Source organism: Meles meles, chromosome 11 (assembly GCF_922984935.1).
Source record: "Meles meles chromosome 11, mMelMel3.1 paternal haplotype, whole genome shotgun sequence".
Taxonomy (NCBI): domain Eukaryota; kingdom Metazoa; phylum Chordata; class Mammalia; order Carnivora; family Mustelidae; genus Meles; species Meles meles.
The window spans coordinates 36,075,141-36,219,319 of record NC_060076.1 but is presented as its reverse complement, the minus strand read 5'-3'; the positions used below and the strand labels follow the sequence as shown (position 1 = coordinate 36,219,319).

General features: G+C 41.8%; 5 protein-coding genes across 11 annotated transcripts in view; 2 read left to right on the top strand and 3 right to left on the bottom strand.

The window, feature by feature from the left end:
* The window catches only part of LOC123953145 (olfactory receptor 13C7), a 960-nt gene extending 950 nt beyond the window's left edge, over nucleotides 1-10 (bottom strand). Inside the window, exon 1 of the mRNA XM_046023116.1 lies at nucleotides 1-10. This exon is cut by the window's left edge and continues 950 nt beyond it. Within this exon, the coding sequence (XP_045879072.1) occupies nucleotides 1-10 (10 nt within the window).
* Nucleotides 11-13,621: 13,611 nt separating this feature from the next.
* LOC123953149 (olfactory receptor 13C7-like) lies at nucleotides 13,622-14,578 on the bottom strand. The gene has a single exon (XM_046023121.1). The coding sequence runs from the start codon at nucleotides 14,576-14,578 to the stop codon at nucleotides 13,622-13,624; it is 957 nt and encodes a 318-aa protein (XP_045879077.1).
* A 5,310-nt stretch (nucleotides 14,579-19,888) lies between these two features.
* Nucleotides 19,889-20,845, bottom strand: LOC123953152 (olfactory receptor 13C7-like). The gene has a single exon (XM_046023125.1). The coding sequence runs from the start codon at nucleotides 20,843-20,845 to the stop codon at nucleotides 19,889-19,891; it is 957 nt and encodes a 318-aa protein (XP_045879081.1).
* Nucleotides 20,846-30,734: 9,889 nt separating this feature from the next.
* Nucleotides 30,735-31,679, top strand: LOC123953151 (olfactory receptor 13C7-like). Its single transcript, XM_046023124.1, has one exon. The coding sequence runs from the start codon at nucleotides 30,735-30,737 to the stop codon at nucleotides 31,677-31,679; it is 945 nt and encodes a 314-aa protein (XP_045879080.1).
* A 16,454-nt stretch (nucleotides 31,680-48,133) lies between these two features.
* RECK (reversion inducing cysteine rich protein with kazal motifs) lies at nucleotides 48,134-127,469 on the top strand. 7 transcript variants are annotated; one of them, XR_006820887.1, is made up of 22 exons: nucleotides 48,134-48,284; nucleotides 61,945-62,003; nucleotides 66,182-66,256; nucleotides 67,203-67,239; nucleotides 70,594-70,679; nucleotides 72,116-72,163; nucleotides 86,261-86,294; nucleotides 88,356-88,553; nucleotides 91,401-91,668; nucleotides 93,821-94,000; nucleotides 97,506-97,718; nucleotides 99,534-99,670; nucleotides 101,665-101,805; nucleotides 102,909-103,097; nucleotides 104,723-104,845; nucleotides 106,786-106,957; nucleotides 120,533-120,725; nucleotides 121,880-122,090; nucleotides 123,858-123,931; nucleotides 124,918-125,073; nucleotides 125,473-125,608; nucleotides 125,904-126,004. XR_006820887.1 is itself a non-coding variant. In XM_046023950.1 (22 exons), the coding sequence occupies exons 2-22, from the start codon at nucleotides 61,987-61,989 to the stop codon at nucleotides 126,123-126,125; spliced, it is 2,808 nt and encodes a 935-aa protein (XP_045879906.1). In that variant the 5' UTR covers nucleotides 48,156-48,284; nucleotides 61,945-61,986; the 3' UTR covers nucleotides 126,126-127,469. The 7 variants fall into 7 exon arrangements, 6 of the variants coding, with proteins under 6 accessions (XP_045879904.1, XP_045879905.1, XP_045879907.1 ...); XM_046023950.1 differs by lacking the exon at nucleotides 125,473-125,608 and adding an exon at nucleotides 65,541-65,574 and having other exon boundaries at nucleotides 48,156-48,284; nucleotides 125,904-127,469; XM_046023948.1 differs by lacking the exon at nucleotides 125,473-125,608 and having other exon boundaries at nucleotides 125,904-127,469.
* Nucleotides 127,470-144,179: the final 16,710 nt, after the last annotated feature.

Here is a 144,179-nt window from a genome sequence, read left to right as displayed (position 1 = left end):
CATTTTCCATGACATGTCTCCTCTTTCAACAGAGGAAATCACTCAGAGATCCAAACTCAATATTCTTTGCCTTGCTTAGGTCCAGGGCATCTGGTCTGGAGTTCTGGTTAGGCTGAGTGATTAGGAAATAGTCTTGAAAGTCCACAGTTCCTATTTCCTCCAAGAAAAAGAAGCAATAAAATCAGAAATTACTTTGGAGCCATAGGACTTCAAATTTGTAATATTTAAAATGATGATTCTGATAATTTAATTCATTTGATCCAATATAAGACATATAACACATTCATTTTTATGGTCTATGTCCATATAGCAATTCATCTCATTCAACTTCAATCAGAAGTGACTTTACATTTGCTTCATGTTCTCCAACTTTGTGCCAGTTACTAGTGAAATGATTAGTTGTGACTGCATACTTTCTTTTTTCTCTCCAGATAATTCTAGGAGAAAACATATTCCTGTTGTTCCCAAGATTTCCTTTCTCATGGGTCCCACCTGCTCCAGGGCTTTCCATCCATCTGTATTTCCATCTGTCCATCCATCTATCCACCCATCCACCCATCCATTCATCCAATAGTGTCTGACCATCCTTCCACTAAAATATTTGTTGATCACCTAGTATGTGGGGATGACAGTTCCTATGAGAAACAGGGGTGCCCCATAGACCAGACTTAAGTATACTCACAGCTTAGCAGGAAAGGGAAGCAGAAGGATTCAAGAGAGGCTAAAGTATCTGAAAGGGCATCCAGGGTATTGATGGGACTAGAGTTATGGAAAGTTCCTTTGATGATACAGAATCCAGTTGGGCTTTCAAGGAAAAAAAAAGAGACCGGGCATGCAGAGATGGAAAGGGAAGTAGTGTGTGTTTGGTGTGAGGGGGTCTCTAGAGTAACTTCATGCTCTGGAAATGCCGGTATGCCCCCAAATAGTTTGAACCTGATGTTCCATGAAGATAGAGGACTGGCTCTAAAAATGCACAGAGGATCACAGCTTCTGGAAATCTAGTTCTCTTAGATAACAAAAGCAGTGCTTTTTTTTTTTTTTTCTCATTTTACTGGGTCACCCTTCCTCTGGATGAGCATCCTCATAGGAACCAATGAACATTAGTAATCCTTGAGCCTTTTGACTCAGCTGCTAGGAATGTCACCCAGACTAGTATTTTGTCACTGATTATGCTCCCCAAGTAATCTAGTCCAACCCTCTCTCCCATTCTAGTTCATTTTCTGCACTGCACTGATGCGTGGCTTTCAGTTTCAGTTTGGTGTCTTTTAAAAACAAAGAGTTCATTATATTCCCAAACAGCATACTGCATTATTTGCAGAGTGCTAGAGTATTAGGAAATGTTTCTTCACATTGAACCAAGCAGGGGACTTTCTAAGAGTTCCTTACTCATATAATGATAGTCAGCTTCCTTCTGGAACTGCTTGAATCTGTGGAAAGTGATCAGGTCTGTAAGGCAAAGATTTAGACTGTATTCTTTTTAACCTTCTAACCTGCTGTGTAGACTTCTGTACTTCCTTCCCTCTCTTACATCCTCAGCTTACCCTATTCTGTATTGGGATTATAAGAGATCAAGGATGTTCAAACTATATAGGAAAGAGAATTATTATTAATTTTAGGAAAGAACTTTCATTTTCTTAAATTTAGAACCCTCAAATATAAAGCAGAGCTGCTCTTGTTGAAGTGGGGAAGGAGGATTGGGAATGTCTGGGCTACTCAGCCAGTGAGACTCCTTCAAGGCATTGCAGGCAATTTAAAGGGCGCCCTCTGGAGCCTAACTCTGGGACAACTCCAGCCTTTCCATGGCTACTATGTGAATGATGCTCCCTGGAGTTATACAAGAAGGGGCTCTGAAACCATGGACCCATCTCATTTCTGAGGGTGTCTCTAAAGTTAGATGAGTCCATTAAATGAGACTGAAAAGTTTCATAGGCTTCTTGCCGTCTAGGTTTTTCTGATCCAGGAAGAAGGGGTTTGTGCTGCCCTTGGTCTTTGTAAGACCACTGAAATTGCTTTATCTCTTCCCTTACCAAGTTGCAACCCCTTTGAAAAATCAAGTCATAAGCTGGAAATTTTACCATGGTAATAAAAGGTTGAGGATCACTCTGATAAGAACTCTCACTTACCTTTATCAGGAACCTACTGAGAGGGGTGCCTGGGTGGTTCAGTCATTAAGTGTCTGCCTTCGGCTCAGCTGATTGAGCCCCTCATTGGGCACCCTGCTCAGGGGGAAGCCTGTTTCTCCCTCTCCCACTCCTCCTGCTTGTATTCCCTCTCTTGCTGTGTCTCTCTCTGTCAAATAAATAAATAAAATCTTAAAAAAAAAAAAAGGAACCTACTGGGAAATTGTCCCTACAGTTTGGGAATAGTGCATGGGCCAGAAATAACAACAATAGTTTGAAAGGCCCAGGCTGAGATGCCCACCTCTGATTTAAGAAGGGGTGAAAACCAGTTCTTCCCACCTGTCTTGATAGTGTATTGTAGGCAAAATCTCCAAAGGAACAACCAGAAGGCAACTTGAAATCAGTGCAGTAATTGGGACTGTTGTGCTCCCTGAAGTGATTAAAAGTTTGGAAATGCAATCATACAAAGTAAGAAAATTTTTTATACTTCTGGGACAACATCCCCAGGATCTAATCATGCTGAAAATACTCTAAGAAGTCTTCTTTTTCTTTTTCCTTCATTCTTGCTGGAACTTTCCATTCTTAATCCACTGAAGGACAACAAGGGAAGTTTTTCCATGTCCTGCTTGAATTTCTACAAACTTCAAAATGCTTAATATTCTTGAGAAGAGGAGCCAGAGAGATATGAATTATTTACAAGAATTCTATCTTCATGGTATCATGGAACCAGCAGCTGTGGGCACAGTGCTTCTAAGTCAAGTGCTCAAGGCATGGCTGTGGACACTTGGGGGAAACTTCCATCTAGAGCCCTGAGGAGACTTTAAGGAGCAGGAGATTTCTGGCCAGGACTTGAACAATGGGGTGCGGTGGGGGGGAATTTACACACGAAGAGATAGGAAAGAGGTGGGGGAAAGGGAAAACTATCTTGGGGACAGAGCTTGGCAGGTCTTCGGCTTGAGTATTTCTTCCATAGCCTTAACAAGTCATGTGTTTGAAAAGCATCATGGAACAGGAGGTATAGAAAAAGCCCAGGGAAGATATTCTATGCTTGTGGAACCTGGAATGTGATTGTAGCCTCTAGAATTCCGTTTGCTGATTCTTGCCTACTGTTATTCATGGCCTTGTGTGATCACTTTCTCTTTAGTGGCTTGCTTCTGACCAAAAGGCTACACTGTCTTTCTGGGTTTGATGAAACAAACTTTCATATTGGAGAGGCCTGTGTGGCAAGGAACTGAGGGAAGTCTCTGGCCAGGAGGCAGTGTAGAACTGAGGTCCTCAGACCAAATACCTTCAAGTTGCATAGCCAACCACCATGTAAACGGGCTTAGAAATAAAGCTCTTCTCTCATCCCCAAGTGAAACCTCCAGAATAGATCCCAGCCCGAGTCAACATCTTGACTGCAGTCTTGTGAAAGACCCTGAAGCAGAAGACCCAACTAATCTGTGTTCATATTTTTGACCTACAGAAACTATGAAATAATACACATATGCTCTTCTAAGCTACTAAGTTTTGGAATAATTTGTTTTGCAATAATAAGTAACTTATTCATGGAGTATGGTTATGAGCTACAAGGAAGAAGTTAAGAAAAGAAAGAGGTGACATATCTATGAAAAGATTGTTCACTGAATGGGACCCTTCTACTTTCCCAAAATTCTGTCTCACTGCCAGAGGACATTGGTGATCAGAAGGATTTTCCTCATTCTGGACCAAAGCTTGTTTATCTCCCTGCAGCTCTACCTGGGTCCTTGCACAGGACATGGTTACTTCTTCTTGTGTATCAGCCTTTCAAAAATAAGAAGTCAATAAGTCATTGTAGACATGCTCAGTTACACTGAAGATGTGAGCTGGAACTAAGCACAACATTCCTTCCACAATAATTTTATAAGGAAATAACAGTAACTAAACAGTAACTCAACAAATATATGATGAAATCATGACCAAGAACCATCCTGGGAAACCAGTCCCTAGCATCAGACCAGAAGGAAGAAGGAATCTTGGGCCCTCAAATGAGCTGCAAATGAGAGGGACTTTTCACTATGATTTGGAGCAAAGAAATGGTGACAAATACAATAACAAGCTCCTAAAAGAATACACCTTCCTATTGTGTTGAAGCTGCTAGGAAGTCCATTAGACCAATTTGTGCCTTGCCAATACCAGTCATTATAACAAATCCATACATCTAGGTAGACTGATATAAAGTTGTTCATTTTGGGGGGGTAACATTTACTTACAGTGAAATGTAGAAATCTTAAGCAGATCATCCAGTGAGTTTTGACAGATGTGCACACCCACGCAACCCAAATCCAGTCCAGTTAGAGAATATTCCCAACACTGCAATGGGTTTCTTATACATCTTCCCAGTCCATCCCCAATACCACCCTGCCAAGAGCAATCTCCATTGTTCTGATATATTTCACCTTTTTAGAAACATGATATAAATAGAATCATGCAGTAAGTATTCTTTTGTCAAAGTCTTTATTCAGAATGATGTTTCTGAGATTCAGCCATGTTGTTAAATGATTTAGTGATTTGTCCTTTTTTATTACTGAGTAGTATCCTATTAATATGACCATCCCAGTTTGTTTATCTTTTCTCCTTGTTGATGAGCATCTGGGCTGTTTCCAGTTTGGGCTGTTAAGAATAGTCATTTTTAACATTCTCATACAGTGGGGTGCCCTGGGTGGCTCAGTCAATTAAGCATCTGACTCTTGATCTCAGCTCAGGTCTTGATCTCAGGGTTGTGAATTTGAACCCCGAATTGGGCCCCACACTGGGAATGGAGCCACTTACAAAAACTAACCAACCATTCTCATACAAGTCTATTTTTTTTAAAATTTAAATTCAAGTCAATTAATATGTAGTGTAGTATTGGTTTTGGGAGTAGAATTTAGAGATTCATCGCTTATGTATAATACCTAGGGTTCATCCCAATGAGTGCCCTCTTTATTTTATTATTTTTAAATTATGTTCACTTAAAATATATAGTACATCATTAGTTTTTGATGTAGAGTTCAATGATTCATTAGTTGCATATAATCCCCAGTGCTCATCACAACATGTGCCTTCCTTAACACCCATCACGCTGTTACCCCATCCCCCACCCCCTCCCTTCTGTAACCCTCAGTTTGTTTCCTAGAGTCCAGAGTCTCTCATGGTTTGTCTCCCTCTCTGATTTCTTCCCATTCGGTTTTCCCTCCCTTTGCCTGTGGTCCTCCGTGCTATTCCTTATGTTTCACATGTGAGTGAAACCATATGATAACTGTCTTTCTCTTCTTATTTCACTTAGCATAATCCCCACCAGTTCTATCCATATCAATGCAAATGGGAGGGATTCATCCTTTTTGATGACTGAGTAATATTCCATTGTGTGTGTGTGTGTGTGTGTGTGTGTGTGTGTGTGTATGTATATATATATATACATATATATATATATATATATATATATATATATACATACATGTATATCCCCTCCACATCTTCTTTATCCATTCATCTGTTGAAGGACATCTTGGCTCCTTCCACAGTTTGGCTATTGTGGACATTGCTGCTGTGAACATTGGGGTGCATATGCCCCTTCTTTTCACTCCCTCTGTATCTTTGGAATAAATACCTAGTAGTACAATTGCTGGGTTGTAGGGTAGCTCTATTTTTAACATCTTGAGGAACCTCCATACTGTTTTCCAGAGTGACACGTGCCCTCTTTAATACCCATCACCCATTTAGCCCATCCCCCCATCCACCTCCCCTCCAGCAACCCTGTTTGTTTCCTAGAGTTCAGCATCTCTTATGGTTTGTCTTCCTCTCAATTTTCATCTTATTTTCTTTTTCCTTCCCTTCCCCTGTGTTTATCTGTTTTATTTCTTAAATTCCACATATGAATGAAATCATATGACATTTGTCTTTTTCTGACTGATTTATTTCACTTAGCATTGTAACCTCTAGATCCATTCACATCATTGCAAATGACAAGACTTCATTCTTTTTGATAGCTGAGTAATGTTCCATTGTATGTTTGTGTGTTTGTGTGTGTGTATGTGTGTGTATATATATATATACACACACCTTATCTTCCATTCATCTATTGATATCCATCAATGGATGGATATTCCCATATTTTGGGCTCTTCCCATATTTTGGTTATTTTGGACATTGTTGCTATAAACATTGGGGTGCATTTCCCCTTTGAATCACTATGTTTGTATCCTTCAGATAAATACCAAGTAGTGCAATTGCTGGGTCATAGGGAAGCTCTTTTCCAAACTTTTTGAGGTATTTCAGAACTGTTTCCCAGAGTGGTTGTACTATATTGCATTCCCACCAACACTGTAACATGGTTTCCCTTTCCCTGCATCCTTGCCAATATCCGTTGTTTCCTGAGTTGTTAATTTTAGACATTCTGACTGGTATGAGGTGGTATTTCATTGTGGTTTGATTTGTTTTTCCCTGATGCCGAGTGATGTTGAGCAGTTTTTCATGTGTCTGTTGGCCATTTGTATGTCTTCCTTGGAGAAATGTCTGTTCATGTCATCTGCCTGCTTCTTGACTGGATTATTTGGTTTTTGGGTGTTGAGTTTGAGAAGTTCTTCAGAGATCTCAGATACTAGCCTTTTATTTGATAAGACATTTGCAAATACCTTCTCCCACTCTGTAGGTTGCCTTTCAGGTTTTTTTTTTACTGTTTGCTGTGCAAAGCTTTTTTATCTTGATGAAGTCCCAATAGTTCATTTTTGCTTTTGTTTCCCTTGGCTTTGGAGATGTGTCTAGCAAGAAATTGCTGCAGCCAAGGTCAAAGAGGTTGCTGGGTGTGTTCTCCTCTAGGATTTTGATGTATTCCTGTCTCACATTTAGGTCTTTCATCCATTTTGAGTTTATTTTTGTTGCCCAACCTGATAGTCTCTGTATTTTAATTGGTATGTTTAATCTACTTCTAATTAATGTAATAATTTATTAGTTGGATTTAGATTTACTATTTTCTTTTTTATTTCATTTTAAAATTTATTATTATTATTATTATTATATGGTATACGTTTACTATTGTTTTATTGTTTTCCATTTATCTCATCAATTTTTTTCCCTCTGTTTTTCCTTTCCTTCAATCACTTGGGTTAATTGAATCGTTCTTAGAATGAATTCCATTTTAATTTATCTATTGGCTTTTTGACTGTATCTCTTTGCCTTATTTTTCAGTAGCTGCTCTAGAGATTACTGCATTCATCTGAATCTTTTAGCTTCTCAAAATTATTACTCAAACAAGAATATATAAATCAATCAGGAAAACAAATTAATAAATCAATCCCAGTGACAGACTACTTCTACCAGAATATTCTAGGTATTTGCTATTGAAGGTGTAGTCTAAGACTAGTAGTGAATCACTTGGGATTGTGTTAGAACTTCAGAATCTCTAGTCCCACTCCAGATTTACTAAACTGTAATATGCATTTTAACAGAATCCCCAGATGATTCACATGCACTTTAAAGTTTAAGAAGGACTGTCCTCAGTAATTAATTGACATTCTGCAGTAACACAGTGCAAATATTAGACACATGAGGCTCCCTATTTGATGACATCTATCACTTCTTGGAATCCACCATACCATGATCGTCTTCAGTCAACTTGCATAGTTTTGTTTGCTCCTGTTGTGAATACTACCCCCAAAAGACCACAACCACACAACCAATCTTCTGTTTATTATCAGTTCCTTGGCTTTCTGGGTTATTCTGAAACCTGATGCTTACCAAGCTCCTCTAAAATGGAAAATGCACAATGCTTTTGCTCCATACAATGCCACATTTATTTTATTTTATTTTTTTGTGAAATGTTGTCTTCTATCTCCATAGCTGTGTTGTGCTGACAATGGAATAACTTCTAGACTGAAATGATAGCTCTCTCAAAAGCCAGACAGCCTAATTCCGAATTTCTGAGATATGGCCCTACTGTTGGATACATAGTAGTCATAGGTTGAGTTTCCCAGGTAATAGACTCTGAGGAATTCAACACATGCATTTTGTTTATTTTTTAAGATTTTATTTATTTATTTGACAGAGAGAGAGAGAGAGCACAAGTAGGCCAAGAGGTAGGCTGAGGGGTAGGGGTAGCTGGTTCCCTGCTGAGCAGAAAATCCGATGTGGGGCTCGATCCCAGGACCCTGTGATCCTGACCTGAACTGAAGGCAGAGGCTTAACCCACTGAGCCACCTAGGAGCCCCTCAACACATGTATTTTAGTGGGACACAGACATTTTGTCCATAGCAACCCTCATTATGTAAAAGCAGCCCTATCTCCTCCTGATGACTAGGATCAGTTATATATAATTAGGATAGTAACTCCTTTCCTTGCCTCTGGTCTCTTGGCATAAGAAGTTAAACATGACTGGGGGATAGCCACAGCTTTAAGTTTAGTAGAAAAAACAAAATGGAAAGTTCTTATAGAAATTTGTCCTTATATTTATGGTCAACTGGCTTTCAAAAAGGGGCCAAGGCAATTGAGGGGGGAAGAAGGGGAGATAATCTTTTCAGCAAATGCTCTGAAACAATTGGATATTCATATGTAAAAAATAAGTAAGACACTTACTTCACATCGTACAAAAAGTTAACTCAAAATAGATCACAGACCTAATTGTAAAACTTAATAACTACACAACTTCTAGAAGAAAACATGAGAGAAAATCTTTGTGACCTTGGGTTAAGTAAAGGTTTCTTTTTTTTTTTTTAATTAAAAACTTTTATTTTTCTTATTCTTTTTTTTTCATATCAGCTTTTATGTTTTTTCATTTTTTTTAATTTCTTTTCAGCGCAACAGTATTCATTGTTTTTGCACCACACCCAGTGATCCATGCAATACGTGCCCTCCCTATTACCCACCACCTGGTTCCCCAACCCCCAAAATTTATTTTTAAAAATTGATTATTGTACTACAAAATTTAAAACTTTTGTTTTTCAAATGACACCATAAAAATGAAAAGACAAAAGTTGGGTGAGCCTGGTGGTGGGTATTAAGGAGGGCACATATTGCATGGAGCACTGGGTGTGGTGCATAAACAATGGATTCTGACACACTGAAAAGAAATTTAAAAAATTAAAAAATTATATAAAAAAAAGAAAAGACAAAAAGGACTGAAAATATTCACAAATTATATATATGACAAAGGACTTATGTCCAGATTACATAAAAAACTCGTACATAGGACTAGGGGTGCCTGGGTGGCTCACATGGGTAAGTTCCCAACTCTTGATTTCAGCTCAGGTCATGATCTCAGGGTCCTGGTATTGAACCCCACACCAGGCTCCATTCTAAGTGGGAAGTGTGCTTGAGGATTCTCATTCTTCCTTTCCCTCTGCCCCTCTCCCCCTCCTCCACTGACGCTCTCTCTCTCAAACAAATCTTTAAAAAAAACAAACAAACTCCTACATATGGCTCAATAATAGAAAGACAAATAGCCCAATTTAAAGTATCTTCACCAAAAAGGTATGTGAATGACTAATAAGCACATGAAAATATGCTCAACATTAGTGCCCATCAGGGAAATGCAAATTAAGACTACACTAAGATACTACTACACATCCACTATAAGAGCTACATTGAAAAGACTTTTAATTTTAACACCAAGTGTTGGTAAGGACAGAGAGAAACTGGACATGTCATACATTGTGATAATTTAAAATGATACAGCCACGTTGGAAAATAGTTTAACAATTTCTTAGAATTAAACACATTTGTACCATATGACCCACCAATTCCAAACGAAGTTGTGTACTTGAATGTTCATAGTAGCATCATTATTCATGAGAGCCAAAAACTGGAAAAATCCAAATGTCCATCAATGAATAGATACACACAATGTGGTAGATATATAGAATACTTGTTTATACAAAAAGGAGACTACTGATATGTGTTATAACTGGATGAATCTTAAAAACGTGCTAAATGAAAGATGCCAGATACAAAATCTACATATTGTATGGCTCCACTTATCTAAATTTCTAGAAAAGGCAAATCTTTCTAAAAATGAGTTGATTAGTAGGTACCTGGGGCTGGAGTTGGGGACTGACTACAAATGAGCACAAGAGAAGTTTTTGAAATGATATAAATGTTCTAAAATGTGTTTGTAGTGATAATTGCACAACTGTATAGATTGATCAAAAATCACTGAACTGTATAAGTTATACCTCAGTTAAGTGCTACAAATATCTTGAAATATCATATTTCAATTAATGACAATTGATGATGAAGCTCTTTCTGTGTCCCCTGGTGGAAGCAGCCCTCCGTTAGGAACTAGGATCCTTAGACCTATAAAGCCCAGCATTACAGTGACTGAAAGCTCAAATTCCCCCAGGAGGTCATCGGAGGTGATGTAACCAGAGCTATTCTTGCTACCACTCTTGATTCCTGGGCTGTGTATTTTGCCTGTTGTGAAAACAGTACCATAAAACAGTCATTGATTTAAGGTTCATACTGCATTATGGAGGGTGGCACCCCATTCTTGAAGAGTATTCTCTCTAAGCTGGTGCCTTAGCTGTGCTTTCAAAAGACCATTATGTTGTTCCCTTGGGCCAGCTCCTTCTGGATGGTGCAGTATATGGAAGGATCAGTGGCTCCCATAATCATGATCTCACAGCTATACCAACTTTGCTAAGTGAATCTTGGCCCAAAGAGATATTATGCAGGATTCTTTGTCATTAAAGAATGTGAGTTTTCACATAGTGATGTTGACTGATGCCTTACAGAAGAAAGGTAACCCATACTCAGAAGAAGTGTTAATTTTAATCAAGGTGAATCATTGCCCTTTCAGAATGGAAACGACCTGCATGGCTCAGTGGGTTAAGCCTCTGCCTTTAGCTCAGGTCATGATCTCAGGGTCCTGGGATCGAGCCCCACATCCGGCTCTCTGCTCAGCGGGGAGCCTGCTTTCCCCTCTCTCTCTGCCTGCCTCTCTGCCTACTTGTGATCTCTCTCTCTCTCTCTCTCTCTCTCTCTCTCTCTGTGTGTGTGTGTGTGTGTGTGTGTGTCAAATAAAGTCTTGAAAAAAAAAAGAATGGAAACAACCTAATGCAATCAGCTTACCACCAAGTGGCTCACTAGTCTCTTCGAATGAAGGTTGGTCTCTGTTGCTGGCAGTTTGAACAGTCAACTACTGCAGTAGCTACATCAGCCTTTGTGAATGAGATCCTGCTGTTTATCAAATAGCCTCCTGCCATCATAGCTACTCAGTTCATTGTGCCAATGACAGGGGTTGGATGACATCAGCTCCTTAAGAACCTGTGTTTTGTTTGGTTGTTGAGCCTAGTGGAGAAGAAGGAGGCTCTGAAGATGCTCCTAGCACATGAATAGCTAAAGAGGTGAGAGAAACTCAGCTTCAAACACTGAAATACTGCAAGACAGAGTGGGACTCTCCCACCAGAGAATAGAACCAGAGATCCAAGGAAATTCGCAGGTGGGCATCACCTCAGATTTAGTACTCCCACTTCGTTGTGTGGAAGAAGATACTGGAAATTCTTCCAGAGCATACACTCTTGGTCTGTCGGCTCCATGTGGGAGGGCAGGGATTTAAACCCAGAACTTCTGGGCATGTTCCAAATTTACAGGTGATAGGATCCACAGAGGGAAAAGCCACCATAGCAGGAAGGTAGTAATTGATGACAAGAAGCATTACATATGGAGCTAACAACAGCTGTTTTAAAACTGAGTTCTAAAAGATTTCTGCTGTGCCTTGTAGCCTGGCGCTCTTTGCACAAGGCACACTATAGAGACTATCTACTTTATACAAGATGATAATCATATTAGATAAAACTTTTGTTGCTCTCTTTCAAAGAAAGTAACTTAATTTAGATTAGGGAAGATGGAAACTAGTGCAAAGATAGAGGAGTGTTCTTTAGAAGCAAAAGTGCAGGCATATGGACCAGACCTATGGAAAGTTGGAAACCAAGAACTGGGGACATATGAGGATGCCCTCATCATCTTTGCTCTTTGGCTGTTCCTTTTTATTTTTTCCTCTTGGCAAACTTTTTTCTCTTTACCACCCTGGTACACATGGGCAAACACAATTACCCCAAAACTCCTAAGTGTGTGTGTTATGGATCCAGTGACCCACTCCCTGGTTATTAAAAACAATCCCCAAAACCTTGCAGAAAGAATCTGATTGGCTTAGGCAGGGTCAGTGTCACACAGCACAGACATGAGTACCTCATCTATGTGGATAAGGAAGAGGGGTGACTGGGAAAAATGCCGAGCGATATGGGATTTTGGGCTCTTAAGTTAGAAAGCCAAACAAAAAGGTGCTATAAAAATAAATTAGAATTGATTCAGTTAAGTGTGGAATTGAACTCTCTCTTCAAATGTCATAAGGCATCCACAGAGGAGTTATTTAACACATTTCAATAATAATCATAATGTTCATTTATCAATTTGGAAGATATTCTTTGCTAGCCTTTGTGCATTTTATAATTTTGCATGTGTGTATGCATGTGCTTTGTTTTAAGTTAATCCTCACAATAACTCCATGGGGTTGGCTTAATTATTTCTATTTTGCAAATTAGAAAACTTAGAGTCTACAAGATTAAGTCACCTTTTTTTGTTTTGTTTTGTTTTAATGTACCTGAAATTACACAAGCAGAGGCACCTCCCCATCAGTCAGGCTCCAAAATCCATGTTCTTAACCACAAAGGTAATTACAGGTAGATTTTTAGCAACTGGTGCCAGTGTCCAGTCCAAATCCTGAAGAGAGAGAGGGAACTGAGTTTGACCACTGTCGTCTGGATGATTGCAAACATTAATTCCAGGGAAATAAAGGAACTCAGAATATAAACTTTGCAGTGTAGTAATAACGAACTAGAGGGTGTTAGAAATTTTATTCTTGGCCTACAATATCTGGACTTTGATTGGTGTTGACACAAAGTCCCCCTTCATAAGTTTGGGTAGGAATAGATGTGCTTTATGTACAGTAAAAGAAGATGGAGGTTCCCAAAATTGGTTCTAAGATTTTAAGCAGGAAATAATCAAACAGTAAACACTCTGGGCTCCTTGCAGGGTGAAATAGTGTCATTTGGGATGTCTTGGTGTTGATGATTTTCCAAAATGGCAGGTTTGGTTTTCATTTTGGACACCAATGAAGAGGTGACTTCCTCACTGCCACCCTCCCTCCCCATTGCACAGTAGAGCAGAAACAACATAATGGCACATACAACCTGCAGCTGGTCTGCACAGGAACAAGGAAAGTATGTTTTTCTTTTGAAGTTTTCATTTTTACTTGTTTTTTCATAATAAAAATAAAACTTAATCATCACTTATTCTCATTTCTAGGTGATTTAGCACATCCCCTTCTTTATTCTAAAGACTTGATGTTCCTTTATCAGTCATTTGGGAAAGCCCATCCTGATGTGCATCGTTTGGGCAGTTTTATGATGGAACTGATGTGTAGGACCATCAAACAAATCCATACATATGAAGTAGCCATTTCCTAGGGGATCTGTGTGCACAGAACCACAAGATAGGCTGCTTCCTTCTACTCACTGGGCAAAGCATTTCTGATTCACCAGGGTCTTCATAGCAGTCTTCACATCCTTGTTCCTGAGGCTGTAGATGATGGGGTTGAGCATGGGGGTCAGCACCCCATAGAAGAGGGAGATGAGCTTGTCTGAAACATCCTGCTTGTCTGCCCCCAGGGGGTCCTTAGATTTGGGCTTCGCATACATGAAAAGAATAGTCCCATAGAAGATGACCACCACAGTGAGGTGGGCAGAGCAGGTGGAGAAGGCCTTCTTCCTCCCCTCAGCTGAGGGAATCTTCAGAATGGTGGTGAGGATGAAGAGGTAGGAGACAAAGATGAACAGAACTGGGACCCCCAGGAAGATCACATTGGCCACCCCCATGCTGATCACATTGATGGAGATGTCAGCACAGGCCAACTTCAGGACAGCCAGGATCTCACAGGTGAAGTGGTTGATGACATTGTCCCCACAGAAGGGTAATTGTACTGCAAGAGAGATCTGCACCAAGGAATTGGCTCCACCAGCCACCCAGGAGCTGGCCGCCATGGGCACATAGGCAGCCTTGCTCATGACCACGGGGTACCTAAGGGGGTTACAGATGGCCACATAGCGATCAAATGCCATCATGCCCAGAAGCACACACTCTGTAGCTCCCATGGCAAAGGAGAGAAACATCTGCCCAGTGCAGGCTGAGAAGGAAATGGTTTTCCTGGGAGTGAGGAAGCCATCCAGGACTAGAGGGATGGAAGAAGTGGTGTAGCAGATGTCCAGGAAGGAGAGGTTCCCCAGGAAGAAGTACATGGGTGTGTGCAGGCGGGGGTCAAGGATGGTCACCAGGATGAGGACCCCATTGCCCAGCAGGATCACCAGGTACATGGACAGGATGAGCACAAAGAATGTTTTCTCAAGCTTTGGCTGATCTGAGAGCCCCAGCAAGACAAATCCTGCCAGAACAGATTTGTTGGCCACTTCCATTTTAAATTCTCTCTTCTATCCTCAGGAAAACTGAGGACAGCAAACACATGTTTATAGGGATCACTATGTGGGGATAACAATGAGATCCTTCTAGAATTTATTAATTAAATTTACCCTTTGTCATGCCAGTGTATAATATCAGTAGCAAAGTTCTAAAAATCACTGTCCACTGAAATACCTTAAAAGTCGGGATATATCAAATCAGAAGCAGAAAGAGCAGCCGTGGAAGCCTAACCAAACCTCAATATATATGAGAACTTTAGCCAAATCAATAGTATTGATACACTTGAAGGAAGGGTCTCTATGGGAACATACAAGAGGAACCTTGAGGGTGTGCTACACACATGGGTCCAGGGCACCGACTGACTCTTCTGGCCAGCCCTGCCTGCCCACGGTTGTCCCTGCAGTGTCATTGGGGGCTTCAGGCCGTCATACCCAGTGATGCTAACCCCTGGTATCACCTCACTCACTCCCCTGGCTCTAATTCTGTGTTTGTATAGTAATTTTGTAACTATAATTTTGGCTCCATGTGGAGTCCTACATAGAGAGATCCTGATGGACAGAGGCCAGGAATATTAAGACCTGCCTGCCATTTATATTTGTTACTTTATGTCCGGTTTATACTTCATTTCTTGTGGTTTGGCTAGAGATCTCCCTTCATTGAACTGTCAGTAGGGAAAATCTGGCTAACAGTTCATTGAGACCCCAATGGAAGCACTTGCTCATTCCCCCTCTGTAACTGTGGCCTTTGTCCACAGCATTGCAATTCTGCGCCAGCCCCCAGGGCTGGGGAGCAGGAGTAAAATCCAAGGACAAATGTCCCTCATGCCTCCCAGTGTGAGCATTTGCCACTTTGTGAGCAGGCTCTATGCTTTTGTGGCTGTTCCATAGGCTACAAATCCCCACTCAAACTCTTCCGTATGTGCGTTGACCATTAAAAGCACGGCAAAGTCACGGTAATGCTTTCTACCCCACAGAAAAGCAGAGCATTCTATCCAACCTTGCAGAGGGGTCACTCCAAAGAGACATTGTACATATAACGTACTCCTGTTGCGGAGACCAGTAAACCCAATACATCAGAGGAAACCTCAGGCCTTGGCTTCTCATGTTAAACAGGAGGAAAGAGAAGCTCACAAGTGCTCCCCTGTTATGCCAGAGCAGTTCTACTGAGGAGCAAAGGGCCCATTATGAAATACTGGTTATCCTTGTTTTCCCTAGGACACTCGGGAAAAATAGAGACGCCACACCTTTCTCTAAGATGTCTGCCTTATAACAGAGCTTGAGGCAGGAGACAGGGTGGGGGGGTCCCTGGGTTTCACACATTGCCTCTGTGACTCTTACACTATTTCTGCTAGTCTGAAGATATCCTCAAGCAATTATCAGAGGAGATTAACTGTGAGAATTGGGAACATTTGGAAATAAAGAGATCTGTTTTTAGAGACATGAGTACTATTGGCTGGAGAATCTCAGACTTGGCAGGAATGTTGTAATGTAACTGGTTTGCCTCTTTCCCCTCAATTGTATGAACATCTGTGAAATGCAATTTTCCCATTTCTGCTTTGAACACCTTGGGCTATGTTGTATTATTCCTCTTTCAGACAGCCTTGACTGTTGGAAAGTTTTCCCCTCACATCAAGCACAACTTTCTTCTTCTAAGGTTATCCCCACACTGTACCCCCTGCCCCATCCCTACACTGGCCTATACTCCCAGGACATGCCTGCTTCCTTCCCTTATCAAAGCCTTTCATAGACATGGGAGCTGTGACCAGGTCCCCACTCTAACCATGTTTTTCCTCTCCCACCTACTTGAAGAAGTTCTGGCCAAAGAGAGAGCTCAGTCTACATCTAGTATGGAGTTGGAGATGAGGCCATGATGGGGTTGGGAGCTTACCTGGACAGAAGGTTTCATGGTAGAGAGGATGCTGGAAGTCTTCTGGCTTTACAGGTGATTGCTTCAATTGCCCACCTGGACCATCCCCTGTCTAGCTCTTTCTGTTGAGGCTGGGCCTGGAAACCTGCAGCCAATTCTGTTTAGCTGTCTTGGAGCTAAGTTGTTCCTTCAAATTTCACAGCAAGGTAAAGAACATTCAGGGTTGGCCATAGCCTAAGGAGCTCTCGCTGCTCCCTTTCATGGCCTTCTCCATGCCCAGTGAGGTAATAGCTAGAAGGACATCTCGACTTGCTGTTTCCCAGTGGTCCTGGCAGCCATGTCCAGCCTGCATGCTTGGGGCAGACACACTTTGTTCTCTGCCGCTTGCCCTTTCTTCATAGGTTCTGTCATGGAGCCATGCAGCAATTTAGAGTTCTGGTTGTTTGGGGCCAGTTTTAATCCCAGAAGCAATTTAAAGTTTGGTGAAGGCCTCACAGGAGTTTAGGGCCTGTGTCCTATGAACCCAATTAGAGAAGTTGTAGACAACACTGTAAATCTCAACTCTCACTACAAAGAGAGGTTCCTTAGATTAGAGAATCCCTGTCCTCTCCTTGCCAACCTTCCCAGAAGTAGAGGAGATGACTAAGGCCTGACTGTGTTTTACCACCATGGTATCTGTTAAAGGAGGCTTGTACTTGTCTTTGCAAGGCTAAGAGTGCCAACAAGAGGTGGAAGGTATGCCCAGGCCCTGGCAGACACACTGGGCATCTTCATGCTTCAGGAGCTGACCCTTGCTGCTGTCCCTCGGCACCCATCCAGAGCTGACTAGCTCTAACCCTTAATGTCAAAGACAGGAAGCAACAGACATGTACCACAGGTCAGCACCAGGCACTAGAACGAGGACAGAAATGACAAGGGTGGCACCTCTGATTTCCAGAAATGTCCCACTGACAGTCTGAGAGATGATTGCCTGGTGCCCCTAAGCTATATGGGAGCCCAGAGCAGGCAAGAGTCAGAGGAAGGAGGCCAGGGCAGTTTAGGTCCCCACTAAGAAGCAAATTTTCCTGTGTCCTGCCATGCTATAGTAACGTGGGGAACAAGGATTACGGATTGCAGCAGAGGACATGAGGGCAGAAGAGAGCTCTGGGCTTGGTGAGAGAACAACCCAAGTTTAGCTTTAGAAGCTGCTCTGGAGTCACAGGCCAGGCAGGGAACTAGGTAACTAGCATTTTGCTAAGAGTTTTTGTTTAGTTAGAGATCTTTAGTGATGGGGACCCGAAAATCCTTCAGGTAAACTCAGTTGGGGTCCAGGAGGTGAGAGTCAGGCAGTACCGAGCTTGGCCACGCCTGCTCAGCAGGGCCTGAGGACAGGAATCTTCGCTTAGAAGTTGATGAGGGGGAAGGCAGGGAGGAGGTAGAGGAGGCTTGGATTGAAGCCTAATCTCTATCAAAAGCAACTGACAAAGACCCATCTTATCCGCAGGGTGGGTTTGCTAATAAAAGACTCTGGGTACTAATGCTCCCTCGGTAGGAAGAAGATGGAAGTTGGTATCAGAGTTTGATGTATGTCCCCATCATCCACGTGAACATCATGGTCCATGTTACCACAGGGGAAATGCACAAAGATTTCATTATAGGGCATGGGTCCAGCCCCTTTACACCAATGCTGTTGTCATTTTCATGAAGACTGAGGAGAAGCAGCCCTGGAGACCCCTGGCTGGGGATCTCTATAACCCACAGACCACCACCAGCTTCGGGTTACGGACTGGCGTGTTGGGATTTTCTCTTAGGAAAAAGTTTAACTCCTCCAAGCCCTCACTTAGACAATCTATAGAAATCTCCAAGCCACACACCACATGTCTCCAAGCTCAAGGAGTACAGGGGGATAAGAGAATGTTGAAAGGTAGTTGGGGAGAGACATCTGTGTGTTTCCTTTAGCATCTGTATGCTAAGTACATGTTAAGGCACTGAAGACAAATCTATCTGGAACTGTTGGGTCCATCTCAAGACTCCCCCAACACCCTGCCTGGACACTCTTACTTTAGGAGGTCCCATCCCAGATGACATCAAAATGCACCTGAATCGCACTTGAAGTATAATTTGGTAGTATATTTGTAATGATTTTTCTACTTTTGTTATTAAAATTATTTGGCTTACAAGTGATTCAATTTATAATTCTATGATTTCTCAACAAAAAGCATAAAAACTCTGGAAAGTGAAAGTAACTAACTACAGATTGTTCTAAAATAATGGGGCGCCTGGGTGGCACAGTCGTGTAAGTATCTGACTCTTGGTTTTGGCTCAGGTCCTGATCTCAGTGTCATGAGATCGAGCCCCGGCTTGAGCTCTGAGCTCAGCATGGAGTCTGCTTGGGATTCTCCCTCTCCCTCCGCCCCTCCCCAACCCTGTGCATGCTTGCTCTCTCTCTGTGTGTGTCTCTCTCTCAAATAAATAAAATAAATCTTTAAAATATGTGAATACAAGCATTTATCCATTACTGAAGTTGACATAATGTTCCCTTTTTAAGGAATGCAAATAAATAATTATTAAGGTTTTTTAAGGGTTTTGTGTTCATTTTGTAGTTAAGAGCCAACATGTTTTGCAGACTTCGAGTATCTTTGTACTTGGAGAACACCCCACAGACCCGACTACCGCACCCTCACGTGCAGGGGGTAAGACAGCCCTGCCGACTCGGCTCGGGAGTAAAGACACTTGTACAATAAGTACAAATTAAGATCCATTTATAGGAATTTAATTTAGCAAATAGTTTTTAGGGAGTAATTTTTTTCCTTGAACGAAAGGAATTCACCCAGTTACTGTCCTTGGGAGCCAGCGTACAAGAGACACCTGAGAAGGACATAGGCCCGTCACACACACAGCTCACAAGCCAGTGCTGAGATTTGGCAATTGTTCTCTGTCGCAGGTAAGCTTTCCCAAGAAGCTGACCCTGATGGGGAGACTTTCACACAGGAGAGAGCTCTTAAGATCAACACCTATGGGGTGAAGATGAAAGAAGCAGGAGTGAGCTCAGAGGGCCAACTTGAACTGCCCATAACTCTCGTGGGCCAAGGGCGAACCAACGCAGGAACTCCCAACTGCATGCAGTCAGCCACCAACACTCCCAACACCGGGGTAAGAGGAGCTTCAGCCCTAGGTGGGGTAGGGGTGGTTGTGGGGTGACACAACCCCCCCAGCATCTACTACACACCTGTAACCAATACTTCTCAAAGTTAATGTGCATATGAGTCCCTGGAGGGATCTTGTTAACAGTTGGTCTGGAATCTGCATGTCTAAAAAGCTCCAGCTGATACTGACACTGCTGGTCCATGGACCACACTGTGAGCAGCATGGCTCTGAACTCCCTTTGCCCCTCACCTGGTATTAATTTGCACTGAATTTCTCAAGTGATCAGAGTGTGTGGGTCACAACGTATCCCACTGTCACTGGGTGATGTGCTTCTGAGCCACCAGGTTCCTCACAGCAATCTTCACGTCCTTGTTCCTCAGACTGTAGATGATGGGGTTGAGCATAGGGGTCAGAAGCCCATAGAAGAGTGAGATGAGCTTGTCTGAAACATCCTGCTTGTCTGCCCCCAGGGGGTCCTTAGATTTGGGCTTCGCATACATGAAAAGAATAGTCCCATAGAAGATGACCACCACAGTGAGGTGGGCAGAGCAGGTGGAGAAGGCCTTCTTCCTCCCCTCAGCTGAGGGAATCTTCAGAATGGTGGTGAGGATGAAGAGGTAGGAGACAAAGATGAACAGAACTGGGACCCCCAGGAAGATCACATTGGCCACTGCCATACTGATCACATTGATGGAGATGTCAGCACAGGCCAACTTCAGGACAGCCAGGATCTCACAGATGAAGTGGTTGATGACATTGTCCCCACAGAAGGGTAATTGTACTGCAAGAGAGATCTGCACCAAGGAATTGGCTCCACCAGCCACCCAGGAGCTGGCCGCCATGGGCACATAGGCAGCCTTGCTCATGACCACGGGGTACCTAAGGGGGTTACAGATGGCCACATAGCGATCAAATGCCATCATGCCCAGAAGCACACACTCTGTAGCTCCCATGGCAAAGGAGAGAAACATCTGCCCAGTGCAGGCTGAGAAGGAAATGGTTTTCCTGGGAGTGAGGAAGCCATCCAGGACTAGAGGGACTGAGGAGGTCGTGTAGCAGATGTCCAGGAAGGAGAGGTTCCCCAGGAAGAAGTACATGGGTGTGTGCAGGCGGGGGTCAAGGATGGTCACCAGGATGAGGACCCCATTGCCCAGCAGGATCACCAGGTACATGGACAGGATGAGCACAAAGAACGTTTTCTCTAGTTTTGGATGGGCAGAGAGGCCAAGCAAAACAAATTCTGTCACAGCAGACTGGTTGGATGCTTCCATTTCAAACTCTCTCCTGTATCCCTAAAAGTACTGAAGGCAGAAATATGTGTTGGTTTTCTGATGGCTTGCTTGAGTCACTACATGGAGATCACAATAGGAGGTCCCTAAAATTGTAAATAAACTTAACCTGTGGGAGTCAACTAAAAGACCAAGTTATCTAAGGTTAGGCTGTGTATCAGTCAAAAGCATAAAATGCAGAATGTGGAAATCCAAAGAAACTTAATAAAATAAAAGACATTTTTGTCTAGTCAATGACATTAATATACCTCAAGCAAAAATTATATGTCTGCATATGCTGTGTGTCTTCAACACTTTACAGGGAAGCAGGCGCCTCTGAGTAACTCTGTCTCTGTCATATAATTGGGACCTCAGACTAGCACAGCTCAGTGACACTAGCCATTGATGTCATGTGGCCCATTCCTATGGATCTTGCCCAGCAAGTTTCTATTATAGGTGGACTTCCAACACAGTCTTAGAGGAAGAGAATGTACTGGCTTGAAAACATAAAGTTACTTTAATAGTTTAACACAGTATCTGGTTTACACTTCAGTATTTTGTGAATGTGGTTAGTGTAAATCACTTCATCTGATCTTAACCCTCTTCTCTGGAAAATCTGACCAAACTGAATTCCTGGAGCCTCCACTTGCAGCTCCCACCAAAGTCTCCAGAAACCTGACCTGAAGCACAGGCCTTGTGTGTTGCCTCCTGTGACTGCAGCTGACCTGTCTGCACCTCTGCTTCTCTGGAACTTGGGCCCAAAGAATGAAATCTTAGGGGTGCCTGGGTGGCTCAGTGGATTAAGCCGCTGCCTTCGGCTCAGGTCATGATCTCAGGGTCCTGGGATCGAGCCCCACATCGGGCTCTCTGCTCTGCAGGAAGCCTGCTTCCTCCTCTCTCTCTGCCTGCCTCTCTGCCTACTTGTGATCTCTCTCTCTGTCAAATAAATAAATAAAAAAAAAATCTTTAAAAAAAAAAAAAAAAAAGAATGAAATCTTACCTGATGGTCAGAGCCCATTCATAATTCTCACCCTCAGGGTCGGTTGAGTGGGGCCTTGAGTCACACGCCTTCCAGTGCCACGTAGATACTTTGCAGACATTGTCACAGGTACTTCTACTCAGCTGCCTAGAACATCCAAGCCACAGTGTAGATCATCACAGTTTTACTGCCAAAGAGATTAGGAACACCAGATGTCATCAGGGCCTGTAGCAGGGAACCCAAAACAGCATGACTGCCAGTTAAAAACAGGCTGCTGAGTCCTACCTTTGGAGATGATCTCAGAGATAGTTTTTTGTTTGCTTGCTTTTTGAAGAAATGCTCCTCATATACATCGTTCCACACCAGTCTTGAGAATCACTGACCTCTTAGTTTAAAGGTGGAGAAACGGAGGTCTGGAGACAGGTTTGTGAATGACACACGGTCCCAAAGAAAGGGTGCGTTTTTCCTAATTGGTAATGATACAATGTTCAAAAGAGCTTCTCTCAAGATATACGGAATTAAGGGATAGAGAACTGTGTTTAGAGAAAGGCTCTCCTGGTACCAGGTAGTACAGAATTTGAGACTTGGCAGACTTTCCAGATATTAAACCAGTCCAGTCCCCTTCTCTTACCCACCTGTTACAGTGATCCTCTCTTCAGAAAGTGGTTTCTCTGCCCCTGCTTCAACATGATACAACATATTGTTGTCAGGAAGCTGGGCTGTTGACATCTGCCCTTTTTCTCACTTCTCCCTTCCTCCACTGGCCCTAAGATTCCTCTGGGCTCATGCAAAACAAACCTGTTCCCTGGCCACAGCTGCAGCCTTGGAAATAGTTGTCTTGTCCCCAGTCCAGTCCTTCCTGCACACATTCACCACCACTCTGCACAACGAAGAGCTGGCCATAGACATCACCTGGCACTTACCCAGCATGGAATGACGTCTAGGCTGGGTCGGTGGCTCACAGGAAGGGAGGCCCCTTGGAGTGGAGAGGCTGCCAGCAAAGGGAAATGACTGTCTCTGGTGTCACCTGCCCATCTGGGTGCTACGAAGCCATGACCAGGCCTTACAGACCTTATCTCTCAAAGCTGCTCCAGCAACATATGATACACATTCTTAACATGGGCACATTGTCACCTACTGTCTGACTTCCTGGTGTCTCTAAATGACCCTGGGTATAGAGGGGTCCAAAGTGCAGCCACAAGTCACAGTCCACAGAAGCTATAACTACTCACGGTGCCTTTGCCTGACCTTGGGGCTCAGTGAGACAAGGAGACAAAGGCTGACTCTCAAGGCTGAGACTCAGCCAGGAGCCTCAGCCCAAAGGAGACTGTACTTTGTGTGGGCTGGCAAGCCATGCCTAGCTATTGGACCCAATACCCTCTTCCTTGCACTCCACACTTTCTCCAGAGGGCCCCATGATGGCTCTCTCAGGAATTAAGGCTGGGTTGCTTTGGGGCCAGGCCTTATCCCAGAAGCAATTTAAAGTTTGGTGAGAGGCTCAGAATTTAGACTTCACTCCCATAGACCCAATTAGGCATTATTGTGAAGTCTACCCAATGCCCCCGTCTCACTCCAAGGAAATCTCAGCATAGAACATCCTCTGGCCAGGTAATCAGAGTTCCACTAGTTTTAATCACAAAAATGGGTCCAAGATGGCTCTGTCATTGCCCTCAGAGAGCCTGGAAGGAAGAAGAGCTGGGCCTCAGTGATTCAAATATTCCCAGGGAACTTTGAGCCAGGAGGATTCCCTGCCATCCAGGCACCTCCTCCCCTCCACTCAGTGACCCAACGTTCATTCTCTTTCTCTCTCCCCTTCCCTCTCCCTCTCTCTCTCTCTCTCTCCCCCCACCCACCCCTGTCCCTCTCACCAACCTGCCCACCGTTCTGAACAACTGCTGTGAACATGTCATATGTACCAAGCCTTGTGCCAAGTACCAAAGAGTAGAGATGCGGGACATGATGACCAGGAATGGGTATTTGTCTTCAGAGCAAGCCTGCAGAGCAGAAATATCCAGAGAGCAGGCATGACTGAGAGAGCCACGAAGCTGTCCGGGAGGCTGTGCTCGGGAGGACTATGCAGAACTTGCCCAGGACAAAAAAAATAACAGGGACGGGGGCAAGAGGGCACGGGGAGACATGCAGGAGGAAGAACTGGTAGGATTTAGAGGTAAGTCTGGGAGGGATGCAGGCGAGACAGAAGTCCACAGTGGCTAAAATCGCAGATGCTGGGAAGGAGCTGGTGACGTGGAGGAGAGCCTGTCTGGGCTGGTCGGGATAGCTGCAGCACCATTTCTGACGTTTCAGTCGTCTGAAATTTCACACATCTTGTGTGCCCCGCTCATTGATTACTAGTAATAAAGACAGGACTGAAAAATAGTTTCTGTGGTTGAGGAGTTTATGGCCTATTGGATTTGTTATTAAGATGATGGTGAAATGTTGATATTAATAAGAGTTGTCATTAATTTATAACTGTTTCCTAGATCTTGTCTCACCTTATGCTCCTCAAGATCGCTTGAGTAAATCTGAGGGATACCTGGATACGAGCAGGTGGAGGGACACTCCATCACTGGGCTCCAGCCTGGGATTCATGGTGTCTAACATCTTTGGCCTCTGGGAGCCTGTCCCTCCCTCTCTGTTGGTTTTCTCAGGCCATGGGGTTGTTATAGCATTCGCGTGCAGGTGGGCCTTGTTGTCAGACAGGCACTGCAGTGTCAATCTGAGGGCTGCCGCTGGCCCCCTAAGGCAGAGCTCTGGGTCCCCTGCATCTAGGACTCTACCGCACAGAAGACTCAACCACTCTGGCCCCACTCCTAATCGGCCCCTTCTCTTTTCCCTCTCACTCGACTTCAGCTTACCATGGCTCTGGGTTCTTAGGCCTAACTGCCTATTTACTGTGGTTTCTCCTTCCTCTCCTTCCTTCCTTCCACCTGCTGCTGACTATGTCCCGGTGTTTGAGTTCAAGCTCCTGAGAGACATATCTAAAGGGTTTGGTTAGTCATCATCTAGTATAGGCTGCCAGAGAGCTCACAGGTTAACTGCCCCTAGAAGAGGAGTCCACTGGTCTAGTCAGGTGAGTCCTGTGGCCTGAGTGCTTCATGGTACAAAGCATGGAAACAACTTGAGGGGCAGGAGACCATGGACATACCCAGTAAGTGAGGCTTGCTGGAATGAAGCAGTGAATCAGGCAAATATTATTGAGATAATCCAGCATTCAGACTTTGGAAATTTTACCCTGTGTCTCCACTGCGTGCTTGCTGCATGAGTAGTCTCTTTTCCATGAAGAGGCAAAGCCTTGACCCTCTCACCTACCATGGAGACAACTTCTCCCTCCTGCCTCTTCCCTTTTCCCTCTTCAAGGAAGTTCTGTTTCTCTGACTTATAGCACCTGATTTCAGTCCTGGTTTTATCTCAAAATGGTGGTGGTTCTTTTCTGCCTTCACAGAGAATGTGCTAGAATGATTCCTGAAAGAATCTCAAAGTGTTTTTGAGTAAAGTTAAAAAGTTTTGACCAGGGATCTCGTCACAGGCCTTGTGAATTCAATGGGATGTTATGTCCACATTTGTCCCCAGGAAGCCACGATAAGCAGATACCTCCCTACAAAATGCGGGAGTTACTGAGGTTCAGAGTACCCTTTCGGTCAGCTCCACTCATCTTTGGCAAACTCACATTTACACACACCCAAACACATGGAATAAGGACGTTTCCGACACATAAAGCTTTGTCTTGGCCAATTAAAACCCAAATATTCCCTGGCTGGTCTGACTAAGACTTCTGTAGGCAGGGAGAAGAAATGAAGAGAGACATTTTTAGCAATACTTCTAATCTCAGTGCCCTGAGATCCCACACACAGGGTTTGTAAGAAATCTAGCTCAGTGCTCCTCAAGTGTGACTACAGGCAGCTTTGGCATCACGTGGGAACTTGTAAATAATGCAGATTCCTGGGCACCTCCCTGGACCTACAGAATCAGTCTGGTGGTGGGTCCACATGGGTGCCTCTATCTCTGTGTGTGTGTGTGTGTGTGTATGTGTGTGTGTGTGTGTGTGTGTGTGTTTGTCTAATCTTTGTATTAGCAAGTCCTCTGGAGGATTCTGATGCATGTGAATGTCTAAGAAGCACTGGTCCATCTAGACGTTTCCTAGAATTGGAATCTAGTTATTCTTTGGAAGGAATCTAAGAGGAGGAGGGTATTTTTTGTGAATGATCCAAGCAGCTGCCTAGAATCCCTCTGCTCTGGAGTTAACTGTTCTTTCAGGCTTGTTTGCCCCTAGCTCCTGGTCCTCGACCATCCACACCCCTGTGGACCTCCTCTGGGTCACTGTTCTGTGGGGTCTTTCTATCCTTGGGATCCACTTTGTCTGAGAGTCCTCACCATAGAGTAAGTGGGACCCTAGCAGCCCAGAGGTGAAGGGGGGAATCCCATAGATACTCTGACTTTGCATTTCAGGGGGCTGCCGACCGTCTCTTAGGGGGGTACAGTAGCAATTGTATCCAAAGAGGCAGAGAAGGGCCAGCAACCCCAGGCCTCCAGTCACTCTAGACGTTTAATCAGTGAGTCTCCACTCGTGAACACACAGTGCACCAGAATGAATTCATCTTGTCTCCTAAAACCAGCAACCCAGGCAGTGTTTTCTACTTCGATCCTGTCCCCAGCATCCACCCATCATCTGAGCAGGAAATAGTGACTCTACCTTCTTTCTTGCCTGCTACACGCAACTGAACTCTAGGATTGTATTTTGCATCCACCGAACATTTCCTGAACCTCTCTCTTCACTACCCCTCCATCCCTTCCCAGTTAACGTCCTTATCTTCACTTGCCTTTTAGTGTTTCCCTGTCTCTTTAGTTCTGTCCTCCTGCCCCCAATCTTCCCCCACACAGTGTCCAGAAGGATCAACCTCAGATGGAAATTTGACCACATCAGACCTTTACTTAAGGTAAAGGTCTTCTGTGTCTTCTATGTCTTCTGTCTATGCAGCTGCTGCTTCCTGGGATAATTCCCACTCCCCATTGTCAGGTCAGTTGTCACTCATGCCCTCCAGCGGTGTGCTGGTCAAGTTTGACACAGGATCTCCAGGTCAAAAAAGCCCTGGTCTGGAGCATTTGCTGATTTCTGTGGTATAAACACTGCCATGATGGCCAATTTCAAGCAACCAACGAAGTCACTGGATGGGAATTGGGCAGGGATGTACACAAGTGGTGAGGCAGCTCCAGCACATGATGGACTTTGGATCATTTTCCCCCAGTTCCACCCCCTGCCAGGAGGTCTGACCCCTGCCTCCCTCTGGGCTCTCCCAGCACCTGGGCATTCTCTTCTCCCTCTCCTGCAAGTCCTCCCTTGGTCATTTCTCTTCATGTTCCTCTCTTGCCACTAGAGGGCGCAATCCAGAAGGCGGAGACGTGGTCCTCTGCACATCTCTGCCTTCCAGGCAGTACACACCCAGTGATTGCTGGCTGAATAAAGGAATGTACCCATTCTCTGGACCCACCCCCGTTCTTGGCCACATTCTGTCAGGGACTTCCGAGAGGTTTCAGAGCACATGCACAAATGACAGGAAGCTGAAAGGAAGTGATTTGAATAGACGCTGGGTGAGGATTGAGAAAGAAAGCAGCAGGTTGCTTCAAGGGGCCTAATTCAACAAGTTGAAATTTAGAGGAAAAGTCTAAGTCTTCCACTCAGGGGACACTTAAGTGGCTCAGTCAGTTAAGTGTCTGTCTTTGTCTCAGGCCGTTGTCTCTGGGCCCTGTGATTGAGCCCCACATCAGGGCCTCTCTGCTCAGGGGGGAGTCTGCTTCTCCTTCTGCTCCTCCCCCTGCTCCCACATGCTCTCTCCTTCCCTCTTTCTCTCTCTCTCTAATAAATAAATACAACCTTAAAAAAAAAAAAAAAAAGAAAAGAAAAAGTCCACTCAGACTCCTAAGAGCCACTGCCTAAGCACAGACTTGGGGGGATGGGCTTGGTCACAGCACAGGAGGAAAGAGCTGGGAATCAGAGTGAGTCCTGGAATCACTGCCCAGTAGGCTGTTGGACCCTCTTAACAGAATTGTGATATTTAGAGAGAAGAAGGGAGGAGGGGCGGGAGGGGAAAAGCAAGCAGGCAGCAAACTTCCTCCAGTGCCTTCAGCATAATTGGATCTTGGGGATGATCTCCCAGAAGGATACGAAGTTTCTAAACTGAGTACCACTCACTTTCCAAACTTTAAATGACTTCAGGGACTAAAATGGTCCCGAAAAACACACTAGAATTTAAATTATCTTCTAAAGGCGATGCCCAGTCCTTTGGAGATTGTGCCCTGAGCACAAGAGGCAGGTGGAGGGGAGGATGGGCTGGACCCCTCACCATCCTTGTCACATGTTTTGAGCCCTCACCCTGGCGCTTCAGACCCAGTGTTGCTATTTCTGATCTGTGGCCTCTTCCCAGCCCTCAGGAAACGAATGGATTACTTCTGTTCTCCATGTTTCTGATCCAGGTAAGTGCAGGTTTCGATCATATCAGGATTTTCATTAGCAAGCTATATTTCTGTCATCAGGCTTGATTGTAACGGAGCAGAAGCTCAGGAAGGGGAGAAGCCCCGACATTGGTATGGTGTTATTCTCCCAGAGTCATACAGACCCAGCAAACTGCAAAGGTCTCTAAGAGAGATCATCTGGACTCATCCCACTTTGTACAGAGGCGATAGGGCTCGCCCAAGACCACACAACTCAGCACACGTGCACTTGTCCCTTCTTGATTAAAACCATGGAGGGTGTGGGGGGGCTCTGTTTTTTTTGTAGTTAAGAATCCAAAGTTCAGTAATAATAATGAGCCGTGTTTCTAGATCTGGTGATGATGGCATAAAGGGAATATTTTCTTCACATGATCCACATTCTTGGGAGAGGACGGGCCAGCTCAGGCTGGGACCGATTTACTGCCCCACGATTTACGTCACGAGTAACAGTGTGTCCTGAGTACGGAAGCCAGCCCCAGGCCGGGGGCCATTCTCCAGACTGCGTAGCCACATAGTCAATTCCTGAATGGTTTTGCCTCAAAAAGATATATCAATGTTTTTAAGATGCTGGGAGAAAAAGGGAGATTGACTCTTGTTTATCGTTATGCTGAAGCCAAGCGATCTGTAGCTATTTGGAGGCCTGGCATTTGGAAGAGGGATTAAAGTTGCGAAGGAGCAAATTTCAGCTCAGTCCAGGGTGAAGCTGCTTCAGAGTGAATGAGCCTCATCAGGAAGTGCAGTGTCCCACGTCACTTGAGGACCCAAGTGCAGTCTGGAGGGCCAGGAGGAAGGCGGGAGGAGCTGTCTGCATTGGAAAGGGAGCATGTTGCTAACTAAATCCGAGGCCCATTGTCAGTAGCATTGACCTGATTTTTGTCGTTGCTGCTGCCGCTGATGCAATCACTCATTGGCATGGCCATTTGCCTGACAATTTTCCTCACTAGATTTTGAGCTCTTTGGGGTCATGGGCTGTGCCTTTCGTTGCTGGGCTCCCACCACTGGGGGTGATGCTTGGCCCAGAGCAGATGTTCCATCAGTGTCTGTCAACCTGAACTGACTTTTGATGGCACATACTTGGTCACAGCTACAATGCTGAGCCAAGGGAGTGTCTCTGAGCTCCCCAGACATCACCGAGGAAGCAGTTGGAGTGCTGAGGGCACTTGGTGAGCTGGATGGGAAGTTCATGAATGTTTTAGAGACAGAGCAGGTAAATCTGAATGCCCAACACCCTCAATGTGGCCTACAAGGTTTTGTTTTTTTGTTTTTTTTTTTAATTGATCCAGAATAAATCCCAGTTTGGGGAGCTCTTAGTCTGAGGAGAGATTCAAGTTTTCTAGAAAGAAATGCTGACAGAGTGAGTCTCGGGGCTTTGTGAACAGTCTCAGGGAAAAGCCAGGGCCTCTGGTGCAGGGAGATGGAGAATTAAGAAAAGAAGGGAGATTCAGTCAGAATTCTCCATAGTGTGGCCACAGAGTGCAGGAGGCCCCTTTGCTGCTCCAAACGTACCAAAGGATCAACAGATGTTAAGACCTTGGCACCGTGGCCTGAGCTGATTCTCTCAACAGGTGACACCAGGGGCATGGGAGCTGTTGGCTCCCATCTGTCCCAAGAAAAGTGATGCTTGAATTTCTGATGGTTTTCATTTAGGCGGTCTTGTCTCCTGCATGCCTTACTCTTTTTTAAATGTGTGCCAGATGTTGTATTTGCAAAATTCTTTATGGAAGTGATTTGGAAGACTGGGGCGATGCTGCTTTCCTTCAGCATGGATTTACATTTGCTTCTGATTTTGGAAACACCATCACCACGAACCAGTTTCAGGGCTTGAGAAGAGCTGAAGCTGAGCTACGGCACCTGTAAACAAGGTTTCCTTCAGATTCTCTCCTACTCTTGTGGCGCTGCCCTTTGCGAAGCCCTACCAAAGGGAGGAAGTGTAGTTAGAGGCCCTTCATGGTGAGCCTCGCACCTCAAAACCTGTCTCCCACCCTCAGATTCCTGTTTGTCGTGCTTCTTAGCCTCTCAGCAGCCACCCCCAGATTCTATAAATGCCTCAGTTAACTCACAGCCTCAAATGCTACATTTCTCTGAATTCCACGATTCCCAGAATCATGACCTTATGGTTCTTAAGGTCGCACAACCTCACCAATGGTTCATGCAGATGTTTTATGTCATGGTCTAGTTCTTGTTTTTAATTGTCATATGCAGGAGAGTTTGTCCAATTTAACTCTTCATTCTTACTGGAAGCAGAAGTTAAATATTATTCTCTACTACATTTTTCCTAGAGTCCTATAGAGATGACCACATTGTCAGAGTTATTCCCCAGCGGCTCAGCAGGGTGGGGATCTTTCCCCTGCTGCCCAAGCACTTTTGGAGTCAGAGAGTGCTGAAACTGACTGCAGAGAATTCCCGCAGTGACAGAGCAGATGCGTCATGGACAGGTCCAATCAGACCTCCCTTGGGGCAGGGTTCATCCTCCTGGGCCTCTCAGCCCACCCAAGGCTAGAGAAAATGTTCTTTGTGCTCATCCTCCTGATGTACCTGGTCATCCTGCTGGGCAACGGGGTGCTCATCCTGTTGACCGTCCTTGACTCCCGCCTGCACACGCCCATGTACTTCTTCTTGGGGAACCTTTCCTTCCTGGACATCTGCTACACAACCTCCTCAGTCCCCCTCATTCTTGACAGCTTCCTGACCCGCAGAAAAACCATTCCCTTCTCAGCTTGTGCCATGCAGATGTTTCTCTCCTTTGCCATGGGAGCCACAGAGTGTGTGCTTCTGGGCATGATGGCATTTGATCGTTATGTGGCCATCTGTAACCCCCTTAGGTACCCCGTGGTCATGAGCAAGGCTGCCTATGTGCCCATGGCAGCTGGCTCCTGGGCAGCTGGTATCACCAACTCTATAGTTCAGACATCCCAGGCTATGAGACTGCCCTTCTGTGGGGACAATGTCATCAATCACTTCACTTGTGAGATCCTGGCTGTCCTGAAATTAGCTTGTGCTGACATCTCCATCAATGTGATCAGCATGGTCGTGGCTAATGTGATTTTTCTGGGGGTCCCAGTTCTGTTCATTTTTGTCTCCTATGTGTTCATCATTGCTACCATCCTGAGGATCCCCTCAGCTGAGGGGAGGAAGAAGGCCTTCTCTACCTGCTCTGCCCACCTCACTGTGGTGGTCATCTTCTATGGGACCATCCTCTTCATGTATGGGAAGCCCAAATCCAAGGACCCCCTGGGGGCAGACAAGCAGGACCTTTCAGACAAGCTCACCTCCCTCTTCTATGGGGTGGTGACCCCTATGCTCAACCCCATCATCTACAGCCTCAGGAACAAGGATGTAAAGACTGCTGTGAGGAACCTGGTACGTCAATAACACTTAACCGAGTGACTCTCGGTGATTTCTAAGATGCCAGAATGCAAGATCTCCAAACTCCTCATTGTTTTCATGGGGAAATGGTAACTCAAAGTAGAGAAGGGAGCTTCCTAAGGTCCCTGCTGTAGACCCTGTGACTAAGACTAAAAAGTAAACTGGTTCTCCATCTATTCACCCACTCATTGTTCCATAGTTAATGGTGCTTTTGTCTATGATCCTAGAAGGGAAGAGCCTTCACATTTCTAGAAATGTTGGCTAGTTGTTGGGTTTGTGCACAACCGCAGTGACATCATATCTTAGCTATTTTATGCTAGTGAAGTCTTAGATTCTCTGCCACCAGAAGTTGGTGTGTGTCCGTGAAGCCTCATCTGTGTGTGCAAAATTAAGAGACAACCACAGAATCTGGTTTTAGTGGAACTGGGCTCTTGGAATATACTATGAGGCCCCATTGTAGAATTGCTAATCACTATACAAGCTTTGGTATTATCCTAGAGGCCTGTGTTCAGTAAGAATAACATAAAAAGTATCATCTATATCATCATAGCATATTGGCTGATAGCACCATGGCAAGAATTTACCTTATGTCTTAGCACCAGGAAAAGAGGGCTCTTACCTTGAGTGTGTAGCTATCTGAGGAAGCTCAGAGAGATGCTTGGCCTCTCCTCCCCATGCCCCAGCTCCAGTCATGCACTGATACAGTACTGCATAGCTGAGAGACAGCAGCTGTCCAACCCTTTTTCCCCACACAAATTACATGTGTGTTTGTATCATAGCAACAAACACTCCCATGCAGGTGCCCAGACAATAAGGAAGTCCAAAATATGTTTTGAGGAAAGCAAAGGGTTACAACAATCCTCAATGCACAGCTATCATCAGCCATTAGTAAGAGTTGGTTATGGCATGGGTGTGTTGTGTGATGGGCTGGGGGGCTGTAGGTTTGGACTTTTGGGTAGCAGCCATAACAGCTAGGAGGATGGAGGTCATACTGGGTGAGAGACCTTCAACTGCACAAAAGAGAGAATTCTACTCAACCTGGTTTCAGAATAATGTGGATTTATCCAAAAGTAGGGTCAACCTCAGGCAAAGTTAATCAGTCTCTAGTTCCTTTGCTCTGAGATTCTCTTGACTCCTCACTCTTCTAAGTGTCAAGTTGTTTTCAGGCTGACTCGTCTCATGGTCACAAGATGGCTGCCATTGCTCTGAACCTACAGTTTCCCCCATTCACTTATGGGATAGAAACCACTGGTTCCTACAACCAGAGAACAAATATCCTGAGGTTTGCTCTGACTGTACCCATCAGTGCAAACTGCAAACAAATCACAGTGGCAGGTGAGATCAGATTATGCAGATTGACTTAGACTAGCAGAACCCTACTCCAAAACAGAAGGTGGGGTCAGTCTAACCTAAGTCTACAGCTGCTATATCCAGAAGAACATCTGGAGTTATGAGTAAGAAAGTGATAGAAGGGCAATGGACCCTGGAAGACCAGCAAACAAATGTCCACCATTTTCTGGGCCCCAAATGAGGTTTCCTGACTCTGGGAAATCCCTAGGAAGGGAGAGGGCTTCTTCATCTCCTTCTCCTTCTCCTTCTCCTTCTCCTCCTCCTCCTCCTCCTCCTCCTCCTCCTCCTCTTCCTCCTCCTCCTCTTCCTCCTCCTCCTCCTCCTCCTCCTCCTCCTCCTCCTCCTCCTTCTTCTTCTTCTTCTTCTTCTTCTTCTTCTTCTTCTTCTTCCTCTTCTTCTTCTTTTTAATCTTAAAGAGTGAAAGAGTGTGTGAAGGGGCGGGGGGGGGGGGGGGAAGAGCAGAGGGAAAGAGAGAGGGGAAGCAGACTCCCTGCTGAGCTCAGAGCCCCAGGAGAGGTTGGATCTCATGACCCCTGGGATCTCCTCCTGAGCTGAAACCAAGAGTTGGACGCTTAACCGACTAAGCCACCCATGTGCCCCAAGAATGTCCCTCATTGGATATGGAGGCAGCATATTCCCAGCCTGGTCAGATGGTGATTCAATGCCAGACTTAATCTGATTAAAGAAAACAAATACAAGAATATTCCTTGTACATCTGAGTTGTCCTAGATTCAAAACTGTTCCCAGTGTGCTTGTATCATGTCTCAACTCTGCAGCTGAGAAGTCCTCTTGACGGTTTGCCTTCAGAGGTAAATCTTACTCCTCCTCGGCTCTTTAATTTTATATTTTTTTCTACTTTTAGTTTTCCTTTGCCCCATTTTCTCCCCTGTCTGTTTTTAATTTTTTGGCCTTGGATGTAGTTTTGATTTATCTCAGCCCTTTGTGGGATGATGCCAGGTGTATGTTATAAGACCAACCAGTGAACAAAGCCAGTAAGTAAGCAAACGAATAAACAAATAAAACCCAAGGGAACTAATGACAAAACACAGCAGTGGGAGAGGTAGTGGTGGGGCTTTTGGAGACACAGCCCCTCACAATTCCTTCTCTGGGCCTTGCTGTCTCTCTTCACTGCTGTACCTTAGTTTGGGATTGGATGCCCTTGAGGTCCTTTCAAGGCTGACCTTCCAAGGTGATGACTCTAACCCCAGGCCATAGGCATGAGACTAGGGATGGTGAAATGAGACTGTAAAAGTCAGCTTCCAGTATCGCGGTCCCTAGGGCATCCTTGTCCTTTGCCGCTTCCTCACCTCCCGGTCCCCTGGATTTATTGTGTGTGTTACATGACACAGGAGATGGTGATTATATTTCCACATATGCACTTAGATTTACCTGAACACAAGGCTCTATGAACAGATCCCAGGTCCTTTGTCATGGACACCCCCCAAAGGTATGGCAGTGTTATCTGGCAATTGCACTTGAAAGATTCTGCTCACTCCCAGATTCTGGGTAGTGGTAGAGGTTCCATTCATGTAGGATTGCATGTAAAATACCAAAACTACCTGCAAAGATTAGGACTTCTTGTGGGCTTTCCAGCAGGAGAGAGAAAAGAATACACCAATCTCTACTGAACGTCTCTTTGGGCTTGAGGATAGTGAGAGGAGGTCAGTTAGAGCCTCCCTCCTTGGAAATCTGTAAACTGAGGCTCTTACTCTTGTTGAATTGACCACAATCTGACCCTCCTCACCACCAGGGGTGAGCTGGGCTACAGGCAAATAGAGGAAAGTGGGTTACCCTGGAGAAGGCAGGCAAGGGGACACAGGACGGTCTGGGGCTATCTGTTGCTGTCTCTGCATTTTCCTTTGTGTCATGATTACCAGTGGGCTTAGAGCAAGTCTTACCAACAGTGAATAAGGGGAGGGGGAGGGAGTTGAGCTTTATTACAACCCTTTGCTCCCCTGCCCCTTTTAAAATTTTTCCTTAGACGCTGGGAATGCCAATATTCGGGCTCCATCAGTCTCCTCTCTACTAAAACTTCTGCTCACAAATTTTAGGTGATTTCCCTAACCAACCCAAATGAATTCTCAGGGGAAAAAAAAATAAAGAAATTTACTTAAGCCTACGCATTTAAATCTTTGTTCTTCTAACTAAAAGAGCAAAACTAAACAGATTGAGATGAAAGTTCACTGAAGAGTCAGTGGCTTGCAGCTGGTGCTGGCCACAGACTCAGGAACCATTAGGACTCCCAGGGGATCCTTTGGGGACCATGGCTGGTTCTATTTGCTCCCAATTAAGACTGATGCTTTGTTCCCCTGGGGGAACAAAGATTAGAACCTGAGTACTGTAGAAAGTCCATTAGTATTCCAAATTGAATTATTACAACAGCTGCTTCTAGCACTCCCCAAGAAAACAAGAGAGCAGTTCAAAGAGCAGCTAGGTAGGGGAGAATGGGAGGTGGGCATGCAGGTTGCTCTGGTCAGCACAGACTGGGGCTGAGCCATTCTGCCACGTCCCTTCAGAGGTACTGGGAGTCCAGGGCCAGGGAGCCCCAGACATGCCTTCTGATTCTGCTTCCAGTGCTGTTTGCCACTGTAGTTTCTTTCCCTCTCTGAGTCTCAGTTTCTTTGTCTGTGAAATGAGAGTGTACCCCCCTCCCTCCATCCCATTCAATAAACAATGCATTGGGAAACACCTAAGGAGAACCCAGCAGGGAGGAATTCATGGCTCACCCCCCACAACCTGTCACTCTTTGATTAGGGGTCCCCTCTGGATTCTCCCCTCCACAGTTCATGAGCTATGGCTCCAAATTGCTAAAGCCACTTGGGGCATGATTTGAAGGAGCCTTGGATGGCCAGTTTGTGGCCCTGGTTACCTCTGCCTGCCGCACACCCGCCATCTGGTGGCCACTTCTGCAAGCCTCGGCAATCAGGGCTTCTCAAATCTCAATGTGCTCAAGAGTCCCCTGGGGATGTTGTGAAAATGCAGATTTGGATTCAGTGAGTCGGAGGTGGGACCCGGGACCCTATGTCTCTGACAAGTTCCTAGGGGATGCCTATGCTGCTGCTCTGCGGGCCACACTTCCAGCAGCAAGCCCTAGAAGACTTGGGACTGAGGGACTGAAGGAAGAGGCAGGGAAGCGACTCCCGTGTGGAAGGCTCCCAGGTCCGTAGATGTCAGCCACCTGCTCTGGTCTCTCCAGTTTCCAGGGCAACGGTTTGCCTTGTGACCTCACTTCTTTATGGACCTAAGGATTGTTGATTACTTAATTAAGGATTGTTGATTAAGGATTGTTGATTAATCAGTTTGTTCAGCTTCTTACTTGTTAGTGGATTGACTACCAAGCTTCTTACACTTTAGACCAGAAACTAGCCATTCTCATCTCAAATAGCTCCAGAGAGCAGTCAAGTGCAAATATAAAATGTGGTGAGGGGCACCCGGGAGGCTCGGTCACTTAAGCCTCTCTCTGCCTTCAGTTCAGGTCATGATCCCAGGGTCCTGGGATCGAGGCCCAAGTTGGGCTTCCCTGTTCAGTGGGGAGTCTGCTTCTCTCTCTGCTTCTCCTCCCTGCTCATGCTCTCTCTCTCTGTCTCTCTCAAATAAATAAGAAATCTTTTTTTAAAATAAAATAAAATGTGGTCAGGTACAGGATAAGAGTCATAAGTATATCAGAGAAGGAATTACATACCAAATTTTGTAGAAAACATAATTATTACATTTCTAAGAATTAACCAGAAAGCTATTAGCAGTAGAATGAGTTCAGAAAAGTTAAGGAGATGGAAATAACTTCTCAAAAATCAATAGTATTCCTACATACCATCAATATACAAAAGGAAAAAAAGCAGGAACAATACGCTATTTACAGTGGCAACAAGTATCCAATAATTGGAAACAAACATCATTCTAGGCATGACAGAGTTAAGGGGAAAAAATTGTAGGAGTGTTTTGGGAGTACAAGAGAAGGCAGAGTGATTGGGAGACGTCAGGGAGAAGAACAATAAAAATGACATTAATTTCTAGGGTGAAAGCTCTCAAATTATATCAAACAGAAGACGTTCTGTAATATGGGCTGTACCTCCAAATATTTCCATTTCCCTATGTCAGAGGTAAGGCCAGTAAGAAACCTGGGCTCAGAAACATAGTTATTTAGTGTTTTTAAATCCCTCCAAGACTCCACTGAGCTACATAAATTGCTAGTGAAGAACAATTGAACAATGCAAAGATCTTTTCAGGGGAACAATGTTAGATTCTTCCTACCAGATTTGAACTTACTACAAGGTAGCAATTGCTGAACTACATCATTGCTTTTTTTTTTTTCATTTTTGTTCATTTTTATTCATTTGACACAGAGAAAGATCACAAGTAGGCAGAGAGGCAGGCAGAGAGAGAGGGGGAAGCAGGCTCCCTGCTGAGCAGAGAGCCCACACAGGGCTCCATCCCAGGACCCTGGGAACATGACCTGATCCGAAGGCAGAGGCTTTAACCCACTGAGCCACCCAAGTGCCCACATCATTCCTTCTTAAAGTTTTGAAACATCAGCGGCATCAGAGGTACTGGAAAATTACAACTATAAGAGTTAAACACGTATATGTCAGGTCAAAATTCACAGTGTGGAGGGAAAAAAATCACTTTTTAATAGTGGGCAGCCACAGCTTTCAACTGAATGAAGGTTTCCCTCTGATCCACACGAAACACTGAACATTGCCACACACTTCTGATGGATTAGAATTAAACATAAAATACCATCGTGATGACAAAAAGCCAAAAAAGAACAGAATAACATATTTGTCCCAGCTGTAGAAGGGGATGTGATTCATTATTTTGAAAGAGAGAAGGTATCGGCACTAAAATAGACAAGTTCAAACACACATTAGACAAAACTCCTGAATAATAAAGTTTGATCAAACAAGTATCAAACCACTCCCAAATGGAAGTTTGTCAGACTCCACAAGTACTTCTTTAAATATACATATACTCCAAATAACTTTTAATAGGTAGTGAAACAATGGACATGCGCAAACTTGCAGTGTTTTGATTTTTTTTTACACACCAGGGGCCACTGTCACATTAGCACGTGTGCCATTGAGTTGACTTCCTTTTGCAGAGACTCAGATCAAATCTCTTCCTGCCGTCTCTGTGCATTTATTTTATCTTCTTTAAATGTGTCCTTGATTAGAAAAAGTGTAGTTCTGCCATGAGCTTTTCTTTAATCTAGGCTGATGCACATCCGCTCATGTATACATAATTGTACCAGGGAGTACCATAAGCCCTGTTCCCAATTAAGTGTCGGGCAGGGCTTAGAATCATCTGCTCAGCGCATGTTCTCATCATGGTGTCCTAGCCGATTGCACAATAACACAAGAACATGTAACTGGTCACTCCGTCATAATGTCGCATTATAAATAGTGATGGGATTAACCATAAATTTGGGGTGCTACTTCTCTAACTACATTTATGATAAGGAATTGAGTGGTTATCCAACTTCACTAGTAAACCAGTTTTTTTCTGATTTTTAATGTCAAACTAGCACTTTTTAAATTAATAAACTTTGTCTTTTAGAGTAGTTTCAGGTTCACAGGGAAACACAGCAAAAGCCTGTGTTCTTCTTCTTCATCCCTCGCTCCCCACCAACCCCTAGGAAGTCCTCGTCTTTTTACTTTTTCAGAATGTCATAGAGTTGGAATTATATAGTAAATAACCTTTTCAGGTTGGCTTCTTTCACTTAGTAACATGTTTTTAAACTTCCTCGTGTCTTTTGATAGCTTGATAGCTCATTTCCTTATTTTTTTTTAAAGATTTTATTTATTTGTTTGACACAGGGAGAGAGAGAGGGAGGGAGCATAAGCAGGGGGAGCAGCAGAGGGAGAGGAAGAAGAGCAGGGAGTCCAACGAAGAGGGACTCAATCCCAGGACCCTACCCAGGATGTGACCTGAGCCAAAAGCAGAGGCTTAACCGTCTGAGCCACCCAGGTGCCTCAATAGCTCCTTCTTTATAATGCTGAACAATAGTCCACAGTCTGGATGGACCATGGTTTATTTACCCACTTATCTACTGAAGGGCATCTTGATTGTTTCCAAATTTTGGCATAAAGCTGCTGTAAACATCCATGTGTAGATTTTGGTATAGACATAACTGCTCGCAAATCAATACCGATTTCTCAGTACTTCTTCTTCCAGGTACCATCTTAATTTAAATAAAAAAGTAGTTTGAGATTGCAAGGTTATCTATTTCAAAAACAGTGACCTTTGCAGATTACTCATCTGTATGAATGAGAATTTTCTCTACAGCAGGCAACCAAAACAAAATACCAAAATAAATTGGAGGCTGAAACTGATGCAAAGGCAATTATCATCCATAATTCCAGATTTCAAGTTTTTGTGTTCATCAAAATCTTATCTTTGAATTCTCATTCATTATCGTTGAACCAAGTAACTGTTATAAATTTAAACTTATAAAAGAAATAATAAACAACAATAAAACACAGCTTTCTCTTTTTTACATAGCAGGACTCTACAAGATTTTGTTGGGAAAAAGTTGCCACAGCTAAAAAAATAAAAATAATATTTTTTAAGTTTGAAAATTACTGAAATACACAGGCAAAGAGAGTAGAGAATGGGGCCAATTTCATTCTCACAGTTTCATGTTTTTATTTTTTTTTAATTAAATTCTAGTTAATGAACATACAGTACAAGATTGGTTTCAGGTGTAGAATTTAGGGATTCGGGTAGAATTTAGTGATTTGTCACTTACATGTAACACCCAGTGCTCATCATAACAAGTGCCCTCCTTAATACCCATCACCCATCTAGCCCATCCCTGCCCACCTCCCTCCATCAATCCTCAGTTTGTTCTATGTTGTTAAGAGTCTCTTATGGTTTGTTCCCCTCTCTCCTTTTTTTCTTTTTCCCCTTCCCCTACGTTCATCTGTTTTCTTAAAACCCACACATGAGTGAAATCACATGGTATTTGTCTTTCTCTGACTGACTTGTTCATTTAGCATGAAAAACTCTAGCTCCATCCATGTCATTGCAAATGACAAGATTTCTTTGTTTTTTTGTTTTTGATGGCTCAGTAATATTCATTTATCCATTCCTCAGTCGATGGACATTTGGGCTCTCTCCATCATTTGGCAGTCTTGTGTCTTTAGAGGACTCTCCAGAAGTTGGCAGGCATCACAGATTGAGGGTCACAGTGCCAAATTGTATAACGTGTCAGTACTGGCTGCCTTGGGGTAGGGTTTCTCTTCCCCCTGTGAGATCTCAACCCAGGGGCCAATGGGGAGGTCAGATACACACAGATTCTGCTTCAGGGCACAGGGATTGCCTTTGTTCTACAAAGACATAACCTCAGTTATTAAATCAGCAGTGAACACGATAACAGGTAGAAAATGTTTTCTCTGGCTGGACCGTTGCTTCTAAGCAACAACTTGTAGAAGGGCTGACGGACAGCTAGTTGTCTCTCCAAATCCCTCTCCTATTACGTGACTAAAACCTAATTTCATTCAATTCAGTGGAATCTCAGCTTTGTCCAAGCCTCTCCTCAACCCCCCTCCCTAGCTTTCAGAGGCCTATGGAGAACCAAACCCACCAGCTGGGACTGGGAAAGAAGACAGGACATCTGGTCCTCTATTGTCATCATCAGTTTCTGTTGACACCTGCACTGTCGTGTGGTATTGGGTAGAAATCAGGAAAACAGCCATGGCCTCTACAGGCTCTCCAAACTCTCTCAACCCTGGCTTGCCCCTCTCCAAGGGCACAGCAAATGTTCAGCCACTCTTCGATGGCGCTGTAAGCAGAGACCAGGAAATAAGGCGTACTTAGAGCCATTGCTCTTCTACACTCACATCGAGTGCGGGGGAATTTTAGGACGACTGTCACTTCTCCCAGCTCCAGCAGGACAGGACTGTGTCTCTCAGAGTCTTCTTCCAAGTCTGTTTGTATAAATGTTTTATGCCCTCAGCCTTTGGGGCTAGATTCTGATATCTCAACAGCTTTTACTCTGATGACTGCTGCCTCTGTCTGGAATTTCAAAGGTTTATTTTTAAAACCAAAAAATTGGGAATTATCCTTTTTGTCTACTGTTCTCCTCTAGGAATCATCTCTGAAGAAATGAATGCCTTACCTTAATGTTTTAGTTCTAATGAAGAGATTATTGGAAATAAGAAATATATTCATATTTTTTAAATTGGCCTATTATATATACATGAAGCCAGCTATCATCATCTTTTTTTTAAAGATTTTATTTATTTATTTATTAGAGAGAGAGAGAGAAAGAAAGAGAGCGCACAAGCAGGAGGAACAGCAGGCAGAGGGAGAAGCAGGCTCCCTGCTAGCATGGAGCCCGATGCGGGACTCCATCCCAGGACCCCGGGATCATGACCTGAGCCGGAGGCAGACACTGAAACAACTGAGCCACCCAGGCCCCCTGGTCTTTTTTTTTTTTTTAAAGATTTATTTATTTATTTTGGGGTGGAGGGACAGAGGGAGAGTGAGAATCTCAAGCAACCTCCTTACTGAGCGCAAAGCCCGACAAGGGGCTCAATCTTAAGACCCTGAGATCACAACCTGAACTGAAACCAAGAGTCTAATGCCCAACTGACTAAGCCACCCATGTGTCCCCACAAATCATTAAGTCTTAAAGAATCCAAAATGGACTTCTTCCTTTTCAAAATCAAGTGATTCATGATCATAAAATGTGTTTAGGCTAAACAAATCCAGAAACAAATCCAAAATCCTTAAAGATTAACTTCAGAAATTTATTATTCATAAACTCCTGAAAGCAAAATATGGGATCCTAGCTAATTAAAATCAACAAAACCTGCCATGTTCTTAATCAGGACATTTCTCTCCTCTAGATGCCAGAGAGAAATCTGGATCTATATCAATGAATGTAGAGGAGCTGAAATGCCTAACATGTGGATAAATATAAAAGACTTATTTCTTGCTTTATAATCCCTTGTTTAAATAATTGGCTATTTAAAGCAAAATAATAATAGTGTGTGGAAGCAAAGCATATGAAAACATTAGGACAAAAGACAAGAAGGGGGAAATGGAATCATTGTTGTCATGTTCTTACATTTTACATGAAGTGATAAATATTATTTGAAGGTAGGCTGTAATAAGTTAAAATGTACACTATAAACCCTAGAGCACATACCGAAAAATAAAATAAAGAGGTAGAGCTACTTAGCCAATAGAGAAGATAAAATGAAATCATAAAAACAACACTCCACTCTATTATTCCAAAAGAACGTAAGAAAAGAGAAATAATGGGAAAATGGAAAAAGAACAAATGGAGTAAATAGAAAACAAATAGCAAGACGGTCAATTTAAACTCAGCCATATCAATAATTATATTAAATCTAAATGACCCTCTAGAGGGTATTATGCTAAGTGAAATAAGTCAGTCAGAGAAAGACAAATACCATATGATTTCACTCATATGTGGAATTCAAGAAACAAAACAGATGAAGGGAAGGGAAGGAAAAATACGATAAGATGAAAATTGAGAGGGAGACAAACCATAAGAGTCCCTTAACTATAGGGAACAAACTGAGGGTGGCTGGAGGGTTGGGGGTTTGGGGGGATGGGGTTGATGGACATTAAAGAAGGCACTTGATGTAACAAGCACTGGGTGTTATATGCTTGATGAATCACTAAACTCTACCCCTGAAACTAATAGTACATTATATGTTAACTAAATTGAATTTAAATTTAAAAATTTTTAAAAAATAAAATTACCTGAACCCTCCAATTAAAAGACAGATATTGTCAGATAAAATTAAAAAGAAAAAAGCAACCAATTATACGATTTCTACAACAAACTTACTTTAAAGAAACAGATAAATTAAACATGAAATGATGGGGAAATTATACCACACGAACATGAATTTTATGGGTTTTTATTTATCTAAAATATAGAAAAATATAGTTTAGGACAAAATTATTTGCAACATTTTATTTTAAAGATTTTATTTATTTAACAGAGAGAGAGAACACAAGCAAGGGGAGTGAGTGGCAGGCAGAAGGAGAGAGAGAAGCAGGCTCCCTGCTCTGCTGGGCTCGATCCCAGAACCCCAGGATCATGACCTGAGCCAAACGCAGACCCTTAACCAACGAGCCACCCAGGTGCCCTATTGGTAACATTTTAAAAGTGTCATACTGGGGGCGCCTGGGTGGCTCAGCGGGTTAAGGCCTCTGCCTTCGGCTCGGGTCATGATCCCGGGGTGCTGGGATCGGGCCCCGCATCGGGCTCTCTGCTTAGCTGAGCCTGCTTCCTCCTCTCTCTCTGCCTGCCTCTCTGCCTACTTGTGGTCTCTATCTGTCAAATAAATAAATCTTTAAAAAAAAAAAAAAAGTGTCATACTGATCTCTAAGCGTTAACCTTTCTTTAGAATGAAAGACAATTACAATAGCACCATGGAACAGAACTATGTAAGTCCCAAAGTGAATCTCAACCACGTGTGTAATTTTAAGTTTTCTAACAGCCACGCTCAAAAGAGTAAAAAGAATAGTGGTGGGGGTGCCTGAGGGGCTCAGTTTGTTGGGTGGCTGCCTTCAGCTCAGGTCATGATCCCAGGGTCCTGGGATTGAGTCCCACATCAGACTCCTTGCTCGGCAGGGAACCTGCTTCTCCCTCTGCCTGCTCTGCCTGCCACTCTCCCTACCTGTGTGTGCTCTCTCTCTCTATCTCTCTCTCTGACAAATAAATAAATAAAATCTTAAGTAATAATAATAATAATAATAGTGGTAGATATGTGTCTTCATACATTTGTCAAAACCCATAGGATGTATAACACCAAGAATCAACCCTCATGTAAACTCTGGACTTGGGGTGACAGTAATGAATCAGTGCATGTTCATTGATTGTAACAAATGTGCCGCTCAGAGCAGGATGTTGACGGTGGGAGAGCCAGTGCCTATGCTGGCGTCAGGGGCATATGAGAAGTCTCTTAGTTTCTGTTCAATTTTGCAGTGAACTGAAAACTGCTTAAAAAAAAAAAAAATCCGGGGCGCCTGGGTGGCTCAGTGGGTTAAGCCGCTGCCTTCAGCTCAGGTCATGATCTCGGGGTCCTGGGATCGAGTCCCACATCGGGCTCTCTGCTCCGCGGAGAGCCTGCTTCCCTTCCTCTCTCTCTGCCTGCCTCTCTTGTGATTTCTCTCTGTCAAATAAATAAATCTTTAAAAAAAAAAAAATAAATAAAAATCCAAAACTCAAAATAAATTTTAAAAGACAGGTGGAATTAATTTTCAATACTATTTTACATTCTTATTTTCATACCAAGTCTTTAAAATCTGGTGTCAGCACATTTCAGTTTGGACTTGCTATCTCTCCAGTACTCAAGAACCACATGTGGCGAGTGGCTACCATGTTAGACGGTACAACTCAAGACTTTTGACTCTTCCCTCCTGGGGAAGAGCTAGGAAGTAAGGTGGGAAGTAAATTCAGCCAGTCAGTTCTGTGACCCAAGTTGAAGGTTGTCCATAGATCTCATATAGTTCTGGAGTGTTTAACATCATTCACGGTCTGTCAAGCACTATATTAGACATTTTAAATATAATATCTTCCTTCCTGTTCTTAAGAAGTCCAAGATAAACGTAAAGGGAAAAACCGAGACCCAGAGAAGTTAAATGATTTTGCCCACAGTCAGACAGCTAGTTAACAAAATGAACTACTAATGTGATTAACAGCTAGGGAGTGCAATTTGGACTTAGGTGTATCTTAAGCCCGTGCTCTTTATACAACATTACATTGCTGCTTTCTATTTCATGGGAAATCTAACTGCTTCTAGTGGTCTGATCAGAGGAACACAGGAAATAAGATATTGGCTTCATCAAAACACAGTAAGGTAATCCCACAATGGATGTGCTGTTTGTTCAAGCATACTGCCGGAGGCCGGGGTCAGATCACTTGCCTCAGTGGACAGTCATCAGTAGACTTTCTATATCCTATACGCTTCATAGGGTGCCCCCCACCCCCACCCAGAAAGGTTAATGAGCCATATAGCTGGCCAGAAAGTGCTTGGATAAGGGCCACAATTGTCCCTGTTTCTTGACTTCCCCCATGATATAGTGGCTGGTCAGCCATCTTTTGGTGTGAGAGGATCTCAGGCCGCTTCCATTTGATGGCTCATCATCACCACTCAGATTTCAGCCGTTCTTCTAACATGTCCATTTCAAATATAAATCTTGGTAGCAGAGAAATTGTCTCTACCACCAGGTGCCCTCAACCTCATTACTATGACTATATTGATTTACTTGTCCAGAGCAACTTTACTGCCATATCTCATAAGAATTACCTGGAAATAAAGTCATTTTTTATTCTATAGCTAAGAGCTCTCCAAGTATTCAGGCATTCTCTTCGTGCCTGAGACTCCAGGTATCACCTCTGTGAGTCGACAGAGGTGCAGCCAACCACTCCTGTGATTAGGGACTTAGGATCTTTGAACTGCAACTGAGCCATCCTTTATGCTCTTCCTCCTTCTTCAGCTCCTTCAGAGTCACTGATTTCTGTTGGGGTGGGTGGATAGTCTTTCCTTTAGGAATTGTTATGGGTTGAACTGTGTGTCCCTCTCCTAATGGGACCGAGGGACAGTTTCACCACCAAAGCTCTTTGACACATGTAGCCTCTATGTGTCTTTGATGGACTGTTAAGTACTTATTCCTGTTAGGAAAAGCCGGGTGTTGGAAGGTTTGTGTATCTAGATATGGAGAGCCTTGAATGTCAGATTTAGATTTTGTTTAAGAAGTAATTTGGAGGTAGGTCCCCCTCCACCCCGTACCACCACAGCTAATGTGGGGAATGTTTGAGAGGGCCTCCCCCAAATTCATAAATCGAAGTCCTAATGCCCAGTACCTCAGAATGTGACCATATTTAGAAATAGGGATTATTATAGACGTTATTAGTTAATATGCAGTCATACTGGAGTAGGATGGGCCTCTAAGTCAATATGACTAGTGTCCTTATAAAAAGGATAAATTCGGATACAGACACACACAGAGACACACACACACACACACACAAGGAGAATTCCATGTGAAAATGAAGGCAGAGATCAAGGTGATGTGTCTACTAGCCCAGAAGTGCCAAAGACTGCCAGTAACACAGCAGAAGCAAGGAGAGAGGTATGAGTCAGATTCTCCCTCAGGGCTTGCAAAAGGAACCAACCCTGCCAACACTTTGATCTCAGACTTCTAGCTTCAAGAACTCCGAGACAATAAATTTCTGTTGCTTAAGCCACCCAGTTTGTAGTACTTTGTTATGTCAGCCTAGGAATCTAATACAGGGACCCAGTGGTCGAATGGCCCATCTGCATGGCTTATAATGATCGGTCTACCGATTGAATTATCTTGGAAGTGGTCGCTATTACCTGCATGACCCCATTTTTCCATATGGAAACCTCCTTACAGACCTGTCTTATGACATTTTCTAAGGTGCACAGAGCTAAGGAGACCTGTTTTGCCTGGGACTAAGGAAGTGTCTGAGACATGAGACTTTCAGTTTTAAAATCAGGACAGTCCCAAGCAAAGCAAGATGTGTTGGTCACTTTACACAGAGCCCGCTTCCTGCCCAGGTCCTTCCAGGGCACAGCTGAACCCAGAGCAACCATCTTAGTCTCCTCTGCTGAGGGGGTTACCACAGGAATTGGGGGATTTTGTGCAGAGGAGTTACATATTGTGGCAGAGGGGTGGAAGCTCTTCAGCGGTCCAGAACTAAAGGTAAGAGGTTCTGAAAGAATGGTAGCAAAGGTGCAGGGAGGGTGTGGAGATGAAGTTGGAAAATGTGATTGGGTCCAATGGCTAAGAACCTCTGGCCCCACATTAAATAATTGTATGTCACTCTGTCCTATAAGAAAACAGGTGGCCTCTCAGACTTTGAAGCAAGAGAGTTGTCATCAGAGCAGACGTTTCAGAAATTATCTTAATTTATATTTTCTCTTTGTAAACTTAAAAGAGAGAGAAGAGATATAAAGGGACCTAAAATACATATAAATTACAATGTATGGACTTTGAAACTTGAAAAACGTAAAAGGAAATTATGAAATAATATGGGAACTGTAAACACTGGATATTTAATAATATTAAGGAATTTTAAATTTGTAGCTGTGGTTATACTTTTTTTTAAAGGGGGAGGAAAGGGGGGCCACCCTGGGGATTCAGTGGTTAAGTGTCTGCCTTCTGCTCAGGTCATGATCTCAGGGTCCTGAGAGCACCTGCTCTTCAGGGAGTCTGCTTATCCCTCTGCCCCCTCCTCATCTCCACCCCCACACCCCACTGCTCCCTCTCTCTCAAATAAAATCTTAAAAAAAAAAAAAGGTATTAATTTAGGAAAGGAGAGAGGGAGAGAGCCACTTTAATAGCCAGTGGGCCCTCTCAAACATTCCCCACATTAGCTGTGGTGGTACGGGGTGGAGGGGGATCTACCTCCAAATTACTTCTTAAACAAAATCTAAATCTGACATTCAAGGCTCTCCATATCTAGATACACAAACCTTCCAACACCCGGCTTTTCCTAACAGGAATAAGTACTTAACAGTCCATCAAAGACACATAGAGGCTACATGTGTCAAAGAGCTTTGGTGGTGAAACTGTCCCTCGGTCCCATTAGGAGAGGGACACTTCAGCAGTGCCCCTCAGATTTTAGGGGAGGTCGAGTTGACCCGGGTGGATTCTTTGCCTGGGAGGCAGCATCTGGTCAGAAAGGATATTAAGAGGCTCATTGAGGGTAAAGAGAAGTGAAAGAAAGAGGTTTCTTTGGTTTAGACTTGGACTATGCCCTAGCCCTCAGGCGAACTTAGAGTGGGATCCTGGCAGGTCAGTCTCCTCTGTGAGCCTCAGTGACCCCAGATGCAAAGCTCAAGAGGTGGTAAAGGTGTTGGAAGGGTCCTTCCAGCTCTGACATCTTCTAACCCGGCACTTGGCGAAAGCTGTCTGCGGGACGCCTCAGCAAAAGCCGACGCACAGCTGGGCCTTAACAAAGAGCCGGGGTCTCGGGAATGTTCCCGCCCCCAGCAGGTTTTGGAAACTCCCAGAGGCTGAGGGGCGGGGCTTGAGAGCGCCGCAGTCAATCAGTAAAGGTCCAGGCCGCCGGGGCGGGGTTTCCGCGAGCAGCCGCGGCTGCCAGGCTGGGTCCGAGCATCCCGTGGCTCGAGACCCCCGGCCCGGACATGGCGGCGGTCCCGGCGTCCCGGCGACGTACGCTGCTGCTTCTTCTGGCCGTGGCGGGGGTCGCGGAGGTGGCAGGAGGCCTGGCCCCGGGCAGTGCGGGTGAGTAACTGCTGGGGCAGCGGTTCGGGGCGGTCCAGGGCGGCCGCCTCAGCGCTCCAAGATGGCGCGAGGCAGGGGGCGGGGGTGGGCGCGACCCCCAGACCTGGCCCAAGTCCGGTGACCCAGGGTCGGGAGGTCCCGGGAGGCGGGAGGGGATCCTGAGACGCGACGAGCGAGGACCCGTCTCCACCCTCGCTCTCTCCGCTCCGAACATCTCTTGCACGGGGAACAGTGACCCGGGTTCGAGGCCTTGCCCTGTCACCCACAGGACAGGAGCCCCTGTATCGACCCTCACCCCCACAGCGGACTCGGGTCTCTGCCAGAAGTGGTGAAATGCCTTTGCTCAGGACGGTCGCGAGGGTTGGATGGGATTTCCGAGGTGCAGCCGCCTTACCGCCGCCCTGGCCAGTTGTTGTAACTTGACCCACGGTTCAGAAAGGCATACCTCAGGCGGCGGGCACTGATGGGCCCCACAGCCTACCAGGTTCAAGTATCTGAGAATGGGCCCGAGCCTGCTGAATCTAATTCTCCTGCAGTCCGCAGCGGGTGCACGGTGTGTCCAAGGTAGCGCTGGGCTCTGGCGGGGAGATTAAAATCAGTAAACCCTGCTTTCTGGGGGCTGTTGAGCTTAAGGAGAGTTGTGTTCTTGCTCTTGAGGAATTAAACCAAGAATGGATAAGAAATTGTTCAGTGTTTCCCACTTTCTGGGCTTTAGGAGTTGATGCCAACTCTTGTTCCCCCCGCCCCCCCCAGCTCTGTAGGAGGTGGGGTACAGCAGGACACAAGCCACTGGAATTCAAGGAATAAGTGTCCAGAGGAGATGGAAGACTGTGGGGAAGGAGGGAGAGAGATGACATCCATGAGGGTGGGAGGAAAATTGATCCCCCAGTTGCATAAACATTAGAAGATGGCTGGGATTTATACAAGTGGAGTGGTGAAGTGCATTGCCTACAGGCAGAGACACCTAGAACAAGCAAAATCAAACCCAACAAGATTTTAAGGTAGCTTACAGTGTTAAAGGTTTTGTTTGTTTGTTAAGACAATAAAGTATTTAAAGAAGAGAGAATTGTGTCGGAAACCTGGGATTAGATAGTTAATTGTAATTGGGTTCTAAATTTGGCTGTCAGACATCAAAGAGGAGGGAGAATGAGAATATGCTGTGTATTCTTGGCTAAATCAATCAGCTGACCTTTCTGGGCCCCATTTTTCTCATTAAGCTGATCTAAAGCACTTCCAAAGTTCTGGCCCATGGAATACTAGTTGTCCATTCTCATCCCACAACCACTTGATTCTGTGGAGTAATTAAGAATATTTGAACAAGTTACTTGGTCTTAGTCTTTTTGTGCATTAATATCCACATTTATTATATATAGTACTTTATGGATTTTGTTGTGAGAATTAATTGAAGTAATACATGTATAGAATTTAGAATAGTGTATAATAAGCACTGAAATGTTAACTATTAAATAAGTTTGGGAAACACCACACATTGTACCCTTCTCTTATAAATTCACAAAATATGTTAGATTCACAATAAAGGGTCCAAGGATTCCTGTAGTAAAGAACCTTGTTTGCTGGGGAATGGGAAAAAGACTTCTTCTAGAGGTATGGAGTTTCTTTCTTTTTTTTTTTTTAAGATTTTATTTATTTATTTGTCAGAGAGAGTGAGCACAGGCAGACAGAATGGCAGGCAGAGGCAGAGGGAGAAGCAGGCTCCCCGCTGAGCAAGGAGCCGCATGTGGGACTCATGTGGGACTCGATTCCAGGTCGCTGGGATCATGACCTGAGCCGAAGGCAGCCGCTTAACCAACTGAGCCACCCAGGCGTCCCATGGAGTTTCTTTTTACGATAATGAAAATGTTCTTAAATTTAGTAGTTGTGATGGTTGCACAACTCTGAATATTTTATTTTAAAAGCAACTGAGTTGTACACTTTTAAGGGTAAAGTTAATAGTAGTGATTGTTAATGTGTAAACTGAGGCATATTAAACATTTTAAGAGTTTATTTGAGCAAAAATTGATTTGAATCAGGTAGCACCAAACAGGAAGTGATAGGAGCTAGAAGGAAGATTTTAATAGAGAAGAGGTAGAAGCAAAGCAAGGGAATTATTTGATTGGCTGTAGCTTAGGGGGATGACTTATTGGGAAAGCCTAGGTGACTGTTTTGTGATTGGTTGTCCTTAGATTTCGATTTCTTAATCTTGAGGCATTATAGGCTTAGGTTTTGGTTTGCTTAAGAAGGCTACCAAGCCATTAAAACCACCCCAGTCTAGTGGCCTCCTTGTTTAATTGATTTAACATGATTTATATCTCAATAAAAGTATTATAGAAAGAAGCTTGTTTGCTTATGAACTCTTTTTTGTTCATGATACCTAAAGGACACATTAGAAAATGCTGGGCTAGGGGCTCCTGGGTGGCTCAGTTCCTTAAGGGTCTGCCTTTGGCTCGGGTCATGATCTCAGCGTCCTGGGATCAAGCCCAACATTGGGCTCCCTGCTCAGTCTCCTTCTCCCTTCTGCTCCTGCTCGTGCTCTCTCTCTCTCTCTCAAATAAATAAATAAATAAATAAATAAATTTATTTATTTATTTAAATAAAATTATTTTTTAAAAATGTTAGGCTAGATAATTTCTAAAGGCCTTCCAGCTCTAAAAATCCATGACAACATATAGTTTGCATTGTTTGAGAAAAAGAAAAATTCTGTTTGAACCAAAAGTGAGATTTGTCCCTCTATTAAGTTGTAGGAAACATTTATTGCCTGGTCCTTACATAAAGGACATTGAGTATTACAATGGACAAAAGCTTCCATTGTGAATTTGTAGAAAGTGTGGGAAAAGTTCTTCAATCCTCAATAAAAATTTAGAACAGAATATTAAATTGTATTTCAGTGAAGGCCTGGCTTTTATTCCTGATCAGACAGTCTTCTTTTTCCTCTCCAGGTCGAGGTTTCCCTATATCCTCTGGTATAGGGCTTTACTTAGAAGTCTTAGCTGTTCTTAGCGATTTTTATTGCTTTTCCTGGGGGTGGAGATGAGGGAATAATATTACTAGCTCAGTGAAGAAGGGCACACCTTCTTCATTGGAGTGATGCTACTCTTACTATCCCAGTGTACTTTTCCAATCCCAGCACTGCCCTCTCCCCCATTTCTGATATTCTCTTTGAAGGATGGGATGGGACCCTATGCTGTGGTTTCAGGATCTGTGTGTCATGGCATCTGATAGTAGGTCTGTTTCTATTTAAGATGTTTTGTAATGGTACAAAAAAGGGAAAGATGAAACATTAAAGGGCTAAATTTCAATAAGTTGACATTTAAGGAATTATGTAATAGTCAGCCTAGAATCCTGAAAAAGAATGTAATGAATTTTAAGTTAGAAAAAGCAAATGCCTATCTGGAGGAAAGTAATAAAAAGCAGATTCTCTTCTCAAAGACTTATCTTGGCCCACATTGTGGAAAGAGCTAGGATTGGTGATAGACCAGATATGACAGTTTATTCTGGTATGCTGCTAAAAGTTCCTGTCTCATATCCATAGATTTAAGCAATCTCAGTAACCATACTTTTCACTGTATGCCTCTTCTAGAAGAAATTGGAACGATGTCAAGGAGGTGGTTTTTATATACTTTAAGTGTGGTTTTTAAAAGAGCAAAACATCCCACAGAGGTTTGTTTATTCAAAAAACCTGTATTTATTCAGTGCTTGCTAGATGTCAGGCGCTATTCTAAATACAGGATTGCTGCTCTCAAGGAGCTTACATTCTACTGGAGGAGAGATAGACAATATACAAATAAATAAAATGTGTTTTGATAGTGATAAGTAGGCTGTGAAGGAAACCAGCTGATAACAGGATTGTGTGTGTGTGCGTGTGTGTTGTGGGGGGCTGTTCTTTACACAGTGATAACAAGAGAGTCCTTTTTGGGAAGGAAAGTTCAAAAGCAAAATCTGAAGACTGAATGTCTAAGAAAAATAGGGATAGGGACCAGAAAGTGCAGAGGCCCAAAGGCAAGAAGGAACCAGTATGGTTGTAACATGGTGAGCAGGAGGGTGGGCTAGGGCTAACAGTACTGAGCCTTGCAAAAAGCCACATAAGGATTATGGATTTTATTCCTTGTGCAGAAAGAAACCAATAGACTATTGTATAAGAGATGTAAGCTTTGATTTGTATTTTAGATCACTCTGGCTGCTGAATGAAAAAAAAGGATTGTAGTGGGGTAGGAGTAACAGCAGGTCGACTGGAAGAAGCCCTCTGAAGTACTTGAAGCAGGAGATAGTGGTGATTTACAGTGAAGTGGTGGTCGAAATAAAAGAGGAGCGATGCAGGATACCACCTGAATCTGATCCCACATGGATCGGATGTGGGAAGTGAGGGAAGGAAAAATTAAAGATTACTTGTAGGTTTTTACCTTGAGCAGTTTAGTAAAAAATGATGCCATTTACTGAAGTCTGGAAGTTGGGGAGAGGAGCACAGATTGGAGGAAGGTTGGCAGGTGAGCCAAGAAGAGCATCAAAAGTTCCATTTTTGTATGTGTTTAAGATGGATAATAGGAATAACTGCTTAGGTCCATTTCATACCTGTCAGTAATCCATTCAGCAAATATTTGTTAAGCTGTTAATAGTGCCAGATACTGTGATAGGCCCAGGTATAGAGGGATAAGCAAAAACAGACATGGTCTCTGCTTTCATGGGTTTATTGTTTAGTAGGAAATTCAGACATTAATTATCATATATATGTGTGTATATATATATCTACATTGCTAACATGTGGTTGTATTAGTACATATCCATTTATATTCTAAACGTGAAGAATATATCTGAGGAAAAATGTGATTTAGTTAAGTATGCTATAGCACATAATATGATGGGCGTTGTAAAGCACACAGATAACATGAAGATGTCAAGAAGAGTGTAATATTAAGAGAAACATTTTGGTCATGCCACTGGGTGCCAGGCCTTCTTACTTTTAGTTCCCTTTTTTAATAGATGGAGTCCTGCAGCGTAGATTGGATAAAGGAATTATCTAAAAATACTAGCTATTAGCCTCTTTGGGGAGGACCTTAGGAGAGTCATTTGCTTTAGTTATTTCAGCATGATGAATGTCTAGGTTATGGCTCTTTTGACCCATTAAAGGAACAGAAACCAAGGTGGCTCAGGATTGGGGGGCTAGTCTGTGGCACCTAACAGGGAAGCACATGGAAAGCCAAAGGTAGGAAATTCAGCAAAGCAGACCTCAGGGACTGCTGTGGGAACTAGAAAGCTGCCAGGAGCTAAAACTACTGTTAGAGACAGTCTCTCTGTACCTTTCATAGCTTCTCTGTGCCTCTCTTGTATTTCCCACTCCCCACCAATCAGCTTCCTCTTTTTACTCATCATTTCTGAGCTGCCATAAAACTTGAGCTTCCCTAGCTGCAGCTCTTCTTGATCTTGTGGCTTCAGGGCCCACAACCACCTGGCCATACACTTCTGTGCCTGAATATATGATTGGGTCCAATTTATCTTTCGATTTAGGCCAACACCTTGTATGATGTTGCTAAATTTTTTTTTTAATATTTCATTTATTTGACAGAGAGAAATCACAACTATGCAGAGAGGCAGGCAGAGAGAGGAAGAAGCAGGCTCTCTGCAGAGCAGAGAGCCCGATGCGGGGCTTGATCCCAGGACCCTGGGATCATGACCTGAGCTGAAGGCAGAGGCTTTAACCCACTGAGCCACCCAGGCGCCCCTGTTGCTAAATTTTTGATTGGTCACTGTGTGAAGTGTGATACTGAAGTGTCCCGGTGGGAGAAATACAACTCTCTTTAGTTTTTTTCTGATAAAAGTCATTGTATAGCTAAGAAATTTTTACTTATTAACCAATGAATATCATGTTTTGAGCTGAGCAGTATGCTAAATGGATATAAGAAGTTTACAGTCAAATTGGGGATACTGTAAGTACACACATGAAGTAATTAGAGAAGATTTAAATGTTAAAGTTGCCAGTTCTGACTAGACTATCAGGACTTTCAATAAGCAAAAAATCAACAGGGCTTAGAGTTATTGGAGAATTGAGGTGGGATTTAAGCCTTGAAAGATGTTCTAGATTTAGGACAGCAGCGAAAGGGCCCTAAACATTTCATTTAGAAGGCTGTGTTCATGGTAACTGTAGGCTTTCCTTGTTAAAAAATAATAGAAGGTCAGGGAAGGTAAAGTTATAAAAAGACTTGGAAAGTTTAGAACTGGAATAGCAAGAGGCCATTGTGGGTCCTTTATTAGAAGAGTGACATCATGAAGGGTCTCTCTGGTAGTCATACCTGTAATAGAATCAGACGAATATAACTTGCTGTTTTGTCACTCTAGTACAAGGCAAGCAATGGAGAAGGATATCTGTAATTTGCCAATGATTCAGAAAAAATATTTATCTCTCTAGATAGATAAATAAAGCAGTATGATGAAATGTTAGCAATGTTGAACTCAGGTAATGGGGATATGGGTGGTCACTTTTGTTTGGCTCTTCCTTAGCTGATAATACATTTTATATAGAAACACAAACACCACATATTTTTTTTTTTTTTTTTTTTTTGATGGTGTATATGCATGTTTATTATACATGTAGACACACACATATATGTGAATACGCACACATATTTTATCACTGTTATGTATTTTATCAGTTTCTTTTCCTGATTTTTGACCTTTGACCCTCAAATAAAATAATTTTATTAACTTTACACTATAATTTTATTTTTATCACTGTCTCCTTACATAATATAATATAAGGGTGTATATACACCTTTTTTGCTACTAGGGACTACATTCTGGGTTATGATTGATACAATAACTTGAATTATGTCTATTATAATTTTAAAACATCACTCTTTATACTACTGTTTAAATTTTATATCTAAACTTTTCTAAGAACACATTGACATTCTTACCTTTTCTTATGTTTGCACTTGCCTATATCTCTTGATTTATCCCATTATTTTCAACAATTCTCATCACTTGTTCTGAAGTAAATTTCTTGTGAACGACATGTTGCTCAATTTTGTTTTTTAACCTAATTTGACAGACTCTGTCTTTTTTTTTTTTTTTTTTTTTTTTTTTCTCATTTTATTTATTTTTTCAGCGTAACAGTATTCATTCTTTTTGCACAACACCCAGTGCTCCATGCAAAACGTGCCCTCCCCATTACCCACCACCTGTTCCCCCAACCTCCCACCCCTGACCCTTCAAAACCCTCAGGTTGCCCCAACCTCCCACCCCTGACCCTTCAAAACCCTCAGGTTGTTTTTCAGAGTCCATAGTCTCTTATGGTTCGCTTCCCCTCCCCAATGTCCATAGCCCGCTCCCCCTCCCCCAATCCCACCTCCCCGCAGCAACCCCCAGTTTGTTTTGTGAGATTAAGAGTCATTTATGGTTTGTCTCCCTCCCAATCCCATCTTGTTTCATTTATTCTTCTCCTATCTCCTACCCCCCCATGTTGCTTCTCCATGTCCTCATATCAGGGAGATCATATGATAGTTGTCTTTCTCCAATTGACTTATTTCACTAAGCATGATACGCTCTAGTTCCATCCACGTCGTCGCAAATGGCAAGATTTCATTTCTTTTGATGGCTGCATAGTATTCCATTGTGTATATATACCACATCTTCTTTATCCATTCATCTGTTGATGGACATCTAGGTTCTTTCCATAGTCTGGCTATTGTAGACATTGCTGCTATAAACATTCAACACCACATATTTTTAAAGGAATAAATGTAACAATTGCAAGAATGTGCTTTTAAGTTGAAGATATAGTTGTCATTTAAATGTCCATTTCCAGGCTGTTTTGAAAAAAAAAAAAAATGTGATTAAAAATAAGACAAGTTTTTTTTTTATTATTATTAACACATCTTTTTTATTTAGAATGACTTTTTCTAGTATCAGCTTAGATGTAGTTTTTTCCCTCCTCAACAGTGTGGGATATATATATATTTTGTTTTAGTAATTAATTCTTTAGGAAGACATTAATTAGGGGGAATCTTTATTTTCTTTAAAAAAGAAAGCAAGAATGGGGGCGCCTGGGTGGCTCAATGGGTTAAGCCTCTGCCTTCGGCTCAGGTCATGATCTCAGGGTCCTGGGATCGAGCCCCACATCGGGCTCTTTGCTCAGCGGGGAGCCTACTTCTCCCTCTCTCTGTCTGCCTCTCTGCCTACTTGTGATATCTGTCAAATAAATAAATAAAATCTTTAAAAAAAAAAAAGAAAGCAAGAATGGCTTTTCATTACATTGAATTATAGCTTTTAAGAGGTTTCTGTGGCAAAATTCCTTTTAACTTCAAAAATCCTATAATTCTATGAATATTTTAGTTTTAGATTAGGGTATTTGTTTTTTTAAGTGCTGGTTGGTCTTAGAAGTTGCATTTTTCCCTTGTGGCTGGAGCATGTGCTTCCTGCTAACTTGCCTATCTTTAGTACACATGTGGCCCAAACTGTTAGACCTTGATGTTTCTGATTATTGGATAATTCTGCTTGCATATTTCTAGGTTACGCTAATGTCTTCTTAAAGCCAATATACATGGCTTTTAGCAATCTCTTTGGTTTTTATTAATTTTATAATTATAGACTCTTGGAATGGGGTGCAAAATATCCTTATGTCTTTAATGAGGAATACACCTGAGCTTTTTATTTTCATCATGTCAATGTCAAGTTTATTTTTAACTAATTTACCTTTATCTGTTCAATTCCATTTCTTGAGAATAAGTTTTAAACTGTTTTTCTTGAAGAACAAGAAATTAGATTAGAATCAAATTATAAAAGCAAAACATTTCTAAAATTGTCTTACATAAAAACATTAGGCCTTGGAGAGTTTTTTTGCACTCTAATTGTTAAATGACCCAATTAATCCATTTTAATAGCTCTAAAAAAAGACAAAGACCTTTAGTTGCCACATTAATTGCATTTGAATCCCTTCTCCCCATGTGAAGGGGAGGCATGTGAATTGATGTCTATTTGTAGACTTTTATTTCTTGAAAAATACGTACTGTTAAAGATTGTAAAAAGTTTTGTTGTTTCAAGGAAGAAAAATGTGCACCAATGTAATAATGGTTAAGGTTAAGGATAGGATATGGAAAATATGATGGAACATAGGTCCCCTAGCCTGTTCATGGAGTGTGGCAGTCCTCTCAAAGGAGGAAATGTACTATTAGTGAGGAATGCTCTGTTGGGAGGGGGAAGGGAGTTATTACCAGAAGACTTTGGGCTGCCCTCTGTGATCCCATATTGTCAGAATTATCAGAAGGCTTTTAGAGGGGCGCCTGCATGTCTCAGTCGTTGGGTGTCTGCTTTTGGCTTGGGTCGTGGTCCCGAGTCCGAGTCGGGCTTCCTGCTTGGTGGGGAGCCTGCTTCTCCCACTCCTACTCCCCTTGCTTGTGTTCTTTCTCTCTCTCTCTCTGTCAAATAAATGAATAAAATCTTTTTTTTTTTTTTTTTAAGGGGCTTTAGAAAGACTAGAAGGAAATATGTCAAAATGTCAGCATAGGTTCTGGCAAGACAGTGGGAGTATAGATCATTTTTCTTCTTATTTTCCAAACTTTGGGGTTTCTTAATAAAAAAAGAATTATTTTAAAAATTTAACTTTGGGGGTCACTACATTGTATATTTGACCTTAACTATTAAATAGGGGGAAATGGTCTTTCATATTTATATTTTTAATAAAACTTTCCATTGTTATTGGACTTTTAATTTTAATTATAACACATTTTGCTTCTGTTCTAAATAGACCTTTGCTCCAAGAAACTTTTACAAAAGTCCCTAGGCCCAAATCAGATTCTTGTCTAACTGGTTATTTACTTTTTGCTAAGCTTGTGCTTATTGGGACCATATGTTATCCTGAGTTATCTTTGCTCATGATCAGCTGGATTTTTTTGCCCTCAAATGACCTTTGTGTTAGAAGGTGGTAGAAAGTGGCAACTTCTTCAGCACTTCAAAAGAGCACATCATTATCACACTAGAGAGCCTTTTTTTGGTTTGGTTTTGTTTTTCTTTTTCCTATCTGCCTTTCCCATTGTAATGCATAATGAGACTGGGGACATAACAGTAATCTTAGAAGATGGGGGGAGCATGGTGTGGCATGACAAGGAGAAGGGGTGTTTTGAGAAAGCCTCATGAGTGATTACCCCGCCATACACCCTGTTTTATGGAGAACAATTTCCAGTTTTGAATTAGAAGGCTTGTTGGTGAGATCTAAAGAGCTCTTTGTTTATTCATCTATTCATTCATTTTTCCCCAATACAGATCCTACCTTCAATCAAAAAAGCTCTGCTTTCGTCTAATTTGTGTACTGAAATTGTGTAGATTGCATTTGAAGAGATAATATTGCAAATTTCTATTTTAAACCATTGTATCAGATCCAGCTGCCTGAAATGTAACATTTTCATCTTGTCTCTTTTGACAGCCCCTGATCAATCCAGCTGTTATCTTTTTTCCAGTTAGGTACACTATAGAATAATAACATCTCTCTGCTGTTTATTTCCGTAGCCCATTTATGCATTTCCTGGCCTGTAATGCTGTTTGGCAATGTTTTTCCTTTTCTCTGATTTGTTGTTTCTCAAACTGGCATTCTGAAATGTTAGAAGTGCCATGAAAAAAAAATGCTGTGCTCTGAGAAGTCTGTCTACTTAGATCTCTTTTTGGGAGATTAGTAATGTGTAAGCATATTAAAGGCTTTGTAAAGTCCTGCAATAAGGAATTCTCTTTAACTTTTAAAAATTCTTCATTTCCCAGTTTGTTTGAACATGAAACATTTTCTCCTGAGGGATAGATATTAACAACTCATGAGTAAAATACAAGTTTGAGAAACATATTTATAGTTGCCTCCTTTCTCTGTTCTCCAAAGTGACTGCTCCACACTTCTACAGTTTCGCCTCAAGCCCCCAACCCCATCTCAGCTGTTTTTGTTTTCAGACCTAATCTGTGTTTCACTGAGAAAATGGAGGCTATCAACTTCCCTCATAATTTATTAGTGTCCTTATATCCTTTCCTCTTGTCTAGACTTTGTTTTACCATCAGACTATATATAACCTGGATAAAGTCAGAGAATATAACATTTATTCACTATTGCACCCCTTGCCCCGAACTCAATGCCTTTTCTTTTTCCTTTTATTTCTCTTCTCTTCTCCTTCCTTCCTTTCATTCTTAAGATTTTATTTATTTGAGAGAGAGAGCATATGGAGGGGCAGAGGCAGAGGGAGAAGGAGAAGCAGACTCCCCACCGAGAAGGGAGCCTGATGCGGAGCTCAATCCCAGGACCCTAGGATCATAACCTGAGCCAAAGGCAGACACTTAACTGACTGAGCCACCCAGGCATCTCAGTGCCTTTTCTAGTTTTTTTTTTTTTTTAATGAGTTTTGTTTTGTTTTTTTTTTTGACAGAGACAGAGATCACAAGTAGACAGAGAGGAAGGCAGAGAGAGAGGGGGAAGCAGGCTCCCTGCTGAGCAGAGAGTCTGATGTGGGGCTTGATACCAGCACTTGGAGACCATGACCCAAGCCCCCCCTCAGTGCCCTTTCTTAAACCCGTATCTCTTTCCAGCAATCCTCATTTCTCCAATATTCTGTTTCAACCACAACTGTATGTTTGGAAGTTCCGTTCTGGCACTAATCACCCAGAGTTAGAGCAGACTCCACAAGTTACAGGGCATAGTCCCCAACAAGACAGCACTTATCGCAGACACCAGCCACACTTAGGCAGTCTCTAGGCCACCCATACTTGAAAAACTGGCTATATAAATCCAGGCTTCCCATGACCACCTCAAAATCAGTAATTCACTAGAATGATGCATAGAACTCAGGGAAGCACTATAGTTACGATTGCAGTTTTATTATAAAGGATATAAATCAGGAGGACCGGCTGAGTGAAGAGCCACACAGGGTGAGATCTGGAAGGAAATGCAGAGCTTCTGTGCCTTCTCCTCACAGGATCAGTGTGTATCACCCTCCTGGCACATCAGCGTCTTCACCAACTAGGAAAGGTCCACTTAGCTGCAGTATCTAGTGTTCATTGGGATTTCATCACATAGACATGATTGATTGGATTGTTGGCCATATGATTGAACTCGATCTCCATGTCCAGTCTTGCTAGAGGTTGGGCTGCTGTCATGTGGCTCAAAGTCCCAATCTTCTAACCTTCTAATCAAATGGGTGGTCTTTTCTGACATACCAGCCCCTATCCTAAAGTTATCTAGGTGAGACATTTGGGGATGGGGGGCGTACCTCATTGGCATAACAAAGATATACCTCTTACTCTAGAAATTTCAAGTATTAGAGTCTTCGTCCCAGGACTCAGGGAAAAAGGCCAACTACAAATGGGGAGGGAGGATTTTTCCTTCCCTTGATCCCGCTTCCTCCTGTAACCACTACTCTCTTTTTCCCTCCCATTTCTCTCTCTCTTTTTTAAAGATTTATTTATTTGAGATAAAAAAAATGTGTGCAAGCAGGGATGGAGAGAGGGGGAAAGAAAGAGAGAGAACCCCAAGCAGAGAACCCACTGAGCACAGAGCACTACTCAGGGACTCAATCCCTGAGATCAAGACCTGGGTGGAAACCAAGAGTTGGATGCTTAACTGATTGCATCACCCAGGTGCCCCTTCCCTCCTGTTTCTGCCAGACTTAATGAGAGCCATTGTTTGTTGTTTATACTTCCTCACCTCTGGTTTGCTACTTAATATCATCCGCTTGTAGCTACACAGAAAGTACCTTGTGAAGATTACTAAGTGGCCTCCTAATTGATAACTCCATTTCCTTTTTTTGAGTCTTCAATCTCTAACCTGTATGTTTTGGTACATGAAACAGTTCCTCTTCTGTAATGCTACTCTCTCAAGGCTGACCAGCCTGTCTGACTGTTCCATCTCAGTGTCTTTTCTTCTTTCTTCCTATGTCACAGACTTTGTGTTCTTTAGATTTGGTTCTGTGATTTCTCACTACTAACGCTCCCTAGGTAATGTCTTTCATTTCCATATGTCTCCTTTATGTGGATGACTTTCAACTTGGATCTTTCAGCTTGGCTTTACCTGCAATCCAGGCTTAGATTGCTGACTTTACTGCCATTCCATCTGGATGTCCTGTAGGCCTTAAATTTAACATATCCAAAACAAAATTTACTGCCTTTTTTTTAATCACTTAGTCATACATTATAGATATAAGAATAGAATATAGCCGGGGCACCTGGGTGGCTCAGTGGGTTAAAGCCTCTGCCTTCGGCTCAGGTCATGATCTCAGGGTCCTGGGATCGAGCCCCACATTGGGCTCTCTGCTCCGCAGGGAGCCTGCTTCCTCCTCTCTCTCTGCCTGCCTCTCTGCCTGCTTGTGATTTCTCTCTGTCAAATAAATAAAATATAAAAAAAAAAAAGAATAGAATATAGCCTATAGGGTAATTATAAGGATTGAATGAGATAATGCTTAAAGCAAACTTAGTAAAATTCTGGTGCATAGAAAGTACACATGACAGTCTCCGTTTTTAGCCTGCAAGCTTCTTGAGGGCAGGACCATGTGCTCAGACAGCACTGTCCGTGGTTTGTAAATGTTTGTTATGTTAAAATAATAATAATAATAAATCTGTTGAATAAATATTTTTTGTAGCCATCGGATTTAGTTTAATCATCTTGTTTATTTAACAGTGGGCAACATCTGGTGTTTATTTTTTCTCTTAGGTGCACTGTGTTGTAATCATTCAAAGGATAATCAGATGTGCCATGATGTATGTGAACAGGTAAGCTTACATAATAATTGTTGAGGTTATGTGACTGTTTATTAAGTATAGTTTTGGAGAAATCCGCTGGACAGCACCTTAACCAAGTCATCACAGTTCCCATTACCAATAATGGAACAAATTAATATGTGTCTGCTGACATAATGCACTGAAATGAAGCACAGCATCTTAAGTAGCATTCCTGTCACCAAGGGTGCCTGGGTGGCTCAGTGGGTTAAAGCCTCTGCCTTCGGCTCAGGTCATGATCCCAGGGTCCTGAGATCGAGCCCTGCATTGGGTTCTCTGCTTAGCAGGGAGCCTGACTCTGCCTCTCTCTCTACCTGCCTCTCTGCCTACTGGTGACCTTTGTCTGGCAGATAAATAAATAAAATCTTAAAAAAAAATACATAACCTGAATCATGAGGAAACAATAGGACAAATCAGAATTGAGGGATATTCCTCAAAACAATAGCCTGTACTCTTCAAAGTTGTCAGGGTTAAGAAACTTGCAGATTGAAGGGAACTACAGCTATATGACAACTAAATGCAATATCCAGTCTTGGATTGGATCCTGGAATTTAAAAAAAAAAAAAATTGCTGTAAAGGACATTATTGGATAAATTGGTGAAATTTGAATGTGAACTATAATAATAATGAATCAGTGCTATGATCCTAAATTTGGTGATTGTATTACAGTGACGTAGGATAGTGTCCTTTTTCTTGGGAGATAAGTGCTGGGAATTGGAATGAATGACCATGTCTGTAATGAATCCTAAAATGTTTCATCAAAATAGCAATAATATCTGTATATGTAGAGAGAGTTAAAGCAAATGTTCCAAAATGTTAATAATGAGTAACTAGATGAAGACTATGTGAGTGTCCTATACTATTCTTGAAACTTTTCTGTAAGTTTGAATTTTTCTGATTGAGCCTTTTAAGTCAAGTTCCACTGAGACAATACCTGTGCATAAAGTCTTTACTTTCTTTCATCACCTTGGTTGTGCAGTTCTGGCCTTGGCACTTGAGAACAAATGGCCTCCAGCATCTTTTCTTTTTTCTTTTTAAAGATTTTTATTTATTTATTTGATAGAGATCACAAGTAGGCAGAGGGAAGCAGGCTCCCTGCTGAGCAAAGATCCCGATGTGGGGCTTAATCCCAGGATCCTGAGATCATGACCTGAGCTAAAGGCAGAGGCTTAACCCACTGAGCCACCCATGCACCCCGACCTTGAGTATCTTTTGAAGAGTTTTCAATAATGTGTATTTTGTTGCTTCCTAGAATTTAGAGAGCTACTTAACTGGAATTAAAACTTCTCTCAGGGGTGCCTGGGTGGCTCATTGGTTTAAGCCTCTGCCTTTGGCTCAGGTCATGATCTCAGGGTCCTGGGATGGAGCCCTGCATCAGGCTCTCTGCTCAGTGGGGAGCCTGTTTCCTCCTCTCTCTCTGCCTGCCTCTCTGCCTACTTGTGATCTCTGTCTGTCAAATAAATAAACAAAATCTTTAAAAAACAAAAACAAAAACTTCTCTCAAACAATGTTAGGAATTTATTTATTTATAAAGATTTTATTTATTTATTTGAGAGAGAGAGCTCATGCATGCATGCATGAGCGGGGGAGGTGGGCAAGAGGGGCAGAGGAGGAGGGAGGGGCCGAGCAGACTCCTTGCTGAGTGTGGAGTATGGGTTAGGGGCTGCATCCCACAACCTGAGCTAAAACCAAGACTTAGCTGCTTAGCCAACTGAACCACCCAGGCACCCCCTCAAACAGTATTTTGAATTTAGAAAGATTTTGTAAGATACTCTTTAATTATAAAACAAGATAGTGACTCAGCTCATGTAAGTACGTAATTCATGTCAAAACACTATAGCAGATTTAAGTTTTCTGCAAATGTATTGTCAGAACAACAGCTTTTTTTTTAAGTAAAATCCATGCTTTTTTATGTACAGTTTTGATAAACACATCATTATGTAACTAACACCATAATGCACCAATTTTATCAACTCCTCCCAAATTCTCCTGTGCCTCTGTGTAGACAATCCCCTCCTCTCCCCATGGCCCCTCCCCTGGAAACCACTGATTCATTTTCTGCCCCTTTTTCAAAATGTCATATAAATGTAGCCTTTTGAATACAGCTCTGTCAGCATAATGTGTTTCAAATTCATACATGTTATATGTGAACCCATAGTTTACTCCTGTGTATGGCTGAGTTGTAGTCCCATGTGGCTAGTATGCTACAGCCTGGCTACCAACTCCCCAGGGGAATGCTTTTTATAGACCATCAGTTTATCCATCTAGCAGGGCATTAGGACATAGAGTCATTCTGAGATTGAGGCTGATAGGGTTGTAGGATCCAGCTTTTAAAAGCAAAAATGGCTCTTATATGGTATCATAAGGGAGCTGAAGCACTGCTTTCCTGACTTTGCATATTTGGTGAATAAATCTGGCCATTTATCCTGTAGAGTTTCTCACAATCGGAATTATGCTATTTGCAACTCCATGGTATCATTTATTGTGTTCCCCTGTCCTCTATATTGCTTAGTAATTGGTAGGTAGATTTAGAGCGGAGATATCCAATAGAGCTTTCTGCAGTGATGAAAATATTTTGTATCTGTGTGATCCACTATGGTAGCCACTAGCTACATGTGCCAAGTGAACATTTGAAATGTGTTTAAAGACAGATGAATGGATAAAGAAGATGTGGTATATACACACATACATATACACACACAGTGGAATACTATGCAGCCATCAAAAAACCCCAAATCTTGCCATTTGCAATGACGTGGTTGGAACTGGAGGGTATTAAACTAAGTGAAATAAGTCAGTCAGAGAAAGAGAATTGTCATATGATCTCTCTGAGGAATTTGAGAGGCATTTGGGGGTCGTGGGGAAAAGGAAGGGAAAAGTGAAACAAGATGGGACCGGGGAGGGAGACAAACCATTAGAGACTCTTAATCTCAGGAAACAAACTGAGGGTTGCTTTAGGGTGGCAGGGTGAGAGGGATAGGGTGGCTGGATGATGGACATTGGGGAAGGTGTGTGCTATGTGAGTGCTAATGAATTGTGTAAGACTGATGATTCACAGACCTGTACCCCTGAAACAAATAATACATTATATGTTAATTTTAAAAATCTTAAAAGTTAAAAAAAAAAAAGAATGTGTTTAAAGAGGTCGAGGAGAAAGAGAAAGAGTTTGGGAAACTGAATTTTAAATTTTATTTAATCATAACTTAAGGTTAAATTTAGATAGCCATACATGGCTAATAATAACCTAACAAGACAGGTCCAGAGGCTTAATCAGATTCAGGTTAGGTTTTGCTTTATTTTGTTTTTGTTTGTTAGTTCAGCAGGTCTTACTCATAATGTTATTGTATCTGATGGCTTCTTTTTGTAATTAACATGATAGTCATTATTGATAATTGCCTAAATGCATAATTCACTAATGGTTGCAAAATGGTGATATTCTAGCTCTTGTCACGTATTAACTATAGTTGGTAGTTTGGGAGAAAAATGGCTACTGAAACTAACTGGAGATAAATCCTTTTTCATTGTCCTTAGCATTCATGGATTTCACAGTCTTGACTATTTGCAGGTAACCATGAAGTTCTATCTCATATAATGGCTTATAATTTACTGAGACATCAAATTGTAATTGCAGTAATTAAAATTCTATTTGGAAGAGAGCCACCAGTTAACCTGGTGAATGAACTGGTCACCTCCTCAGCATCTTTATTAAAAATGGCTTTGTCTCTATTTAATGGTATTTTATGGAAGTTTATGCCATAATGCTATTCACAGACTTGTTAACTAACAAGGGTATGACATAATCTGTTTTACATTGTTGTCAGTTGACTAATAGTTTGTAGAACAGTTTAGAATAAACATCTTTTTTTCTTTCCTGTTTTCTTCTTTTTCTCTTTTGTCTTCTAACAGATTTGGTAGCATGGTTTTTTCCATTTTTGGTCATTAGAAAAGCTCTAGACTTTCATATATATGGACTTTCTTGATTATTTGCCAAACTAACCAACCGTTTAAGAGATGTTACCTCAGCTTAATTTAGATCTTTCCAAAGGTTTCCCATTTATAAAAAGAAGTTGGAAAATACTCTAGACACCTGATAAATATAGAGGGCAACAAATTTTGCATCTTCTTATTTCTTGCAGAAAAATGCCACAAAAACTTTTTTTTTTTTCAAATAGATATTCTCCTCAAAAAGTGAATCCCGACTAAAGCATCTGTTACAGCGAGCCCCAGATTATTGCCCTGAAACAATGGTAGGTCATGTTTAACTTAAAGCTTTTGTCTAAATTAAGCCATCTAATGAGTTAACTTCTAGATTCAGGAAATTTTTCAAAATGATTTGGGTTTGTGACCAGATTAAAATGTTAGATTTAGCTAGGTATTTTAAAAAGATCGTCACATAAATTGCTAGGTAGAATATTGTCTTTCATCTTTTATTGTTTATCCTATGATGTAGGTATAAAAACAATATTAAATATAAATGTATTACAGTCTTTAAATTCCATTATAACCTTTTATCTGGAATTTGGAATTTTACTTATTTTGATAATATTAGATATTGTTATTAGATAATGTTATTTTGATAATATTATGAAAACCATAATAACTATATCTTACATTTATTTTGAATTTGAAAAGTTAAATTTGGGATAAGGGGAAATGTGTGACTTCTCATTATTTCTATCTTCCCAATTTTTGGTGTATTGTAGATATATTGCTTGCGTGTCTGAATCATGTAACTTAAAATATTTACAGTGCTTGGTCCATCCTCAGTGTTCAGGACACTGGTGGGCCAGGTTACAGAATATGAACTTACATGAAACAGACTTTTTAGATGTGGTGACTTGCATTATGTGAGGGGCGAAAACTTGATCAAAAAATTCTGACAGTTTCATTTACCTTTACTTGCTCTATAGACACTTTTGTCTTTGTGGTTAGAAACAGTGATTCCAATAAGCATCCTGAGTACCCAGACTCATCGTTAGTGCTCTTAGATGGGAAGATGGGAAGAGAGCAAGCAATATTTTTGCATCTCAGTTTTATTTTTTCTTCCTTCAATAGCTGCTTGATACTCATATAGTCTTAGAACACTGACTACATAGAGACAAACATAATCAAATTAGCTGTACATAATTTCTGTATAAATTGTCATATTTAGGAACTGGTTATATAAAAGCTTTTTGGTGATTACAATTTTAGGTTGAAATTTGGAGTTGTATGAATTCATCTTTGCCAGGTAAGCAAAGAAGTGTGACATTTATTTAGCACTTTATCTTTAAAAACTTATTTTGTGGTTGTAGAATCTGTGTCATAGTCCTGTAGTGTAATGTATCCCCTTGAATTCCTATCTTCTCTTTCTTGTAGTCACCCAAATTTTCGAATGTATAGTTTATTCTCATTCACTCAATCATTGACTGTACTCTTGTCTCTACTTCTTCCATTCTAGTGAAACTGGTCTTTGAAAGAGCACTAGGATCTCACGATACTTAAAATCATACGGACTTTTCTCAGTACTTACTCCCTTTGACTGCCCTGCAGCACCTGGTACTGTGACTGCTACATCCTTATGACTCCACTTTGGCTTCATGCATGACCTTATCCTCTCCTGCCTTCCCTCTCCACTCCCCTCCCCCCATTAAGGACCTTGATTTTTCATGTGTGTGGTCCTCTTCTCTTCTCTCTCCACACTTACCTGGTAACTGCTTTCCTTCCCAAAACTGTTAACTAGTCAGCCCTGGGAAGACAGCCTTCAAATCTAAGTTGTCATTCGCAACTTCTAGACACAGCACCAGGATGGATCTCTGCATCCTGGTAACATCTGAAGTATAAATTTAAAACCAAACTCATAGGGGTACCTGGGTGGCTCAGTGGGTTAAACCTCTGCCTTCAGCTCAGGTCATGATCTCAGGGTCCTGGGATCGAGCCCCACATCGGGCTCTCTGCTTGGCAGGGAGCCTGCTTCCCCCATCCCTCTGCCTGCCTCTCTACCTACTTGTGATCTCTCTGTCAAATAAATAAATAAAATCTTAAAAAAAAAAAAACAAACAAACTCATAAATGCCTGTCTTGTGAATGACACTGGACTGGAATCTCTCAAGGTATCTTTGATTGCCTTTTCTTTTTAGCCCCATTGACTCTGTCCTTGTAAAATCTTACATCTGTTCTCTCTAATCCTAGTTTAAGCCATTATTATTCTTCTCTGGGAATAGAATATTGCAGCTGGTGTTTCAATAGAACCTTGTAGCTGGTGTTTCAACATATCATAGCTGTCCTCCTCAGCTCCTTAAAAAAAAAAAAAAAAAAACCTTCAAGAGGATATCCACTTCCATCAGAATAAAGCCCAAACTCCCTAGTCTGGCATTCACAGTCTTCTAGGATTAAAGTTTCCAGTCCTGGTTAAAGCCAGTGCCTTGAAAAAAAAGGAAGTATATTTTATGTATCTGAACTCTTAAAGGCTTTCATGCTGTTTGAAGTTTGTATTTCAAACAAATTGATCCATTTGCCTTCTTGGAATTGCCCATATTCTTGCTTGTTCTCCCAATTATACCTCTACCTAATGTCCTAGAATTATTTACATATAATTTATATCTCTGGTAGAGATAGATATAGATATATCTCCATGTGTAATCTCCATAATGAGATAAATCATGTATTTTATCTATTTCATAGTCCACATAATACCTAATGGAGTGGTTTGTACATAATACTGTAAACCCTTATTGGACAATAATAGTTTCCAGGAGGCCACTAGGTGTATGGAAATAATAATATACTGTATTATGATATAAAAGTTCACAGAATTTATGAGCTGCATTGATTCCATTCAAAATAATTTTGAAAATGTTAGTGGTTCTGAATAGTAAGCAGCAGAGATTTAGAGGAAACTTTACTAGGCAAAGGGTTAGATGGAAGTCTATTACCTTTTGTAGCATTAAAACATGTAGGGATACAGAAGCTTATGATATGCAGTATTTTAGCCAGTTTTAACAATTGGGGTGGTTTATAATTTTGAGAGCTTTTTCTCTCTGCCGGCCATTTGTTTCCTTTTGTTTTTTTAGCAGAGTGCTTTTATTTAATATATTAAGTCCTAGTTTCCTTTGGAGAACTATGTTACCTATTGCATTGAATTCTTTTTTTTTTTTTAAGATTTTATTTATTTATTCATGAGAGATAGGCAGAGGGAGAAGCCAGCTACCCACTGAGCAGGGAGCCCGAAGTAGGACTTGATCCCAGAACCCTGGGATCATAACTTGAGCCCAAGCCAGATGCTTAACCATCTGAGCCACCCAGGCACCTTATTGCATTGAATATGTGACACTTTTTTCAAATGTAAATAATAATAATTTAGATGTGAATTTGCAGATGTGTATATTACATGGAAGCAGCTTAAAGTAGTTCTGAAAAGAGATCAGTAGGAATGTGCTACATTCCCATGAGCATATGTCTTTCCTCTTTTGATAATTGTTACTTATGTCTCCTAATTTTATCCTAGGAGTCATGCATTGACATTTATACTTGCAAATATGGATGTAAAAAATACATTAGGACACTTTATGATTGCATCACCTTTTGATATCACCATAATTAGGTTGGAGAAATAGCTGCTATGTATAAATTGAAACAGAATAGTCATTTTGCCTCATCAAAGTCAGTTCTTGCCCACAAGAAATGTTCCTGTCTGTCCTGTCTGTTCACTAAGCCATCAGTTTCTAAACAGTATATGGGTTTTACACTATTCTAGGTATTTAATATTTTGTGTTTTTTTTTAAGATTTTATTTATTTATTTGACAGAGATCACAAGTAGATAGAGAGGCAGGCAGAGAGAGAGGCAGGGAAGCAGGCTCCCTACTGAGCAGAGAACCCGATGTGGGGCTCGATCCCAGGACCCTGGGATTATAACCGGAGACAAAAGCAGAGGCTTTAACCCACTGAGCCACCCAGGCGCCCCACTATTTTGAATGTAATAATCCTTATGCCCTTTTTTGTTTGCATGTTAAGTTAAATTGGAAGCTTTGCCTCAGATTCACAGTTGAAAAGTGAAGAGGCCTCTTCTTGCTTTCCTTAACCTATGTGTGTGTCCTCTAGAGACGCTGTCTACCCAAGAGTGAGAATGATCTAAAGAGAGTTTAGGGTGGGCAGAGAGAAAAGAAAAAACAAAGCATCTGATAATTATGTTGTGGGGGCTCTGAGAAGACTGACAGCATTACTCCCAAGTAATGGTGGGAGGAGGGCCTTAATAATTTTGAGACCCTGCTATCTCAGCTAGTTTTCCTTTGGACACCTGCTTTGACTTTTTTTTTTTTTTTTAAAGGTTTTATTTATTTATTTGACAGAGAGATGACAAGTAGGCAGAGAGGCAGGCAGAGAGAGAGGAGGAAGCAGGCTCCCTGCTGAGCAGAGAGCCCGATGCGGGGCTCGATCCTGGAACCCCGGGATCATGACCTGAGCCGAAGGCAGAGGCTTTAACCCACTGAGCCACCCAGGCGCCCCACCTGCTTTGACTTTTAGTGAGATCCACAAACCAGTTTGGCATGCCATTTATGTTTGTTACTGCTTATGACCAAAACATTTGAATATTTTGTTTTTTAAGGTGTCTTTAAGAAGTCTGATGGTTGGGTTGGCTTAGGCTGCTGTGAACTGGCTATTACCTTGGAGTGTCGACAGGCATGCAAGCAGGTAATACTGGGCAGTCAGGCTCATAAGCTGCGTGGCATACAGTGTGAGTATTAGCTGTGTGTATGTCTTAGACTTTGCCCACTTCATACCTTTGGCAAGGTGACCAATAAAAACTGCCAGTTTAGTATTTCTTATGTAGACCACTTCCTTTTAGACTTGCTGCTTTCTCAGTTATGGTTGCTGCATGTAAGACTTCAGCCTTTTCTTATTCTTTCTTCTCTCAGCCATGCAAGAGAGAAGAAAGAATATTACAGGAACTGAAGCTTTTTGTACTCTGCTCATGGTGATACTTAGTCCATGCTGAGTGACTCCAAATGGTTGTATAAATTTAGAGTATGTTTGGTTGACAGCAGATGACTCAATTGGCTTGTTTAGCTTTCATCTTTCCTTCTCTCTTTTATCATGGGTTTATCCTGAGCATGTTCTTATATCCCTTCTCTGCTCCTAAGGTGAGCACGACTCCAACAGTGAACTATGACTTCTCTTTGATTGGATAGATCTCTGGTCCAATTCAAGTTAGGCCCCTGAGTTCTTCCTCACTGTGTGTATTTTCATAGTGGTTTCTCAGAGTGCTGTGGGAAAACTGGTCTCCTAGCTGCTCATACACCCAACTGGTGAGAGTAGACGTAACTGGGAAATTTAGGTGGACTGGAAACCACAGCTCGAAAGCCTTGTCTTATTTTCTTCTTTTAATGACTGGCCTCTGGACCAGAGTCCATGAGACATGGTGGCACCTTTACTTTCATTCAGACCACTGTACTATTTAGCCTGAGGAAAGCTCACCGAGCAGCACACAGCCTAGCAATCTGCTGCTCTTCTCCAGCAGATGAAGCTGAAGTTGCAGTTGAGATGAAGCTGAGTTGCAGAGGATTTGAACTGTAATGGGTCTAGGGGGACATAAAGAGAATTACATAAAAATAACTTTTTTAAATTGCCTGGCATAACCTTTCCCTCTTTAGTTGCCCCGTCCATTACATGTGGATCTTTTCTGAGGAGATTGACTCATAAATCAGTAAGAGAATTTAGAATATAAAGGGTTAAAGAAGAAGCAAAATATAAATGCCCTGGCAGAGCTTCACAAGAAAATTTACTACAGAGTGAAATTCAACTAAGAAAAAAGTTCTCTGATTTACATTTCCTTCAAAGTCATCTAGTTTCTGAAATAACAAAAGAACCCTGTTATTATGTGAGATTAAAGCCATAAAAGAGTGAAGTTTTAGCATATCGGGTAGGTTCTGGGGCTGATATTTGTTTTAAAGAATGTGCCTGAAATTTGTTTGTTGTATTTTGTGAACTTTTAAGTATTGGAGCGTAAGATTTTCCTTGATGAAATAAAAGAATACCATACCAGCAAGTAACATACTCATTTATGTTCTTTTTGTTCTGTATTGAATAGCATGTGTAATAAATTAATGGAGAAATTTGTTATCTTTTAGGCATCTTCAAAAAATGATATTTCCAAAGTTTGCAGAAAAGAATATGAGGTATGCATTTTATTTAACAAATTTGGATAGATTATTCAAATATTATCAGAATCAATAAAACCATTAAAATTTAAAAATGAATTCATTCTTACATTAAACTGCCTTTTACTTCACCTTGTTTAGAAATGTCATGACATTAATTGACTTGTTGAAATTGAACATTGATTTTAAAAAAATGCCCTATTAGCTATACATGAATTAAGAAAATAAAATCTTAAAGTTAAAAAAATTTTTTTAAGAAATGCCTACATCACATACAGGCTTTACCCTGTAATGTATTCATAATAGCAACTGATTGTATCCAAGTTTGTACAGTGGTTTTTCTTAGGTTCCATGTCCTTTTTTGCCTCTTTTCCTATACATTGACCCATCCAGGTATCCATCTTTATAAACTATCTCTAATTGAAAGAAACAAAATCAAACTGCCAGTGTGAGTAGCTTCAAACTTTACTAGCTCTTGCATTTGGCGGAAAAAGTACTAAATTACAAAGTCTGAATTAAATCTGAAGGACTCTTGTCTCCCAGTGGTGGTATTTCCAGCACGTGTATCTAGATGGGTAGTTCCTAGGGCAGAGGAGGTATTTCACGTCATGCAAATATGTACAGATGATTGTGCCTGATGTGAAAAAGCTCATTGGACTACTTTCTTCAGTTTTTAGAACTCCATTGTTAAATGTGACATGATTGTTCTTCATAGCGTAAGACCATGCAGTTAAGGGTACTTACATGCATATGCCTCATTCATCATTATTACCTATAAACATTGGGATTCCTTTGCTTTTAATAGTCTGTATTCTCTTGGAAAAGAAAGATAGAACAGTTCTCTTAATACCTTCTAGATTATAGTTCTGCCTTTTTTTTTTCTTTTCTCAATGCCTATATCTCTTGATTAATGTTTTTAAATTGGAAAAATCTTATTTATCTTTTGTCCCTTTGTACTATTTGCTAAGTTATATCTGTTTCTCTGAACACGTTTCCAAAATAACAGCTACTCTTCTCTGTTCTTATTAAAAGGAGCCTTGCTGCAAAGAAATAAAAGATCTTTCTTTTTTTTTTTTTCCTTATCTCTCTACCTTTGAAATAACTAGCTTTAGTTTCTCTTGAACAAAGTGGCTAACTGTGATAATTCCTTCTTTTCTCCCACATGATGTCTGACACTGTCCATCTCCTGTAGCCTGTCCTCCATTATTTTAGTGTGCTTCCTTCTCTTGTCTGGATTTCTGCATTGCCCTAGGAAGTCTGCCAGTATGTGTTGATGAAGGACGGGACAGGAAAGGTAAGAGAGATAAACACTGTCCTATGAGAGAAATACTAAGGATAGTTTACTTTTCCCAGTCTGTCCTCCCTTATTGGCCTAGAATTAAGCAACTGTTTTCCAAAAATCTACATGCCAAGAGGGTTCTTTTTCATATATTTGTAAAAATATTTATGTAAAATACATATATGCATTATGATACATATGAAAAATTTACATACATAATATAAATCTGTTAAAAACTGACTCTATAAATTATTCAAGATAATTCAAGGCTCAATTTGATTTCTTATGTATTAAAAGACAGACAAGAGCACTTCAGTGCCGAAGGAAGGTTCTGCATTATAAACCCCAAATAACATTTGCTCTCACGATTATTGAAGTCCAGTCCAAAGACGATGACTATTTGTTATAAAGTGAATGGAGTAAATATGTGTAATGCAACCTATTGTTAACTGGACTGGTTGTTTATCAACAAAGTATAATTTATAAAACTAGGCTTTCAGTATCTTTTCCTTAACACTGGGAGTGATCCCTGGAATGAACTTCCAGATGTGTAAGCTGTTACTTTAGGCTTACAGTGACAGGGGTTAGCATTTACCCTGCAGGATGGTTTTATGAAGCTTGATTAGGTATTCAGAGAGTGAGTAATTTTATTTGGAGGAACTAATGTTTGTCTTTACTTGAAAGCTGCTGCAGAATTCCTTTTGAGGGCATTTCCTGAGAAATGTACTTAAATGAATAAAGTTTAAAAATTTTAATGCCATTTAAAATTCTGTTTTGTTCCAACCTAGCTAAGATAAATCAGTTAATTGTAAAGCATTGTTATGTCTGATTTTATAGCATCTGGTTCCTTTTTTTATACAAATCAATTATTTATTGAATGTAAGATGCAGTTTTATATAATAGAAAGCATAAACTTTGGAGTTTTACCTAACTTAGAATTTTAGGAGTTTACCTAACTTAGAATTCTAGCTAAGCTACTTATAATTTAACTTCAAATACTAAAGAATTGTATCTGAGTATAGAATTGAAATATATACAACACACACGAGGGTTCAGGGAAATCAGAAAGCAGAGTGAGCATGTTGAGATTTATCAGGGGAAACTTTACAAAAGAGAAAGGCCTGAAAGGATTGGCATACTTTGGTAAAAAGACTGTGGATCCAAAGCATGTTAGCAGAAATGCACATGGCTTGTGCAGGGGACAGAAAGAAAATAAACCTGTTTGGAGCTGAGAATCTGTGCTTAGTTGGATAGTCCGCGTGGGACCAGATCCTGGAAAGATGGTATTTTAGGGCTCAACCCATCATTAAGTAGAAGGAGATGATGAAGATTCTGTAATAGGAGACCAATGTAACAACTCCATATTTTAGAAATATAGAAATAAAAAAGCCTTAATGGTATGCATGCTAAGTTTTAGATTGCACAGACCCCTCTAACTTAGCTAAAAACAGGTAAGGCCCCAAACTAGGATGATAACAATAGAACCAAGTATTCAGGAATAAATCAGAGATTTGAAGGCAGAATCGATCGACAGGATTTGTTAATCATGAATTGAATATAGTAGATAATGTTCAGGAAAATAAAAAAAAATAAATAAACACAATTATTCCTGAATTGGGAGGTAGAACTGAGGAAATTATATGGACAAACAGCACAGAAGGACAGACAAAAATAGAGTTTAAGGGACATGGGAGATAAAGTGTTCAAATTGGAATACTAGAAGAAGAAAAGAGAATATGGGACAGAGGCAATATTTAATAAGATCCAACAAATCTCCAGCAGGATTAAAAAAGAAAAATCTGTACATTACAGACATACCTCATAGCCAAAGATCTTAAAAGCAGTCAGGGAAAAAAGACATTGCCTTCAAAGGAGACTAATAGCTGATTTCTCAATAGCAGCAGAGGAAACCAGACACAGTGGAATGATACCTGAATTGTTCTGAAAGAAAATAATTATCAACCTAGAATTCCATATCCCGTAAAAATATTTTGCAAGGGCAAAATTAAGGTATTGGACAAAAAAAATGAAGAATTGCCATTACTGGATCCTTAAAGAAAGTTATAAAATATCTTTTTTGAGATGCAAAGGAAAATGAGAATGATGAAAATACAAAGTGACAAAGTTAAAACACACACAGATTGTAGAAAATAATAATAATATTCAGTTTTTAAACAAGAGAAAATACACAGCAACATATATGTTGTGAAGCATATATGTTGTGAAGAGAGTTTAAAGAAATGGAGAGATACTGAGTATTGGTGTTTTTAAATAGAATAACCTGTATCTCAGAGGTAGTTAGAAAACAGGAGTAAAGAGGAGGAGAGAGATCATGCCCAAGTCAACGGTGAAGTAACTCTTGGACCTCGAGAGTTAAAACTCGATGAAAGATAAAGTGTTGAAAAAAGTGGAGAGCTGGATTTTGAAATTGCTTTTTTAGGGACCTAGAAGAGAAAGATCCAGATACCAATTAGGAGGACCCTACCTGTGTTGAATGAGACTGTTGGAATAAGATGTTCCAAGAAAAAGAGAACTAGCTTCCTTTCAGTGGAAATGGTCAAGCAGAGGTTTACTGGATTCACATATTGTGGAAGGGATTTCTGCAGTGGACAGGAGATTTGGCTGATGATCTCCCAACTCTGCAGTTCTTTTTCTGACCCATCCCAAAGAAAGAGTACTTCCTTCAGTACTAATGAGTATTTTTTCAGAATCACACTCTTTATTAGAGCCACCTTTATCAACCAGTAGCTTGATAACTCTGACACAAGGACATGTTCAGGTGTCATGGACACACTCAGTTCTGGATTCTCCCTGCATTTTCACAGGTGTGGTCCTTGGCCCACCTAGAAATATTGGTGAGGCCACATGGATTCGTAGATGTGTGATACTAGAGTCAGGGATGATAGTGAAAATATTCAACAGTGGAAGGCACCAGTTGAACAGCTGCTGGCTGTATACCATCACCAAGCCATACTAGCACATACCGCCTGTTAGAGCACCATCAGCAAGCCATATGAGCACACACTGCCTCATTAGAGCCAAGGTACAAACTAAGTTGTGTTTTCTGTGCGTTGTGAGACATCTAGTATAAGGTTTTTTACATAGTTTTTGTCTGCAAGTTGGCTGAAAATACTTTCTTCTAGCCACCAAATGGTGATTAAAAAAAGAATTTTGTTGTTCATAGTTTTTTTCTTGAATGTCAGGATAAGCATTAAGTGAGGCTGATTAATTTCCGGAGACTTGGCAATGGCTGTAGAGTGGTGACACAAATTTTAGTTTTGGATTCATGAATCCTACCTTTATGTCAGGCTGCCATTCTTAAAACGTAGTGGTCATAAATATAAATACCTTTTTCATTTGCTGAGTGAGCCACTGAAATACAGGCTACAGACTTTTATCAAACTTATACATTTTTGTTTCTTCTTCCTTTCACAGATCCTTTTCTGTGTTTCTCTTTATATTCTTTTTAGAAATGTCACTTTCAATTCTCTTTTCTTTTTTCTTTCCTGCCTTTTTTTCACTCCAGTTATTTGATGTTACTTCATTAAGAAAGGTGAGAAACTATAAAGGAAAGCAGTAGGAGGTATTTTTGAGAGCTCACTTTTTTTTTTAAATATTAAGGCATTTATGTTTAAACTAAACAGTTGCTAAACAAAACTAAAATAATGTTCTCTTCTGAGGTTCTGGTTCTGTGAAAATGCTAAGGGATTAAGACTCTGAGAATATGAAAAAGAGGCTCTAAGAACCACAGAAACAAAGGCCTTGTGAGTTTCAGACTCAGATCTGTCAGCATCATCCTGTCAACACATAGCTCAGTGCACAAGAGAAATATTGAGGTTAATTTTTATTTTTTGAATAATTGTTCAAAATTCAAAACGGTATACAATTAAGTCTCTTTTCAACCTCCTGTACTATAGCCACCCAGTTCCTAAAGTCATCTATGCATATAAAAGTAAATAATAGGGGCGCCTGGGTGGCTCTGTGAGTTAAGCCTCTGCCTTCAGCTCAGGTATTGATCTCAGGGTCCTGGGATCGAGCCCCACATCTCTGCTCAGCAGGGAGCTTGCTTCCCCCTCTCTCTGCCTGCCTACTTGTGTGTGATCTCTCTCTCTCTCTCTCTCTCTCTCCCTCCCCCTGTGTGTCAAATAAATAAATAAAATCTTTTTTTAAAAAAAGTAAATTTTATATATATATATGGTTCTCCTCCACTCCCTATAACACAAATGGTCATATATCCTTGGATGCCAGTGTTTGGCACATATTTGTATATGCCTACATGGGCTGTACAGTGTATTCTCAGTAAATATCACAATAAAATATTCCGCTTTAACGATTTCTATGTATTAATTTTATTTTGTTCCTTTTTCTCTCAAGTTAACCTTGATTCTAGATTTACTACCAGAAGCATAAAGGAAAGGGATGAAGAAATAGCCCTAAAAATTTGGAGATAAGAAGGTGGGGATGTCAGGGCCAGCAGGATTATCTGGACAGATAGAGGCCTCCGAGGACTCATGTGATTGGATCTGTTCTGCAGTGTTCTAAGAGTAGAGTAAACCATCTTGTATGGCAGGTGATAAGTCTAGGCTGTAGTTAGTCAGCTTTGGGGAGTTTAGCAAGAATAATAATATGGTACTTTGCCCGAGCAAAGCCTCCAGGACCTAAATGTAAAGCTTCTTTGAGTTAGTGCTAAGGAAATTCCAAGAATTGGCAGAATTACCAAGAATTACCAAGAATTGGTAAATGGAAGACTGTGAGTGGGAGGCTTGGAGATGAAAAAATGCTGTATCGAGAATAGATGTGAGCCGTTACCTGCAGCTGATGAGCTCCAAAAAGAGCGAAACCTATTAGGTCCTGCAGTACTGGCTTAAGATGGAAAACCATGATTATATTCCATGTGCATTTGGTTTTGTTTTGTCATATTTTGTATTTGAAGGGAGTAACTCCTATTCAGTCTCCTTGTGCTAGTGTATTTCCTCTTCTAGTCCTTTTTCTCAGGAGTCACCTGAATGGGATCATTCCAAAGGGAAGTTGGATCTAGTTTGATTAGATTGTGACCTGGTCTAATCTAAATGGCAGGGTTCTTCCCCCTAGGCAATGTCATCTACTTCCATAGTTTTAACTGTCCCATTATGATGATGGCAACTCCAAAATCTTTTTTGGCTAAACTTTTTCTCTGAGTTACTGAGTCACTACTGACTGTGTGTACTTTTGATGTTCAATGGGCATTTCAAATCCATCAAACTGATTGTTACCTTCCCTACTTCCCCTTCCCTCTACGCCACTGCTACACAGTTTGTGCGTGTGTGTTTGCATTCATGTGCACACGCACACGTATCCAAGACAATTTTTCATTCATTTCTTATTTGCCTGTTCCATTGCCGTCCTCCTAGACACATAAACTAAAAGCCTAAGAGGTATTGTCTACTCCTTCCTCTTTATCACCACCTTCCACATATAAGAGACTATCAAGCCCTAAAGATTTGCCTCCAAAATCTTGTCAGTCTCCCTTCCAGATCCTCCGTTACTGCCTTTCCTCAGGACCCTATACTACTTTTCTGGACTACAGTAGCTGCCCAGCTAGCCTTCCTATCTAATTTCTCCTCTTATTGACTCTCTCCAATTCTGACAGGGTGATCTCTTTAAAGACTAGATGCGGTCGTGTCACTCCCTTCCTTAAAACTCTTGAGTGGCTCACCTGTAGGATATAGTCCATGTACCTCGGGTGGTGAACTAAGCTTTTCTCCATCTAGCCAGTGACTGTCTTCTCCTTTGCTCTTCAGCAGTATGCTACTTGTAATTTCCCAGACTGACCATGTGTTTTGTTAGTTGTAGTTGTAGGACCTGTTTGTTCTACCTAGAATTCCCTCTCCCGGAATCCATCCTATTTCCCCATCCAGTGGTATGCTGGAGCCAGCTCCTTTAGCTAGGGAGACCTGTTCAATATTCAGGAATTTCGCCAGCCAGTTTTTAACTCCAAAACAGCCATGATGGGGGTATTTTCACCACAAACATCAGCAAATATTACAAATCAGGTATTTCCCTCCACCCTCACCCCTGCAAAAGTTGGTGCTAGCACACCAGTACTCCTGTCCAACTGGCAACAACCTTTGCCTCAAATTCTGGCTTAGGTAGTTCTTTGAAACCTTTCCCGCCCAGCCCTCTTACTTCTATACACATAAAATGGCTACTTCTAAACACTTTATAGCTTGATTATAGCATTTCGACTTACAGTATAACTCTGTGTTTACATGTGCCTTTTTAATATTAAACTCTTAAGTTCCTGGGACAGAGTATACCTCTCAGTTGTCTTTGCATTTGTCATCATTCATTCACTTAACATTCACTTCGTGTGTCTCAGGCATTGTTCTCAGGGTACAAAGGTGAAGGGATTTAGCCACTGTGTAAGAAACTCATAGCTAGTCCATGGTAAAAGAGAAATTCAAATAGTTCATTATAATACAGTGAGACAAGTCCATTGCTAGAAGGCTGTACAAGACACATTGGAGCCTAAAACAAAACAAAACAAAACAACCCTGCACAGTGTAACGGAAAAGTCTTCACAGAGCAGGTAAGGCTTAAAGGATGAGCAAAAATTTGTTGCCTGTAAATAGGTGCTGCAGTTAGTATTTTTACAGATAGAATTTTTTAGTAGAAACTTTTCCCATTCTGGAAAGCTGAATTATTCAAAGTTCTTTGTTTCAGAGTAAATAGCAGTTTTATGTGGAAACCTTGTATAAATGTCTATGTATTAGGCATTCTCAGAATGAGTACAGAAAGCACTGAATGCTGTATCTGTTACCACAGTAATGTTATGTAGTAGACTATCCCCAAACTCCATCATTGCCTGAAACTGTAACAGTTTATCATTTCTTATGAATGTAAGGGTCAGGAAGGCAGTGCTGGTCCGGCCAACCTTAGCTGATTTGGGCTGGGCTTACGCATAGTTCTGCAGTCAGCCCGAAGGTCAGCCTGAGTCTAGCTTCTTTAGGATACTGTTGGCTAAGTCAGCTCAGCTCTCCTCCATGCGTCTCTTCTAGCCTTCTAGCTCAGGCATGTTGTAGTGGTGGTGATAAGAGCGCAAGAGAGGAAGTGGAAAGATGAAAGTCTCTGTGCAGGCCTCTGCTTGCCCCAAGCTTGCTACTGTCCACTTGACCAAAGCAAACCATGTGGCCAAGTCCAGAGTTAGTGTAAGAGAAATCGGTAGAGGAAAGTGTGAAGAACTGGGGCCATAACTGCAGTCAATCTACCAAAACAGTATGCTGAGCTCTGTCCTAGACCTTGGGTTACTCTACAGGTGTTCTTTGCCCTTTAATTTGCTTCCAGTTGGTTGGGTGCTCTGGTAATAATGAGTAAACTTTGAGCAGGCTAGGCCTATTATTCTTATTTCAGTTTTGAGTGTTTGTTTGTGTGTGTGTGTGTGTGTGTGTGTGTGTGTGTTTTTAAGATTTTATTTTTTATTTATTTCTTTGAGAGAGAGACAGTGAGAGAGCATGAGAGGGGAGAAGGTCAGAGGGAGAAGCAGACTCCCCTTGGAGCTGGGAGCCTGATGTGGGACTCGATCCCGGGACTCCAGGATCATGACCTGAGCTGAAGGCAGTCGCCCAACCAACTAAGCCACACAGGTGCCCCTGAGTGTTTGTTTTTATCCAGCTCTTGAAATGGTATTTATTATTTGGGAGGCAGAAATTGAAGAAACACTTGTTTAGCAGTATCCATATCAAGATATTAAATCCTTGAACATATTCTAGTCACTTAAACTTTTTGACTAAAAAGCCATGATGTCCACAATAAGGAAAAAACTTCTTGTAGAAGTTTAAAAACATGTTTGTTTTTAAAGGTCAATTGTTTATGGGTGCCTGGCTGGCTCAGTTGGTAGAGCATGTAACTCTTGATCTTGGGGTTGTGAGTTCAAGCTCTGCATTGGACCTAGAGCTTACTTAAAATAAAATCAAATAAAATTAAATGAAATAAAGTAAAATAGAGGTCAGTTATTTAATCTTTCCAACTTAGCATCTGATGAGCTAGATTCCTCATATGAAACGCAAAACTTCAACGTGGGAGAAATTTCAGTCCATTTATGAAAAAGAAACTATTTATTGAGGCCTTAAGAACAGAGCAGCTCCTTTACTTTTAACTAGTAGCCTTGGGAATGGGGAACATTAAATAACAGTTCATAAAATGTGCTCTTTTGGGTCTTTATCCAGAAGTAACTGAAGCATCCAAAATGAACTCCTTTTTTTAAGGAAGTTCATATAGTCTGTGTTTGTTTAGTTTTCATCATCCTCATCATTGAGACAAGTGGGCAAATGGAGAGATGTTAAGTAGAAAGAAGAGAGTCCCAGAAATGGAAAAGGATGTGTGGCTGGGACAGAAAATAAATCCACAGAGCCAACTTCTGAGCAAGTGATTGGATCAGGAGGGTCTACCTCCCAGGTGCGCTCCAGTGGCTCTTCCCCTAAAGGAGGGTCAGTATGGCTTGCAGGATCACTATGGTTCTCTTGACTTTGATTTTACTTTGTATTTTAGTTTTTCTGTCAGGCTTGCTCCCTGCTCCCAACACTAGGTGGAAGGACTTGTTGCAGTTCTCTAAAGCCACTGCGAGTGGGGCAGGGAACTGGAAGTAGCTACCTGAGGAAAGATTCATGATCAAAAAAAATTTTTTAAGATTTTATTTATTTATTTGAGAAAGAGAGCATGAGGAGGGGGAGGGTCAGAGGGAGAATCAGACTCCCCACCAAGCAGGAAGCCGGACGAGGGACTCCATCCTGGACTCCAGGACTGTGACCTGAGCCTAAGGCAGTTGCTCAACCAACTGAGACACCCAGGCACCCCATGATCAAATATTTTTAAGAGAAATAATATGAACCTCAAGAAATGATTGTTGTCCCCACAATTTAATGTGCTGATTCTAAAACTGAGAGACTGTTAAAAAGAGATTACAGGGGCGACTGGGTGGCTCAGTCGTTAAGCCTCTGCCTTTGGCTCAAGTCATGATCCCAGGGTCCTGGGTTCAAGCCCCATGTTGGGCTCCCTGCCAAGCAGGGAGCCCACTTCTCCCCTGCTTGTGTTCCCTCTCTCACTGTGTCTCTCTCTCTCTGTCAAATACATACATACATACATACATACATAATCAAAAAAAAAAAAAAGTACAATGTGTACATAAATTCAGCTTTGCATTGGCTGCATTCGGAAAAATAATCCAGTCTTCTTACAGCGTTAGTGGCATGAGAGAAAGTGTGGTGCCCTGGCTCTGCCCTTTGCTTACTGAATACATCTGTCTTCTCCAGCTGGATAGTGGAGGCTTTTAGATTTGAAGATCTCTCAGGATCCTGTCAGCTCCAGCACACTTCTGTGTTTTTTGGCTTTTTGAGGTTGTGGCAGATCCTCATCTTGATAACACTAATTTTTATCTATTCTAGAAGAAGATGAGCAGAGGAGGGAGTTGTTACATGGAGGCAAAGTGCGTACAGTAATGGCCAAAGGTCAGAAGAGACTCCATGTTATTTTTTTTTTTTTTTAAGATTTTATCCATCTATTTGACAGCCAGAGATCACAAGTAGACAGAGAGGCAGGCAGAGAGAGAGGAGGAAGCAGGCTCCCTGCTGAGCAGAGAGCCCGATGTGGGGCTCCATCCCAGGACCCTGAGACCATGACCTGAGCCCAAGGCAGAGGCTTTAAGCCACTGAGCCACCCAGGCGCCCCAGAGACTCCATGTTATTAGAAAGCCTCAGTTACCTCTTTTGCCACCAGATGGCGACAAGACATTTGCAAGACTTAAGAATTAGCTTTAGCTAAGACTTAACAAATGTCTTAAGAAATGAAGATTATAAGTTAATGGTGTAACTGATTATATGTGTGTCTAAAACCCTGTCAAGCTATCAGCAATAGTTTCAGCAGTGAAAAGGCCATTACCTATGGTTCATACATCAGATATAGTTACCCAAGGTATAGTGTATGCCTACCTATAGTTACTTAAGGTTAAGAATCCTTTATCAAAGAGTGATCAGAGTTTGAAATCATGATGTGTATAAAATAAACAAGAGAGAATTGATCAATTCATCAAATGCTGGTATACTTGGAATGAAAGACCATTCTTTAAAACCTTAAAATTAACAAAGATAAAAATAGAGATATAAAAATTATCTTTATTAATACTAGAGGTACTGGTATATATAGTTCAATAAAGCAGAGGAACTGCTATATATAGTTCAATAAAGTAAACTTATCCACAAAAGGTCTATCAGTGAACATTAAGAGAAAATCCGAAGTGCTTAAGGAACATTTCTGAACTGTGGATGTGACATTGAGGGAGACAGTTGGCCCTCCTTTTACCTCAGGGGTTGACAGACTTTCTGTAAACGGTCAGATAGCAAATATTTTAGGCTTGCAGTTTATATGGCCTCTGTCTACTCAATGCTACCATTGTAGTATGAAGTAGCTGTATACAATATGTAAACAAATGAGTGTGACTATTCCAATAAAACTTTATTTACAAAAAGAGGCAGCAGGCAAGATTTGGCCATGTGCCATAGTTTGCCAGCCCACATGAAGGTGAAGGCTAGAGTTCTAAGGATTTCTCCTTTTTAGGCCTCTATCTCTGGCTTTGGTCAAATAATGGATTGAATTAGATGATCTCTGACATTTTTCAGGTTTTGTGTCCTTCAGTATCTCTCCCTGAAGCTAAGATCCACCAGGCCAAGTCAGAATGATATTTCTTTTATTTATAAGGTCAAATTTCTAAGAATCCAGCTTGAACAAATTTGAAAGTCTCCAGAACAGGATTTCTGAACGTTGGCACTATTGATGTTTCGGTCTGTTGTTTGTTGTTGTGGAGGAGCTGCCGTGTGCCCTAGAGGAGGGTTAGCACCACTGGCCTCCTCTGCCCATTAGATTCCAGCAGCGCACACGCTCCTCCTCCACACCCAGTGCCCCTTGGTATTGGCCTCATCACCCCCAGCAGAGAACCACTGCTCTGGAGACTTGTATGAGTAACTGGAAGAATATCAAAACTGGAGATCAGGCCATTTGACTCAGGATGGCCACCGAGATAATAAACGCATTCCGTCAGGTACAAGGCTGAAAAAGCCAAGCCCAAAAGAACAACCAGTTTATTAGAAATTATTAGAAAGGGGGCTGGAAACTTGGTAGTAGATTGCTTTTTTTTTTTTTATGTATTCAGTTTTGAATGAAAGGGAGTGAGCGGGTGGGCGGGCAGAGGAGCAAAGAGAGAGGAAGAGAGAGAATCCTAAGCAGGCTGTATACCTGGCATGGAGCCCAACTTGGGGACCGCTCTTCGGACCCTGAGATCATGACCTGAGCCGAAATCCAGAGTTGGACACTTAACTGACTAAGCCACACATGTGCCCTGGTAGATTGCATTTTTAATACTGATTTAAATCATTTTATGGAAAGTGTTCCTAGAACCACTGAACCAAAATAGATGGCTATATATAACAGGTAGGTAAAAAGTTAAACAAAGAAACATGTCTGAAGAGCGATCTAGAAGAGATCATTAACGTCAAAAATGTTTACTTTTCACTCTTCATATCACTTGAGATCTCTAGCAGAAAGAATTCAGACTGGATGAATCATTAGCCCTTATCTATCAAGTCTGGGTTTTTTGTTTTGTTTTGCTTTAAATGGATAAATCAAGTATGGTTTATTTCTACAGTAGAACATTACTTAGTGGAGAAAATGAATGCAGTATAGCTTCACACAGCTGCATAGGTGGATCCTTAAAGGTAGGTTTTAAATGTCAGTAAAGCTGCTCCTTTAAAAGTCTAGACCACATAGCTGGCTTGTGATTTAGCTACAGTTAAAAGCCGAAGTCATCTATATTGAACTATAAGAGCACTTGATTTCCATCTTCCCTTTATTTATGCTCATATTATTTCTTTTAGGAATTCATTCTCTTTCAATTGTAATTACAGAATATTAATCATAGCCAACAAGCCCTGAATATCCATATGGCTTTGAACAAGAAATTTTTTGGTTTTGTCTTATTTTGCCTCTTATTTTCCTTACAGTGACTTTAACACAGTGTGATGTTTTCTGAACAGTGATCTGAGAACTCAAAATATTGATTCTAGTCTCAGGCTCTGTTTTTGACTTGTTGTATGACCTTGGGCCGTCTCCCCACTGCTGAGGGAAACAGTTTGTTCATCTTTAAAATGGTAGAGATTCCCCAGCTTCCCAAGGTGGTTACATAAGAATCATCATTTTGTTTTTATTCTAACTCCAGTATAGTTAACATACAGTGTTATATTCGTTTCAGGAATACAATATTGTGATTCAACAGTTACATAAGAATTATCTTTGAAGACTTATTTAATATGTAGATTCTGTGGTTTATTCCCAGCTCGTGATTCTTTAGTGTAGGGTAAGGCTTAGAAAGCCCACATGATTCTGTGCATCGCCATGTTTGAGAAGGATTAAAGGTGATCTTTAAGGACCTTTCCACTCTAAAATGCAGTGTTACATGAGATCTCTATTTCCCTAAATGCCTTTTATTATATTACCTTCTGGGAGCTCTTTTATATACTGCAAGAAATATTTGAGATCAATACATTGTAGGTTACCTCACATATACACAGGTACTACTTTGGTTTGCTATATTGTGATCATCTTATGGCTCAGGATGAGAATCTTGGCCCCCAATAATTGTGTTAGAAGATGGTTTCCCTTTTCATCAGGGTCCCATCTCAGCTTTCTTTGTCCTCATCCTTGGATTTAGAGAAGAATTAAATAACTTGATATTCTGATTTCCCTGTAACCATAAAGTGGAATAAAATTAGAAATTCTGCATCGTGGTTAACTTGTTTTTCTTTAATTTACAGAATGCTCTTTTCAGTTGCATTAGCAGAAATGAAAGTAAGTATATTGTCAATGGTTATATGAGCAGTCCAAAGAGCAAAACACAGTTTAGAGAATACGATTTAGCTGTTACAAGTATTGCCAAGTCCTGGCATTATGACGTGGGCTGTTAGTAAGCTGCCTGAAGGCCCAGCAGGATTTTGATAGGCTCTTTCCTCAGTGGTATGCAGGCTATTCATGAATTATGGCACTTGTTATGTCTTAACAGTAGCTTTACAAAGCAGATATGACTGTTAGATGGGAAGATCATGCCCTACTTGAATTAATAGGATTACTTCCAGAAATTAAGCATTCCCAGGTGGTACAATGTTGTGCTTGGCAAGGACTACTTCCCAATTCATTCAGCAGACATTTACTGCCTACTTGCTCTGGGGAGACAGACACAGGATTGGTATAGTGTCCTGATAAAAGTGCTGTGGGAGTTCAGAGGAAGGAGGGATCACATCCAGCAGGGGTGTTTAGAGTTGACTTTGTGGAGTTGGCAGCTGAGCTGGGCCTTGAAGGGTGGACAATATATCAACAGTGGAGATGGGAGGAAGGGCATCCCAGGTGAAGGGAGTAGTGAGAGCAGTTGCAGCTAGGAAGACACAGCTGAGGAACAGAATAATTGTTTGGATTAGCTTGGCAATTCAGTGTATCAAAGTATGATGAGAAATATCAGCTGGCTAGACTTTATCTTCTAAACCTCTCTAATTAGGGCTAATTCACGATTTCCAAGACATTCTCATAGTAATCTCTGTCCTCCCACACTGGCAAGGAAAACAGGCTAATGGAGGAATCAGAAGATGGGCACCCTTGGCTTTTTCTCACTTGTCTCTTCTGTCCTCAGTATCCTCCACCCCACCCCTCAGTTTATCCTAAGGTTAATGGTGATACATGTAGCCATTAATTACTCTTTTTGTTGAACAGTTCAGCAATGAAGACAGTGAGTAGTAACTGTAAGTTACAAACAGGTGGCACAATAAGTATTAAATAGTTTCCTGATGCAGGAAACAGACCTATTCTGTATCAGTTCAGTCCTAGTTTAATTTGTGTATAATTTTATCCTTGTCATTATTTCTGGAAGTTGCCTAATTCCTTGCTCATTCCCTTGTTGGTGGAATTTACCAGAAACCTGATTCTGGTTCCTCCATAACTTCTAATAATTATAAGAGATTTCCTACCTGCCTCTTACCCGTTTCCTGCCATACCTGGGTTCCCTTCAGCTTCTCACAGACCCTCTAACCTCTCCTGTGTGGGTCTCTTGCACTTGCCCAGTATAAAACCCACATCTGCACCCCCAACTACTCATCTAGTCCCCCCAGTGACCTGAGATGGTCCCCCCTTGATTTCTAAAAATGCACAAATCAAAAAAAGTATTTCAAATGTGGGTTTTACTTTTCAGTATTAAAGCAGGTAATATCAGTTGTGTGGTAAAGACCACTTCGAATTAGACATGTTCTTAGAGATGTTCAAATGCAATAGAACTTTTGAGAATTTTTTCAAGATACACAATTATATAACTGTCAAATATGTGAAATGAGCCTGGTATCCCAGTTTTTACTGGTCCTGTTTTATAAATGGGGAGCATTTTGGGTTTGGTTTTATTTTGGTTTTATTTGCCTTGCTTTGTTTGTAAATCTCCACAAATCTAACATGAAAAGAAGCTGTTCCAGTGGTTCTTGGCATGGGCAGTATTGGCATTTTGGGAGACTGCTTTGGTTCTGTGAGATGGCCCTGTATGTTGCACAGTAGTGAACAACCCAAACCCCATGCAGTAAATGCCAGCAGTGGTCCCCAAGTCATTGTGAAAACCAGAAACATGCAGAGGGGTGATCGCACTCTTCCTGAGAACCACTGTGCTAGATAGACTATACACTCACAAATACTAACTCTCTTAACACCAGCGAGCACCTGAAGGTCCTCATGGCTATGCCTCTAGTAGTGATGATTTGATCTGTGCCGTGGCTTTATTTCTCAAATTCAAAAAGGTACATATTGTTCTATTAATATTCTGATGATTTATTGTTAGCAAATGGCTATTTCCATTTCAACATCATCTCCTTTTCTTCCCCCTAGTGGGCTCCGTTTGTTGCAGTTATGCAGGCCATCACACAAACTGCCGAGAATACTGTCAAGCCATCTTTCGAACAGACTCTTCTCCTGGTCCATCTCAGATCAAAGCAGTGGAAAATTATTGTGCCGCTATCAGCCCACAGTTAATACACTGTGTGAACAATTATACCCAATCTTATCCAATGAGGAACCCAACAGATAGTAAGTCAAATGAACATATTCCTCTCATTTCAGTCATTGGTAAAATCATTTGTAAAAAGGAAGTAAATTCTTGGGAGATCTGCATTGGTCAGTTGTTTAAGCGTCTGACTCTTGATCTCAGCTGAGGTCTTGATCTCAGGATCGTTGAGTTCAAGCACCCCATTGGGCTCCATGCTGGCTGGGTGTGGCGCCTACTTAAAAAAGGAAGTAAATTCTTGTAGATATCTGTAGTCTCAGTCATTTGGGAAACACCAGACTTCCTTTAGTGTTTTGATTTGGTAGATTGCATATTATTATTATTTTTTTAAAGATTTTATTTATTTATTTGACAGAGAGAGATCACAAGTAGGCAGAGAGGTAGGCAGAGAGAGAGGGAAGCAGGCTCGCTGCTGAGCAGAGAGCCCGATGTGGGACTCGATCCCAGGACCCCAAGATCTTGACCTGAGTCGAAGGCAGTGGCCTAACCCACTGAGCCACCCAGGCGCCCTAGATTGCATATTATTATCACAGCTGAAAGGAACCAAGAAAGGTAGAGCTGTCAAGGGTATAAGGAAGCAGGCACTCTTTGTTCTGGGGATGAGAGAATTCATTGGTATGGATATTTTGAAAGGAAGTTGGGTTATGACCATGAGAATTTCAAATGATCAGACCTTTTAATCTAGCAATTCCATTTCTCAGAATTTATCCTTCACGAAGACTCACAAATTTGCAAAACTATACATACACATGTAAAGGATGTTTGCTACCACACTGATGGTAATGAAGAAAAATTAGAAATAACCCAAATACCCATCAATAGGGTATGATTAAAGTTGATGAAATAAATTATGTATCTGTATAATAACAATACTTCATAACCAACATAAAGAAAAAAGCATGTTTATGTAAAAAGAAGTCCAAGATATAGTAAGGAAGATAGTCAAGTTGCAGAACTAACTGTATGGTATAATACATTTTTAGTTATATGCATATTCCATTTTATGTTTTTATAATGTTTGAATTTTTATAATGAACAGTTATTACTTTTACAATAAAAGCATCATAAAAATGAGAAGAGATTCCGATACTTTGAAAAATCGGGACCTCCTAATGAACCTGCACCTTACGGGGTCTTCAGAGTCTCAGCTTTGTATGTCCTATAATCCATTTTCTTCATTTTTTTTTTTTTTTTAAGATTTTATTTATTTATTTGACAGAGAGAGATCACAAGTAGGCAGAGAGGCAGGCAGAGAGAGTGAGAGGGAAGCAGGCTCCCTGCTGAGGAGAGAGCCCGATGTGGGACTCGATCCCAGGACCCTGAGATCATGACCTAAGCCGAAGTCAGTGGCTTAAACCACTGAGCCACCCAGGCGCCCCATTTTCTTCATTTAGAAGTGAACAAACTTTAAGCAATTGACTAATTAACCAAACCGACAAAACACTTACAAGATTTATAAGCCAATGCCAAAATTTTGTTTACCCTGGGATACTGAAAGACTTGTTTTTGTAAACTCAGAGGCAGTGATATGCGCCCTGTTTGTCCAGCAGCTAAAGCAGAACTCTCATGCTTATAATAGTCTGTGGTGTGGCTATATGATGAAAATCAGAAGATGAAGCATTTGCCACAGATAACCTTTGTTCATTTTTTTTATTTTAAAGATTTTATTTAATTTAAAGATTTATTTTATTTATTTATTTGTTGGAGAGAGAGAAAGCGAGAGTATGAGTGAGCACAAGCAGGGGGAGCAGCAGGCAGAAGGAGAAGCAGGCTCCTCAGTGGGCAGTGAGCCCGATGTGCGACTTGATCCCAGATCCCCAGGATCATGATCTGAGCTGAAAGCAGACACTTAATCACTGAGCCACCCAGGCATCCCCATTCTTTTTTTTTTTTTTTAGATTTATTTATTTGATAAAGAGGGGGTGTGTGCATGGGGGAAAGGGCCAGAGGGAGAGGGAAAGAGAATTTTAAGCAGACTCCCTACTGAGTGCAGTGCAGACTCGATCTCACAACCCTGAGATCCCTACCTAGGCCAAAACGAAAAGTCTGACGTTTAACTGACGGCACCACCCAGGCACCCCAAACTTCATTCATTTTAAAGGCAGAAGCAACCTGATGTCTTGTCAGAATTTGCTATTGTATTATTTAAATACAGCTTGGGGGGCCTGGGTGGCTCAGTAGGTTAAGCTTCTCCTTAGGCTCAGGTCATGATCCCAGGCACCTAGGATTGAGTCCCACAGTGGTCACGCTGCTCCTCAGGGAGTCTACTTCTCCCTTTCCCTCTGACCCTCCCCTCTGCTTGTTCTGTTGCTCGAGTCCTCTCTCTCTCTAAAATGAATAAATTAAAAAATCTTAAAAAAAATAAATTACAACTTAGTTAACTTGCACACATATACGAAAGCTTTATATCCCAGAATGTGATGGAATATGGTTTTTGTGGATTTTGCTATTGAAATTAGTCATCTCTGTCATTCTGTCAAGAACACAGTCCCTTTTAGGCAGTTGTTTCTAGCATGAAATAATTCCAGTTTGATCTGTAATACCTTTTCCAGGAACATAAGATACTTTGCATGTCAGGACTTCCTAGGTGTAGGATGAGATGACATTTCATTTGTATAGTATTGGTGCTAAAGATCCCATGTTTGGAGACAGTGATAAATTCTGGTAATAGATACCTTGTCTATCTTTAGCTCTTCAGTTATTTGTTAGACTGCAAATAATGGAGAGAGAATTTGGTAGACCCTGTGTACTGCGAATACTGACATATGACTGAGTAGTAGTGTTTCCAGGATACCACCATGTTCTTCTGTTCTGAGCAGTGCATAGACATAAAATCAGCTAATTAAGCCACATATATTCTGAAAATGTAGGTTTATATTGCTGTGACAGAGCTGAGGACCATGCTTGCCAAAATGCCTGCAAGAGAATTCTGATGTCTAAGAAAACAGAGATGGAGATTGTGGATGGCCTCATCGAGGGTTGTAAGACCCAGCCTTTGCCTCAGGATCCTCTTTGGCAGTGTTTTCTTGAAAGCTCACAGTCTGTTCACCCTGGAGTCACTCTACACCCTCCTCCCTCTACGGGCCTCGATGGAGCTAAATTGCATTGTTGTTCTAAAGCAAACACGTCAACATGTAGGTCAGTATCTCATTTTCCTTTATTAAAACTAGTAGAAAATAGCATTTTACTTAGTGATTTTAAGTCTAGCAAATGTACATTATGTTTTTGCATTGTGTAGACTTAAGAGTTTAGAAGATGTAAAATCTTTCTTTCATCCAGCAAATATTTATTGAGTGTCATGTGTATATAAGACATTGTTTTTGAACATTGCTAAAAAGAACTGTATTGGGGGTATAGAGGATTAACATTATCAGGGCAATAAATATTTAAAGATGATGCAACATGGATTCTACCCTCAAGGCTATCATTAGGTAAGCTTACAGTTTAGAAGATGTTGTGATGTAACCTCTAAGGGACATTCTCTTTGTTAAATTATGAAACTTTGAACAGTAACTGACCTTTTGTATATATTGGTGAATGATCTGGGTTGGCACTTAGACCCCAAGTTAGATAGCAGTGTGTTGGCATTCATTTGGATGATACACTTAGGGAAAAATTACACAAATATAAGACAGAAGAAACAATCTAGAAACAAGAATAAATGGAGGCAACTAAGGTCATGGTAGAACACAGGTGAACTAGAAGTTTACTTTATTAGGGATATTTTAGGTGAAAATGGACCGCATATTACTAAAAATCCTGAAATATTACCTACCATGAGTGAAACAGTTTTTCCTAAAACTGAATGGACCTTTAGCAAAAATTTTGCCTAGAGTAACTCCTCAAACACCAAAGATAGTTAAAAAAAACAACTGGAAGATATCCGAAGAAAATTAACAGAAGAGCTTAAAGAGAAGTTAAGTTGGTCCGGTAATTAAGAGAATTTGATTGCTGATAGGAATTAAATGTATTTATGGGAGGGATGCTGAGTAATTCTTTGAATGTCCTTAAAAGTATTTATGCCCTAAAGTCACTGGAGATTGGAAATGCTGTGTCGTCTAGAAGAACTTCACTAAGAAACACTTTGCCCTACCTTACCTTGATGTAGGGTTTTTTGGTTTATTTCCATGTTATGATTGGTGTTGGTTTGTATAATTCCTGCATATATGTAGAAAACTAATTTTCTGAGATGTTATTGAACAGTCTATTGAAGGTCATAGAGAAAGTTCAGGACTAGAGAAAGGACTGGTTTCCAGCTCAAGGTACAGAATTTAACTCAGTTGCACCTTCCTTATCTCAAAGATGGATAAGCTCCATGGAGAGCAGGGACTTTATCTCCCCTATTTACTGTGATATATCCAGTGCCTTGAACAGGGTCTAACACAAAATAGGCACTCAGTAAACATCAGCAGAGTGAATGAGCAAAATTATCAAAGTAAAAACATCTTCCTAATTGGGTTAATTATGAAAGTCAAATAAAATGTGGCAGGAATGGAGAATTTTTACCTGTGAATTTGCGTATTTTGGGAGTATTATATTTTATACTACATGTTTTTTTTTACATTTTTATTACAATTATATTATATTAAAATTATAAATTTTAAAAATTAAACTAATGTGAAATTAGTTTGGAAATGGTATTGATACCATTTTAGTCATATGCAAGTTGCTTTGTAATCATTGAGTACTGCAAATAAGATTGTCATATATGAACTACAATAGTATATAGAAGCCTTGGAATTCATAAGCTTTTACATGTAGACTGCCTTGGCCTATCTTTAGGAATATAAGTGGCTTTGGGATAACTTTTTAGGGAGAAACTAATGAACCCTAAGTCTGTAAACCTTCTTAAATCTGAGGACCATGTCACAGTTTTACCTCCTGTGATTGAAATATAAATATAGGGGAATCTATCTTTATGAATGCAAAACCATATGCCTTACCTTACTTTACATAAAGGTAAGAGAGAGATCAGAAATATAGAACAAGTAACTGTGCCAAGAATAAGGATGTACAAATACTGTAATTAAACATTACATTTAGCACTGAGCTTTGTAGCAATCATGGGAAAATGGAAAGATATAGATGATAAAACAAGGTGAAGATTTTCATGGAAGAGTTCACTGTTTATGGCTCTAAATTCTAGGAGATAAATTTGAGTCTTTTGGTTTTTGTAAGTTTTTTCTCATTTACATTCTGAAGTATAGTTCATAGAATTTGAGTTTTATGCAAATCAAATTATTTATTCATTTGGCTCATCTGTGTTTCTGCATTTGTGCCTTTGTTTCAGAGAACTGTGCACTAAACTTTATAGCATGAGCTGGGGCAATACACAGAGTTGGCAAGAATTTGATCGTTTTTGTGAATATAATCCAGTGGAAGTGTCCATGTTGACCTGTTTAGCAGATGTTCGGGAACCTTGCCAGTTGGGCTGTAGAAATCTTACTTACTGTACAAATTTTAACAACAGGTAGGAGTAAACTATTGTACATGGAAGGAAGTATTTTATCATTATCTTTTTCTTAAATAAGTGAAAAGACCACTTTACTCTGATTTTTACTCCGATGCTAAGTTAGATTCACTTCTCCGCCGGTCCTACCTTTCAGAAAGTGGTTGATTTTCTGTTTCTAGAATTGCTGTTCTTCTTCTCTTCAATCTCCCATTGGATTTGTAGGTGTTTGTAATGTTTAGATAAGCTATCGAGCTGATCTCCTGCTACCTGATGTAGTCTCAGCCTGCTACTTCTCCGCCATCTTGACTCCTCCCTCCTCTGATGCTAAGTTAAAAGGAAGTAGTATTTTTTTTTTATGATTTCATCTTTAAATGCTGTAATCTATCCAGTAAATCACCTCTGGGAAAGGAAGCACCATAACAAAGTTCCTTCTGGCCTAGTGATACTTAAAGCATCTAGAATTCAAAGAACCTTTTCTGCCTCAGTCTACCATTCTTCCCCTCTTCCTTCTATTACACAACCAGTGGAAACAATACATTGCAGAATAAATCACGGTAAACAATTTGGTCATCAACTGCCCTCTTTTGAACAGTTTGCTTCAACCAGTCTGGAAGTCCCACTCAGTTCCCTATTTCATACAAAAATATTGTCTTATTTGTATTTTCTTGAGGTATCAAGTATGGTCAGAAAAACTATGGCCAAAAACTGAATGCCTGAACAAACAGTGAAGAAAACAAAAAGACATCCAGAGGCATAGAGAACACCATATCAGAGAAGGCAGAGAGACAGTTTCTAAGCAAGAGGGGGCTGGTTTTGTGAGCTACAGTCTGGAGATCAAGGGGGCAAAGGGGGAAAGAATCATTCAGTTGGGCCAGACAGAAGTTCAAAAGGACATAAATCCTGTTCTTTTAAAAGTATTCAGAATATTTTTTTAAAAAGGTATTCAGAGTATTATTTCGAGTAAGAAAACTGAGATATCTTTACAGCTGGTGATAGAGTATTAGCCAGTAAGGACCTGGTTTAGAGATTGGGTAAATTTGAAACCTATGAAATGTTTGAAGTTAAACTTGGACTTATAGTCTGGCTTCTGAGGATAGTGGAGTAGTTTGTATCAAACTAATACTTCTGCAAGTACAATTATGAACTCTGTACAAAATATGAAAAAAGTATTGTTTTGGAGGTGGTAGAGAGTGACCAAAAACAGGAGGGGCTGTATCTCATGAGACATCGAAACTACGCTGCATGAGGGCCACATTTATCCAGTTTTTCCTTCATGGGCACCCTCAGCCCCCTCACATGGCATAAAGAATTCAAGCAAAAAGCAGCAGTCTTGGGCTGAGGAGCTAGAGATCAGAGTTTAGGGCTGCCCGGGTGGCTAGATATAGGAGTAGAAAACCCCAGAAAGGTGGGAACCACAAAAGGACTTGCACCCAAATCTGCAAACAAACTCCCTATAAATCCTTAAATTTAACAAAGTGACAGTATACAAGGTTAATGTAGAAAAGCCAACTGCAATTCTGTATGTTAGCAGCAAACAATGGGAAAATGAAATTTATTTTAAAAATACAAATTTACTGGGGCACCTGGGTGACTCAGTGGCTTAAATCCTCTGCCTTCGGCTCAGGTCATGATCCCAGGGACCTGGGATCAAGCCCCACATCGGGCTCCTCTGCTTAGCAGGGAGACTGCTTCCTCCTCTCTCTGTCTGCCTGCCACTCTGCCTACTTAAGATCTCTGTCTGTCAAATAAATAAATAAAATCTTAAAAAAAAATAAATTTCTTAAAAAAATACAAATTTACAAAATCTCATCAAAAAACATGAGATACTTAGGGTAAATTTAACAAAAGAGGTGAAAAAACTGTATATCGAGGACCAGAAAACTTCGCAGAGAGAAATTAAAGACAGTGAATAAACGGAGAGAGGTGCCCTGTTTATGGTTTAGAAGACTCAATATTGTTAAGGTGTTAATTCTCCTGAAACTGATCTCTAGATTCAGTGCAATCCCAATCAAAATCCCAGCGGACTTTTTTAAGATTGAAATTGCCAGACTAATTCTGAAATTCAAATGAAACTACAAAGGACCTAAAATAGCTAAAATAATTGTTTTAAGATTTTACTTATTTATTTATTTGACAGATCACAAGTAGGCAGGCGGCGGGGGTGAGGGGGGGTGGGGGGAAGCAGGCTCCCTGATGAGCTGAGAGCCCGATGCAGGGCTCGATCCCAGGACCCTGAGACCATGACCTGAGCCGAAGGCAGAGACTTAACCCACTGAGCCATCCAGGTGCCCCAGCTAAAATAATTTTTTAAAAATTTTTAGAGAACTTAGAATACCTGATTTTAAGACTTGTTATAAAGCAACACAAATTAGAGGCACTTGGGGTGTGTCAGTGAGCTAAGCATCATGATCCCAGGGTACTGGGGTGGAACCCCACGTAGGGTGGCATGCTCATCATGGAGTCTGCTTGATATTCTCTCTCCCTCTCCGCCTCCTACCTGTTCTCTCTCTCAATAAATAAGTCAATAAAATTAATTAATTAATTTAGGATGGGTCATAGAATAAAACATAAAAGATGAAAATATAAAACGTCTAGAAGAAAATATAGGAGACTATCTTGACAAACTTGGTATAAAGATTTTGTAGACAGGAGACAAAATGCGCTAATTAAAAAAGAAAACATGAATGAGTTAGGGTTCAACAGTAAACACTTATTCACCAAAAGACACCATTTAAGATTTGAAAAGGCAGGCCACAGTTTGAGAGAAAATATTCAGTGTATCACATGTGCACACTTAACAGTCACACATATATTTGACAAAGGGCTTGTACCCAAAATATATAAATAACTCCCATACTCACAATTAAAAAATCAAACAACCCTTGGGGCGCTTGGGTGGCCTAGTTGGTTAAGCATGTGCCTTTGGCTCAGGTCATGATCCCAGAGTCCTGGGATCGAGCCCCACATCAGGCTCTTTGCTGAGCAGGGAGCCTGCTTCTCCCTCTCCCTCTGCCTGCTATTTCCCCTGCTGTGGTCTCTCTTTCTCTTGTCAGATAAATAAATAAAATCTTTTTTTAATAGATTTTATTTATTTATTTGAGAGAGAGAGAGAGAAATGAGAGAGCATGAGAAGAGAGAGGTCAGCAGGAGAAGCAGACTCCCTGCCGAGCAGGAAGCCCAATGCAGGACTCAATCCTGGGACTCCAGGATCATGACCAGAGCCGAAAGCAGTTGCTCAACCAACGGAGCCACCCAGTCACCCAAGAAATAAAATCTTAAAAAAAAAACCACAACGCAATTAAAAAAAAAATGGGCAAAAAAGCTTTCAAGGGTCTTTCACCAGAGATGACATCAAAATAACCCCCATACATTCAAAGCTGATATCCTTTGATGCATTATATATACTTTCTTTAAGAAAATCAGATTTTCTTACTATATTTTGTATATATGTCAGGATCTTAACTATTAACTTCTCTCTAGAAAATAATTTCCTCTTGATTTTTTCTGGATTTTTTCTTTTTAGGCCAACAGAACTTTTCAGGAGTTGTAATGCTCAGTCAGATCAAGGAGCCATGAATGACATGAAGCTGTGGGAGAAAGGAAGCATAAAGATGCCATTTATCAACATACCTGTTCTTGACATTAAGAAGTGCCAGCCAGAAATGTGGAAAGCAGTCGCTTGTTCACTGCAGATTAAACCTTGTCATAGTAAATCCCGGGGAAGTATTATTTGCAAGTAAGTTTCTTCCCTCGTAATGACTCTCCAGTCTTGTTTCAGGTGATGGTCTAAACTGCAGCCTGTATTTAGAGTTTTCTCTCCCACCACTTCCCTTTGCCCATCCTCCGCACATGTCAAATGCTTTCTCGCTTTTTCCTCCTCTGCTTGAAATACTCTTCCATCTCCTGTCTCTCTTAGCCTCTCTCAAATGCCAGTCATTCCCATGGAATCTTCCCAGCTCTCTCCAGCTAATAGTAATTTATCCTTCCTACAAACTTCTGTAGACCTTCATCTGAACTTCTCTTATACAATTTAGTTTCAGAAACATTTGTCAAGTGCCTTCAATAATTCTATTTTTATATTTTAATTTGTGTACTTATATTCTGTTAGACTTTGCTCTCCTTGAGTTTGTTTTTTTTTAAGATTTTATTTATTCATTTGACAGACGGAGATCACAAGTAGACAGAGAAGCAGGCAGAGAGAGGAGAAAGCAGGCTCCCCACTGAGCAGAGAGCCCGATGCAGGGCTCGATCCCAGGACCCTGGGATCATGACCTGAGCTGAAGGCAGAGGCTTTAAGACACTGAGCCACCTAGGCGCCCTCCTTGAATTTATTCTTTATGACTTATTTTTCTTGTCTCCTCTTTTCTCTTCTTCTCTTCTTCAGGGATTAGCAAAATTCTGACACCCAGTAGGTGTTCCATACTGTTTAATGAGTGAGGGAGTTAGTGAATATAGTCATTGGGGCCTATTTCTAGTGAGCATTTTATGAACGGTTTGCTTAGGAGATATAGGATAAAATAAAGATGAAAGCTGCTATCCTGGGTGAAACCAGAAGCATTAGCCATGTAGTAACCCATGCCAGCTGATCTTCAACATCTATTTTTCAAAAAAGCTTTTCTAAAAACCAAGTTACTATCCAGCCCCTAAGCTGTTGGTGTGTTTCTTGGTGCCACTGGGCACTTGATGACTGATTACAGATCATTTCAGCTTTAAACAGGGTCCAGATATATTCTGTGGCATGACTTGGCAATGACTTGAATAAGGGGAAAGATGGGGAGTAACTTGGGTGACAAGAGGCAACCAGTGGGAAATTATTGACTCTTGCATAAGAACTTACAGAAAAGGAGTCAAATCCCTTTTAAGACTGAGAAATTTTAAAGTAGTGTACTTTCTAGGTGTTATCACCTTAACATTGATAACAAAAAGATATTTAAAGAGGTGCCTGGGTGGCTCAGTCATTAAATGTCTGCCTTCGGCTGGGGTTGTGATCCCGGGGTCCTGGGATCGAGCCCCGCATCAGGCTCCCTGCTCAGTGGGAAGCCTGCTTCTCCCTTTCTCACTCCCCCTACTTGTGTTCCCTCTCTCACTCTGTCTCTCTTTGTCAAATAAATAAAATCTTTAAGAAAAAAAGATATTTTAAAAGAGAAGGGGAGGGAGGGAGTAAGAAGCAAGTAAGTATAATATCCTGAAAGAACAGATGTATGATTTTGCAAAGAGCACATCAGACTAGTCTAGTTTAATTTCCTTTCAAAGACGGGGACAGGCCACACTGATGGTAGTAACAGTATGAGCATAAAATTTGAGCAAGGCCTTTGATCTCAGGTAAGAGAAAGGGATGCTTTGCTAGTGTAATACATTACTTATTACTCTGCAACCTGAGGTAGTCTATGACTCCTGGGGTTTTTTTGCCATTACTCTGACAATTGTAAAATGGTAAAATGTTGTTATGAAAACTCACCTTCTGGAAGGCTTCAGAAACAGGATTGATACTGACTAGACAACATGAGGAGGTTCCTTGAACCCTAAATTTGTGTGTGTTTTTCTTCTTAAGGTCAGACTGTGTGGAGATTCTGAAGAAATGTGGAGACCAGAACAAATTCCCTGAAGACCACACAGCTGAAAGTATTTGTGAGCTTCTGTCACCTACAGATGACCTAGAGAATTGTATACCTTTGGATACATACCTCAGTAAGTACTTTGTTTTTTAAGATTTCAAGTGTTTCTGCCTTCCATCTCTGCCCTTCATGTTTGCTTTGGATAAACATATATCTGTTGTGAATGTGTGGTTTAATGATTCTATCTCAGTTGCAGACTCTTATCTTATTTGCTTGGCCTTTTTGGCCCTGGAAAGAATTGTCATCTTAAAACATATAAGCCCAAGTGACTATCTTATCAGTCTGAGGAAATGATGAAGTATTGTCAATCAGGAATTGTAAGCAGTGAATCTGGGGCAAACATCATAGATAATAGCTCCATATTATTGCTGTCCCCTTGCCATGATTTGACCAGGAAGTGGAATTTCCCCCCAGGGAATCTTCAGCTTTTTGTAATTAGAACATTAGTGGACCTGAGCCAGGCATCGGCTTAGATAGATCTACCAAATAGGGAGTAAGGAATGATGGTCTGACTTAGTATATGGAAATGGAACTTTTGTCTCTGCCAAAATACTCCTGCCAAGAGCTAGGCCAAGAGCTAGAAGAGTAAGTTGGTATCTCACTGAGGGATCCTGGAGCTGAGTTTCTCAGCAGGAGGTGACCTTGGGTGGTGGAAACCAGAGGGACAATGAGAAGAACTCATACACACCCTGTATTGTAGTAGCGGTAGTGCAAGTGTCTAGGATGCCTCCAGAGGGCGTTAGTGCCCCAGGCTGTCTGGAAAGGCAGACCTTGAATTCAGTTCCTGATTGCTTTGTTCTCTTGTGTTGCATATGACTAAGTTCTACTGCAAATAAACAGAACAATAGGTAAACGTAAAGGGGAGCCCAGAAATAAATAGTCCAGGGCTGTTAGAGTGGTTCCACCGTCCAGAGTCCAGTCTCTTTTTGCTTTCTGCATTCTCCTTAGTGTTTCGCTTCCATCATCAAGGTTACTTCAGGTACTTTATTGTCCTGACATGGCTCCTAGAAATCTAGCCACCATATCCTAGTGTAAGGGAAAACCACCCTAGCTGTAAGGGAAACCGAGAAAGATGATCATTTTAGCTATGGACCCATTGTCACACTATTATTAGTAAGCAGAAAGAGAAGAGTGGATGCTAGATGTGCAGCTAGTAATATCAGCCACATTTTCTTAAGGCCAAAAAACTATGTCCCTCAGCCTTTATGATCAGTATAACAAAACAAAACAAACAAGAGCATTAGACTAGAGTATAGACCTCTGTGACTTTGGACAGATCACCTCTTTCTGCCTCAGAAAGGCTAGACTAGATGAAGTCTAAGAACACTTATACCTTTCTTAACCCTACAGTGTGAGTCTGGCCTAAAATCAAGTAAAGCTAATGTATTCACAAGCCTAGACTCTATTACAGCAGTGAAATATATGTGTAGAAGGAAAAAAGTTAAAAAACTGTTTTTGTTTGAATTTTAGTACTCTCTTTAAATATCATATATGCTTAATATAAAGTGAGACTCTTCCATGGTCATTATTTTATAAGGTGACAAATATAATCATGGTACGGGATCCATCTTTCCATAGTGAATTATTGTCGTTTATAGTAAAATGTGCCAAGTTATTCCTCTTAGGCATAAGCACCTATTTGACCACTCTACCCAATGTATACTTGTCACTTTCCATTCCTTTATACTACTTATTATTTATCATTAGGTGACTTTTTTATTTTTATACACAGAGACACACATATCCCCAGTCTGTTTATTGTCTCTTTCCCAAATAGAATATAAATTCTACATTAGGGATTTGTCAGTTTTGTTCACTACTATATCTCCAGTGCTCAGAACTTTTTCCAGCATATCATAAATACCCAGTAAATAAACAGGTGAATAAATGTATATATGTTTATACTAAATTCAAATTATACAAATTATCAGAGAATCTGTGTGTTTTAATAGTTTCCTGGAATCAGGCCTTGCTTTCTGTTTATTCTAGCCATAACTAATTCAGATAATTTACAGACCTCTGTTACCTTTTTGGGTTGGTTAAACTGATCTGTGTTTGGTTTTTCAGGGCCCAGTACTTTGGGTAACATTGTAGAAGAGGTCACTCATCCCTGTAATCCAAATCCTTGCCCTGCTAATGAGCTCTGTGAGGTTAACCGGAAGGGGTGTCCATCTGGAGATCCCTGTCTTCCATACTCTTGTGTTCAAGGTAAGAGGTAGATGAGCATGGTTGTGGAGTGGGTATGGATTTGTGCTGCTGATGTTTCTGTACAGGGATACTCTTTGGAGTAAGCTCACAATAAATAAATAAATAAAAATAAAATCTTTTCTAAAGAAAGATACATGTAATTTTATGACTTTTTTATTTTATTTCTAAAAATATTTTATTTCTTAAAGATTTTATTTATTTACTTGACAGAGAGAGAGATCATAAGTAGGCAGAGGCAGGCAGGTGCGGGGGGGAGCAGACTCCCCATCGAGCAGAGAACCCAATGCGGGGCTCAGTTCCAGGACCCTGAGATCGTGACCTGAGCTGAAGGCAGAGGCTTAACCCAGGGAGCCACCCAGGCACCTCACTAATTTTTTTTTAATGCAGGAAGCCTCTTGAATAAGAAATGCTTATCCCATTGAATTTTGATAGTCTTTCTTTGTGCATCCCTTTAGGGTACAGTGGGCAACGTTTTGCTTCCTTTTATTTATTTCCCAATTGAAAATGTTTCTTTGTCCTGTTAAAATCACCATTTTAAAATATCTTGAAGTAATAAGGAATAGAAGATTAAATTAAATAAGCATGATGTCTCAAAGGATTATCTATAATATTTGTATAATACCAGAATATATCAGTCAAGATAAATTTTGTTAAAATTGGAAATGAATGGATTTTCCTTAAGCCCAATGAAGTATTCAGCTTTTCTTGAATTTATGATATCCTTATATTCTATCCGTAAAAGTTTTCCTGACCAAGAAGTTTCCATAGTCCATTTTTAAAATACCTGTGATTTTTAAAAATATCCTTGATAAGCCCAAAGCAATAAAAAAAATACATATCTTACAGCATTTTTATACTGAACTATAGCTAACTCTGGGGTATAGGTCCATAATCACTACCATCTTATGGAACATGGCATTTTCCATTTGAGAGGATATGTTTCGGTCCATGAACCAGACCAGTTCTTTGACTTAGTGAAAGTTCTATTACATAATCTTTAGTAGCCACACAATACCTATGAGACCAATGTAAAATATATCTAATGTCATAACACAGTGTCATGGCACAATACCATCTCTCTCAGCTTATTTTTGTTTGTACAGGTTGCAAATTAGGAGAAGCCTCTGACTTCATCGTCCGTCAAGGGACACTAATTCAGGTGCCATCATCTGCTGGGGAAGTTGGTTGTTACAAAATTTGCTCATGTGGACAAAGTGGACTCTTGGAAAATTGTATAGAGATGCACTGTATAGATCTTCAGAAGTCATGTATTGTTGGAGGAAAAAGAAAAAGTGAGTCTTGAGCTATACTTATTTGCTTTCTGTTTTTAATATGAGATTAGTTATCTTAACTTTGTAGGAAGAACATTGGATAGATTCCCACCAAAGAGTTAGGTCTACAAATCAGATCCTCCAGGCCAGTATTTTCCAAACTGTACTGTATAGAACACCAGGACTTCTAAGGAACCCTCTTAGGAGCCTCCTCAAAAATGGACTAATAGCTAATAACAATTAATACTACTGAACTTTTGGGGCACCTGGGCGCCCCAAGGGAACCTGCTTCCCTTCCTCTCTCTCTGCCCGCCTCTCAGCCTACTTGTGATCTCTGCCTGTCAAATAAATAAATAAAATCTTTAAAAAATAAAAAAACAACTACTGAACTTTTAATTGTGTGCCAAGCACTATGCTAAGTTTTGGCCTGTGTTATCTCATGTGACCCTTCCAGTTGTTCTTTGATTTCTGTGTTGTTGTGAGGAAGATGATGCTCAGAGAAGTCACCCAGCTAGTAAGTGACTAAAGAAGAACTCAGTCCCGGGCCTATCTGACTCCAAAGCCCTTGACCTCCACAGGCAAAGACACAGGTGTGCTCCTTCCCATTCCTTCCTCAATTATGTCTCTTTACGAGAAGTAAAAGTCAGAGTTGGACGTTGTGGAAAGCGAACTATTGACTAGGCATTGGGAGACAGCACATGAACAAGTGCCACCCTTTGATGCCCTCTCTAAAAGTCTGAGGGTCTTGCTTTCTTATTGCTTCCTTAACCAGGTTTTGCTTATAGCCCTAACAACCATTCTGTCAATATACAACCTCAAAAATTGTGGGGAAAAAATACTACTTTTGAGAATGTGCTCCCCCACAGCTGTTCACTCTGCTACTCGCACTCCTACATCACCCATGCCCATCAGCCAGGGTAGTTCAGCTTTTGTATGCCTCTTGGTTTACTCTTCTGTGTGAGATCTTATTTGAAAGAAGGGTGCTTTTGGCTAAAAAGAGCCGGCACATGTCTGCCCTAGAACAAGTCAGGTTTTCATTTTTTGATCCATATTCTACTTAGCCAAAATCTAAGGTAGGTACCTTGTATCACAAGATATCTGAGGATAAACAAATTCATTCCTTCCATAGACTTCTAATGATTAAATGCCTGCTCTTTACAGAAGAACATAGTAGCACCTTATGGGGCTGAAACTGGGATGAGGGATTCAGGTCATGTTGTACATGATCAGATGGGGGAGAATTAGAGCCACAAAAGGAGCAGACCCAGTGCTCTTCAAGGACCTAGTCATTCCGCCAGGGCCTCAGGAGAGTCTTCAGTTCAAAGATGGCATTAGGGCTGATTGTGGAGAGATGACTGAAGTTCCAGAAGGAAGAGAGGAGCATGTCAGGCAAGAGGGGCAGCCAGAAACGTTCTCAAAGAACAGGGAGCAGTCTGGTAAGACTAGCACTTCAGGGGTTTGGAGAGAAATGGTGGGAGATAAGCATGAAAATATAAATATTACAGATTTAGTTTCTCAGTTTGTATATTCAGAAGTCATCTTTCAAGAATTTCTATTTTAAACCTTTTTAAACTATTAAATTGTTAATATATGATTTATTTATAAATGCATGAAATGGAGCAACATTTTATTTCTCCTTTCCTTAGGTCATGGGACCTCCTTTAACATTGACTGCAATATCTGTTCTTGTTTTGCTGGCAATTTGGTGTGTTCTACCCGCCTGTGCCTCAGTGAGCACAGTTCAGAAGATGACCGGCGCACCTTCACAGGTAACCACAGCCACCCAGAAGCAGCCCTTAGCGGCCATCATCCCTTTGTACCCGTTTCCCTTCAAGGCAGCTTCACTGCTCTTGCCATAACTGCAGATGTACACGGTAAAATAAATACATAATCTGAGAACAAGGTACTTTCCCTCTCTGGATCTGTTTCTTCCTCTGTGAATTGAAGGCATTAAACTAAATGATTTCCTAGGACCCTTCTAGCACTGACACTCTGAAATTCCATGGGTTAAAAGAACAGGGCCAGTGACTGGGACAGTTTTGGTAAAATGAAACTTTGCTACCTACTAAAATCCACCCCTACCCCTACCGTTATGTTAGAAAATGTATTTTCTAAGTTAGTCTGTGTTGTAACGTTTTTCTCATCACCTTTTCCCTGTCCTGCCTTAGCTTACTAGTTCATTCAGTGGAGACCCCTATAATAAAGCTATAGGTAGGAAAAGTAAAGAATGCTCCTTCCAATCTAGTGTATAAAATCTAGAAATTAGAGGTTTAAAGTCTGGCTTGGGGGATTTCTGGACTGTCAAAGGGTAATACCAAAACCAAGGTAAAGACAAAGGTTGCAAACTCGTTATGTTCCACTCTTCATCTCCTTAGAGAAGGGGAAGAACAAGAACTTGGGAAATTATTGCAATTTTGAGACTTAGGCATTTTTATGAACACTTCTGGGTTGTGTTTGGACTGCGGCAGTATCTGAGTCCCAAAAAATGAGGTACACTTTGTGGCCAATAAAATCTCTTTAGAGTCTGTTAGCTAAACAGTCATTACCTTAATTTATCCCAGGATATGAGGGGCTACACACCACAGGGAAAAAGAGTCCTGCTAGTTGTAAAGTTCATCTTCCAAATACATTTGGATATAAGTAAGTTAATAAGTAAATTAAATAAATAAATAAGTAGTTTTCTATAAAAATCTTTAATTAATTCTTCATCCCCAGTGGTTTTATGGTTTCTCTAAGCAGAATGAATTGCCCTCATCAAAACAAGCAAATAAAGGGTAATAATAAGGATAACAACAACAAGAATGACAATAAAACATCAAGATTGGTACTCAGGATAGGTAGAGGGTGGGGTGGGGTTAGTCCTGCCTTTACTTCCCTAGCAGCCTTCTGTGTACTTCTTATTTCTGATATCCTTTTTATTTTCATGGGCTGGAGGTAGACCAGTAAATCCCTAATCAGTTCTCTTCTCGTCCCTCTCCATGTGCCATACCAACTCCCTAGAAAGAAGAATCAACTTAATGCTGCAGCTGCATGAAATGGGGTAAATTTAGGGGGCTACCTGGCTCGTCTTTACCCAGAACCAAGGGTATTTCAAAGATCTGGAGCAAAGCAGATCCCAGTAGATAGCAAGAGACCCTGCTGTTGCTGTCAACAGCTGTGGCTGCTTCTCAAGAAAAGAGCATCGCATCTCACTGGCCTGTTTGCTTACTGGAGCATAACCCAACAGAATAAAGCATAGTAATGTCAAGAAAGCAGTGTTCTTGACTGATGCTCATAAACACTTCTAAGTCTCAAAATTACAGTAATTACCCAAGTTACTTTCTTATTCTTTTGGTATGACCCTTTAACATTCCAGAAATCTCCCAAGCCAGACTTCAGACATCTAAATTCTAGGTTATTCACTAGATTGGGAGGAGCATTCTTTACTTTTCCTACCTATAGCTTTGTTTACATGGGTCTCTACCTCTGGGGTCAAGGTCTGGAAGCCCTCAATTTGCTGGCAATAAATGCAACAAAGGAAAGCCATTATGCAGACAAATGGCTTTTCAGAGCCTTGTGGTCTTTAAAAGCACTCTCAGAGATTAGAGGGATGCCTTTTCCTGAACTTAATTCACAATGCTATTTTAACTTAAGAGTTCAATGTTAATTAGGAAATATGGGCAGGAGAACGTATAAGTAGCCAGCATTGAATCTGTGTCCTCTTCCACAGGTCTGCCCTGTAACTGTGCAGATCAGTTCGTCCCTGTGTGTGGGCAGAATGGCCGCACTTACCCCAGTGCCTGCATTGCTCGCTGTGTGGGCCTCCAAGACCATCAGTTTGAGTTTGGATCATGCATATCAAAGGATCCATGTACTCCAAATCCCTGCCCAAAAAACCAAAGGTAAATTAAATGACTCCTTATCTTTTTTTCCTTTTTTTTTTTAAGTTTTTATTTTAATCACCTGGTGCTGATCACCTATTTCACCAGTCTCCCCATGCACCTTTCCACTGGTAACCATCACTTTCTTCTCTATAGTTGAGAGTCTGTTTGTTGTTTTGTCTTGCTCTCTTTTTTGCCCCGTGTATGTTTTGTTTCTTAAATTCCACATCTGAATGAAATATATTTGTCTTTCTCCGACTTCTTTCACTTAGAATTACACTCTCTACCTCCACCTATGTCATTGGAAATGGAAAGATTTTATTCTTTTGTATGGCTGAATAATACTCCATTGTGTATATATGTATGCCACATCCTGGGGAGTGGCTCAGGGGTCCCCAATATGGAGGACTTGGGGGCCAGGGCTCTGGGGACAGAAGCCCAAAGACAGCCTGGGTTTATTGTTAGGGCCTCAAGGGCATAGCAGGCCTGATCTGCCAGCACAGAAGTGGGCTCTGAGGGAGCCGAGTAGAGGGCAGGGTTGGCAGGTGTTCAAGGATATTCCGGCCATGCAGTCACCTGGCATTTAGCGCGCTTTCTCGCAGGGTTTGGGCCGCGACCACTCAGGACCATGGGCCAGTCCAGGTAGCTTCCCTGAAGGCACTCGCAGCTAGAAGTGAGTTCGCCAAGGGATTCTGGCCAGTTCTCACGAGCTTTCTGCCCAAATTGACATCAATTTGGGCAGAAAACTTGTGAGAATGGACCAGCATCGGGCGGCGATCCGTGCCGGTCACGCACCCGGTGTCTGCAGCACTTTCTAGCTAGGTGCGTGTTGTGACCGTGGGGGACCGCGGGCCAGGCACACGACGCTCCCCAGTGGGCCTCCGCTGAGGCGAGCATCCTGGGGGCAGAGTTGAGGGAGGGGGTCAGGCTGAGGGTCAGGCTCCCGGTGTGTGGCCCTGTTGGGGGGGCACCAATGGTGGGGGTGGCCTCAGGGGGGCATGCGGGTTTCTTCTGCTCTGAGGGTTTTGTGCATCTCCAAATGGTGAGGTATCCTCCTAGGGCGGTGGGGGGGGGGGTGGTTGCAGACAGGAGAAGTCCTGGGATGTGGCTTGGGGATCCCCAATATGGAGGGCTTGGGGGCCAGGCCCCAGGGAACGGAAACCTAACAACCCAGCCTAGGGATAGGGTTCGGGCCTAGGGGCATGGCAGGCCTGATCTGCTGGCGCTGCAGTGGGCTCCCAGGGGTCGGAGTAGAAGGCGGGGTTGGCAGGCATTCAAGATGATTCGGCCCACACGTACACCTGTAGTGCAGCGCACTTTCTCGCAGGGTTTGGGCTGTGACCACTCGGGACCATGAGCCAGGTCCAGGTGGCTCCCCTGAAGGCCCACCCTGCTGGAAGCAAGTTTGGCGGGTGTTTCCAGCCAATTCGACGTCGATTTGGGCAGAAAGCTCCTGAGAATTGGTTGGCATTGGGGGCAGCGATTCGAGCAGCTCACCTGCCAGGTGTCTGGAGTGCTTTCTTGCTGAGTAGGTGCTGCAGCTGTCAGGGACCACAGGCGGGACCCACGCAGCTCTCCTGCGGGCCACTGCTGAGGAAACTGCCTGGGGCCAGAGTTGAGGGAGGGAGTCAGGCTGAGCATCAGGCTGCGGGTTTGTGGCTCTGGTGGGTGGGGTGCTAAAGGTGAGGTGGCCTCAGGGAGGCATGCAGGTTTCTCCCACTCTGAAGGTTTTGTACAGCTCCAAATGGCATGGTTTCCTCCTAGGGGACAGGTGGAGTTCTGACGTGTGGCTCAGGGGTCCCCAATCTGGGGGCCTCTTGGGACAGAAGGCTGTAAACCCAACCTAGAGTTAGTGTTAGGGCCTAGGGGCATGGCAGGCCTGATCTGCTGGAGCTGAGGTGGGACCCCTGGAGGTCTGCGTTGAGGACAGGGGTCACGCAGTGGGTCAGGCTCCAGGTTGGTGGCCAGGGGGTTGCCAGATTTGGGGATGGCCTCAGGGAGTCATGCAGGTTTCTCCCAGTCAGAGGGTTTGGAGCAGGACCAAATGGCACAGTTTCCATCTGGGTGGCAGGCAGACTTCTGAGGTGTGGCTCTGGGGTCCCCAATCTGGAGAGCTTGGGGGATGGGCCATATGGGGGACAGAAGCCTTAAAACTGACCTAGAGATCGGGTTAGGGCCTTGGGGCATGGCAGGCCCCATCAGCCGGTGCTGCGGCAGGGCTCCCCAGGGACCGAGTACAGGGTGGGGTTGGCAGGCGTTCTGAGGCAATTCGGGCCACACATGCATCTGGCGTTTAGCATGCTCTCTCACAGGGTTTGGGCGGTGACCACTTGAGACCATGGCCCTTTCCAGGAAGCTCCCCTGAAGGCCCATGCCGCCAGAAGCGAGTTCGCTGGGGAATTCTGGCCAATTCTCAACAAGCTTTCTGCCCAAATCGACATCAATTTGGCAGAAAGCTCGTTGAGAATTGGCCAGCGTTGGGCGGCGATCAGGGCCGCTCATGCACCTGGTTTCTGGAGCGCTTTCTCCCTAGGTGTGTGTGGCGACCATCAGGGACTGCGGGCTGGGCCCATGAGGCTCCCCAGTGGGCACCCACTGAGGCGAGCTCCCTGGAGGCAGAGTTGAGGGTGGGGGTCCGGCAGCCCATGAGCCCTCCGGGTTTGTGGCCACTGGGGGAGGGGGTGAGGTGGGCAACGAAGGTAGGGGTGGCCTCAGGGGCACATGCAGTTTTCTCCCATGGGGAGGGTTCTGCGTGGCTCCAAACAGCACGGTTTCTTCCTAGGGGGCAGGCAGAGTCCTGGGGTGTGCCTCGGGGATCCCCAATCCGGAGGGCTTAGGGGCCAGGCTCTGGGAGCTGGAAGCCTGACAGCCCAACATAGGGTTAGGGTTAGGGCCTAGGGGCATGGTGGGCCTGATTTGCTGGCCCTGAGGCGGGACCCCCGGGAGGCTGAGTTGAGTGCAGGGGTTGGACAGCATGTCAGCCTCCAGGTTTGTGGAGAGGGCGGAGGGGGGGGGGGGGTAGTGCTAAGGATGGGGGTGGCCTCAGGGGGTCATGCACCTTTCTCCTGCTCTGAGGGTTCTGCAGAGCTCCAAATGGCAGGGTTTCCTCCCGGGGGGCCAGTGATGTCCTGGGGTGTGGCTCAGGGGTCCCCAATGGAGGGCTTGGGGGCGAGACCTTTGGGGACGGAACCCTGAAAACCCAAACTGGGGTCAGAGTTAGGGCCTAGGGACATGGCAGTCCCTATCTCCCAGTGCTGAGGCAGGCTCCTTGCATGGCTGAGTTGAGGGCGGTGGTCTGGCGTTACGTCAGGCTCCGTGTTTGTGTCCAGGGGCCCACTGAAGTTGGAGGTGGCCTCATGGGGGCATGCAGGTTTCTCATACTCTGATGGTTCTTTGCATCTCCAAATGAAATGTTTTCCTCATGGGTGGCAGGTGCAGTCCTGGGGTGTGATCGGTCCCCAATCTGGAGGGTTTCATGGGCTAGGCCTATGGGGACAGAAGCCTAGAAACCCAACCTAGGGTTAGGGTTAGGGCCTAGGGGCAGGGCAGGCCAATCTGCTGGCACTGATTGCCAGATTATGCCCCACATGCGTAAGTTGAGGACCCAGTTTAGGTAGCAAGTCAACCTCTTCTTTTCTGGGCACTTTCCATAGTTTGGCTATTTAGGACTTTGCTCCTGTAAACACTGGGGTGCAGGTATCTCTTCGGATCACTACATTTAAATCTTTAGGGTGAATACCCAGTTATGTGATTGCTAGATTGTAGGATTGTTCTATTTTTAACTTTTTGAGGAATTTCCATGCTGTTTTCCACAGTGGCTGCACCAATTTCCATTCCCACCAACAGTCCAAGAGTGTTCCTTTTTCTCCACATCCTCACCAACAACCAGTTGTTGATTTTAGCCATTCTAGCAGGTGTGAAATGATGTCTCATTTTAATTTTGATTTGCATTTCCTGGTGATAAGCGATGAGCATCTTTTCATGTGTGTATTGACCATCCATACAGAAAACATTTCATGTGTCTTCTTTGGAGAAATGTCTGTTCATTTCTTCTATTTTTTTTAACTGGATTCTTTTTTGGGTGTTGAGTTTTTAAGTTCTTTATGTGTTTTGGATACTAACCCTTTATCAGATATGTCATTTCCAAATATCTTCTCCCATTCTGTAGGTTGCCTTTTAGTTTTGTTGATTATTTCCTTGGCTGTGCAAATCCTTTTTATTTTGATGTAGTCCAAATAATTTGTTATTGCTTTTATTTCCTTTGCTGCAGGGGACCCATCTAGAAAAAAATTCCTACAGCCGATGTCAGAAAAATTACTGCCTGTGTTCTCTCTAGGATTTTTATGGTTTCAGGTCTGACATTTAGGTCTTTAATCCATTTTTTAATTTGTTTTTGTGTATGGTTTAAAAAACTGGTCCAGTTTCTTTCTATTGCATGTTGCTGTCCAATTTTCTCAACACCATTTGTTGAAGGGACTGTCTTTTTCCAATTGGATATTCTTTCCTTTGTTGTCAAAGATTAATTGACCATATAACTGTGGATTTACTTCTAGATTTTCTATTCATTGATCTATGTGTCTATTTTTGTGCCAGTACTGTATTGTTTTGATTATACATCTTTGTAATATAACTTGAAGTCTAGAATGATGATGCCTCCAGCTCTGCTTTGCTTTTTCCAGATTGTCTTGGCTATTCAGGATCTTTTGTGTTTCCATAAGGATTTTGGGATTATTCTAGTTCTGTGAATAATGCTGTTGGTATTTTGATAGGGATTACATTAAATGTGTAGATTGCTTTGGTTAACATAGACATTTTAACAGTATTTGTTCTTCCAGACCATGAGTGGGGAATGTCTTTCCATTTCTTTGTGTCATCTTCCGTTTCTTTCTTTTATAGTTTTCAGAGTATAGGTCTTTTACCTCTTTGGTTTGGTTTATTCCTAGACATCTTATGATTTTTTGTGTAATTGTAAATGGGATTATTTTCTTAATTTCTCTTTCTGCTACTTCATTATTGATGTGTAGAAATGCAACAGATTTCTGTAACTTGATTTTGTGTATCAGTTCTAGCAGTTTGTTGGCAGAGTCTGTCTGGTCTTTTTTCTTTCTTTTTTTTTTTTTCTCATCTTTTATGTATAGCATAGAAGCATGTCATCTGCAAATAGTGAAAGTTTTCTTCTTCCTTACTGAAGATGCCTTACTGGATGCCTTTTATTTCCTTCTGTTGTCTGATTGTTGTGTCTAGGACTCCCAGTACTATGTTGAATAAAAGTGATGAGAATGGTCATCCTTCTCTTGTTCCTGACCTTAGGGGGAAAGCTCTCAGTTTTCCCCTTTTGAGAATGATGTTAGCTGTGGGTTTTTCATATATGGCCATTACTATGTTGAGGTATATTCCCTCTAAACATTTGTTGAGGGGTTTTTCTCACGAATGGATGTTGTACTTTGTCAAAGCTGTTTCTGCATCTATTGAAATGAACATATGGTTCTTATCATTTCTCTTAGTATAATTTCTCTTAGTATATCTCTTAGTATTATCATTTCTCTTAGTATAATGTGATGTCTCATGTTGATTGATTTACGAATATTAAACCACCCTTGCAACCCAGGAGTAAATCCCACTTAATCATGGTCTGTGATTTTTTTAAATGTATTGTTGGATTAGGTTGCTAGTATTTTGTTGAGGGTTTTTGCATCTATGTTCATCACAGACATTGGCCTGTGGTTCTCTTTTTGTGATATTTTTATCTGGTTTTGGTATCTGGGTAGTGCTGGCCTCATAGAATGAATATGGAAGTTTTCCTTCCTTCTCTATTTTTTGGTATAGTTTATGAAGAGTAAGTATTAACTTCTTTTTAAATGTTTGGTACAATTTGCCTATGAAGCCATCTGGTCCTGGACTGTTGTTTTTTGGGAGTTTTTAAGTTACTGATTCAGTTTCTTTGCCAGTAATTAGTCTGTTCAAATTTTCTATTTCTTCCTATTTCAGTTTTGGTAGGTATATGTTTCTAGGAATTTATCCATTTCTTCTGGGTTGTCCAGTTTGTTGACATCATTTTTCATAATATTCTCATAATGGTTTGTATTATTGTGATGTTTATTATTACTTCTTCTCTCTCACTTGTGATTTTATTTATTTGGGTCCTTTTTTTTTTTTTTTTTTCTTGATAAGTCTAGCTAGAGGTTTTTCAATTTTATTGATTTTTTTTTTTAACTAGCTCCTGGTTTCATTGAACTGTTGTATTGGTTTCTGTTTTTTTGTTTATTTTAGTTTCTGTATAACTTATTTCTGCTCTAATCCATATTATTTCCTTCCTTCTGCTGGTCTGAGGTTTTAATTGTTCTTTTTCTTGCTCCTTTAGATGTAGGGTTAAGTTATTTATTTGGAATTTCTCCTGCTTCTTAAGGTAGGCTTGTATTGCTATAAATTTTCCTCTTAGAACCACTTCTACTGTGTCCCAAAGGTTTTGGACCACTGTGTTTTCATTTTCATTTGTTTCCATGTACTTTTAATTTCTTCTTTTATTTCCTGATTGACCCATTCATTTTTAGTAGCATATAACTTAACCTCCATGTATTTGTGGTTTTTCCAGATTTTTTCTTGTCATTAACTTCTAGTTTCATAGCATTGGGTGAAAAAAGACATATGGTATGAGTTCAGTCCTTTTAAATTTGTTGAGGCTTGTTTTGTGGCCTAATATGTGATCTGTTCTGGAGAGTGTTACATCTGCCCTTGAAAAGAATGTATTGTGCTGTTTTATGATGGAATGTTCTCAATATATTTGTTAAATTCATCTGGTCCAGTGTGTCATCAAAGCTATTGTTTCTTTGTTGATCTTCTGTTTAGAGGATCTGTTGATGTCAGTGGGGTGTTAAAATCCCTTACTTTGTATTATTATGAATTAGTCCCTTTATGTTTGTTACTATTATATGTATTTGGGTGCTCCCAGATTGGGGGCATAAATATTTACAATTGTTTTATCTTCTTGTTGGATCGTACCCTTTATTATTAGTGTCCTTCTTAGTCTCTTGTTACAGTCTTTATTTTAAAGTCTGTTTTATCCAATATAAGTATTGGCCTTTCTTTTGTCTGTCTTTCTTTTGGCATTCATTTGCATGATAAATGTTTCTCCCTCCCCTCACTTTCAATCTGCAGGTGTCTTTAGATCTAAAACAAGTCTCTTACTGGCAGTATATAGATGAGTTGTTTTCTTATGGATTCTGTCAGCCTATTCGATTGCTGTGTACTTATTGCCATTTTATTACTTGTTTTGTGCTGCTTTCTGAAGATTTCCCTGATCCTTTCTTGTCTTTCTCTCTTCACTGCTTAGCTGTTTTCTTTAATGATGTATTTGGATTTCTTTCTCTTTATTCTTTGCATATTTATTAGTAGTTTTTGAATTGTGGTTACTATTAGGTTTGTATATAACATCATCTCCATATAACAGTCTATATTAAGTTGACGGTTATTTAAGTTTGAACTCATTCTTTACTCCTCTCTTCCCATATTTTAGGTGTATGGTGTCATATATTACCCATTTTATTTTGTGAGTTCTTTGATTTTTTTACAGAAATACTCATTTTTTATATTATGTATTTCCTACCTTCATACTATAATTTTTGGTCTTTACACTCAAAGAATACTCTTTAATATTTCTTATAGGGCTGGTTTAGTGGTCATGAACTCTTTTAGTTCTTGTTTTTCTGGGAAGCTCTGTCTCTCCTTCTGTTCTGAATGGTAGCCTTGCTGGATAGAGTGTTCTTGACTGCAGGTTTTTCCCATTCAGCACTTTGAACATATATCATGCCACTCCTTTCTGGCTTGGAAAGTTTCTAGTGAAAAATCCAAGGTTTCTTTTGTATGTAACTCTCTTCTTTTGTCTTGCACCTTTTAATATTTTTTTTCTTTATCACTGTGTTTTGCCATTTTAATTACAGTGTGTCTTGGTGTGAATTTGTCTTTATTGCTTTTGTTGGAGTTCTCTGTGCCTCCTGGATCTGGTTATCTGTTTTCTCCCCCAGATTGGAGAAATTTTCAGCTGTTATTTCTTCAGATAGATTCCCTGACCCCTTTTTCTCTCTTCTTCTAGGACTCCCATAACATGAACATTATTATGTTTGATGGAGTCACTGAGTTTAAGTCTTTTCTCATTTTGCCTAATTCTCTTTTCTCTTTTTTGTTCAGGATTATTACTTTCCATTACTCTGTCTTCTGGGTCATTAATTCATTCCTCTGCTTCTTTCAGCCTGTTGTTTTTTTCCATCAAGTGGGTTTTTCATTTCATTTATTGAGCCCTTTATCTCTGTGTTATTCCTTACTCTGTGTTAAGTGTCTACTGATGTCCTCCACTCTTTTTGTCAAGTCAGTGAGTATCCATATGATCATCGCTTTAAATTCTCCATCGGCATGTTACAACATCAGTTGTTATATCTGTTTTGCTTAGTTCTCTGGTCATGGCCTTGTCCTATTCTTTCAGGACAAATTTCTCTGTCTTCTCATTTTGTCTAAGTCTCTATGTGTTAAGAAAGTCAACCACATCCCCTGTTCTTGGGTAATGGCTTTATGAAGAAGTTCTGTAGTGCCCTGTAGTGTCTCCTGTTCCTCAGGGCCCGACGCTTCTGGGAGTGTCTCCAGTGTGTGCTGTGTGTACTCTCCTATTGTGTCCTGGCTGCTTTATCCTTCAGGCCAGTCGTCAGCAGAGGATCTCTGCTTGTTGTGGACAGTGCTTGGTCCTGGCCTGAATGTGGTGCTTTTTACCTAGATGTACTCTGGTCTGTTTGTGAAATGAGACCTATCACCACTGCTACTAGAACCTAGGCTCTCCAAAATCCCACATGGGGAGATACAGGGTGAGTGGGGTCTGGGCTAGTCTTCTGGAGGAAGGGGCCTGCCACACTGGGACTCAAGCAGCTGTGCCCAGAAGGGGCAGTTCTACCAGAACATGATGGTGTGGGGCTTGGTTTAAGCAAGTAAAGTAGTGAGTGTTGGTGCTGCACTGTTTCCCAAAGGTGGCCCCGTGGTTTTGCTGAGAAGCAGGGGAGGGAAATGACACCTTCCAGTTCCTTTTTTCCCTGGAGGGGTCTCTCAATGAATGCCGTCTCTCTGGGACACATTCTGAGATGAATGAATAACTGCCCTACTGTGTGCCCCGGGTACTCTTCAGATTGCCATTTCCACACTGTATGTCTGCAAACTGTTTGCCCTGCCTTCTTTTCAAAACCAGCCCCGATGTCCTCTGAGTTCTCCCAGAGCCAAGCACACTGATCTTTAAAACTCCAGGCTTTAAGCCCCACTGGTTCCAAGAACTCATGAAAATCAGGCCCTCTCACTTTCCAAGCCAATTGCTATGGGGATTTGTTTTCCCCATGCACTCCCCTGTATGCAAGTTTGTCTCTCACCTTCCTCTGCAACTGTGGCTGCCTCCCCACCACAGGGGCTACAATCCATTTCTCTCCAAGCCATGTCTCTGCACTTCTGCCTTCTTCTCTACTTTTAGTTTTAGAGTTTGTTCTGCTAGTCTTCAGATCAATTTCCAGAGTATTTAGAATGGTCTAATAGTTATCTATTGTGTTTGTGGGTTGAGGTGAGCCTAGGGTCCTCATACTCTACCACTATCTTCCCTAATGGCTCCTCATCTTTTTCAACTGAAGACCAGCACTTACCAAGCATCTATTGTATACCAGACACTGAAATACAAAAATGAATTAAGAAGACCTCTGTCCTGAAGAGTACAGTCTATAGGTAAAGAGCCATGTAAAGATCCTTGATGACACGCTATGATTAGGGACCCAGAAGTGTAGCTGATGCAGCCTGGGGGAAGCCTGGGAAAGCCTCTAGAGGATGTGATACTCAGCTAAGAAGATGAGAAGGAGATTTCCAGCAAGGTTGACAGTAGAGGGTGGTGTTGGTGAAAGCAGGGAGAACAACAGGAGCAAAGATCTTGGCCACTAGAAATGAGAAAATAGTGTGATGTCTCTTGGGAGCCACAGCAATTCTATAAGACTTAAACAGAAAGTGCAAGGCACAGAATGGTAGCAGACAAGATGAGAGAAATGGATGTGTTCTCTTTATTAGCTATTTATGCCTGATAGTGATAGAAATTTTCTTCTACTTATCTACCTCCATATTAGGGATTGGACATGAGAAATCTCTGTAAATGCAACTTCAGTTTTGTGCGAAGTTTTTTGTTTAGGGGCTTCTTCCTCTGCAGTTTCCTCATGAGCTCAGTGGACCTAGCCTTAATGATGGGTTTCTGTATATGGTGGCCAGAGGGCAGGAGTCCTGCTGACTGTCTTAGGTTTAGGCTTCTAGAACAGGAGTTTTCCCTAGCTGCCTTAGAGACCTGAATAGGACATATCCTTTCCTACTGAAGAATGTTGTGGAGAATAAGCAGTTGCATCTCCATCCTTAAAACCTGTTGCAGTAGGAAGTGAGGGAAAGATACACATACTAAGAGAAATGACAAAGAAAATTGGTCACTCATTTGGCAAAGTTTGTACATGAAAACTAAGCCAAAAAGTTCTACAGAAGGAAGACAGGATGCTGGGCATAAGAAATAAGCTGATAGGATGATATAGTTGTGTCGGGAGGTAACTTGAAGGTTGTTTTGTTATTTGTTCATTTGTTTTCTCTGTTAGCTAACCCTTCTGAATAAGGTTGTTTTGCTCTTATAATAAAACAATAAAATCCCAAAGTGGGAAGGTCATGCTGGGTATAGTACAAAACCAATATAAAAAGAAAAGTTTGGGGCACCTGGGTGGCTCAGTGGGTTAAGCCTCTGCCTTTGGCTCAGGTCATGATCTCAGGGTCCTGGGATCGAGCCCCGCATCAGGCTCTCTGCTCCACAGGGAACCTGCTTCCCTCTCTCTCTGCCTACTTGTGACCTCTCTCTCTGTCAAATAAATAAATCTTAGTTAAAAAAAAAAAAAAGTGTATATATATATATATATATATATATGTGTGTGTGTGTGTGTGTATATATGTATATATATATATATATATATACATACACTTTTTTTGGTAATATAATATATACATATATATGTATATATATATAAATATATATGTGTGTATACGTGTGTAGAAAAGATTGAGGGTGCCTGGGTGGCTCAGTTGTTTAAGCGACTGCCTTTGGCTCAGGTCATGATCCCAGGGTCCCAAAATCGAGTCCCACATTGGGCTCCCAGCTCTATGGGGAGTCTGCTTCTCCCTCTGACCTTCTCCCCTCTCACGCAAATTTTCTGCATTGTAACAAATGATAAACTGGAAAGAATATCACAGAGAAATGGCTGATGTCCTTAGAGTATAAAGAGTCCCTACAAATCAACAGGAAAAAATCAACAACCTAATATCCTCTGGCCAAACAGAGAAGGTACAGGGAGCTATGATGAGTCTGCAGGAGCTGGGAGTCACTAGATGGAGGGATCTTGGGTTTCTGAGTCATTTTGTGGAAATCCACTTGCTGAACACACAAATGGATTGTATTTGAACTTCTGTTATATTAAAGTACTGATACTTTGGGGGTTGTAGTCACTAGAGAGAATTACTCTATAAAAGCCTTATTTCAAATGTTTAATAACTATTTGCTTTTCTATGTTTATATCTTTGGTTCATTTCTCTATTAGGTTTTTTTAATTTTTGTCCATTTTTATATTGGGTTGTCAACGAAGGTTGCTCTTGAGAAGCTTTCATAGGCCAGGTTTAAAATGACATTTACCTCTACTTCTAGCCACACTCTCCTGTTAGAACTCAATCATTTGGCCACAACTTTGGCCAGGGAGTCTAGGATATATAATCTAGATGTGTGCCCAGGAAGAAAATTAAATGAACTTGATGAACATCCAGCCAAATATACCACCATGCTTCACCTTTCTCATTTTAAGAGAAATGTAAATTAAATTAAAACTACAACTATACACCATTTTGCATCTATCAGATTGGCAAAGGTAAAAAGTTTGTAACATAAGGAAATAGGCACTCTCCTACAAGAAGGGGGTTGAAGGAAGGGTTGGTACATCCTCTATGGAGGGCAATTTGTCCAAGCCTATCAGAATTTTAAATGCGCATACTCTTGACTCAGCATATATAAATATTCTTACATAAAAGATCTTGGGAAGACTAAACAAAAAATTGACAATAGCAGCTGTTTCTGGGAAGTTAGGGGGGCGGCTGGAATGGAAGAGTAAGAGGCAGACTTATTTTGCACCATATATAATTTTCTATCTTTCCAGCCCACACCATGGGCTTGTGTTATCTGTTCAAACAATAATTGCTTAAAAAATACAAAGTTGTGTTCATTCATCAAATATCTACTGATATACCAGCCATCTTTCTAAACACCAGGACACAACGATAAGCAAGACAGAGTCCCTGCCCTGATCATGTTTAATTTACTCCCTGGATTCTCAAATTTCCAATTGATCTTACTTCTCTATACTCAACTTCATAAAGTTTTTCCTTCCACAATTACCAAATGCCTCCTGATGTTCTTGGTTCTCCTCCCTTCCATGTTAATAGATAATGAAGTTCTAAATATTCTTTTCCATTATTTTTTTTCAAATGTCTTACATTTCCAAAACATCATAACTACGTGCATTCTAATTTTAAATCCCATCAGGAAAGGCAGCCATATGAAGTAGTAGTGATGGAGCTGGTGGTTATTTCAGAGCAGGAGACTTATCCCTAAAGAGATTAGGGGTCATTTCCTTTGAAATCAAAATAATGTTAGCTGCTATATTCTTCTCCTTTTATTGTACAGACTAGCATTTGTGTATCCTGTTATTTCAAGACCCAGTGAAACCTCAACATTTTAATAGGTCTCCTTATAGAAAGTTATAAATGCCAACGTAGAAATAAAAGAGCAGAAAAGTCTAAAGAAGAGATATCATCCCCAACCCCTCCAAGGAAGTTCAGGAATTAAGAATGAGGCAAGGTCCTGACACTACTAGGAAGACCCAGCTTTGTGGGGTGGCATTGTCTCCGTGATTCACAACCAGCCAGTGGCAGGTCCTCAGCCTATAAGCACAGAAGCCTGAGCTTTTCAGCTCATACTGTGAAGCCTCCTCTTAAGACAGACTCAGTAATACCCAAGCTGGAAATTAAACCCCAGAAAATGCTTCATTTATTATTGACTAAAAGGCCTCTAGCGTCAGACCCCAACCCACCTGATGAGACCTCATATCCTGCCACTTCTGTCCCTGTGAACTTGGCTCCTTCCCTCAGGGTTACCTCCCCTTTTCCCCAGCACTGTAGTCACACCACACCTTTGCTCTTGCTGCTTCCTCAGCTGGGCAGGCCAGTGCGGCCCTCCTTATCCCCCAGGTGACAACCAGGACACCACCTGCTCCTGCTGCTTTCTCCAGGCTCCTGAATCAGAATGACTCATTCCCATGGGCATTTTGTGTAGAACCTACTCACTCACTTCATATGCATGTTTGACTCTCCTACTCTACGTAAGCTCTTGGGGATAGGGACTCTTTCAGACTTCCCTCTTGCTTTTTCCTCAACCTCTTGCCCCTTGTCAGTGCCTTAGCGGCCCCATCATCACCCACCCCCACCTGCAGCACTGGCTGATGGTGCCACATTTGTGTTTTTCAGATGTATACCCAGACCACAAGTCTGCCTGACAACTTTTGATAAATTTGGATGTAGCCAATATGAGTGTTTGCCAAGACAGCTCACTTGTGACCAGGTTCGCGATCCTGTTTGTGACACAAACCACATGGAACATGGCAATCTCTGCACTTTGTACCAGAGGGGGCAAAGCCTCTTATACAAAGGCCCTTGCCAGGTACAGTTGTTTGGCTGACAAACCCAAGCATAAAATCAGTTGATGATCTTTTACAGATGAAGCAACAGTAAGACCACTTGGGGGTCTTCTATGAATCCTTTCAAATCTAGAGAATTAAAATGAGCCATCCCAAGCCTGGCTTTTTCTTCCTAACTCTGGAGGGCTGTCCTACTCCTGTTGGTACCTTTGGGCATCGAGTGGACAAGCAAGAACAGAGTGGCCTCATGCCACCCACCATTAGGGAAGTAATGTAAAGTTACACACCCTGGGGTGTGTCAGTACCATTTTCACTTCCCCTTCTGTGGCCCTCATTAGCAAATGGTCCAGGAAGAATGCAAGTTAAAACCACCAAGGAAAGAGTGCTTTCCCACTCTTTCCACTGAAGTCCCACTCATAGAAGAGTGAGTGAAAATTTCTTGAAGACTTGATGTCTTTTTACATCAGTTTATCTTGCAACCTTTTGCATTTCGTGTCCAGAAAATACCCCCAAGGACAACCGCACGCACACCACTGCAGGGCCCCACTCACGGCCAACTAACACCTGACATGATTGCTTTTCATTTCCTGGTCTTCACTGGCAGGAGAATGCCTTCAGCATGTCTCCCTAGGTCTGTTTTCCCTCAGAGCTTGTGTTCCAAGTGCATTGATACCATCTACTCTGAATTCCCAGTCTTCTCTTCCTATTTGTTCCCTCCTACTGGCTACAAGTTTTATCTTACTTAGCCTAACCCACCTGATGGGTCCAGAGTCTCCACCCCACTGAGCTCTCCACTCTTCCCTCTACCTATCCCTACCCAGCATGAAATGATAAGGCTTCTGAATTTGCATGGAGATTGATCTTGTTTTCATCCAACAGGTAGGTACTTCGGGAATGATAGAAGTCTGGGGTGGGGGAAGCAGTATCTCATATCAGTTCACATGGACTGAGCACCCAAGTCCCAGAGAGGCTCAGCAAAGTAATCATTTCAGTCCATCTTGGGACAGCCCTATTGACCCAAGTTATGGACCCCCAGCCCAAAGTTTAGCTGACCTTAGGAGCTTAATTAAGAGGGTCCAAGAATTTATACCTGTATCTTTTTTCCTTTCTGTTTTGTGCTCTTGGTTAGGAAAAGTGTACTACAGAGGTTTATAGGCTAAATGTGCTTTGTCATCAGCCCTTCTGCAGAGCCACGGAGCCCATCTGCGGACACAATGGGGAGACCTACAGTAGCGTGTGTGCTGCTTACTCAGATCGCGTAGCTGTTGATTACTATGGGCCCTGCCAGGCGGTTGGGGTCCTTTCAGAGTACAGTTCTGTCACTGAGTGTGCTGCGGTCAAGTGTCCTTCGCTCTCTGCAACTGAGTGCAAACCCATCATCCCACCAGGTAGGCTGGCAGTATTTGGGGTGGGATTGGACAGACAGACTTACCCACCTCTAGGGAGTGAGTCACTCAGAAAGAGAGTCGACTCATTTACTTAAATTTTTCAAAAAGTCTTGACCTGGGGCTCCTGGGTGGCTCTGTCAGGTAAGCATCCAAGTCTTGATTATGGCTCAGGTCATGATCTTGGGGCTGTGAGATCAAACCCTGCCTCAGGCTCCAATGCTTGGTGCAGAGTTTACTTGAGATGCTCTTTCTCCTTCTCTGTCTGCCCTTCCCCTACTCATGATCTCTCTTTATCTCTTTCTAAATAAATAAAATCTTAAGAAAAAAAAAGTTTTGGCTCTACCTGATGCTGATTAGATGCATTACTCTGGGTCCCCCTTAAAAAGCTCTAGATTACTTTAGACATCATCTTGTCCATTGGATTTGAAACAATAGAGTGGGGCGCCGAGCCGCTCAGTCAAAAGAGCATGCAACTCTTGGTCTCAGATTTGTGAGTCTGAGCCCCACATTGGGTGTAAAGATTACTTAAAAATAAATCAGCTTAAATAAATAAATAAATAAAATAATATGGCAAACGTTTTCAGGCAAAATTCCACCAAACACCAACATATAAATAGATAAAGCGACATTTCATTACTAAAATTATGGTTAGGAGCTCAAATGTGTAAAGCTTACTCATCATAAAGGTAATAAACAAAGAACTAGTAGTTAATGAATAAAGAGGAAGTAATTAATGAATGAATAATTGAAGTACTTTTGAGGAACACAAACATTTGCAATTCAGAGAAATGTAAGATAGTGGTCTTAGATTGGCCTTAGCATCTAGTTGCCTATAATCAAGAAAGTCTTGTTTCATACAGAGTGTTATAAAGTAATGGGTTTTTTTTTTAAGAAGATTTTACTTATTTATTTGACACAGAGAGAGTACAAACAGGCGGAGTGGCAGGGAGAGGGAGAAGCAGACTCCCACTGAGCAGGGAGCCCAATGTAGGGCTTGATCCCAGGACCCTGGGATCATGACCTGAGCCGAAGGCAGACAGTTAACCACCTGAGCCACCCAGGTGCCCCAGTAGTAAGTTTTCTTAAACTACTTACCATAGAGTGCTATACTTCTCAGTTAAACAGAGGTAACAGACAAGACTTTATCCAGTGTCTGCACGGAACAGGTTAATCTGGAGTCTCACAAGTTCATTCCTCCATCCCTGGATTCATCAAGTGTTTCTTGAGCTTCTACTATTTGCCAGAGACTCTTCTAGACAATGGGGCATAGCAGTGAGCAAAAAAACCAAAGCCTCTTTCTTCCTGAAGACCATGTTCTCATATTTTGTCATTATTTTTAACAGCTTAAATATAATTTTTAAGATTAAATTTGAATCATACACTCATGGGATCCCTAAAACATCTGCTCCCTTGTTTTGCAGACAGGAAATGAAAGGCACAGGAAAGCACTTCCCTGGGATCAAGTGAGTTCTGAGGCAGGGCAGGGTCCAGGCCCCACACCTCGTGAAAGGCGATCTCTCTCCCCTGCCTTATACCATCACGGGTTGCCCTGAGAAGTGGTAAAGGATGAAAGCAAGGGTGGTGGAAGGATATGGGTAAATGTATAGATAATAAGATCCCAGTTGGTGAGGGAACATATCTAAAAGTACATCAGGGAGGATAGCTACAACTCTCCTAGCACAAAATGAAGGGTTGGTTATTTCACTGACTATTTTGAATTCTAATTTTCTAATTCTGAACACGCATAAAATGGTTTCTGTTATACAGGTGCTTGTTGCCCATTATGTGCTGGAATGTTAAGAGTTTTATTTGACAAAGAAAAACTGGATACTATTGCAAAGGTAAATCGCTTTATGTGCCACGTACTGTTGAAACCTTATTGATAAACTTCTCAGTAATCCACAGAATAGAATGTGTTGTCCCATTTATAGAGGAAGAAAGTAATTCACAGAAAAGCAGCTTGCCCAACGCTGTATAGCTCATAACTAGTAGAACTCAGGGTGTCTGGCCCTCCAGTCCCATGCTCCTTTCCCCTGCACTCTGGCTGTTTGGTGACCTTGCTCTGCATAGCACAGCCTGACCTGCCTTACAAGAGGCCCCTGGTGTCCTGGGATCGAGTCCCGCATCGGGCTCTCTGCTCAGCAGGGAGCCTGCTTCCCTCTCTCTCTCTGCCTGCCTCTCTGCCTACTTGTGATCTCTGTCTGTCAAATAAATAAATAAAATGTTTAAAAAAAAAAAAAGAAGAAGAGGCCCCTGGCTTGCATAGTATGTCGAGTTAGTGCTGGAGGCAGAATCAAGCAGCCAGAGACTGGTAGATGCCTGGATGGTTTCAAGGCTGCCTGCCTTCATATTCCCTATTCCTCCCCGGGGGGGGGGGGGGGGGGGGTGCTTCCAGAGCCTGCCACCTTCCCGGGTCTGCCTTGCCCCTTTCCCTTCAATGTACCATCACTTCTGCTCCACTTCTATGGACACAGGGTTCCAGAAATGTAGCAGCCAAAACTACCACTACCTAGAAAATTCTCCTGTTTGGATTCAAACAACTGTATTTTTATGGGAAGACTTTAATCATTTTCCTGTGGCTCCCAACTCAGAACAGTGCCTTAAAAGGGAGTGGGGGCTTCGGGTGAAAGTGTTTATCTTGAGCTACAAAGCTCCAGGGTCAGACAACAGCCCTCTGGAATGGACTCTGTAGATTTCGAATTTAGCCAGCAGAGGCTTTGGGGGCCCCATACTTGGGGGTTCCAATAGGCAAGGTAGCAAGGCAGCCTTGGCAGTAATAAAGAATTCCTCTTTTATGCAGGTAATGGAATTTCTTTTCTCTTCCCAGGTAACAAACAAAAAGCCAATAACAGTTCTAGAAATACTTCAGAAAATCCGCATGCACGTGTCTGTTCCGCAGTGCGACGTATTTGGATACTTCAGCATTGAATCCGAAATAGTGATCCTGATCATTCCTGTCGATCATTATCCAAAAGCTTTGCAGGTGGGGTTCAGCACACCCTGTGCAGCCTTCTTGTTTAGAGGATTTAGGAGAGGGAGGAAGTAGAGGCATTTGGAAAGTTAGGTAGGGCAGGAGCGGGAAAAGCAAGGCATTCTAGGAAGGTGTCCCAGGTGACTGCGGCCAGGCTCAGCTCTGACAGCAGAAAGTGAAGGAGTGGGAGAGCCGAGATGCTGAGGGGCCGCTCAGAGTATACACACACAGAGGGCATCTACTTAAGTATGGATGAGGCAGCTGAGGCCCTGGGAGGGAAGCGGCTGGTACAGGTCTTGCAGTGACACAGCCGTAGAAGACACCGGCCGCGTGGGGGCTGTGCTCCCACTTGGGAGGAGAAGCCCACCGGGCCTGGTCTTATGGACTCCGTTTTTCTTCCTCGTACTCTAGAGGTGATCCTCACTGCTGTGGGCCCAAGTGTCAGCATCAGAGCAGTGGGGGCTCTCGTGAGGGGAGTGAATACAAGCGGTTTGTAAACGGCCAGTCAGGAAGCTGAGTAAAGCCCCATTGCTGTCCTCTGGGATGGGTAAGGAAGCACTGAAAGTCCATTGCCTGGAACTGTTGTCTAACTGTGGGAAGGTAATGTCTGAACGTGGCTGAGTGGTAAGGGCAGTGGCATGGTGCATCGTTTCTTTTCTGATTTAATTTCCCTCGGTGCTATTACTATTGGTATAATTAAGACTATATTAAAAATGTTACTTTGGCTCAGAAAAGGAAAGAGAAAGCATATTCTCTGCTGGGATATATGTGGATTGTGTCTGACTTGACCTTTTCACAGGTTCTGTGGTTGTAGATTTTAAAATCTGATTCTCCTTTCGCAGATTGAAGCCTGCAATAAAGAAGCAGAGAAGATCGAATCCCTCATCAACTCCGACAGCCCCACTCTGGCGTCCCACGTCCCTCTGTCTGCCCTCATCATTTCCCAGGTACAGGTCTCAAGCAGTGTGCCATCGGCCGGTATCGAGGCCAGAGCTCCCTGGCCCTCCTGCCTCGTCCTCCTCAGCCTGAGCCCTGCTTTGCACATGGTCTGGACACGTAACTGACCGCCCGTGAAAAGTGCAAAATGTTCCTCCATCAAGTTTTTCTACATTGTGAGAGACATGCAGGACTCCTGGTTTGTAGTTGAATAGTGGCCAAGGAAAAGCACTTGTCACCTCTGTTCACCACACAGTATTTTTTTTTTTTAATCTGCCAATATTAGGGGTTTTGTTTTATTCTTACAAATGTCAAAATATGTTTTTCCAAATACTAATGAAAAGAGGGTGTCTTCTTTTGGTGGATCACTGCCTTACACTTTATACTTTGTTCATTAGATGGGTCCTCCCACACTGTAAAACAAATTAGGAACCATTGGTTAAGTGAGATGATCGCTTTTTAGAAAGATAACTCACTTTACTATAAGCTTCACACCCAGAAACTTCATTTCGGAATTCCTTTAAATACTAAGGTGCCCCTAGTGTGTGTGTGTTTATAGATAATTACCTACTCTGTCTAGAAGCTAGGGGTCACTGTGAAGAGCCATTTTAGAGTGTGAAATAAAGATAATGCATCTTTGGAATTATCATATAAATCATCAGGCAAATTTAATTTACAGAAATTTAATTCAGGAACCCATCTATTATGTTCAGCAAAGCCAGCTAAGGAAGTGGCATTTATGAGATACATTGCACACAATAGGCTGAGTGATTACTAATGTGTGTATGACTTTTGTGAAAGGGAGAAATTATACCACATCAAAGCATATTACATTATGCCTTTTTATGTTAACCGATATATATTGTTTGGTATTCATCCGAGTTAAACTTAAGAGTTTTTAAATATCAATCTTTAAACCAATTGCTGCTACTTATATACTTGCCAAAAAGTGAAATAATTAGTAGTTTGTGTAAATAATACATGATATTTCTATTTTATTATGAAGAAGGTAAATAGCCATATTTGTAAAATGACAATCATGTGTGTTAACCCAGTACTTTCCGTTCATGAAGACACATTGCTTTTTGTGATATGCACAGTGTGGGTAAGTGTTCTGTCTGACTTTCTTTTTTGATATAGAATTATAAAGACTTGTGGTTTATATATTTAAAAATGTCAATCTAAGTATTAAAGTGTTTGCATGTTGTCTAAGCAATTGAATACTTTGAATGTGTTTCACAGTTTGAAATAAGCTATTCAATGTAATGCTTCCTGTTGGTATGCACCTAAACTTAGATGTTACATGAAGTATTTTTTTCAGTATTATACGTACCCTTTGAAATATGTAGGGATATGTTCATTATACCAAAATATGTTTAAAAGTGGGCACTTAAAGCTTTCAGAATATTTCAGTGCTGATGTAGCATGTTTGTTGCAATTGCTTTTTCTATATAAATGTCTTCAATGCAATATACTGGAAAGCTTTTGTATTTTAATAAAAATAATTTTATATGATTATGTGTACTTCCAAGCAGTGTGGACATTTAAAATGAAACCACTGACCACTCTTGGGTAAGCTGTGTCCTTTGCTCTGGAAAAAGAAATTGTGGGAGTTCTATGATTCCAAGCCAAGGGCCCCAGGAAAGCGGGGAAGCTGGAATGGAGCTGGTCAGACCAGATGGAGGCTTGAGCAGAGGGCATACAGTGGCAGGAAGTCAAGTGCAAAGACCCCAGCTGTAGGCCCTCCAAGACCCCAGAACAGACAAGACAGTCCTACTCCCCACTGCCTTAGGCCCAGTGTTGCAGTTCCAGGGCACACTCTGAGGCAGAGAGGATCTGGGCTGTGGAGACAGAGGCCTGTTGATTAGAGCCTGAGAGGATCTGTCAATCAGCTGAGGCTAAGGCTAAGGCCCCAAACCTCCATGGCTGACAACAAAAGAGGCTCACACTTTACTTCCATCCCGTGTTTACTGTATGTCAGCCGCACTCCTGCTTTATACCATCTTCACTGAAGGACTCCTTCCAGTGTCCTTACAGAGTGGGAGGAAAGAGGCTGGAGCTCTGAGGGAGCTACTCAGAACTTGCTCTTGGGCTGCTGGTCCTCACAGGGTCGACAGCGCAGGTGCTGTTAAGGCCCAGACTGACGACGGATGCCTGCCCAGTTCCTGGAGAGGCCGCCAAGGTCATCACTTCTGCCACCACGGATTCACATCCAGCTATGACAGATTCCTGTGCAGGAACTAGGAGACCCATTGGTGTTTTACCTGGAGGCATGGCTGGCTGACTTGATCTCCAGCCCAGACCACATCATAATTCTGAAAATGGAGTGCCTGAGCCAGGTCCTGCCAACAGGAGACATACTTTACTCTGTAGACTGAGTGGAATCACCATATTTGGTCAGCGCTGTGTACAAAATTAGGTGGAGAGCATACCCCTGAGCCCGGCATGGTAGCACCAGGAACATGGTGCCCGAGATATGTGTGTGCACAAAGGAAAGAGCATGTGAGGACAAAGGAAGATGGGAGCCATCTGCCAGCTAAGGAAAAGGCCTCAGAAGAAACCAACCATGCTGACACCTTGATCTTGGACTTCTAGCCTTCAGATCTTTAAGAAATATCTGTTGTTAAAACCAAAAAACAAAACAATAACAACAAAAGGAGGAGGGGAAGAGACAGAACGAGAGCTGTTCCTTAGGCCTCTGCTTAAAAGTGACTCTGTTATTTATGCTTACATCTTACCGGCCCAAGCAAGCCACATGGTCACTCCTGAGTTCAAAAGGTAGGGAGGTATAATCTTTGGGGGTGGGTGTTGTGTTGGGGGAGGCAGCAAGGATGGAGCTGGGGGAGGGACCATGAGTATTTGGAACAATAATAAAGACCACTATGGAAGTCGTTTGTCATCAGGATAGCCAGGACTGACTAAAATGTTTTATTAGAAAATAAGTAGAAATTTCATGTTCTGAGAAGGAATAAGAGAAATGAGAGAGGTGCTTGGGTTTGGGGGAAGGAGAATATTAAGAAAGAGAAAGATCTACAAGTCTCTCCTGCTCTCACGACACAATCATGAGAACCCTGAAGACGGGGCCAAAATAAGGCCAAGTCAGGTCCGTTTGGGGAGATAATGCTCCTCACTTGCACGCTGCTGTAGCGAACACGCCCTGCCTGCCATGTAGGTGATAGTCGGTGGCTCTCCAGCACCAATGCAGGACGGAGGCCCTGCGCTTTGCTCCCCAGCACGCTGCCTAAGGCCCAGTGTGTCGGGCTGGTAGAGGCCTTGAATCGGGATTATGTGGGAAACAACTGGGGCTGTGGGAGGAGAGAGAGGAGGTTCCTGCACTGCAATAATTTTAGCAGGAAGGACCTGGAAGTTCAGGAAGAAGTGGTTCTGCAGGAAGACAATTTAGAAGGTGAGATAACCACATGAAAAGTAGTTTCCAGAGAGATCTAGAGGCTCCTCTGGCCATAGGCAATGAAACCAAGATACTAGAAAAACAAACTAAATCATTCCCCGTCCAGTCTGTGGTAAGTTATTAGACAGGAATGGACCCTGAGAGAGTCATAGGTCCAGCCTGGGTCACATGCCCACCTCTGTGGCAGAGAAGGAAAGGCAGGGAGTTCCGGTCCCACCTCAACCTGATGGAGTGGATTTCTCTCAGGGAATAACCCCTTTCCTAGAAGAGGCCTTCTGCAGATGTGTCCTCTGGGGAGTGTGCATTTCTCTAATAGGCCATTAGCCCCCAAACCAGCCTGGGAGCACACAGCAATGCTTGCCCTCAGGCTGAGCACACACCTGGGGCTTTTACACCTGTCAGCCCCAGGAACCCACTAACGACCATCGGGGTGCTCTGAAGGCTGGCCTACTGAGAAAGGGAATTATCCAAAGTGACTAATAATCATATATTTGTTATACCAAGAGCAAAACTGGGAATAAAAAGGACAATCTGTGATGAGTGCAGGAAATTTAAATCCATTAGTGCAAAAGGGAACAGGCCAACTCAAGGAAGATTCTCCTTGCTTCCTGGAAGCCTCGCTTCAGAAACAGCTTTATCAGGGGGCTTCCCCGGGGCTCCAGGACGGAGAACCTGGGCTTAAAGGCTGTCACTGGATGAAACTGAACGGTTGAGCTCTCCAAAGTCACCATTTTCCTATAGCACAGGGACAGCACAGGTATGTCCCTCATGCCACCACCTCATTTTGTGTCTGGCAGAGACACAGCTTTGTCAAGTTTTCCTGGCGGTTGTCTCAGCTCCAAGCTAAGCTTCGAGCACAGTGTTCTGAGCAAGAAGAAAGATAAGAGTCACAAGGGCCTTCTCCTTTTGCTGCCAGTGCCTCTTCTGAGTATGAAAACTATTTCTCAGAAATCCCTCAGCAGTTGTCCCTTGCGCCTCCTGGGCCCAGATCAGATGGTACTCTGGGCGCAAGACGACTGGCCCGGGAAAGCGGCATGGCTCTAGTCGGCTAGCCGGGAACGTACCCTCCGCTGCTCCAGCTGAGCCTAAGTCCAGGAAGGCAACAGGAAGGCAAAGGCCACCAACAGCCTTTGCCTCAAGATAAAACCAGTCTTTTGGCAGGCTCAGCTTGTTAGGGTGTAAACATGAAAACACTTCTACTTTTCTAGGAACTGCCCTCAGCTGTTCTAGGTGAACCCCTGTCTGCAGCTGGGTAGCAGAGTCCCGTACCGACATTCTCTGCCTCCATATCCTGAGTATTACCTCCAGCTACGCAAACAGCCTCATTTCATTTCTCGGGCCTCCGACCGGGTTAATTTAAAACTTCAATCCCACATGCAACACCTCCTCCAGCCTCAGCTCACTTCTCAGTGAGTTGGTGAGCTTGGCATGGTGTCCCTATCGGCATCGGTGACAGTCCCTAGGACATCTTCAGTACAAGCTTTGGGACATTTGTTTCTGGTAAGGTTTGTCCACTAAGACCTCCAGAGTGGCATGGCCATTAGTTACGGCTTGCCTGTACGTGACAGGAGCAGGGAATCTAACTGCGGTCTGTACAGGTGTAGTTTGTATACTGTCCAGTGTGCTTGAGCAGGGCCCGAGAGAAAGAGTAAGGCTTTGCCAGAGGCCTTCAGGAGATGTATTCTCGGTAGAAGGTGCAGTTGGAGCAAAGGCACAGAAGCAGGAGAGCCTGCGTGGGTCCCAGCGACAGACGAGCGGAGCTGACAAGTTAGGAAGGGGAGGTCTTGGGCAGATCAGATGTGCTGGCCTCAAATGTCAGGCCAGAATGGCATCCAGAGCCTCTGCCCTGGCCTTCTCGGTTCTTCTGACTGACCTGGATAGCTCTGGTGTGCATCAAACCAGTGTCATGAGAGATCTTTGATTTGAGATCATCCCCTGATCTCATTCTCAGGCTGTGCTTCCTCTCCTCTGTCCTGCGAGCATCCTGGACTCCACTGAGCAGACGATAACTGAGCCAGTCCAGGTGCCAGGCTTTGCCTGGGGCTGGCCTCCGTTCTCCGGGTGTACCCTCAGCCAGTTTCAGCTCCACTGCGGGAAAAAAGTTAAGCCTGCCAGCAATGCTGGTGGCCTTGACACAAAACCCATAGAAGACATTTTATTTTCCTTCATTTGGTTTAATGGTTTTCCCTCAGCCCTGGGCTGCTGGGAGTCAGACCCCCACACCCCACAGAGGCTGCTCTAGTTCTCAAAGGGACAGGAAGCCCTGCTCCAGGATACTCCTCTCCCCTTGCCTCCTAGCTGTGGAAGAGGCCTGAGATGTGAGCCCTGTCAGCTGAGGGGACGGGATAGCAGAGGCCTCACTCGTAAGGAAATTCCTTTCCCCAATCCAACAAGCTTGGAGCTTGAGGGTAGATTTCCACTTTGTACATAGAGGGAAACAGGCCCAGAGAACAGAAGTCCTATCCCAGAATTGCACAGCAAGTCAGGGCAAAGATAAGGCCCGGGGCCAGGTCTGGGCTTTCCCTGGCACAAGGAAACGGGCTGGATTTGTGCTTCTGGGAGATGGAGCCAGCCATGTGGGAGAGTTCCACTAGGGTGGACACCAGGGGGTGCTAGAGTGAACTAGGTTCAGTGTCAGGTCAGATCAACAGGGCAGTAACACTAGGCCGGGTCTGATAAAGTCCAAGGAGAAACAGGAATCATGAGAGTAACTGATACAGTTCTCTAGCACTTTTATTGACGGTTTACACAGTGTGTTTCATTTTGTTCTCTCACTGGCCCACAGCAAAATGATGCACAGAGACAGTACATGCAAAGTCTAAGGTTGAGTTAGATTCTCAGGAACTTAGGCTCCCGGGAGGCAAGGGTAAGGGAGGAAGCCTTTGCATGGGGAAGCATGCTAACACCCCTGCTCCCAACTCCAAACACGTTAATTTTTCTGAAATGAAGTCCACTGTACTGTTTTCTCATTATAAAAAATAACACGTGCATTTCCCCAAATACTTGGAAGTATAAACAAAGGGGAAAGTTACCCACAATGCTCTTTCCTCTCCCTTATTCTACCAGCGAGTGCAAAATCCTTCTAGAGCCTTCTCTGTAGGAAGCTCTCTGATTGGGGCAGGATCCCTCCTCTGTCCACCTGGGGGCATAGGTGGTTACCTCCCAGCCGGGCAAGGGAAACTTCAGGAACCTGGTTTCAGATTTGGGATGTCTCTACTGTTCCCTCTGACTTGGCACATTCCTGCAGATGGAAACTCCAGCTTGGCCAGAACCAGGTGACATGCTACCCTCTTCCTGAGTACCACCTCACCTGTCTTCCCCCTACCAACCCGGCACTGAACTCCACTGGAGATGTGAGTAGTTGCTTCCCTGTTGGTCCCCGCAGGGCCAGGAAACAGGTGGCCCTCCCAGTTGGGATCTTTTGAGGAAGGCTTGATAAGGGAACTATCCACAAAGGTGTGAGCAGAGTGTAAGAAACTGCAGGGGGTTGTGGGTGACAGCTGTTGCTCCTAGGTTGCTCCTAGGGCCCCTAAGCCCACAGTGGGGAGGTGGTCCCCGGGACACAGAAGGGCCCCCAGGGCCCGTCCTTTGCTCCCGTTGCTGAACCTAGTCACAAGTCTGAGGACAAGGGAGCCTGCTGCTGTGACAATGCAGGTCAGCCTCCTGGAGGGAGAGCGGAGCTAGGTCAATTTAGGGAACGAAGTGGAGCAAAAAGAGGTCAGAGGAGGAGCACATGTGGTCTGCCCAACCATTCCAGCTCGGCTCCCAAGATGGCGAAGGCCTCTTGGCTTCACCCTGGGGGGGAGGGGGCGACCCCCGCCCGGCGCACTCCTTCCTGCCTGACCCCCCCACCCATCCTGGGTCCTCTCCTGGCCCTCCACACCACTGTTTTCCAGCATCTGTCCCCACCCTTCCTGGCGGAGACCGCTTCCCGGCCCTCTGCAGCCTCTTCACTGGCACACCCTCAGGCAGTGGCCCTTGAGGCGGGCGCTCTGGGGCCCCCTCACCTGCCCGGCAGCAGGCACCCCTCAGAAGAGTGAGTCTGCGTTTTGTTGCTAAAACAGTCCGGCTGTTCTGGTGAGGAAGGGAGGTAGTCCTCAAAACAAAGTGCACGTGGTCCTGTGTGTACAGACAGAAGCCTATGCCCCAGTGCTTTCTTTTTTTTTTTAAAGATTTTATTTATTTATTTGACAGAGAGAGATCACAGGTAGGCAGAGAGGCAGGCAGAGAGAGTGAGAGGGAAGCAGGCTCCCTGCAGAGCAGAGAGCCCGATGCGGGACTCGATCCCAGGACCCTGAGATCATGACCTGAGCCGAAGGCAGCGGCTTAAACCACTGAGCCACCCAGGCGCCCTACCCCAGTGCTTTTAAAATGCTATGCTCTGGGTGCTCTCCCAGCGTGCCCCCTGGCGGAGCCTAACAGGTTACTGATGCTTTGTAGTAAAGCTTTGATTATTTATTTGATTATTTATTTATTTATTTGAGAGAGAGTGAGAGAGCACCTGTGGGGGTAGGGACAGAGAGATGGAGAGAGAGAGAGAGAGAGAGAGAGAGAGAGAGAGAGAACCTCCAGCAGACCAACATGGGGCTTGATCTCACGACCCTGAGATCATGACCTCAGCCAAAATCAAGAGTTAGATGCTGAACCAAATGAGCCACCCAGGTGCCCCCCCCCACTGATTTTTTTAAATTTTAGCCATTCTGACTGGTGTGAGGTGATATCTCATTGTGGTTTTGATTTGTATTTCCCTGATGCCGAGTGACGTGGAGCACTTTTTCATGTGTCTGTTGGCCATCTGGATGTCTTCTTTGCAGAAATGTCTGTTCATGTCCTCTGCCCATTTCTTGATTGGATTGTTTGTTCTTTGGATGTTGAGTTTGCTAAGTTCCTTATAGATTTTGGATACTAGCCCTTTATCTGATATGTCGTTTGCAAATATCTTCTCCCATTCTGTCAGCTGTCTTTTGGTTTTGTTAACTGTTTCCTTTGCTGTGCAAAAGCTTTTGATCTTGATGAAATCCCAATAGTTCATTTTTGCCCTTGCTTCCCTTGCCTTTGCCGTTGTTCCTAGGAAGAATATTTTTTGGACCTGGCTATCATTTTTAAAATTTTATATTAATGTAATAGATTTCTTTAAGTTTTTCCAGAGGGAAGCATTCAGCTTCTTCTCTCTCCCTTCTGATATTTATACTTCTTACATCTTTCTGTTGCCCTAGTATTGGCTAGAACTCCCAGAGCAAAGTGGAGTAATAGTGGCGATAGCTGGAAACCTTGTTATGTTCTTGACTTTTAATGGTAATGTCCAACCTTTCACTGTTAAGCATGGGGGCTTCCCTTTATACTGCTGAGGGAAAATTTAAAGAGTTTTTTTTCCTTTTTAAGTCAGTAATGGATTTTGAATTGTAGCAAAGATATATTTAGCATCTGTTTATGTTTTTCTTTGATTTATGAATATAAATCATGAATATATTTCTTAATATGAAACCATCCTTATACCCTTGAAATAAATGTTATTTGGTCATAATGTATTATTCAAGTAATACAGTACTAGATTCAATTTGCTAATTCTAGCATTTATATTCATAAATGATGTACTATGGTTTTTTGCAGAATCACCTGTATCTCAAAGGTTTGACAGAACTTGGCTGCAAACCTATTCTGGGTCCATCTGTATTTGGGTAAGCAGTAATATTTTCCCTTTTTACAAATAACTATATTGGTTCTTTTAGATTTTTTTTCTCTTTTAAATAAACCTTAGTAATTTGTATTTTCCTAGAAAATTGCCCAATCCGGAAAAAACAACTAGTGGAGAGTTGACAATATTATTTTCTGAACACTCCTGAAAAGAGATTGTATCTTCTTTTTTTAAATCACTAATGTAGTACTTTTGAGTTTTCTCTTTATCTTTACACTTTTTTATTGTTTTTTTTTATAGAGTTTTATCTATTTGATATGCTTTCAATCTCTAGGACGTATTTTTCAATTCTGCTCTTTTTCTGTTTTCTAATGCATAATTTTCTGGTTTTGACTATATTAATTTCTATATTCAGTTAATTTTTAAGCACTTTATTGTGGAAGATTTCAACCTTATACTTTGAAAAGAAAATTCATACACTCACTATTGAGATTCTTCAGTGAACATTTTGCTATATTTGCTTTATCACTATTCATTCATCCATCCATCTTATTTTTTTACATGTTTCAAAGTAAGTTGCAATCATCAATACGTTTTGCCCCCAAATGCTTTAGCATTCATTCATTAGCTATAGTTCAATATTTTTTTATGGTTCTTCTCTTTTTTTTTGTAATTTGTCTTGCTCCTTTCATCCAACACTTAGTTTATTTTTTTCCTTTAAAATAAGTAGTATAATAATATTTAAGGTTTATTGAACATCAGTCATGTTTCAGGCCCTTTTAAGGGCATTTTTGAATCAAAGATCAAGGGACAGCCTTCTCTCTCCAGGCCCCAGATTAGGTAATAGACTGTTTCTTTAGCTTAGTAAATGCATGGTTCAGAATTCTGAGAGACATGTGGAAGTCAACTTGGGTTGCTGTTAACAAACTACCACCAGCTGGGTGGCTAATCAACAACAGAAACCTATTTCTCACAGTTCTGGATGCTGGAAGTCCAAGATCAAGAAGCTAGCAGGTGGGTCAGGTTCTGGCAAGGGCCCTCTTCTGAGTTGCAATCTGACTTCTAGTTGTGTGCTCACATAGCAGAAGGGGAGAGAGAACTCTCTCAGGTCTCTTATAAAGGCACTAGTACCATTCATGAGGGCTCCATCCTCATGACCTAATCACTGCCCAATGGGCCACCTCCAAATACCATCACCCTGGGGATTAGGTTTCAGCATACAAATTTTAGAGGGACACAAGCATTCAATCTATAACAATACAGATATTAGTAAGAAGGGATTTTCCTTAAAGTCCCTCTATTTCAAATAAAAGGATTAAGTATTAAGTCACTATACATTTTTCCCAGCCCTTTGATGTGAAGTTTCTCTCCTTACTGGTTTTCAGATGAGTTCCCTGTCTTAGGAAGGGTGGACAGTAAGAGGCTCATCTACGATTTAGCTCTATGGACATGATGTGGTGACTAGTTCTCTCCTTTCTATCTTCCGACCTTCCTCTTGCTTAGCCGAGACTGACAGTGATGTCATCTAGCTACAGCTTTTCTTTCTCATTTGGAGCACTGAGAGATAAACTTGGTCTATGTTATCAGGAATACTGTGCAAATAAGCAAAATGTAAAATCTAAGAAAAGACTCCAAGCTCAGTTATGTCTTCTGGTATCTCATGGGAACACCCCAGCTTGAGTGTTGGGTATCACACTCTTCTCCTGACAATTTCTGCTGGAATAATGGTCATGTGACAAGTGGCCAAGAATGACCAAATGACCAAAAAGTTTCTTGGACCACTTTCTCAGTATTGTCCAAGTATTCCTTTCACACAGGCATAGTACTAAGTGCATTAAAGGAATTATCTCATGCAAGTCTCACAACCTCTCTATGAAGCAAATACAGTTGACCTTGAACAACAAAGATTTGAACTGAATGTGTTCACTTACACATGGATTTTTTTTTAATACATAGGGTACAGTACTATAAATGTATTTTCTCTTCTTCATGACTTTCTAAATAACATTTTCTTTTCTCTGGCTTACTTTATTACAAGAATACAGTATAAACTATATGACGTATAGAATTGTGTTAATCAACTATTTATGTTATTGGTAAGCCTTCTGGTTAATGGTAGGCTTTTAGTAGTTAAGTTTTTGAAGAGTCAAAAGTTATACACAGATTTTCTACTGTGTGGGGGTGGTCAGGTCCCCTAACCACCATATTGTTGAAAGATAAACTGTTATTTATATATATATTTCTTTTCAGTGTTCCATAATTCATTGTTTATGCACCACACCCAGTGCTCCATGCAATACATGCCCTCCACAATACCCACCACCTGGCTCACCCAACCTCCCATCCCCGTCCCCTCCAAAACCCTCAGTTAGTTCTTTAGAGTCCACAGTCTCTCATGGTTTGTCTCCCCCTCCAATTTCCCCCAACTCCCTTCTCCTCTCCATCTTCCCATGTTCTGCGTGTTATTCCTTATGCTCCACAAATAAGTGAAACCATATGATAATTGACTCTCTCTGCTTGACTTATTTCACTCAGCATAATCTCTTCCAGTCTCATCCATGTTGATACAAAAGTTGGGTATTCATCCTTTCTGATGGAGGCAGAATACTCCATAGTATATATGGACCACATCTTCTTTTTTTTTTTAAAGATTTTATTTATTTATTTGACAGAGAGAGAGATCACAGGTAGCCAGAGAGGCAGGCAGAGAGAGAGGAGGAAGCAGGCTCCCCGCAGAGCAGAGAGCCTGATGCCGGGCTCGATCCCAGGACCCTGAGATCATGACCTGAGGCTTAACCCACTGAGCTACCCAGGTGCCCCACTGAGCTACCCAGGTGCCCCACTGAGCTACCCAGGTGCCCCATGGACCACATCTTCTTTATCCATTCGTCCATTGAAAGGCGTCTTGGTTCTTTCCAGTTTGGCGACTGTAGTCATTGCTGCTATGAATTGGGGTACAGATGGCCCTTCTTTTCACTACATCTGTATCTTTGGGGTAAATACCCAGTAGTGGAGTTGCAGGATCATAGGGAAGCTCTGTTTTTAATTTCTTAAGGAATCTCCACACTGTTTTCCAAAGTGGCTGCACCAACTTGCATTCCCAACAACAATGTAAGAGGGTTCCCCTTTCTCCACATCCTCTCCAACACAAGTTGTTTACTGTCTTGTTAATTTTGGCCATTCTAACTGGTGTAAGGTGGTATCTCAGTGTGGTTTTTTTTTAAGATTTTATTTATTTATTTGACAGACACAAATCACAAGTAGGCAGAGAGGCAGGCAGAGAGAGAGGGGGAAGTAGGCTACCTGTTGAGCAGAGAGCCTGGTGCGGGCCTTGATCCCAGGACCCTGGGATCATGACCTGAGCCGAAGGCAGAGGCTTTAACCCACTGAGCCACCCAGGCACCCCTCAATGTGGTTTTGATTTGAATCTTCCTGATGGCTAGTGATGATGAACATTTTTTCATGTGTCTGTTAGCCATTTGTATGTCTTCTTTGGAGAAGTGTCTGTTCATGTCTTCTGCCCATTTTTTGACATAATTATCTGTTTTGTATGTGTTGAGTTTGAGGAGTTCTTTATAGATCTTGGATATCAGCCCTTTGTCTGTACTGTCATTTGCAAATATCTTCTCCCATTCCATGGGTTGCCTCTTTGTTTTGTTGACTGATTCCTTTGCTGTACAGAAGCTTTTGATCCAATCAATAAGATCGATAAACCATTGGCCAAACTAATCCAAAAGAAAAAAGAGAAGACCCAAATTAGTGAAATTATTAATGAAAAGGAAGAGATCATGACTAATACCAAAGAAATAGAAACAATCATCAGAAATTACCAACAGTTATATGCCAATAAGTTAAGCAACCTAGATGAAATGGATGCATTCCTGGAAACCTATAAACATCCAAAACTGAATCAGGAAGAAATTGGCAACCTGAATAGACCAGTATCTAGTAATGAGATTGAAGCAGTGAGCCCAGGACCTGTTGGATTCCCTGGGGAATTCTACCAAACTTTCAAAGAAGAAATAATACCTATTCTCCTGAAGCTGTTTCAAGAAATTGAAGCAGAAGGAAAACTTCCAGACTTTTTTTATGAAGCCAGCATTGCCTTGATCCCCAAACCAGGCAAAGACCCCACCAAAAAGGAGAATTTCTGACCAATATCCCTGATGAATGTGGATGCTAAGATTCTCAACAAGATCCTAGCTAATAGGATCCAACAGTACATTAAAAGGATTATCCACCATGACCAGGTGGGATTCATCCCTGGGATGCAAGGGTGGTTCAACATTCGCAAATCAATCAATGTGATAGAACAAATCAATAAGAAAAGAGAGAAGAACCACATGGTCCTCTCAATTGATGCAGAAAAAGCATTTGACAAGATACAGCATTCGTTCCTGATTAAAATTCTTCAAAGTATAGGGATAGAGGGAACATTCCTCGACTTCATAAAATCTATCTATGAAAAACCCACAGTGAATATCATCCTCAATGGGGAAAAGCTGACAACCTTCCCTTTGAGATCAGGAACACGACAAGGATGCCCAGTCTCACCACTCTTGTTCAACATAGTGTTAGAAGTCCTAGCAAAAGCAATCAGACAACAAAGAGAAATAAAAGGTATTCAACAAAGAGAAATAAAAGGTATTCAAATTGACAATGAAGAGGTGAAGAAGTCAAACACTCTCTCTTCGCAAATGACATGATACTTTAAATGGAAAACCCAAAAGACTCCACCCCCAAACTACTAGAACTCATACAGCAATTCAGTAATGTGGCAGGATACAAAGTCAATGTACAGAAATCAGTTGCTTTCTTATACACTAACAATGAAAATACAGAAAGGGAAATTAGAGAATTGATTCCATTTATTATAGCATCAAGAACCATAAGATACCTGGGAATAAACCTAATCAAAGAGGTAAAGGATCTGTACTCAAGGAAATACAGAACACCATGAAAGAAACTGAAGAAGACACAAAAAGATGGAAGACTATTCCATGCTCATGGATTGGAAGAAAAAGCATTGTTAAAATATACTGCCTAGCGTAATCTATACTTTCATTGCCATTCCGATCAAAATTCTACTGGCATTTTTCAAAGAGCTGGAGCAAACAATCCTAAAATTTGTATGGAATCACAAGAGACCCCAAATTGCTAAGGAAATGTTGAAAAAGAAAAACAAAACTGGGGGCATTACATTGCCTGATTTTAAGCTTTACTACAAAGCTGTGATCACCAAGACAGCATGGTACTGGCACAAAAACAGACACATAGACCAGTGGAACAGAGTAGAGAGTCCAGATATGGACCCTCAACTTTATGGCCAACTAATAATTTTCGACAAAGCAGGAAAAAATATACAGTGGAAAAAAGACAGTCTCTTCAATATATGGTGCTGGGAAAACTGGACAGCTATATGTAGAAGAATGAAACTCGACCATTCTCTTACACCGTGCACAAAGATAAACTCAAAATGAATAAAAGACCTCAACCTGAGGCAGGAATCCATCAGAATCCTAGAGGAGAACGTAGGCAGTAACCTCTTCGATATCAGCCACAGCAACTTCTTTCAAGATATGTCTCCAAAAGCAAAAATGAACTTTTGGGATTTCATCGAGATCAAAAGCTTTTGCACAGCAATGTAATATATTTTTAAGATTATTTACTTATTTATTTGTCAGAAAGAGAGAGCACACAAGCAGGGGGAGCGGCAGGCAGAGGGAGAGACAGGCTTCCCTGTTGACCAGGGAGCCGGATGCGAGACTCAATCCCAGGACTCTGGGATCATGATCTGAACTGAGGGCAGACACTTAACTGACTGAGCCACCCAAACTATAATATTATTAAGTTTGGTTGATGCAACCAAGCCTTGAGATTAAAGAATTTCTCCAAGGTCACATGGCTGGTAAGTAGCAGAGCAAGGACATTTTGAACCCAGGCCTAACTTAAAGCTTATGCTCATATTCATTATACTGTGTATTTTCCTTTAAGAACAGCTTTGGCCACATCCCATATATTTTCTAACAATAGTAATAAACAGAATATAAAAGGATAAAATAAGGAGATTTTCTGCCAAGGTTTTTAACTTCTAGTTGCCATGGCTTTCTACCCATTGAGCTACTACAGTGAATTTTTTTGTTCTAAAAACCTCTGCAGAACAAGAGCCAAAGCCTGAAGCGCTTAAAGCATAGTTTGTATCTTAAACTGTGGGGAAGACTTTATAACTATGTAAGAGCTTAGACTGAGCAGGGCTGAGTCATGGGATGCAGCACATCCTGGGGAAACAGATTTTAGGACAAAAACAAAATGCCTTTTAAAAAAATTTATTTATTTATTAAAGAGAGACAGCAAGAGAGGGAACACAAGCAAGGGAACACAGTGAGAGGAGGGAGAAGCAGGCTTCCTGCTGAGCAGGGAGCCTGATGTGGGGCTCCATCCCAGGACCATGGGATCACAACCTGAGCCAACAGCAGACGCTTAAAGACTAAGTCACCCAGATGCCCTATCCTTGTCCTGGAAAAGAAAGATCTGGTCGACATTCGCTGGGTTTACGCTGCTCAGCTTGTGGTTAAGATGAGTGTAAAAGATCTTGTACCTAACTATGAAGGCTGCAAGAAGGTAGACATTCATTTCTCTATTTTCTTTCTGAAAGCATGGATGAAGGCGTGGGACCCTGGCTCCATAGATGCTCCTGCCCAGGAATCTGAGTCCGGAGAAGGTGACCCAGAAACGTAAAGAAAGTCAGGAAAGACTCTGAATTGTCTGAGTCTTAACCCCCAAGAGACTACCGTAGATGTGACTGAGTTTCCTTCAATGTTCAAGTTTATGTTTTCTGCCATCAGTTGAACTTGGACTCGAGCTAGACAGAGAAAGAGTTCCCTTTTTACACATCTAAATTGTGATTGGGAAATGTTAAATGCACAGTGTAAACAGTGACATTTAGAGTGCTAAGTAGCATCTCATTTAATTTGGAAAAAACCCTCTAAGTGTTACTATCTTTTTATGAATACCTGGATCAGAATCACAGTCAGTGGGGAGCAGAGCCAGAACTTGGACGACAGCACGTGACTTCACGTCCATGCTCCACACTTTTAAACATTATAGTTTTTCCATATTCTAATTCTCATTCATCTCTGAACATCTGCTTTGATTTTCCCTTTCAGTGTGCTTGGGGGTATTTTTTAAATGTATGACTAGTCCCAAATTTTTCAGTTAACCTTTTGTTACTTAGTTTTAGTTTTATTACATCATGCTCAGAAAATTTAACCAAACTGTTCTACTTTCAGGAATTTATCATGGTTTACTTTAAGGCTACTATTGGGGTCAAGTTTTGTATTTGTACCCTAGAAATTTGAAAATAAAGTTATCCAGTTTAAATGGTCTTAACACAAATTAAAAGGCAGATATTGTCAGACTGGATAAAAATAAAGATCCAGGGGTGCCTGGATGGCTCAATGGGTTAAGCCTCTGCCTTCGGCTCAGGTCATGATCTCAGGGTCCTGGGATCAAGCCCCACATCAGGGCTTATTAAAAAGCTTTAATGATGGGGCACCTGGGTGGCTCAGTGGGTTAAGCCTCTGCCTTCAGCTCAGGTCATGATCTCAGGGTCCTGGGATCGAGTCCCACATCAGGCTCTCTGCTAAGCAGGGAGCCTGCTTCCTCCTCTCTCTCTCTCTCTGCCCACTTGTGATCTCTCTCTGTCAAATAAATAAAATCTTTTGAAAAAGAAAAAGCTTTAATGACTACATTAATATCAGACAAAGTAGATTTCACAGGAAGGAATATTACCAGAGATAGAGCCCTTTCATAATGATGAGTTAATTTATGAAAATGATGCAAGAATTTTCATGGTTTATCCTCCAGATAAAAAGATTTAACGCACATGGAGCACCCAAAGCAATCTACATATTCAATCCAATCCCTGTCAGAGTACCATCAGCATTTTCCACAGAGCTGGAACAAATAATCCTAAGATTTGTATGGAACCACAAAAGACCCCAAATAGCCAAAGGAATGTTGAAAAAGAAAACCAAAGCTGGTAGCATCACAATTCCAGACTTCAAGCTCTATTACAAAGCTGTCATCATCAACACAGTAGGGCACTGGCACAGAAACAGACACATAGATCAAAGGAACAGAATAGAGAACGCAGAAATGGACCCTCAACTCTATGGTCAACTAATCTTCGACAAAGGAGGGAAGAATGTCCAATGGGAAAAAAGACAATCTCTTCAGTAAATGGTGTTGGGAAAATTAGACTTTAACTCCCCCCTTAAGAAACTGGAAAAATAAGGGCACCTGGGTGGCTCAGTCTATTAAGCGGCTGCCTTCCGCTCAGGTCATAGTCCACAGGTCCTGGGATTGAGTCCCACATCAGGGTCCCCTTGCTGTGTGGGGAGCCTGCTTCTCTCTCTCCCTCTGCCTGCCACTCCCCTTACTTGTGCTTACGCGCTCTCTCTTTCTCTGGCAAATAAATAAATAAAATCTTTTAAAAACCTGGAAAAACAAGAGCAAATTAAACCCCATGTAGACAGAAAAAAAGTAAGAAATATAAAAACCAATGAAATAGTAAATGGGAAAACAATAGAGAAAATCAGTGAAACAAAAGGCTGGTTTTTAAAGATCAATAGTACAATTGAGTCTCGTGATTTGCAGCAGTTATGTTCTATAAAATTGCAGGGGATGTTGCATTAGAGAATACTGACCCACTGCTGCTAGGCTTACAAAACAATCTTAGCAAGTAGATGAATTTATAAATACAGAATCCACAAATAATGAGGATCAGCTGTGTTGATAAACCTTTAGAAGGCACAATATCAGAATTGATAAAGGGTCACCATTAGACATCATTCAGTTAAAGGATGACAATATTAACAACCTCATGCATATAAATTCCACCATTTAGGTAAATGAAATAGATGAATTTATTAAAAGAGTCAAGTTACCACAGCTCACTGAAGAGGAAAAGGACAATCTGAAGAGTTCCGTATCTATCAGTACAGCTGAATTTGTAACTGAAAACCTTCCCAACCCCTAAAAAGAAGAATAAAAACACCTCCATGACTAGATGGCCTCACTGATGATTTGTAGCAAATATCTAAGAAAGAAATAATACTAATTCCATACAGACTCTTC

Bases quoted from the DNA above. Each gene is read 5' to 3' on its own strand.
- LOC123953149 (XM_046023121.1), bottom strand. From the start codon at position 14,578: ATGGAAGTGGCCAACAAATCTGTTCTGGCAGGATTTGTCTTGCTGGGG.
- LOC123953152 (XM_046023125.1), bottom strand. From the start codon at position 20,845: ATGGAAGCATCCAACCAGTCTGCTGTGACAGAATTTGTTTTGCTTGGC.
- LOC123953151 (XM_046023124.1), top strand. From the start codon at position 30,735: ATGGACAGGTCCAATCAGACCTCCCTTGGGGCAGGGTTCATCCTCCTG.
- RECK (XM_046023948.1), top strand. From the start codon at position 48,185: ATGGCGGCGGTCCCGGCGTCCCGGCGACGTACGCTGCTGCTTCTTCTG. The intron at 70,680-72,115 runs GTAATACTGGGC...GTTATCTTTTAG, and splicing joins GTCGACAGGCATGCAAGCAG to GCATCTTCAAAAAATGATAT. The intron at 125,074-125,903 runs GTGGGGTTCAGC...CTCCTTTCGCAG, and splicing joins ATTATCCAAAAGCTTTGCAG to ATTGAAGCCTGCAATAAAGA.